General features: G+C 47.6%; 3 protein-coding genes across 9 annotated transcripts; 2 read left to right on the forward strand and 1 right to left on the reverse strand.

The window, feature by feature from the left end:
* The first annotated feature begins 821 nt into the window (after positions 1-821).
* TRIM67 (tripartite motif containing 67) lies at positions 822-57,495 on the forward strand. 5 transcript variants are annotated; one of them, XR_008292034.1, is made up of 11 exons: positions 822-2,783; positions 36,807-36,902; positions 38,051-38,173; positions 39,217-39,327; positions 40,900-41,059; positions 43,087-43,232; positions 45,777-45,915; positions 47,262-47,565; positions 50,224-50,386; positions 51,524-53,615; positions 53,925-57,495. XR_008292034.1 is itself a non-coding variant. In XM_053207026.1 (10 exons), exons 1-10 carry the CDS (start codon positions 1,740-1,742, stop codon positions 51,587-51,589), a joined length of 2,352 nt encoding a protein of 783 aa, XP_053063001.1. In that variant the 5' UTR covers positions 822-1,739; the 3' UTR covers positions 51,590-53,836. The 5 variants fall into 5 exon arrangements, 4 of the variants coding, with proteins under 4 accessions (XP_053063001.1, XP_026902729.1, XP_053062999.1 ...); XM_053207026.1 differs by lacking the exon at positions 53,925-57,495 and having other exon boundaries at positions 51,524-53,836; XM_027046928.2 differs by lacking the exon at positions 53,925-57,495 and having other exon boundaries at positions 40,900-41,053; positions 51,524-53,836.
* Positions 57,496-60,471: 2,976 nt separating this feature from the next.
* CD2H1orf131 (chromosome D2 C1orf131 homolog) lies at positions 60,472-75,635 on the reverse strand. Its single transcript, XM_027047024.2, has 7 exons — positions 75,503-75,635; positions 73,511-73,857; positions 63,474-63,530; positions 62,695-62,790; positions 62,467-62,553; positions 61,856-61,908; positions 60,472-60,757 (listed from the first exon to the last, which is right to left on the reverse strand). The coding sequence occupies exons 1-7, from the start codon at positions 75,588-75,590 to the stop codon at positions 60,631-60,633; spliced, it is 855 nt and encodes a 284-aa protein (XP_026902825.1). The 5' UTR covers positions 75,591-75,635; the 3' UTR covers positions 60,472-60,630.
* Positions 74,997-108,808, forward strand: GNPAT (glyceronephosphate O-acyltransferase). 3 transcript variants are annotated; one of them, XM_027047022.2, is made up of 16 exons: positions 74,997-75,090; positions 84,060-84,242; positions 90,845-91,021; positions 93,633-93,762; positions 94,897-95,024; positions 95,511-95,586; positions 95,846-95,997; positions 96,135-96,265; positions 97,819-98,042; positions 101,783-102,025; positions 103,365-103,444; positions 104,504-104,644; positions 105,735-105,834; positions 105,914-106,007; positions 106,632-106,693; positions 108,496-108,808. In XM_027047022.2, exons 1-16 carry the CDS (start codon positions 75,070-75,072, stop codon positions 108,537-108,539), a joined length of 1,986 nt encoding a protein of 661 aa, XP_026902823.1. In that variant the 5' UTR covers positions 74,997-75,069; the 3' UTR covers positions 108,540-108,808. The 3 variants fall into 3 exon arrangements, with proteins under 3 accessions (XP_026902823.1, XP_026902822.1, XP_026902824.1); XM_027047021.2 differs by lacking the exon at positions 74,997-75,090 and adding an exon at positions 75,812-75,946; XM_027047023.2 differs by lacking the exon at positions 74,997-75,090 and adding an exon at positions 76,210-76,781.
* Positions 108,809-117,253: the final 8,445 nt, after the last annotated feature.

Below are 117,253 nucleotides of genomic sequence, written 5' to 3' on the forward strand. Positions count from 1 at the left end.
CTCGGCCTCCCCCCACCGCGCTTCCCTCGGCAGCTGAGAGAGAACAGCGGAGCAGTCGAAACAGCCAGGGCCGCGGGTGGGAGGCTGTTCGCGTAGCTCGTGGCTGGCGTGGAGATCTCCCCATTCATAAAACTACCATCCCTGCTCGCTGAATTCCCTCCAGCCCCGCACCGCCCCACGCGCAGCAGGGTAGGGCTGGGCCCCGGGTGCTCGGTTCCGAGGGCCACGGGGCCTAACGAGGCTCGTTTTCGCGCTTCGCCATGAAGTCCCAATTTACAAATCCCATCTCGTGTCCTCGCTCAGTCTGTATGGACGACTGACATCGACCGCGGATGAGCGCTCTCGGTTGAAAGCAAGAGAGAAAATGGCTTGGGGTTCAATGCATAAATAACACCTCACTCACCCTTTGACTTCAGGCTATCCGACATTTTGTGACTTGCATTTTTTGCTCTATCCTAGATTTAGGAAGCGCCTGTCGAACTATGCTACCTATTCATTTGTAAACAACTGGCTTTTTAGGTCCCTTTCTACCCTTGTACGGTGGTGGGTGGGAGCGCGGTAGTGGCCAAGAGAGCTGATGGCAGGGGCGGGGCGGGGCAGGGCGTTGTACTAATTTAAGATGCAATCTCCATCCAAATAATAGATTGTTATTAACAATGATCCTCTCCGCGAAACCCTTAAAATTGCCCCCTGACTCCCCTAGCAGCAAAAGGAGAGCCCTTATTCGCTGAGCTGACGCCTCCTTGTCTCCCCCCGCCCCCCACTACTCCTGCTCTGGAAATTACAACTCCTCAGCGCGGCACGGGGAGGAGGAGGCGGCGGCGGCGGCGGCGGCGGCGGCGGCAGGAAGGCGGGGAGGGGATTCCCGAGCCAGCCGGGCGCTCGCCCTCCGCCCGCCGGCTGCAGCGTTGCGCGGCCAAGGTCAGAGGCTCCGCCGCCGCCGCCGCCGCCGCCGCAGCAGCAAACCAGATCAGCGGGTCAATCCTTGCCGCGGAGGGGAAAAGCCCCAGGGCGCATTTGGTTCGCACCAGCAGCCACCAGGGAGGGAGGCGAGAGAAGGTCTCCGAGCCTGCTGGGCCCCACCGAGACAGTCGCGGGCGCAGCGACCCGGCACGGCAGGTGGCCGCCTCTCAGTCTGCGCTCCAGGAGCTGGGGCGGCACTTTGAGCTCTGGGCGCTGTCCGTCGCCTCGTGGTGCTGAACCCAGCCCCACGGCCAAGGGGCCCGCTCACCCGCCTTCTCGCCTACTGATCGCTCCGATTGGGGCAGGACAGGGGCAAAAGGGAGCCCCTGGGCAGCTGCCCACTGGAGCCGAGGGGTTGAAACAGGACAGCTAGGAAACGGCAGCCTGGCCGCTGCTCCTGATGTGCATAGGAGACGCGCGCTGCAGCCGGCGGCGGCGCTAGTGCTGATTCATCACCTAGAGCTCCTCACAGGCCATCGCGAGGGCAGCGGACTGACTCTGGACTCTGGCCGCAGGTTGAAGCCGCTGGCGCAGGAGCCCCGCGGGCAGGAGGTGAGGACCCCTTCCCTTCTCTTGCCCCCAGTCGTCCTAGGGCGGTGGCGCCAGGACACAGAGAGGGGCGTGCCCCCAGGCTGTGAAGTGGTCATGCCTGTGTAATGCCCTCGCCTGCAGTCTCTCCAGTGTTGACCACGCTTGGTCCCCTCCTCCGCCTGTCTCTGGAGCTTGGGCCGTTCCATCTCCCACCCTGAGCACCTCGGTCTGTTCGCGCCGCCGCGATGGAGGAGGAGCTGAAGTGCCCCGTGTGCGGCTCCCTGTTTCGGGAGCCCATCATCTTGCCCTGTTCCCACAACGTCTGCCTTCCTTGCGCTCGTACCATCGCCGTGCAGACCCCGGACGGTGAGCCGCACCTGCCCCAGCCGCTCCTGCACTCCCGGGGCTCGGGGCTACCCGCCGGCGCCGCCGCGGCACCCCCTCTGGACCACGACGCGGCGGCTGGCCCGGCCTGCAGCGGCGGAGGCGGGAGCGCAGCTGGCGGCCTGGGCGGCGGTGCGGGCGGTGGCGGGGACCACGCGGACAAGCTGAGCTTGTACAGCGAGACAGACAGCGGTTATGGTTCCTACACGCCGAGCCTCAAGTCCCCCAACGGGGTTCGCGTGCTGCCCATGGTGCCCGCGCCGCCAGGCTCCTCGGCCGCCGCGGCCCGGGGTGCCGCCTGCTCTTCGCTGTCCTCGTCCTCTTCAAGCTCCATCACGTGCCCGCAGTGCCACCGCAGCGCTTCCCTGGACCACCGAGGCCTGCGCGGCTTCCAGCGCAACCGGCTGCTCGAAGCCATCGTGCAGCGGTACCAGCAGGGCCGCGGGGCCGCGCAGGGGGCGTCCGCAGCCTCTGCAGTGGCCATCTGCCAGTTGTGCGACCGCACCCCGCCGGAGCCGGCTGCCACGCTATGCGAGCAGTGCGACGTCCTCTACTGCGCTGCTTGCCAGCTCAAATGCCATCCATCCCGGGGACCTTTCGCTAAGCATCGCCTGGTGCAGCCGCCGCCGCCATCCGCGCCGGCGGAGGCAAACTCAGCATCCCCGGGTGCGGCCCAGGGCGCCCCCAGTGGAGGTGGCGGCTGCAAGAGTCCGGGGGGCGCGGGGGCTGGAGCGGCGGGGGGCAGCGCCGCCCGCAAGTTCCCTACGTGCCCCGAACACGAAATGGAGAACTACAGCATGTACTGCGTGAGCTGCAGAACCCCGGTGTGCTATCTGTGCCTGGAGGAGGGCCGTCATGGCAAGCACGAGGTGAAGCCGCTGGGAGCCATGTGGAAACAGCACAAGGTGAGTGCAGGGCGCGCTAGCGTGGGATCACGGGTGCAAAGAGGGTGGGAGGAGAAAGGCTCCTGGTCTCTTCCCTGGAGAGTTGGCAGAGGCAGGGATTACTTTGTTCACTCCCTCATTCCCTCATCAGTCATTTGACAAACACTTAAATGAATCCAAGTACTCTGAATTGGGTGTCGGAATGGGAAAGAGGACTTATTCGGTGCCCTTCCCCTGAGACTGTATGATTCTACACAAAGGGCACCCATAATGCAGAAACAGGGTTTTTTTTCATTCCCAAAGTTGACTAATAAATTACCCTGACGGCCTCTTCGGTTTTATGGCATCCAGGGCCCTCTTCCTCCATGGAAAAAGATTTTTTAAGTACAGATGTTCCCACCTGCTTGCAGGAAATTGCAAGGCAGGGAGGATTCTTTCCGAGCCCTCAGTGAAGGGACACACTATTTCCTACAGAGCAGAACTCCCCTCTGCTACCAGAACAGAAATTTGCCTACTGTTTCAAGGAGTCTCTAGCACTTTCTACCCCCAGAATGCCTCTCAGCCAAGAGGGAAGATATAATTGCTCCTGGGCTTTATTTGAGAATTTGGCGGTGCGCCCTCTTAAGAAAGGAGCATCATTTTCCCCCAGAGAATTTCTCTTCCTGGGACTCTGTCACTCATGCTGGTGGGAGTGTGGTGGCCCTGCAGAGCAAGCCACCCTTCCCTCTGCAAACCTTCTTCCCCTGCGACTGGCCTGGGGGTGCCACCTCCCAAGTGAAAATGGAACAGCCTCTAAGTGCCAGTTCACGGTTGCCAGTGTGTCTTCCTGTCTGACACTGGGCAAGAGAATCCTCAAAATCAGGTCATGCCCTTGTTCAGGCCCCCAGGCAAGAGTGGGTTCAACTCTTCTAATGAACATTGACCTTAATTTCCTATCCAAAGGCCAAGCCAAGCAGCTGGACTCAGGGGCACTGAAGGTCAGTGATTCTGGTCTGGCAGAGTTAGAGTCCCTGCTGGATGACCCCAACTACACCTGCACATTTGGACACTTACCATTCAATATCCTCTTTCCAGTAAATTCTCACTCCACAAAGAGGCAGAAGGTCTTAAGGTCCCAACAGAATTATGTATTCTGCTTGAGGAGGAAAGACACAGGAAATTAATCAATTTGCCATGGTTACCTTGTATCATCCAACTGGAAATGGACAGAAAAGGTAGCATACATGAGAGAAGGGACTAACTATTCCTATTATAGATTTATTATAGTCACAATAAGTAACTATTAACTATATAATTTCATCTGCTGCAATGAGTGTGCTATTATTGTAATTTAACATTTTCAAATCAGAAAATTAGAAAAGGAATGGTGAAAACTTTAGAAATCCCCCTTGGAGATGGAAATTTGCAGAAGAGACATCATGTCACAAATAAAACTTTTGCAAAGAGGGTGTGATCAGTTACCAAGACAAGAAGTATAGGTTCACATTCAGATGTCACAAACTGTTAAATTTTCACAGTCTTGAAGGCTAGAAATAATTCTAGGTATTGCCACCCAAATCTTTAGACTTAGTGAAGAGTGGAAACCAACATGAATTGAGATTTTTTTTTAATTAATCTTTTTAAAAATTTTTTTAAATTTATTTATTTTAAAAATATTTTTTAAAAATTTATTTATTTTGACAGGGAGAAAGAGGGTGTGAGTGGGGGAGGGGCAGAGAGAGAGAGAGAGAGATGGAGAGAGAGAGAGAATCCCAAGCAGGCTCTGCACTATCCTGACATGGGCTCAAACCCACAGACTGTGAGATCATGATCTGAATTGAAATCAAGAGTCGGATGCTTAACCGATCAAGCCACCCAGGCTCCCCCAGATGAATGTGCAGTCTTAAAAGAGATTAAGACTCTTGCCAGGAAAAGTGAGTTAGATCATGAGCTATGGTTTCCAGAACCTCTTGGTTCAACGTTTATTTATTTTTGGGACAGAGAGAGACAGAGCGTGAACGGGGGAGGGGCAGAGAGAGAGGGAGACACAGAATCGGAAACAGGCTCCAGGCTCCGAGCCATCAGCCCAGAGCCTGACGCGGGGCTCGAATTCACGGACCGCGAGATCGTGACCTGGCTGAAGTCGGACGCGTAACCGACTGCGCCACCCAGGCGCCCCAGAACCTCTTGGTTCTTGCAGAAAAAATCATTAGTCATTCTTCCCTTGATGTCCACAGCACTTTTATAATATTTCTAACCTCAACCAACAATGCACAGTTATGAGAAAATACGGAAAGCACACGTGAAATTTGCTCAACGGACTGGGAAAGTTATCTATGGAAAACACAACTATGCAGAATCTGGGGTCTCAGATTCACAGCTTCACAAATCCAGAAGGAATGGTGGGAGATACTTTTGTGAAACCCCATTTCCAAGAATGAATAGAAGGTCTCCTGTTCTCTTTCAGTAGGGACTGGTTTTCTAAAGAAAGGAAAATTATTGAGTGCTTATGATGAGCAGCTCACTGAAGGGCATGGGATCAAAGGAAAAGATAAATGAGGAAGCACAGGTGGAACCTTTGGTCTTGCTTTGTGGTCAGGCATGTAGACTTCCACTGTGAGAGTGGCTTTTTTTTTTTAAGTTTATTTATTTGTTTGGTGGCGGGGGGGGGGGATGCAGAGAGAGAGGGAGAGAGAGAGAGACTCTCAGCAGGCTCCACACTGTCAACACAGAGCCCATCGCAGGGCTGGATCCCACATCCGTCCTCAAGATCACGAACTGAGCTGATATCAAGAGTTGGGCGCTCAACCGACTGAGCCCCCAGGTGCCCTGGTAGCTACCTTTGAAAGAGAAACTGGAACACTCAATTTCACAGTCCCACTGGGGCAGTTTAAGTTCTTCAGTAAAACTTAAAGTCTCTGTTGTTATCATCCAAAAATCCCAGCCGCCATGACAAAGGCTTGCTGCCCTACCAGAACTGGACTTGGGACGGAAACATTTCCCTAACACTCCTGTGACTGCAGAAACCTTCATTTAAGCCCTGCTCTGATTCCTCCCAAGCATGACCAGAGCTTGCCATCTAATTAGTGACTCTTTAGCAAAGAGAAATGTAAGTGACACTGAAATCTATTTTAAAACGAGATTATCACCTTTTGAAAACAGTGTAAAAACTTTAGGTGTTGGCTCAACACATTTTTATGTATTGAAGTATACTTGACATACAATATTCTATTAGCTTCACACGTACAAGTTAGTGATTGGGCATTTATATACATTGTGAAAACTGACCACCATAATAGGTCTAATCTCCACCTGTCCCCGTAGAAACTTAATATAATGTTATTGACTGTATTCCCCATGCTGTACATTGCATCCCCATGACTTGGTTTTTGTATAACTGAAAGTTTGTGTGTCTTGATCTTCTTCACCCATTCACACCACCCCCCTTTTGAGCCCCTTTCCCTCTGGCCACCACCACTCTATTCTCTGTATCTATCGGTGTGGGTGTTGTTTTATCTATTTGTCTTTTTTTTTTTTTTAGATTCCACTTATAAGTGAAATCATGTGGTATTTCTCTTTCTCTGACTTATTTCACTTAGCACAATAACCTCAAGGTCCATCCATGTTGTCACAGGTGGCAAGATATTGTTCTTTTTTGTGGCTCAGTAATGAGAGAGAGAGAGAGAGAGACCGCCTCTTCTTTATCCATTCATCTATTGATGAATGTTTAGGTTGTTTCCATATCTTGGCTATTGTAGCACTTTTTAGATGATTCTTCCAGAAAAGTATTCATCCTTTGAAAGACACGTTGATGTAAAGAAACAATGTGTGGGGAAAGATAGGACAAAGGAAGGGAAGCTTTCTAGGAGAGCTTTTGTCTTTCTGCGTATTGAATATGGAATTCTAATTTTCCTGAAGCCAGGGGAAAAGGATTGTTGAAAGCTGTGTCTCTTCCCTAGACAGACACGTCATGGACTATCAACAAGTCCATCTGTAACTCCTACTGGGTGCCAGTGGTCAACGCTAAATTATTATCGGTAGAAGTTGATTCCTGAACTGAGGTACAAAATGCTAGATGAACCCTTCTTTAGAAGTCTTTGAAGATCCCCAAGAAAATAAGAGAGTATTAAAACAAAATCTCGTTGAGACCCCAGGATTACTGTTCCTAATGAGTCAGCACTGCACAAGAGCAAAGGAAGGGATGACGAGGCCTAGAAATCTCAGGGAAAACAAGACTTCAGGTTACTCTCATGTCTTGAGGTTCTGCCAGAGGGCACTTGACTTCTCAGCACCCTGTTCCTACCTGATTTTATTTTTATAAAAGGGATAAGGAAAGGCTTTTAGCCTTTAAAGCCCGAGTGTAAAGGCTTCCTCCATTAAAAGAAATAACACATAAATAACAAAGGCAGAACATGTCATTGTAGCTGAACTATGATCATTAGTACACTTATTTGAATATCGGCAGAATTTTATAACACAGTGATCAATGCTCATTGTTAAGACTTAGAATTACAAATCTAGAATTGTAAGAAAAGAAATAGCCCTAAATCCCAATTTGGAGAGAAAAAAAAATTTCTAATGTTTTAGGTTTTCCTTGTAGAATTCTATCATACATTTATTTTGTGTCCTTTTTTCATTAATCATACAATATAAATATCTTTTCTGTCAATTAATGTACATCGTTTTTGATACAGCACGCCATTGCTGCATAAAGATTTAGTATTTTACTTCAGCCACACCTTAGTGCTGGACTTTAGGTTGTTTTCAGTCTATGCCTATACTCTTAATTATTTAAATCTATGCCTATACTCTTAATTATTTCCTTACGTTACATTTCTAAACATGGAGTTACTATGTGAAAACATACCTGGCTTTAAGATATTTGATTAATGTGGGGCGCCTGGGTGGCTCAGTCCGTTGAGTGTCCGACTTCAGCTCAGGTCATGATTGCACAGCCTGTGAGTTGAAGCCCCACATCAGGCTCTGTGCTGACAGCTCAGAGCCTGGAGCCTGTTTCGGATTCTGTGTCTCCCTCTCTCTCTGCCCCTCCCCCACTCATGCTCTGTCTCTCTCAAAAATAAATAAACATTAAAAAAATGTTTTTAAAGAAATCCTATATATAAAAAAGATATTTGATTAATGTTACCAATTACCTTTCATAAAGGTTATACTTATTTTATCCCAAGAGAAAAATTATGTAAATAATAAAAAAGTCATGTAGAGAGGGACCATGGTGGGGCAGGAAAAAGGTGGATTGTTTTGTGTCTAGTAATTACTACTTGCTATTTTCATCACATTATTGATAGAATTATTTTTAAAAAGAAGATTACAAATACAGTAAAATCTTGGATTGCGAGTAACTTGTTCTGCGAGTGTTCCGCAAGATGAGCAAACATTTTTAATGAATTTTAACTTGATAAGAGAGCAACATCTTGCAATACGAGTTGTACGTGATGCTGAATGTCACATGATCACAACTGAGCCAATGGCTCTTGAAATTCAATTGATATATGAGTGCTTTGGATTATAAGCAGATTTCCGGAACAAATTATGCTTGCAAACCAAGGTTTTACCATATGTAGAATTTTAAAAATTTTTTTAAGGTTTATTCATTTTTCGGAGACAGAGCGTGAGCGGGGGAGGGGCAGAGAGAGAGGGAGACACAGAATCCGAAACAGGCTCCAGGCTCTGAGCTGTCAGCACAGAGCCCGACGTGGAGCCGAACTCACAGACGGAGAGATCATGACCTGAGCTGAAGTCGGACACTCAACAGACTGAGCCACCCAGGCGCCCCCATATGTAGAATTTTAGATCCCTAACTACTAGTTGGGGATCTGCCTTCTCTCAAAACTTGGTTTGATCTGCATGGCTATTGTCCAAATAGCCCTCTTGATCTTGAAGGCCTATGAAAAGACCAGGACTTGAGGGCCCACCTACAGCACTTTTGGGTGGGGTTGGGTGGGGAAAAAGAGTTCAGTAGAGAGAAGTGCTTGGCAAAATCCTTTGGGGAGGTCTGAGTTCTATTACTCTATAGCTGATTGCTGCACAAGAGCTGAGCTGCCTGTTCTAAGCCAACTGCTACTGAGTGAAAATGCATCAGTGTCATCAGAGCATGTGGCACGGAAACATGTGCAATCTGAGAGAAAGTCTGGATTAAAAAAAAAAAAAAGGAGCATGCGCAAGCAGGGGAGGGGCAGAGAGAGAGAGGAGACACAGAATCTGAAGCAAGCTCCAGGTTCCCAGCTGTCAGCACAGAGCCCCTCCCGGGGCTCGAACTCACGAACCATGAGCCAAAGTCAGACACTTAACCAAGTGAGGCACCCAGGCACCCCAGAAAGTCTGGATCTTTGAGAAGCTGAATCTTTCACCAACTCTAAAGTTCTGAGATATGTACTGTAGGCTGGCTTCTGTTCCATGTGCCCCAGGCCGGCTAAGAACCAATGGCTAATCTGTTTAGACTTCTGGAAACATGAGTTCACTCTGATAACTAGAGACCACCACGTCCTCTCAAACCACCCTCCATGTTCACATCACCACTGTCTTCAAAGACACCTGGGCTATAGTCCTGCTCTTTTCTTGGATTTAATCCCAAGCAGGTTGGTGATTTCAGAACAATTACTCGAAAGAACCCTTATGTTAACAACCTTTGAAATATATGCTTTCCTCATCACTCCACACATTTGGAAAACAGAAGTGGGTTTCAGAGAAGAAGGCAAAAATCCATAAGCTTGAACTGCTTTCCTTGAAGGCTGTTTGTAGAGATAGGAGTACTTAGAATTTAGGAAGACCTTAAAGAATGTGAAAGGACATTGCTAGTGATAAATAGATTTCATACTGTGTGCTATGGTAGTCATTCCATGGCTGAGGTGTTGTATTTTTAGCCTGCACTGGGAAGTATGGATGGATATTTATGGTGGGTGGATATTCATGGTGATGGGACTTTAGCTGTGGATGTCAACAACGTGGAATATTCCAGAGGGGAGCTTATCGCTTCCTCTCTGAGGCAGACTAGGGAGAGGGTTGACAAACTGTAGTCCACCGTCTGTTTTTGTGAATAAACTTTTACTGGAACTGAGCCATGCTTGTTGGTTTACATATTGCCCATGGCTGCATTTGGCTACAGTTGCTGTTGGGGAGAGTTGAGTGGCTCCAACAGAGACCTGTGGCTTGCAGAGCCGAAACTATTTACCATCTGGTCCTTTGTGGAAAAAAGCGTGCTGACCTCTAGACAAGGACCTGCGACCACAGTGTGGTCTGCTGAGCAGCAAGCAGCAATGGCAATACCTAGGAGCTTGTTGGAAATGCCACAGTCTTAATGACTCCAGATTTGAATGTTAACAACATCCTGTGTTGATTTGTGTGTACTTCAAAGTTTGAAAAACCCTGATGGGAATGCTTTCTGGGCTTCAGGGCACTGGGCCCATCATTCTAACTGTGCAAGTCGTTTGAGAAGTGGGGTGCCCCCTCAAGCCTAAAGCTGATACTCAGTAAGTGGACTCTAGGGAGTCTAAGCAGATTGAACCAGAGAGCCTTACTTAATTACTCTGGCACCAAACAGAATCTTTAGGTTCAGCAAATTCTGGGTGCTGGGAGACATTTCAGTGTTCGAAGAACACCTGGCCCGGAGGGGCAGGAATCTCTGAGGAGTGGAGGCGTGTGCAAAGCTGAGCCTTCCTGGGCTCAAGTGTAGGTATCACAGGAGAAGGGAACGCTGGACAAATGCTCTTTGCTGCTTCCCTGGGATTGAACAGAAATGGATTTACTGTGTATCTCTGGATTTCCTTTGGGTTGGTGACTTAGTTGTTCTGTAAAGAAGCAAAGAGAGTCTTTATCCACTCTTTAGCCAGGTTTGAAGGGCCTGCCCAGGGAATGGTGGAGTTTGGAAGTATCAAAACCATGGAACCTAAGGGGCAAGGGAAAATCCAGGCAGAGATGTGGGGAGGGGTATGAATTCACCCTTCCCTGCTTGCAATTTCCTCTTGCAAAGCAAGAGCTGTGCAGGATTTTAAGTTTTTCATTCCTAGAATAGACTGTTTCCGGCAGATGTGGTGAATTCCAGCCTCCTCATTTTGCAGATGAGGAACTTGAGGCCCAGGGGCTTGCTATTGTTGCACAGCAAGTTGTGAAATGATTTCATAAAAAGATGATCCTTTCAATCTCTTCATTGTACCTTTTGATTAACTACAAAAATGTAACAGAATGCTGTGTATGTATCTGAACAAAAACATGTGTATGGCATCACTGAGAGAGTAATTGTGAATGGAAGAAATATTCTAAAAAGTAGGGACAGAGATTGGGCATGGCCTCTCTTTCATTCAACTGCAATGGGGCAGCATTAAATAAAATGGAAATAAAAGGATGTGGAGGAGACAAAGCATCCAGTTTAGAATAAATAGGATGAAAGAATTTGAGGGCTGGAGGGAATGTAACAGATCACCTAACACCGCCTCTTTATTTTCCAGGTGGCTATAGAGGGGTTAAGTGGTTTGGAGGCGAGAGTGGGGAATGGTCCAGAAGGGACAGGAACGGTGAGGTGGGGCTAGTGAGCTCAAGAGTGTAGAAGAGGTCTAAGTGACAGAGATAGCAGAATGGAACACTGGCACCGGCCAGAAGATGGGGCCTTGGTCACATGTCATTTGAAAAATCTTTTCGGACAGGACATTGTTTTTGTTTGTTTGTTTGTTTGTTTTTAAGATAGATAGATAGATAGATTATTTTTTAGAGAGTGAGTGCAAGTGGGGGAGGGTCAGAGGGAGGGAAAGAGAGAGAGAGAGAGAGAGTGAGTGAGAGAGAGAAAGAGAGAATTTTAAGCAGGCTTCATGCTCAGTGCAGAGCCCAACTTGGGGCTTGATCCCACAATGCTGGGATCATGACCTGAGCTGAAATCAAGAGTCCGATGTTCGATCAACTGAGCCACCCAGGCACCCCAGACAATACATAGTTGTTGGTTTTTTTTATGTTTGTTGTTTGTTTGTTTATTTATTTATTTATTTATTTATTTATTTGGAGAGAGAGAATGAGAGAGGCAGAGAATCCCAAGAAGGCTCTGTGCTGTCAGCACAGAGCCCAACAGGGGACTCCATCCCATGAACAGTAAAATCATGACCTGACCTGAAACAAAGAGTCAGATGCTTAACTTACTGAGCCACCCAGGCACCCACAGACAGTACATAGTTTTTAAAAATGAGGTCAAGGCTGTGTTAAGAAATGTAAGCAAATGTTGTCCAATCTCTTAATTCTTATTAATTGTTGGATTCTGGGTGGTACTAATAAAGGCTGGAAACCAATAAAATATCAGAAATTATCTGATGTCCACTAAGATGGAAGTAAAATAATGTGATAAAAAAAAAAAAAACTTGGTGGACTTCTTTGGGGGAAAGATGGAAAAAGCAAGACTTGAAAACCGGATGAGATGTGGCCAGCCCTGCCCAGTTCTGAAAGTAGCATATTTCATAGGGAAAACAAGAACTAAGAACCAGAGGTGGAAGGTGCCCCGTGTGTTTGTAGGACAGAAATGGGCCCCTGTGTTTGGAGTATAAGAAAGATGAATAAGTGGCAGAAGCAGAAAGATAGGCAGGGTCTGGAGGACACAGGACCTGGCAGGCCACAGGAAACAGGTTGGATTTTATGGTAAATGAATGCAGTGGGAGATTGCCAGAGACCTTCAAGCTTAGAAGTGATTTTTTTTTAAAATATCATTTTTGACTGCTGTTTGCAAAATGCATAGTAGGGGGACAAGAATAGAGGCAGGAAGACAAATTGGAGGTGATTGCAGTAGTCTGGGCTACTTTAATTGGGAGAGAGGCAGCAGTGATGGAGAGAAGTTTATATATTCATGTCCCGCTTGGAATTCTCTGAGCTTCTTGGATTTGTGGTCTGATGTCTTTTATTATTTTGGGAAAATTCTCTTATATTGTCTCTTTAGATAATTTTTTTGCTCTGCTCTCTCTCTCTTGTCCTTTTTTTAAAAATTCTTTTTACCATTTATTCATTTTTGAGAGACAAACAGAGTACAAGCAGGGGAGGGGCAGAGAGAGAAGGAGAACACAGAATCCAAAGCAGGTTCTAAGCTCCGAGCTGTCAGCACAGAGCCTGACATGGTGCTTGAACTCATGAGCTGTGAGATCATGACCTGAGCCAAAGTCAAATACCCATCTGACTGAGCCACCCAGGAGCCCCTCTCTTGTCCTTTTGGAGTTCCAATAACATATATGTTAGATTGTTTGATATCATCCTACAGTTCTTGGATGCTCTGTTCTTTTTTCTTTAATCATTTTTCTTGTCTCTCTGTGTTATGGCTTCAATAATTTCTATTGACTATTCTTCAAACTCGCTGATTCTTTCCTAGACCGTGTCCTGTCAACTGATTAGCTTATTTCCAGATTTCCTCTGCATTTTCTTAGTTGTCTTGTCCCTTCTCCAGCAGTAGGAAGCTTCAAATAGTCTGGACCCATGACTGTTTTCTGCATATCCCCCAGAAACATAGGGTTTTTCTCTTTCCCTTTCTCCAGCCATAAGAGGTCTTCACCTTATTCAGAGCAATGAGGTAGAAGGACAGGAGTTGCTGTCTGTCCTCAGTGGCTTAGGATTTTGTTCTGGATGGAAGAAGGATCCCAGTGGAGCTTTGTACTTCCCTGTAGTGATTGTCACATTCCTCCTTCAACGCAACTTCTGGGGTGCAGAAGTTTCCCTTTTTTAATCTAATGATCACTTTAGATTATGTAACTAATCAGGTTCCCTTTTCTCTTCAGCTGTCAAAATGTCTAGAGCCAAATATTTGATACATACATAATAGATTTAATTATGTTACGGATTCCAAGCTTTATTTCTGGCTCCATTTATGTCCTCACCCTTCTTTTTCTCTCGTTTAAGTGATGCACTATTGAATTCTATAGCCCCTTGCAAACTGCCTTAAATACCTTTTGAAATAGATTAATAAAGAAGCAAACAGTGGCCTACTTGAATCAAACCAAAAAGAATAAGAAACCTCATTAAGATAGTACCCTACTTCTGAGCAGTGCTCGGTCACTGCTAAAGAAATGCTGCTTGAAAACAATCAGTTCAGGGAACAGGGATCTTCCCAGTCACTGGGACATGTGGCTTCTCCCTTTCAGTCCTATGTAATAAAGAGACTCCAAAACAACTGCCTGCTCTAGACAATAGATCATTCACCCTATTTCACATTCTTCATGGGAACAACACCATATACCATTGGCTTGTTTGGAGGGTGTGATTGCTACCTCTCAAATTGGCTTCCTTTCCAAGTATTTGCAGCTTATCACTGATGAATGTGTGTCCTCCTTACAGTCCAATCTAGCAGGGGCCACACCTGTAGCTTTTAGTGAATACGAAGATGCACAAAGGGGCAAGCCAGGGCACATTAAAGTCAAGAAGATCCTGCTGGGAGTAGCAGTGTCAGGAACTGTGAGACGTTTGAAATTTTAGCCTATGTACAAGCTCTCGAATCCAGTTACTACAATTTCATGCATGAAGGCAGAAGACATGAGACTTGAGGCAGAGATGAAGAATAATTTATCACTCCCAGCAATAGCAGTAGTCAGAGTATCAATCAGTATATCTGTGCCATTCCCTGAGCCTCCATTCACCCTGGGTTGTATGCAGAGGGACAGATCCACCTGCACACATAGTAGGTTGCATCACAAGACAGGAAGCGTGAACTTAGAGAGCCCAAATATTTTATAAAGGGCAGTTATCATGGGGCACTTTGCTCCAGAGAGAAACAGCTGTCTAGTTTCCAAGATTGTTGTCTCTACAAACGTTCTTGGAAAGACTGTCCAGAAAAAGAGAGTAATCAGTACTTCATGGTCAGACTTGCAGAAATGTGTGAGACCCACAGAAAAGTGTATTCCAACAGGATTAAAAAAAAATTTAAATAGTTCCTCGAGCGATTTCCACCTCATGTGCTTCATGGGAAGTTACACAGGCCCCTCTGGTGCCCAAAGCTTCTTTTCAGTTCAGGTACACAGGCCTCAGGGCCACCTGGGTAAAGCAGGAAGGATTCATGCTGTTATCTGTCACATTTCTTGCTCCTTTAGGGTTTGCCAGGTGTCATGATGGTGATGGTGATGGAATCTGTGTAATGGAGCCCAAGTAATGTTATGAGTTAACATTGCACAGTTAAGGTAGCTTTCGTTCCTGAGTCTATTCATGTTTCCTCTAGCATATGAATGACAACAAACATCATTTCATGGCTCTGTATTATCTAATCAAAACATTCCATTGGATAAGCATTTGTTGGGCACCTACTGTAATTCACAGGCTGTGCTGGGGACTGGGGATACACATAAAACAGGCCACAGGAGAGCTCAGCGCCAACTGGAGAAGAAGGATCATTTGATAATGTTGTTCTATGTACAACCTTATGTGCATAGAATTAATATTAAACAGTAGAACAGATGGGGTGCCTGGGTGGCTCAGTGGGTTAAGCATCCAGCTCTTGATTTCAGCTCAGGTCATGCATGACCCCACGGTTGGTGAGATCTAGCCCCACATCGGGCTCTGCACTGACAGTGAGGAGCCTCCTTGGGATTCTCGGTCTCCCTCTCTCTGCCCCTCCCTCACCTGTGCTCTCTCGTGCTCTAAGTAAATAAATAATTTTTTTTTAAGTGGAACAAGTGCCATATTTTAAATGTGAATAAGCCAGTGAGGGAACAGAGAGGAAAAGGCAGTTAATTCTGCCTAGAGTTTCAAATGGGGAGGGGGAAAAGAGTAGTAAGGGGGAGACTGAAGACAAGATCTTTGAGCTAATGTTATGAATGATGCGTGTGAGTTTTATCAGTCAAGAAAGAAAGAAGGAACTTACACGTACAGCAATGTGTGAGGTGTTAAGAAGAATGTTTTATGGTAGAGTAAGCCAGGGCTTAACATATATCCACTTGAAGCAAAGAGACATTGAGAAATATGACGCCATTCCTGATTTAAAAAAAACAAACAAACAAGGGATCCTCAGTTACCCATTTTTTTACCACCTGAGACTTACTGAAAACATATTGGATCTGGAGTGGTAAAAGAATAATGAGGGTAATTGGATTCCAGCAGCTGCATTTAAGGGGACATCTAGCTTGAGAGGCTAAGAAAGGTTAAACATTAGCTTTATTTCAATTTCAATGGAGAACAGGAACAGCTTGGGCATAATCCTTTAGAAGATTCTTGTAATGTTTCATCATTTCCCCAGGTGTTATATTTACCCTGTTTGCCAGTAAAACCTGGTAACAAAAATCTGTGAACATTTCAACTTGCTTTGCTCGGTTAATGGGTTAGGGGAGGGAAGAGAGGAAACAAAAGGAGAAGAAGAAGGAGAAAGAGAGGAAGGAGGAGGAGAAGGAAGAGAAGAAGGAGGAGAAGAAGAAGGAGAATAAGAAGGAGGAGAAGGAGAAAGAGAAGAAGAAGAAGAAGAAGAAGAAAGAAGAAGAAAAGAAGGAGGAGGAGAAGGAGAAGAAGGAGAAGGAAAAGAAGAAGGAAGAGGAGGAAGAGAAGAAGAAGTGAGAGAGCTGGATGAGAAAAGAGATTCACAGGACAAAGGAGACGATAAAAGGGACTGGACCCAAGGGCTGATTAATAGGGTGATTTTGGATTGGTCATTAGATAGACAGGAAGGCTCATCTCTCCACTGAGGCACAAAAGATAAAGAACAACTCCAGAGCACGAGTAACTTGTACTGAAAGTGCATGGAACCAACCTAAGAATGAACGGGCTCAGAGTAGGGAGTCATACCAGCAGAGACGTCAGGGAGGGCTGTGAGAAAAGGGGGAGGTGCAGTTGAGTTTCAGAGAACTGGAAGAATTTGGAGGGGTGAAAAGGAAGGAGGTGTCCCAACAAAAAGGCAAATGGTATTTTCCGTAATTTGACCATGGAAAGAAAACTCTCAATTCTCATCAAACGTGATTCTCACAAAAACAATTCTATTATGGTTACCAGCGACGACAGTTGGCCTGATCCTAACGAAGCAGTTTGGGTTACTGGGCCATGAAAAGGTCCCCTCGCCTTTACTCAGCAAATGTTTTTTTGTGCATTGGCAAAGTCAGGATTCTGGTCCCGTGGGGTCTGTGGGCCCGACATCCTATCCCAGGCTTGTTTGGTACCACCCACACATGATCTGAATTACTGTCTGCTCTCTGGCCGGTCTTCATGGTCATGGCTGTGCCCAATTTTACTTTTCTGCCAATAGGGTCCTCTCAGAGTCTTTATTACTCCGAGAAGTAGTTTATTACAGAGACGAGACTTTATTATAACAGGTAATACTCATTGTAATACTCCAGAGAGCTTTAAAAATAAAATCCCATCTTGATTAGACTTTCCTTATTTATACATATCGATGGGGTCTTGCAGCTAACAGAGACTTACCAGGTGTCTGTCCTTATTTAACCAACTTTATACATCACATGCATAAATAACGCTGTACTTTGAACATCTTGACAGCAAGAACTGTCTTATTTATCTTTGTATTCACAGTACCCAGCAGAGCGGCTGGCACCCAGTAGGCTATGAGAAACATTTATTTAATAAAGGAATAGTGACAATACCAAAATGTGTTTTAAGAGCAATGCCACAAATGACTATTCCAGTGGGATCTTTATGAATCCATGGTGAATCACGAAACAGAGTGTGATTCAGCCAACGGTACGGAAAATGAGGGGAGGAGGGATTTTGCATTTTTCTGGTCCCCCTATTGAAAAGAGCCATCCACACTTGCTGGCATGGCACTCCCGTCTCTCGTTATATATGGAAGTGGTACCAGAAACAGTGAGCTGATCTCATGGCATGACAGAAGCTAGCTGGAAATGTTGGTGGATTTTTCCTAGATGTTAGCATTGCTACATCGCTTTTGTCATTAAGTTTTAAAATTTTAATTCCAGTGTAATTAATATACAGTGTAATATTAGCTCCATCACTTGCCAGGGAATGACCTTGTACTAAATGAGATAATGCACTTTAAGAAACTAAGGCAGTGCACACGCCGTAGTAGGTGTTCAAAAAAGGAAAGCCACTATTATCATCATTGTTGTGGTATTATTGTCAGGGTCAAGTGTGGTGTGAAAGGGCACTGGGTCCATCTTCCAGCGTCGGTCCTCTGGCGGGACCACTTCACACCATCGCGTAAAATGGATGTCTAGAGAGATCTATCCCAGGATCGTCGGGACCGACCTTCTGGTCCTTCGCTGGCTGAAGTCATGGGAAGGATTTGAATTGAAATCAAAAGATCTAGGATCACTTTGGAGCTGTGTCTTTGGGTTAGTGTTTAATGGCTCTCCTGCCTCAGTTTCCCTCCACTTGAAAGGCTGGTGTGGGATGAAATGAGATGGAGTAAAGGTCCCTATCATACCTTTGAGGCAATCATTCCTTGCGGTCCTCGACTTCTTTCCTGAAGGTACGAGGAACTTGTCCTGCCTTCCCTTTAACTCAGTACTTGTATTTATGATGTGGAGACTGAGGACGTGTGATATGATCCCATGCAGTGAATACATATGAAAGAATACATGGTTAGATAGATAGGTAAAAGGAGTATACATCATGGCCCCTTGTTAGGGCCGCTGAAACAAATTGTCACAAAGGGTGACTTAAAACCACCACAATTTATTCTCTCCCAGTACTGGAGGTCAGAAGTCAGAGATCAAGGTGCCAGCAGGGCCACGCCCCCTCTGAAAGCTCTAGGGAAGGACGCAGCCCAGGTCTCTTTCCTACTTCGGTGTGTTTCCTCGGCTTGTGGCCATGAACTCCCAGTTTCACATGGCATTTTCCAGGTGTGTGTGTGTGTGTGTGTGTGTGTGTGTGTGTGTGTGTGTGTCTCAGTATCTAAACTCCCCTCCCTCGCTTTTTAAGTTTATTTATTTATTTTGAAGTGGGGGTCGGGGGGCACTGCAGAGAGAGAGAAGGAGAGAGAGAATCCCAAGCAGGCTCCACGCTGTCAGCAAAGAGCCCTATGTGGTGCTCGAACTCATGAAACGTTAAGATCATGACCTGAGCCAAAATCACAAGTTGGACGCTTAACCGACTGAGCCACCCAGACCTCCCCAAACTTCCCCTTTTTATAAAGACATCAGTCACATCCGATAAGGGGTCACCCTACTCCACTGTGACTTCTTTTTTTTTTTTTTTTTTACTTAACTAATTACATCTGCAATGACCCTCAGCCCAAATAAATCACATTCTGAGATACTGGAGATTAGGACCTCAATATAGGAAGTTTTGTGGGACACAGTTCAACCCATGGCACACAATAACATTCATAAACCAACCTGGATGGAGAAATGAAACAAAAAAAGAGCTGGCAATCAAGAGACAGAAGTTACAAATCCAAGCAGGTCAAACCAACTGTTTCCTAAAACCCTGTGACAATATTCAGCCACATTGACTGGCTTTGCTCCTGACGTTGCAGAGACCAGACTCACTAAGGGCCGTGGGGGTTTAGACTCCAATTGTGGGTCAGGGGCAATGAAGGTCCTGTGGTAGGGGAAGGACCGAGGGTGTTAGGTGGCAGTGCTGGACATCTGCAGGTGTCTGAAGACTCCGGGCAAAGAGTAGGAGAAGGGATGGAGGGGAAGGTGGCTTCACGGGAGCCTTTTCAGCCTTACCATTTTCCCATGAGTCCTCACGATAATCGCCAGAAGTAACTATATTGAAAATATTAACCATCCAGGATTACAGCAAAGAAATATCATCGCTTAACACTGTATGTTAGCTACTCTGGAATTACAATACAGAAATAAAAGCAGCAACAATACATATGTATTATTGCTGCATCAAGACGTTGTTCTCACATTTAAATCCTGCATTAGAAGGTATTTGGGGGAAAGAACATGGGGCTGTTAGTTTTCGTTCTAAAATTGCTTAGTGGTGGAGATTTCAAATGAGATCTTAGTCACGTTATTTTTTTTAAACAGAAATAGCTTTATTGTTTTTTCTGATTGAAAAAGAAGAATAACACTCATTGTTTAAAAAATCCAGAAAATACAAAGATGCGAAGAAAAATGTGAAAAATCACCTGTACCTTTACAACTTACAATGTGTGACACACACACACACATATATAATTACCTTAATAGTGGCTAGATAGATACACACACACACACACACACACACACACACACACACACACACGGTATATACCATGTATACACACACACTACTTACTTATATATATAATTTTTTTAATATTTTTTAATGTTTATTTATTTTTGAGACGGAGACAGAGCACGAGTGGGGGAGGGGCAGAGAGAGAGGGAGACACAGAATCTAAAACAGGCTCCGGGCTCTGAGCCGTCAGCACAGAGCCCATGCGGGGCTGGAATCGACGAACCGTGAGATCATGACCTGAGCCAAAGTCAGACGCTTAACCGACTGAGCCACCCAGGCACCCCTATATATATAATTTTTTAATGAGATTTTTTATATGTGTTTTTTGGTGTTATGTTCTTCTTTCTACTGAACAATCTGTCATGGAGATTGTTCTATGTCAAAATAGAAATATATTTGCCATTTTAATGGATGCTGAGTATTCAGTTACCTGAATAAAGCACCATTTATCTAATCATTATTCCTGAAAATTTAGATTGTGTATAAATTTTACCACAAATTTTACAAATGTAGTGGCCATTCATATATATCTTTGCATGTTATTTTTTAGCCTGTTACTTCCTTTAAAATAAAGTCATATACAAATAGTGAAACACATTAGGGATGTATTTCTTATTTCTCCCTGAATATATAAAGCCACAATCTTGTCTTTAAGAAGCAATTGTCAGCACTTGTATTTAAGAAGCAATTCTTCCCACCGTCTCTGTCTTCCTTTCCTGTCCCCCTCACTCGAATACTTGCCTTGCCCTAAGCTGTTCTGACTCCTGTCAGATCCATTGCATTGAAGTCAACAGCATGGAAGGTAGAGGATGGAGGAAGAAGGCAATCGTAGAAGGAGGGGTGGATGACCCAAGGGAAGGAAGAAAAAAAAAGGCACAGGGTGTGATATGTTTTTCAATTTTAATTGTCACAAGTCAGAAGTAGGTGCTGTAATCCACAACATATAGATTCTATAGAAGAGCGAAGACTTGCCCAAGAGCCCATGGCTAGTAAAGGGACTGACTCCAGACATCATGTTGCTACATTAAAAAGAATATTTTAAATGTTATTTATTTTTGAGGGGGGTGGCGATGCACAGAGAGAGTGAGACACAGAATCTGAAGCAGGCTCCAGGCTCTGAGCTGTCAGCACAGAGCCTGATTCGGGGCTGGAACTCATGAACCACAAGATCATGACCTGAGTTGAAGTCAGACACTAACAGACTGAGCCACCCAGGTGCCCCATCTATATATATATATATTTTTTAAGAACATCCCTTTTTTTAAAGTTTATTTATTTTGAGAGAGAGAGAAAGAGAGAGGGAGAAAGAGAGAGAATTAGCAGGGGAGGGGCAGAGTGGATCCAAAGCAGTCTCCATGGTGCCAGTGGAGAGCCTGATGTGCAACTCGAACTCCCAAACTAGGAGATCATGACCAGAGCCAAAGTCGGGATGCTTAACCAACCAAGTCATCCAGGCATCCCATGTTACTACATTTTATTATTTCTTCAAAGCACCTTCTGCCCTCCTTGTGGGATGGTTGTACTTCCTGCCCCATCCGTACAAGGAATGAGAGCAAGAAGTAGATGTTTGCTGTTGGAAGCGTCTGAGTTGTGTGTGGGAGTGTTTGTTACAATGGCTTAACTAGCTTCACACTGTCTGATACAACCACACTCTTTCCACTTCACTATCTTGCCTCTCCCTTCTGAGCCTTGCTCTGTTTCTTGGTCAAAATGTTTCTATCTTTTCGCGGTGCCTCGTTGCTCAGTCAGTTGAGTGTCTGACTCTGGATTTCGGTTCAGGTCATGATCCCAGGGTCATGGGATTGAGCCCCGCATCGGGCTCCTAACTGAGCGTGGATTCTCTCTCTGTCTCACCCTCTGCCCCTCCCCCACTGTCACACACACACTCACTCTCTCTCTCTTTCTAAAATAAAAAAATTCTATCTTTTCATTTGATTTCATAATAATGAGGAATCACTTTTTAAATCTAGCACTGTCCTCTACCAGAACCATGTTTAGATTTGTTTTCAGACCTGATTTTTTTTTTAATTTGGGCTTTTTCTCATGAACCCCTGAACGATAAAGGGGTAGATATTCCCTGTCACACATACGACTCCTGGAAGAGGGCATCCTGTCCGGAGGTGACTTTTTTATCACTTTGGTTTTCCTTGAACTTCTTTTCTCTGTCCTGAACCTTTTTCTGGATGGTTTCATTTTGCTTAAAATCCATGTATTCTACTAGGGTAGAAACATAAATCTAATACTTCCTGAGCAAGTTTAAAAGTGACAGTTTGAGGGGCTCCTGAGAGGCTCAGTCAGTTAAGCGTCCAACTCTTGGTTTCAGCTCAGGTCATGATATCACGGTTTGTGAGTTTAATCCCAACATCGGGCTCTGTGCTTATCAGCACAGAGCCTGCTTGGCATTCTCTCTCTCTCCTTTCTCTCTCTCTCTCTCTCTCTGTCCCTCCCCCACTCATGCTCTCTCTCTCAAAATAAATAAATAAATAAATAAACTTAAGAAAAAAAATTCAAAGCTAAAATAGAGCTCTAATCCTTGCTTCCAATCCGTGGTTCACGTTACAAAATTCCATGTCTTGTTGTCTAATAAAAAACATAATTCATTTTTTCAACAAATACTTTGTACCCTGGTAGTTCATACAGAGGTGGAGCAAACAGAATTTCCATCCTCTAGGACCACGCAGCTTAGCCGAAGAGAAAATAAACGCATGACAACAGTATAATATAATAAGGTGTAGGGTGACACGAGGGCCCAGAAAAGGGGCATCTCCATAGACTCCAGGAGAGTGAAGGAGGGACGGGACAGGACAACCTGGAGGAGGGACACTTGAGCCGATTTTCGAATGACAACTGCGTGCGTCGGCAAAGCGGAGGACACATCAGGCAGGTGAACAGCAAGGCAAGGGTGCAAAGGTGTGGCGCAGCCCGACAGGTTGTGCTAAGGTGGTTTGTGTCTGGAAGGTGGCCGCAGCCGCTGCCCTTGCCTGTTAACCGCGACAGGAACTGACAAGCCCGAGTCCCAGGGGGGACAGGCAATTTCCAATTATTCTGAGTCTGGTTCCTGCACATGGGCACCCTTGAGGGTCACTTGGCTCTAATGGACCCCCTTCTCGGAATAAGAAGCAACCGCGTGCCCATGGGTATATTTAATGATTAGAAGCTACTTCTTGGTGATATCAGCCAGGAGGCCTGCCTCTTCTTATTTTTGACCTCAGCATGAAGGTCAGGAAGGAAGTTTGGTTGGGGGCTCTGATATATCAATATTGGCAGCTTCAAGATCCCAGCGGACAGGCCGGACTGCCCCCCAACCCTTGCATGCCTGGGGGCAAGAGCTCATGGAGAACTCCTGAGCTGTCAGCATTTGGAGAGTCGGGAGTCTGAAGCTGAGTCGTGGGTAGGAAGGAAAAGAGGTCTCCCCGTCTCCCCATCTCCATAATGATCAGATTCATCGAATCATGAATGATAACACAGCTATCTGTGTTTGTTTGGCCTCCTTGCCACTAAATTAGTTAGAGTTCTGTGTTGCAAACAAAAGAATTCAATTCTGGGCAACTCGAATCGAAGAGGATTTATTGGAAATTTCATCCTTTTTTGCTGAGTGCTCGCTGAGTCAGGGGGAGCTTTGAGGGCCGAGATTGAAGGCATAGCAGTGGTGAGCACATGCACAGCATTGCATGGGAGATGCGCTCTGTTCTCAGCTCCTCGCACGTCTGAACGCACTTTATCACGCTAGAAGGTACCTACTGTCATTATCCCCCTTTCCGTGGTTGAGAAATATGGGGGCAGGGAGAGATGAAATGATTCACCCGAGGACACGGGAGTATGTGAGCCGGGATTCGAACCCAGCATTCCAGTTCCAAAGGCTTTTCCAAATGCTGAGAAGCAAGCCCAACAGGAATGGTCTAATAGCAGGAATCTGGTCAGGGAGCAATGGAAAAAAACGCTTATTTTTCCAGGTCTGTTTGTCCCTTTGCTGAGTTTTGAATTCTAAGGAGCTGGTATACTAAGGGCCTAGATCAGGGCATGCGTTTGCCCCTTGTAGGAGTGAAGGCGATGATGTCAGGGCTGATTCCAGTCCCACCAGACTGTCCCCCATGGGGGAAAAGGCGGTTTCTCAAAGCAGCATAAAGTACTATTATGAAGAACTGGATGGCCAACAGCAGGGAAACTATGGTCCTGGGCGCCTCGGTGGCTCAGTTGGTTAAGCATCTGACTTGATCTCCACTCAGGTCATGATCTCACAGTTCGTGGGCTCGAGCCCCACATCCAGCTCTGTGCTGACAGTGTGGAGCCTGCTTGGGATTCTCTCTCTCCCTCTCTCTCTCTGCCCCCTCCCACTCAAAATAAATAAATAAAGTTTAAAAAGAAAAGAAAAGTATGGCCCTGCAATTGCCTGGAGAAGCCCTCTCTGGGGTCTCATTATGCTCAGAACCACCATCAGTGGAATGCCCCTGAACCCAGGGCTTTCTGTGAACGCTCTCACTAATACCCTGCCACAGCCCTATGGGGGCATGTATCATTACCCCATTTCACAGTTAAGGACACAAAGGCTCAGAGAGGGTAAGAAACTTGGTCACATAAAATTAGGGTTTGCATTCAGACCCGGACTCCAAAGTCCATTTCTAGGAGTCACTGGGTGAACATGGGGCAGGGCATCTGAACTCGTGGCTGGCAGGTGGTAGAGGGTCAGCTTATCGGCTCTCAGGGCCTGAGTTAGTGTGAAGCTGAACTGGGACCTTGGAAGCACTTCAGTCATCGTCTCCCATCTACCAAAGCCTGAGTGGCTGACTTAGGGAAAATATCCATCTGCAGGAAATTCTGAGTCAAGCCAGCCAACATGTAGCTACACGGCATCCATTCCTGGCCACACTCCACCGTTGTCTGGATTGGCATAGCCTTTATCTGAAACCTCTCTGCAAGAAAGGAGCCTCCCTTCCCCCCAGACCTCCCTCCATTCCACCCATCTGCTTTGGAGGGATCTAAGGAAAGCAAAGGAAGGAAGTCAGAAAAGCGTCTGGCTCTATGTTTCTCATCTTAAATGGGGAAGAATCTAAAATTGCCCAAAGGAGTGGAGCTCAGGCACCCCCACCAGGGTAGGACCCCTGGAAGGGGCCATGAAGCTGGGATGAGCCAGACAGGGCAGGCCAGGAGGTAACGCTACCTCAGGAACGGGGCATCAGAGTCCCTAGAAATAGAACAAAGTACAGTCCACAGCTGCTCCCCTGGACCTCACCCAAGGGAACTAAGACTTATCCCTGCTTTTCTGTTGCCCCCAGAGTCCCTGGCACGAGATTCAGTCAATTCACTATTCACTAGCGAGCAATTCACAGACACTACTGAGTGCCTGTTCTGTGCAGGCACAGAACTTCTCACTCTGAAAGTCCCAAGCCAGTGAGTGACACCAGCAGGTAGGCAAGGAACTAGATCTCAAGACACACAGTGATAAGGACTGTCACTGGGGAAAGCAAAAGGCCAAGGTAGAACAGTGGAGAAGGGGTCCCACAAACTCATGGACTCTTGGAAGGCTTCATGGAAGAGGAGAACTGTGAGTGAGACTTGGGCAAGCAGAGTCCATTATTAGTGGAAGTGACAGCTGGGATAAGGGCTCACAGCTGTGGGGGAGAAGCCAGGGTTGTGGATCTGCTGGAACGTAGGTGCCTGGGTTTCAAGTTAGCCCAGGGAGGGAGAAGGTGCTAATCCTTCCAGCCATATAACGTGTCTTCCTCATCTATGGGAGGCCAACAGATGGTTAATGATTGAGTAAACCAATGAGTGGATGAAAATCTTGACGGCCTGGTGGAGAAGTTCTGACTTTGTTCTGCATGAGCTGCAGAAGAGAAAACCTTGAACCCCAAGGGTCAGAGGGAGAGATGTTGTGGCAGAGACAGGATTTTTTATAGAAGGAGGAATCCATTTCAAGGTAGGACAGAACAGATCAGGATCAACCCTTGGCTTTATGGTTTAAGCAGGACTTCTATGAATGTCCTGCTTAGACCCTTTTGCATTTTGCCAAGGCTGCCATAACAGAGTAGCACAAACTGGGGCACCTGGGTGGCTCAGTCAGTTGAGTATCCGACTTTGGCTCAGGTCATGATCTCATGGTCTGTGAGTTTGAGCCCCACATGGGGCTCTCCCCTGTCAGCACAGAGCCTGCTTCAGATCCTCTGTCTCCCTCTCTCCCTCTGCCCCTCCCCTGCTTGAGCTCTCTCTCACTCTCTCTCACTCTCTCTCTCTCTCTCTCAAAAAGTAAATAAACAGGGCACCTGGGTGGCTTAGTCGGTTAAGCGTCTGACTTCAGCTCATGTCATGATCTCACAGTTTGTGGGTTCGAGCCCCGCATCGGGCTCTGTGCTGACAGCTCAGAACCTGGAGCCTGCTTCGGATTCTGTGTCTCCCTCTCTCTCTGCCCCTCCCCTGCTCACACTCTGTCTTTCTCCATCTCTCAAAAATAAATAAATGTAAAAAAAAAATTTTTTTAAGTAAATAAACAACAACAACAAAAAACACCAAAGTACCACAAACTGAGTGACTTGGAATGCCATAAATTTATTCTCTCGCAATTCTGGAGGCCAGAAGTCTGAAATCAAGGCAACACAAGGCCACTTGGTTCAAAGGCTCTAGGGAAAGATTGGTTCCAGGCCTCTCTCCCAGCTTCTGATAGTTCCTTGGCCTGTGGCTGCATAACCCAAGTCTTCACATGGTGTCTTCCCTCCACGAGTGTCTATCTCTGTGCCTGTATATAAGGACCCCAGTCGTATTGGGTTAGGGCCCACCCTAATGACATCATTTGATCTTGAACACCTCTGTAAAGACCATATCTCCAGACAAGCTCACATTCTGAGGTACTAGGGCTAGGACTCCAACATATCTCTTTGGGAAGACACAATTAAACCCATAACACATCCCCTTGAAGCTGATCAAGGGTGAGGGCTTGAATTGAGAAGTATCTTGACTGCGGGAAACCGGCAGTCAGCCTCTCCCTGCTCCCTTCCAGATGGAAGCTGGGATAATGGAAAGATATTGCTCTGGCCATCTGGATTGCTTCTATCCCCTGTCAGAGGCCTGCCCGTCTTACTAACATAGTCCCATGGCATCTACGTCTGCCTGATCAGCAAGGTCATGTGTCTTACCAGGCACATGAATCTCGAACAGAAAATAAATCTACGAACGGAAAGCTCAGAGGCCTCCCAGGGGAATGATGAAGCTGGAAGGTCACCACTGTGTTAGTCGTTGGGGTCCTAGTTGCTGGGTCCTCCGGCTCTTACACAGCAGAAGAGAACATTTCAGAAGATGCAAGGAAAAGACGTCAGTGGGCTTGGACTCCCCAAGTGGGGAGTAGGATTCTACCCTGGGAGACTGAGGAGGCCACCTGCTTGGGTGGGGGTGGGTATGTCTTAACACTGCTCATGCGTCTCCAGCCACAAATTTTAAAAACCAACACATTACTACTAGCAGAGGATGAAAAGGTGGGAGAAATACCCTGGGGCCCATGCAACCCCATTTCACCACCTCCTCCTCTGTGTGAGCGTGCCAGATGCTCTGTGAATATCCAGCTCCTTTTTCAATGTATCCCTTCTCTAGTGTCTCCCGAGGGGGTGTCACGCTGCAGAGGAGGTGTGGGAAAGGCAGGTCCAGAGGAAGCCAAGTACCCTAGAAGCACAGGAAGAGGAGGGACAGCAAACTGTCTCTGAGCCGGGCTGTGTGCAGAGGGCTCCTGGTGGTACTTCCCTGTGGAGACTTATTGGATGTGGGCACTTGATTAGGCTGAGGGACAGGACATCTAGTTTTAGTGACAGCAGAGAGAGCCATTGGGAATGCCCTTCACAGATGAAAAGCAAGTCCTCTTTTCTGTTTGCTCTTCTAGAGTTTAGCTGCCCGTGTGCCCCTCCCCCACCTCTCTAGTCTGCCTCTCACACCCTCCTAATGCGATGATAGTGTGATATTGTGATTTAAAAATAAAATATATATGTGGTCTTCATCCCAGTTCCTGGCACAGAGCTCCTAAAACCCTAGAAATTTCCTAAGTGATGAGAGCAATAAAGGTTTCTTTTACATTAATGAGGTGACTTTTGGGAAGCCCCTGGGTAACCTACAGTTGGCCATGGGACCAGAGGGTTAAGCTGTTCAGCCCCTCCCCACTCTGGCACCCTCTCCTCCACCCCCAACCCAACTTCCAGGGAGGGGAGAGGGGCTAGAGGTTGAATCAATTGCCAGTGTCCAATGACTTAATCCATCATGACTCTGTAATGAAGCCTCCATCAAAATCCAAAAGGATAGGGTTCAGAGAGCTTCCTGGCTGGTGAATTCATGGACATTTGGGGAGAGTGATGGCTCAGAGAGGACATGGTCACTCTGCACTCTTTCCCCAGGCCTTACCCTATGCATCTCTTCAATCTGACTGATCTTGAGTTATATCCCATTTTAATAAATTAATAATCTAGTAAGTAAAGTGTTTCTCTGAGTTCTGTGAGCTGCTATAGCAAATTAATCAAACCGCGAGGAGGGGGTCATGGGAACCTCCCATCTATAGCCAGTCTGTCAGAAGCCCCACGTCGGGCTCTGTGTTCACAGCTCCGGGACTGGAGCCTGGCTCAGAGTCTGCGTCTCCCTCTCTTTCTGTCCCACCCCCACTCACGCTCTCTCTCTCTCAAAAATAAACATTAAAAAAAAAAGTGTTCATGGAAAAGATAAATTCAGCTGCCAGGTGTAGCAGGCTAAATAATGGCCCCAAGAACATCCCCTTCCCAATCCTCAGACCTGTGAATATGTTACCTGATATGGTAAAAAGGACTTTGTAAGGAGTCTGAGATAAGAAGATGGTCCTGGATTACTCAACTGGGTCCAATGTCATCGTAAGCGTCCCTGTAAGAGGAGGCAGGAGGCCAGAGTTGGTAGTTGAAGACATGAGGACAACAGCAAGAGGCTGGATGATGAAGGAAGAGCCAGATGGGGGTGGTGCCTCTAGACAGTGGTAGAGACAGGGAAACAGATTCTCCCTTAGCCTTCAGAAAGAATGAGCCATGATTTTACCTTGATTTTAGCCCCATAAGACTCACTTTGAACTTCTGGCCTCCAGAACTGTAAGAGAATAAAACCAGTGTTGGCATGGGTCACTAAGTTTACTGTAACGTGTCATAGCAGCAACAGGCAACTAATACAGCCTAAGAACTCACAACCAGGGGAACTGAATGAGTCTGAGAAGTCAAGACAAGGCAGATCCTCTCAGAACATTCTCTTATTTCGCATCAACGCTGTGTGGGGGCAGTAAGGGAGGGTGGGGTCTTCGTAGATAACAATTCTTCAGTGTTGACAGGGCCATGGCAGTAGCCTCCATCTAGAGGTTCTGGGGTTGGCAGGCTCATAGAGCAGAGCATTGGATTAGCATCTAGAGCCCCATTCAAACACCATGTCTCTTCCTTACTGGCTTAGTGGCCAGAAACACAGGGAGCCAGTGGGGACAGAGCTGTGATCCTCTAAACTGTTTTGCTTCAGGGGACTCCCCACAAACCTGGCCCATATCCACTGGAAAGAAGCTGTCTGGGTAACCCCTGGTTTCTTAGTTCTTCCGGCAAAGATATTTTGTGCTACTGGGGGGGGGGGTCCCCTTAGCCTGTGACCCACAGTAAACCCAGAAGAAGTCTGCCATTCAGCATTGCTCCCCTCAGAGGAAATACTGGTCTGATCTGTCTCAAAGCAGACTTCTACCTAAGGGCCCTGTCTATGTTGCCCCTTAGTATCAGTCCTTCACACCCTGTGGATCAAAGTCTCTATGACTTGGCCCCTTGGGGGTGGGGGCTGAGTCCTGGGAGCCGACTGGGAAGGAAGGGTCTTATGGGTTAGAGGATTCTGGGAGGCCTGGCTGCCACTGCTCATTGTGGGGAGGGTATTCTCATTCCCATCTCAGCACCCTGCGTGGGTCTATCCACTCCTCCCTCCTGGGAACTCCATGTACCCACCTGTCCCTGTGAGCCGTCTCCAAGGACTGGAGTGCTAGGCTTTCAAGTCTCCAGCTCTGTCACTGCATCTGCTTCAATCGTAAAGGCAATCAAATCCCACCACTGGCTTTCCGAGCCTCACTTTAGGCTGACAACTAGGACAGTTTTATTCATTTAGTTACTGGGCTCTTGAAGCGTGTGGCTAGGAGGTTGGAGAAAACTGGAAAACAAAGCTGTTGTCTGCCAGCTAGAAAGGAGGGTGCTGCTATGAGACAGGGCTTTTCCAGCTGTTGGCAGTTTGCTCAGGTCTTCAAGCAGGAGCCAGGAGTGGAAGGACATCGGAAGGCCCACCTAGTATGGCCATCTTTGGGTGGATCTGTGGTGGCAATTAACTAGAAAGAGTTAACACCCAGAAGTCATGAAAATCATCTCAATCACTAGGGTAGGGTCAGATTGCCAATGACCAGTACCATATGGGGCTCTGTGCCCTGGAAATGGTGGGTTCAGAGTGGCCACATGGCCATTTTAATTATGCCCAGCAGGTGGGAGAATTGAGTCTTGAATAGCTCAAGGGAGCTAGTCAGACAAAATCCAGAACAAAATCAATTCACTGACACAGATATTTATGCAGCACATTCTAGGTGTAAGGCATCGTGCTGCCCACACAACATGCACAGGGCAAGCTTGCCAGGCACCAGGGGCTGGGACTGGCCAACAGGACAGGAAAGTTAATGCACTTCTCCTGGGCCACCTGTCTCAAAGACAGTGAGGTATGTCCTAGAAGCCAGTCCTGTTTGAGGAATTCAAAGGGAACACTCCATTTGCTGAAGGTCGCAAAACTTCAGGAGGAGGTAGCATTTGGGAAGGGTCTTTATGGATGGATGGATGGATGGATGGATGGAAGGATGGATGGATGGATGGAAAGATGGATGGGATGTTAACAGGCAACAGCAGGCAAAGCAGAAGTGAGAGAGCTTGTGAGGCAGAGGGAACTGCAGGAGCCCAAGCAAGGAGGAGGGGAGCCCAGGGGTTGCTGAGTCCAGTCTGACCGAAGGGTGGAAACCACATGGGCAGCCCTGGGAGGTAACGCCAGAGAGGGTGACAATGTCCAGAGCCTTGGACATTGAGCTAAGGACTGGACCGTGATTCAGTGGGGAGTGGAGGCCATTGGTGAGAGGGGAAATGACATGGTCAGAGCTGTTTGAGAGACAACAGTCACAAGGTAATTTGGATATGCAGGATTCAGTTTCCTGGCATGACCTTTAAGTGGTGAGCTTCATCATGTAACCACACATTTCCCCCATCAGGGCATATGGTCAGCGTTGAACTCAAAGCCCTACCTCACTCCCCAGTTGATGGGGGCTAACAGTTCTACTGGGAGCCTTGCCTTTTCTCATTTGGTAGTGGGGTCTCTAGTGCTAAAAGGAAGGATTCAGCAGCTCATGGGAAAAATGTTCTCCAAATGTTAGTAGCTGGTGTTAAATGAACACAAATAGACACTGTAATAACATGGGTCTCATTCCTCCACCCCCTTCAAGCCTATGGACAATATTTTCCTTGAGAGGGGCGCCTAGGGGGTTCTAGACCTTTTACATTCAAACAGGAATGGCTTTTAGTAAGCTGTATGACCTTGGGCAACTTCACGAAAGAAACATTTCATGAGTGTTTACTGTGTGTAAGGCATACTACCCGTATAATTTGTGCCATCTACCATCAAGGTAATACGCTAATGCATTTGTGCACTCCTTGACAGTCACCTTTTACTAGGGGCTCAGTTTTTTCGTGTATGAAATGAAAGGTTGGACTGAGCCATGTCTAGACCCCTGGTGTCTAGCCAAGGATGTTCGAGAACAAGGACCGAGTTTAAACAGAGGCAGCTTAGGACCTTCTGCACAGAGCCCATGACAAATGGATGAGAATGATCTCTGAGGCCATTTGCAATGAAAATGTAATAGATTCCAGTCAGGTAACTTAGATAAATTCACGCCCTGGTCTCTTTCAGCCCCTCTAACAAAATACCACAAACCGAGGTAATCAACAACAGATTCATTTTTTACTGTCCTGGAGACTGCAAGTCCAAGATCAAGGTGCTGACTGAGTCACTTCCTGTTAAGACCTCTCTTCCTGCCTTACCAATGGCCAGCCACCCCATCACTGTATCCTCACATGGTCTTTGTATAATGGTAAGACGTCTTTGGAGGGAGGGGTTATTACTATCATCCCCGTCTTGTAGAGGACACTACAGAACAAAGAGATGGCGTATGGAAGGAAGAAATAAAAATGATACACAGCCGGTGACAGAGCCAGGATTTGAACCACGCTGGCCCAGAGTTCTCATGCCCCATGCGTTATAATGCTCTGCACTGCCATCCAGAATACGGAAGACGAAGGCAGAGGACTGCCCTGTGTACCTAGAAGCTGCTCTTGGTGAAGACAGTTTGCTGGGCCAGGCAGGCAGCTGGTTTGACCCAGCTGGGAAATACTTGTATTTTCAAGCTGCCTGTCTCCATTCAGAGACTTTACAGGAATGTAATTCCAACCTTAAAAGAATAGGGAGACATAATGGGTACCTGGGTGGCTCAGTTGGTTAAGCGTCTGACTTCGGCTCAGGTCATGATCTCATGGTTGGTGAGTTCCAGCCCCGCATTGGGCTCTCTGCTCTTGGTGCCAAGCCTGCTTTGGACCCTCTGTCTCCCTCTCTCTGCCCCTCCCCCGCTTGCTGTCTCTCATCCTCTCTCTCTCTCTCTCTCAAATATAAATAAACATTAAAAAAAAAAGAATAGGGAGACATAACATGCAACTTTTTTGATTCAGGTTAAAATCCATGCAGTCATGAATCACTGTATTGTACACCTGAAACTAATATAACACTGTATGTTAACCATCCTGGAATCAAAGATTTTTTAAAAATCCATTCAGTCATGAAAAAAATTTCACCTTCTGCCTGGATATTTCCTTTCTTTCCAAGAGTTTGGTATAGTCACCATCCAAAGAGACAACACGATCCATTCTTATTTCTCAGACCAGAAAGAGACAATTCTCGGGGCACCTAGATGGCTCAGTCAGTTAAGCATCTGACTCTCTGTTTTGGCTCAGATCATGATCTCATGGTTATGTGAGTTCGAGCCCCCAAGTCGGGCTGACAGTGACAGTGTGGAGCCTCCTTGGGATTCTCTCTCTCCCTCTCTCTCTACCCCTCCCCTGCTCACACTGTCTCTGTCTCTCTCAAAATAAATAAGTAAAACTTTAAAAAATGTTCTTTATAAAATAAATAAATAAAAGGACAATTGTCCATGTCCTCTGCTAGCACTTCAAATAGTCCCTGTAGAAAAGAAAAAGCACGTGTCTTAAGGAAAACTGAAGCGGGGCGCCTGGGTGGCTCAGTCGGTTGGGCGTCCGGCTTCGGCTCGGGCCATGATCTCGCAGTTGATGGGTTCGAGCCCCGCGTCAGGCTCTGTGCTGACAGCTCAGAGCCTGGAGCCTGCTTTGGATTCTGTGTCTCCCTCTCTCTCTGCCCCTCCCCTGCTCATGTTCTGCCTCTCTCTGTCTCAAAAATAGAATCAAACATTTAAAAAAATTTAAAAAAAAAGAAAAACTGAAACAAAACACAATATGCTGTAAACCCCTAATACATAGCCAACATATAAACCATTTGTCCCTCGAGAAGTGATTTCCACCTTTGCCCCCAGAACCTTTGCTCCTTTTCCACTAGAATGCCCAGGTCCAGCTTCTACAATGCTGCCCCCCCAGCCAGTAGAGGTGACTTGTGGCCATTTCACGCACAGAGCAATGGGGGTCAAGAAAAGTACAAGTTTGTGCTTGTGGGACTTCCATTAATGCCCCCCGGCATTCACACTGCCATCAGGGGCTCTTCCGTGGGGAAATAGCAGACCAGGGTATAGGAGCCCCCACGTGGATGAGCACGCTGCTGGGCCCTGGGATGGTCTGTGCTTGGACAGCCTCTCTGGGGGTGCATTGAGAGAAGGAGCTGGAAAGATCAGGCAGCTGGTGGGTCTGGAAGCAGTGTCTACCAAGCTGTGAGATTATTCCCCTTTGAGCTGGGTATTTGCCTAAGGTCACTTGTGTCCTTCAAAATCACTCTGTTCTTGGGCTCCTTGCCACGTTCCTTGGTCTACTTGCCAAGCAGGAAGCAGGTGGACAGGCCCTGCGGTGGGCTGGGCTGCTGGGAGGCCGGTGCTGGCCGGATGGAGTGGGGACAGAGCCATGTTGGCTCCAAGTACCAGGAGGAGGGTGAAGGACCCTCACTAATGCCACCTCTCAGAACTTCTTGCTGGCAAAGGGTGCGCGCAGCAGTGATAGGTCTCCTGGAATCTGTCCCATGTTAGCATGTACCTCCAGTGAAGCAATCAATCTGTTTTTTTTTTTGTTTTTTTTTTTTTTATCCAGCCAGTGAGGCTTTTCTGAGCCCCTGCTTTGTGCCGGCATCACTGGCTAGAAATGCAAAGACAAAAGACAAAGTCCCCAGTATCAAGGACTATATAGGTTCATGGGAGATGCCTCCCCCCCACTTGGGGAAGGATCTGTTGCAGCCACTGTGGGCCCCATGCTTTGGAAGAGTGTAATAGGGAGGAAGGTGCCACACTTTTCTGGACACTGATAAACTTGCATTTAAAATCCCTATTATATGGGAATACAAGCTGGTGCAGCCACTCTGGAAAACAGTATGGAGGTTCCTCAAAAAACTAAAAATAGAACTACCCTATGACCCAGCAATTGCACGACTAGGCATTCATCCACGGGATACAGATGTGCTGTTTCGAAGGGACACATGCACCCCGATGTTTCTAGCAGCACTATCAACAATGGCCAAAGTATGGGAAGAGCCCGAATGTCCATTGACGGATGAATAGATAAAGAAGATGTGGGATATATATGTACAATGGAGTATTACTTGGCAATCAAAAAGAATGAAATCTTGCCATTTGCAACTACATGGATGGAACTGGAGGGTATTATGCTAAGTGAAATTAGGCAGTCAGAGAAAGACAAAAATCATACGACTTCACTCATATGAGGACTTTAAGACACAGAACAGAAGAACACAAGGGAAGGGACACAAAAGTAATATAAAAACAGGGACGGGGACAAAACAGAAGAGACTCATAAATATGGAGAACAAACAGAGGGTTACTGGAGGGGTTGTGGGAGGGGGGATGGGCTAAATGGGTAAGGGGCATTAAGGAATCTACTCCTGAAATCATTGTTGCCCTCTATGCTAACTAATTTGGATGTAAATTTTAAAAAATTAAATTAAAAAAATAAGTATATCTTGAAAAAATAAATAAATAAAATCCCGATTGTTGAAGATCCTCTTGGGGCCCATGAACGATCCTGACATCTCAGTCTCTTTGTGGGTGCAGCTTTCTGGGGATGGGCTGAGTTATCTTGGGACCTGTAACCTTCCAAGGCTGTCCACACCAGCAGCCACTGGCCACATGTGAAGCATTAACTAAATACAATTTAAAATGCACCTCCTCAGTTACATTGGCTACTTTTCAGTGCTCAGCAGCCACACGTGGCTGGTGGCTGCCGAATCAGAGCAGACACGGAATCCTTCTGTCATTCCCGTAAGTTCCATTGGCTAGTCTTCGTGCATAGATACTTATAATATAAAGCAGTACCCCCTGTGTGAGCTGTGGGGGGTGGAGCCTAAACCACCTGGGGCGGGGGTAGGGATGGGGAGGCCAGTGGAGAAAGGAGCAGGACAGAGCCCAGATCTCACTCTGACCTCATCTTGAGTGTGGATGCTTCCTGGGTCTGAGGCTCCCTCCTTCTCTCTCCTCATTTTTCCCTGAGTGGTCTTTTCCACTCCATGGCTTCATTTACCATGTTCCCCAGAGACGTTCAACCAGGTTGTGTTGGTACAGTTCAGTGGATCTCAAACTACATCAGATCCCCTGAGAGGGCTTCATAAAAGCCAGGCTCCTGGGCCTTCACTCCCAGTTTCTGATCAGTAGGGCCGAGGGTGGGGCCAGAGAAGTCGCGTTTCAAAGTCCCAGGTGACAGGTGACCCCGATGTTGCCGGTCTAGGAACCACACTTTGAGAATCATTGGTACGGTCTAAAGAATCACCTTCACTGGGGCACATGGGTGGCTCGGTTAAGTGTCCAACTCTGGGCGCAGGTCATGATCTCATGGGTCATGGGATCGAGCCCTGCATTGGGCTCTGTGCTGACAGTGTGGAGCCTGCTGGGGATTCCCTCTCTCCCTCTCTCTCTGCCCCTCTCCTGCTTGCATGCATGTGCGCGCTCTCTCTCTCAAAAGAAATAAACTTAAAAAAAAAAAAAAAAGAATCTCATTCACGAATTCACCCATTCTGCAAATATTCATGTAGTTCTACCATGTGCCCAGTGCTAGAGGTGAACAAACCAGGCAAGGTCCCTGCTCTAGGGAGCTTACGTGCGGGCGAGGGGAGACCGTCAGTAAACAAACCTGTGTCAGGTGGTGATGAATGTTATAAAGAACAGAGCAGAGCGAGGGGAGAGGGCTATTTCATAGGGTCATCAGGAAAGGCCTCGCTGACCAGGTGACATTGAACAAAGACCTGAAGCTAGAGGGGAAGGGCGGGCCGGATATGACCCTGGCCTTTCTGGCCCCGTCTTCAGTTTTTTAATTAGCAAAATGTGACTCATGGTCAATATGGCCACAGTCAAGGTCATCAGTCTCCAGCAGCTAGGTTCGAAGACCAATTCGATTGCACGTGTATGCATTTTGTTAAAAAGGCCATAGATTCCATCCGGGCTGGAAGTTCCACCTCTGGGTGCCAGCAACTGGTGTCCCCTCCGAGCCCCCTCTGTCCACACCGCCCTCTGCAAGGGGAGGACTCTGGAGGGCTAAGGGGACCGCCACAGGAGGCTGCGTCCCACTTCCAGAGGATGCCTTAGGGCTCCCAGTCCATACGGCTCCAGCACGCAGGATCCGTTCTAGCCCCTCACATACCCACAAGCCTTTCGGGTGCGGCGCAAACTCTGGGCCGTTCACGCCGGATTTGTCTTTTCACCGCTCGGTATCTTTTTAGGCCCAACTGTCACAGGCCTTAAATGGAGTTTCCGATAAGGCAAAAGAAGCAAAGGAGTTTCTGGTTCAGCTGAAGAACATCCTGCAGCAGGTCCAGGTGAGCAGAGCTGCAGCATGGGGAGGGCGGGCGTGTAGCAAGGGAGGGTCCTGTGGCGAGCGTCTTGTGGGGGACGAACACAGGAGGCTTAACTGTCCTGCTGCACAGCCTCGGACGTTGCAGACATCACCCGCTCAAGCCGCTGACAGTCATGTGGCAGCTGATACTGGAAAGGGATCCCACATGCACCCAGTTACGGAGAATCGTAGAACGAGAGCTGGAAAGGGGCCAGCACTCTGTGCGGCCACGGAGGCCTATGTAATATCTGTGCGCGGCGCTTCTGTACCCAGGGAATCGATACATCATTTACCGCATAAATGTGTTTACTGTGCCACATACTGAGCCCGACACAGATCAGTAAGTCTCTGGCTTCAGGAGCTGTCCGCAGGGGAGAGGACACACACGCGTGTGCTCTATACGAATGTGCATGCGTGGAGGGCCCATTCATACAGACTGGACCAAAGGCACCGACTTCTTAATCTTGGATCAGCCCCCCACGAATGACTCCATTGTAATGTCATCACCTCTCCAGAGGCCTTGTCTCCAAACACGGTCACATTCTGAGTTCCTGGGTGTGAGAGCTTCACCAGAGGCCGTAGCACGAGGTCCGGATCCCTGCTGATCTCTGAAACCTAGAAGGATTCTTTTTTAAGACTGACCGAGATCCTACAGTCTTCCGTTGTTTTCCTGCTTTCCGATTATAAAAAGCAAAAGCACGTATTATAGAAATTTTGGAAAGTAGAGAGTGAGAGAGCCATGGAAAGGTTCACCAATATCTCCCCCACTGGGGCGACCACCTCACCATTCTGCCGTGTTCTTCTGCAATGTAGACACGCGTGTGCACGCACACAGAGGACGGAATTATGCTGTGTGCAACTTGTAGCCCCCCTTTTTTCTTCCCAGTCTCTCATGAGCATTTTCCAAGACGTTAAAAACTCTCAACGGACGAGGTTTGAACGACTACCGGATATTTCACCATACTGGTGTGCCAGGATTCATGGTACCCTCTCCTGATTCGTATTTACGTTGTTTCCAATGTAGTAATGTTACAGATGACTCTGGGGAAAGCTTCTCTGAAATACGTCTTCGCGGCTAGCACTGGCCGGGTTTCAGCATGTCTTCTGTCTAAAGCTCTCTGCTCCCCCCAGGAAAACGGACTGGACTACGAAGCCTGCCTGGTTGCTCAGTGTGATGCGCTGGTCGATGCTTTAACTCGGCAGAAAGCCAAGCTGCTCACCAAGGTCACCAAAGAGAGAGAGCACAAGCTGAAGGTACGTCCCCGGGTGATGACACCCTCGTTTCCCATCGTGGCCTCCACACCGCGAGTGGACTGGAGCACACAGTAGGTACTGGGTCAATATTAGATGGGTGAGAGAATGAATGAATGAATGAATGAATGAGGCAAGGAAGGGATAAGCCAGCTGCCCCGGACATGCTCACACCCACGTGACTTTCCCCAAAGCCAGCCATCACCCACACTGTCCCTGCAAAGCCACAGTCAGGTGCGCTGAATCCTGCTGTTCTCAGGTCAAGGGTACCCTTCTTCTATCTTCTCTGAAGTCCTATTTTCCATCTAAGGGACTCCGCCTGTTCTCAGCTTGCAGAGCAGTAGTGACCAGTGACCGTAGTGAGGCCGCCCTCTGTTCAGGTCGCCAGCTCTGTCACCTTCTTCAGGCCCTCTCTAACATCTCATACATTCAATAATCAGCAATAATAATGGAATATTGTTATGGCATTATTAAATATTAAATATTTATTGCATTGTTAAATATCCACCATGGGAAGGGGAGGGTGTCCCCTCACGGGACGCTGGGCTCCTGCTCCGGGCAGGTGCCGTGAACGCTCTGCGTTGACAGAGGACGGCTTCATTGCCTTGACAGCTCAACCGATTTCATAGACATTTCCCAACTGAAGCAGGAAATATTACTTTCAAGGAAAGGAGGAATGCGTGTTGGGGATAGCCCATGGTTTCCAAGTGAAGAGGCCGAGCCCATGGAGTTATCCACGACCACCAACGATGAAAAGTAAGACAGGAGGTGGTCACTGGTCACGTGGACAGTTTCAGACCGTGCACTTTCTCTAGTGCCCAGGGTTCAGGCAGAGAGTTTGTTCTGTTGGGCGGTGGGTCCGTTTATTCCCCAAGGAAGAGGGCGCGTGGAGCTCAGGAGCACAACAGCCAGAGGAGAGGGTGCAAGGTGGCGCAGACCAGCGCTGCAGCGTCTAGGGCTTTCTCTGTGCTAATTCTCCAACTTCCACTGCAGCCTGGCTGCCCCTCCTCTGATGAGATGGTTACTAGGGGTTCTTTGCATCACAGATGGTTTGGGACCAGATCAATCACTGCACACTGAAGCTGCGTCAGTCAACCGGGCTGATGGAGTACTGCCTAGAGGTGATCAAGGAGAACGACCCCTCTGGCTTCCTACAGGTGAGCCTGCGCACTGGGAGGACCCAGGGAGGCTTGGCTTCCTGCCTCCAAATCCACCACCGCTTCCCAAGCTATCCGGAGTTTTAGGACGGTCCCTACCAGTGGCTTGGAATTGAGTAGATTCTCCCTTGCTCAGAAATTCCCGAAGACCCAGGTTCTCATCTCGGCTGACTCTCGCTAGCTGTGACCCTGATTCTGTGCCCTCGTTAAAAGAGGAAGTCAAATGTCATAATACCTAGGGCCAACGTGTCGTGCATTTATGCTTTGACTTCCAGAGACCCCAACTCAACATTTTCTCCACAAATGGGAAAGGACAGTCTTTGCCAAACAAGCTGGAGGCTTGGAGGAAGTGAGTTAGCAGAATCCACACGGCCCATTACCTCAATGTGCGGAGTGCCACAGGCCTGGACAGATGGCCGCTGCCTGCAGAGCCCATGAAGGCTTGCCAGGGCATCCCTCCAACAGCCAGGCTGACTCAGGGCCACGAGCATCTCTAGAGGACAGGGCAGTGACAGGGGCTCAGCCGTCCATCTATGGGGAAATGCTGGCCCCCTTCACTAGTCCCCACGAAGGGTTCACAGGATGGCTCGACAGGGACACGTGTAAGTGTCTGAATGAGCAGGACTTTCCAGCGGAAGACAGCAGAGCTGGGAGTGCAGTGGAGGGACAGTTTGGAGCAACTTGGGGGGAGGGGGAGGACACACTGTGGGGAGCAAGCTTCAAAATTCCGGGGATTCAGGAAGCGCTCTCTTCAGACCCTGGGAGGAACTGCTAGTATGTTTCACTTTGCAAAGTACTGGATCTCACAAAAGCAGTATAAGGAAGAATGCTTTTGCATATTTGCTTCACAAAATGGTTTGGCCTGATATCTTCATATTTTTTAATGTGTATTTATTTTGAGAGAGAGAGAAAGAGAGAGAGGCCAGGGGAGGGGTAGGGAGACAGGAAGAGAGAGAGAACCCCAAGCGGGCTCTGCACTGTGACGCCAGCCTCGATCCTACCAACCATGAGATCATGACCTGAGCTGAAATCAAGGGTCAGACGCTCAACCGACTGAGCCACCCGAGCGCCCCACCTGATACCTTTAGATAGCAGGTTCTTCTTTACATTTAAATTATTGCCCTTTTAAAATACGATTTAGGGGCGCCTGGGTGGCTCAGTCGGTTAAGCGTCCAACTTCAGCCCGGGTCACGATCTCGCAGTCCGTGAGTTCGAGTCCCGCGTCGGGCTCTGGGCTGATGGCTCAGAGCCTGGAGCCTGCTTCCGATTCTGTCTCCCTCTCTCTCTGCCCCTCCCCTGTTCATGCTCCGTCTCTCTCTGTCTCAAGAATAAATAAACGTTAAAAAAAAAAAATTAAAATACGATTTAAACAATGCAGTTCACTTTTATTTGCATGGTGGCATGCCGGCAGGGATCATATACTCCCTGCCCTGGCTGGCCTGAGAGCATACGGCTGACACAGCCCCTTCCTGTCCCCAAGCCACAGACACCAAGCCCTCCTCCTAACCCATCACTTGCTGCATGATTTTCCCTTTGCACATCGAAACCCTAAACTCTGTGCTCCCCTTTAAGATCTCGGATGCTCTGATCAAGCGCGTCCAGGTGTCTCAGGAGCAGTGGGTCAAAGGCGCCCTGGAGCCAAAAGTGTCTGCGGAGTTTGACCTGACCTTGGACAGCGAGCCGCTGCTGCAAGCCATCCACCAGCTGGACTTCATCCAGATGAAATGTAGGGGTGAGCCGTGGTTGGCCCAGTTCTGTCCATGCCTCTTTTGGAAGGGGCATCCACTCTGAGGGGGGCAGCTTAGTGTCACCAGAAGACGGGTGACACACAGAGTGAGGCAGAGCGGGAGGGGAAGGCCGCCCGAGTCACAGGCCGGGGCCCAAGTCCCAGTTCAGCCTGGGTCACCCTGGGTAGCTGGAGGACCTAGGGCGGGTGGCATCCCAGTCTGAGTCCAAGTTCTCTCCTTTGTAAAAGAGGGTTCTTTGTTTATTCAGACACTTAGTGAGTGTCCACCCTGTGCCAGGCACTGTTCTAGGTGCAGGACATCGCTTTGAACAAGTCAACACACTTGCTCACAAGACTCAGCTGATATTCCAGAAAAGTAAACAGACAGTACACAGATACATCGTCTCATGGCCAAAAGAGGCTTTTGGGGAAAGCGGGATGTTTTGAGGGGAGAGAGATGCAATATAGGGAAAGAACATTCCAGGTGGCAGAGGAGTGGCAAATGCAAAGGCCCTGAGGCAGGAATCCATTTTCTGGGTTCCAAGAAGAAGAGCAAGAAGGTCAGAGGTGAGAGCAGAATGAACAAGGTGGAGGAGGCTGGGAGGTGAGCTCAGAGAGCCACGAGGGACACAGGCTAAGGGTCAGATAAAGTTGCGTGGCTTGCACCAGGTTACAAAGTAGCAAGCGATGGCCCAAACCAGTCCTGATCCAAAGGCCGCCTCTCCAGAGGCATCGAGGCCACATTCAGGAGAGGCAAGGAAGCTGTTTGGTTTTTTTAAACCAGAATATCGAAGGATGGAGTGCTACACCTGCAGAATCTGTGAGCGCAGGAAATCCTTACCCGCCAAACGTGTGGCCATTTTTACGCCAAAGATGAAACAGGAGTCTTGCACATCTGCGTGCTCCCTCCCACACTCGGTTTGCACCTCGGGCCAGGTTTGGAAAGGCTGCCTGCCCTAGGTGTGAATGAGACGTGGTGCTGAGGAGCAGGAGGAGCCTGGCAGAGTGTGCAGGGGTGCGGCAGAAGACAGGGGGGCTCGGGAAAGCTGAGGTGCCAAAGGTGGAGGCCTGGAGCCGCTCTGGACGCTGCTCCGGGAGGGATTCACAGAGGGCGTGGGAGAGCCTAGGGATAGAGGGGGACCCCTACCTGTTTGTAAACCGAAGCCCCGGGGGAGTCAGCTACGCTCAGCCAGCCCTGAGACCAAGTCTGTAAGTAAGACAGGGCTGCACCCAGCTAAACCATGGGGGGAAATCTGGGAGACACCCCCAATAACAGGAGCCAAATGGAAATCTGGAAGTTTTACAAATCTGATGCTGCAGTTTTCCCTTTAAACACTGTCAGTGTGGACTGTATTTATTTCTAAAATCTCCGGAGCCGGAACAAGGCTAGAATATAAAAACTTTCTCCGGATCTTGCTGTGACAGAACTTACCATGATAACATTTGATTCAAATCCCTGATTCTGAGGGTTGACCACTGGATACTCTGATTGCCTCTCCTTCCCGGCTCTGGTTCCCTGGGCCTCTAACGTGCTTCCAGCCAAAGGTTTAAATGCGTCCTTGAATTCACCCCACCAGCACCTTCCCAGCCTAGTGTCAGCTGCACGCTGGCCCCGCAGTGGCTCCGAGGCACTTGGAACCGGCTCTGTTGGCAACCCTCACGGGGTCCTTGTGGGTCTGAGACTCAAAACTAGGGGTTCTCAGTGGGTAGGTGGGGCTCCTCCTTGGGGCTCCAGATGCAGAGTCGTGGAGGCACGGGCCATGCCTCTCCCACCTCCCACCCCAGATTCCAGGACAGGCTGGAAGTGCACGGTCGCCTGAGATCGCGCTGCCCCCACCCTCCCTCTGCCAGCCTTGAGACTGAGATCCCGGGGCTGAGGTGTGCCTGCGAGAGGCTGGGAGGGACCGCAGGGTGGCGCCACCGTTCCTCCTGGGGGCCGGGGGGCCCTGAGATGGGGGAGGAGAGTCCACACAGGTGTCTGGCATGCTGCCGGGGTCCGTGAGCTGAACCCACCGTTCCTGTTCCTGTCACAGTGCCGCCCGGCCCCCTGCTGCAGCTGGAGAAGTGTTGCACCCACAACAATAGTGTCACACTGGCCTGGAGGATGCCGCCCTTCACCCACAGCCCTGTGGACGGCTACATCCTGGAGCTGGATGACGGCGACGGGGGCCAGTTCCGGGTGAGGCCCTGATGCTGGACTGGGGGGTCCTAAGGCAGAGGCCTCTGGACTGCCCTCGGCTCCATTGCTGCCCCTAGAGGGCGTTGGCCCAAACACAGAGGGCTGGTGGGTCTGGAACCTTGGGAAATGGGGCTTCTCTGTCGGGGGCTACGTCTGGACAGCTGGGGCAGGCAGAGGTGACAGCCACAGAGAAAGTTTAGGATGGCCTTTCTGCAGAGACTGACACAGGTCTGAGGCACAGGAAGAGCTCGGAAAAGGTATCCCCTGCCCTGATCTACTTCCTGCTTCACCCCACCAGTGCAGTCCCGCTATTCCTCAGCACCTTCCCAGATATCCCCGCTCACGCAGGCTCCCCCCACCCCCCCCCCGCCACTCCCTCAAGGCTCTATCCCTCCTTGCCCCGCCTGGGTCACTGACTGTTCTACCTGGCGAGGTGCTCTGTGGGTGAGGACAGCCACTTGGTAAATGGCCGGTGGGTTAAGATGAACTTCTACCTTCGTGTTTCCAGGGATGAAATGTCATGGGGACAAGAGAGGCTCTTAGTGAGCCAGAAAATGGTGTTCTACTCCCCCATCCGGTAGAGACCCCCCAAAGCCAGGCCCCCTAAAGAACCCTTCCCTGAGTTTTCACACAGCAAAGTTCAGGTCACTGTCAAGTTGCTTTGTTGACCAGGGTCTTCTTAGAGCTCCTCCTTTTCCATTCCCGAGGAGACTGCATAAAGATGTTCTGGAACAAAGCACTGCAACCACGACAGTTCCAACATCCCTTCTCCTGGGGGGCTGCCCCATTCAACAAATCTTGCTGAAGATCAATATTCCTTTCGTTTCTCTCAAAGGGATTTATGCATAGGCCATTTCATTTTCTGTTTGAGACCTACCCTACAAGAACGTAAGCGTTGGGGAAATAATAGCAGCCTTCCCTTGGGAATTATTGGGTCCTGTGTGAATATATGGGCAATTTAGGGGACAGAGGAGTTGAGGAATGGCAGATCATTCACTGGGCTCAGAACCTCAGTCGTTGTGGCTGTGCAGAGAAGCTAAGGTTGGAAAGAACTCCTGGACTGGAAACCAGGAAAAGAGCCCCTGTTTCTGAAACGGGAAGGGAAGACTGTTTCCGGATGTTAAAAGAAGCAGCCACAGGGCTCACATACTGATGGCCCCTTCCCTCCGAGACATAGCCACCAGCAAAAGCTGGATACAAGGACTAGAATTTATGAGGAACCACCTGTTAAAGTGGGAAGAGTGTCGGCTTTCAGTGCAGGCAGGCCTGGATTTGAACCCTGGCTTCCAAATGGGTTCATCTGGATTTTGGGCAGGTTTCCAACCTTCTCCAAGTCTCCTTCTGTATGAAATACAACAACAACAACAAACCAATAACAACATCCAAGGGTTGTGTGAGGATTAAAATGCCCTACACAATGCCTCGCACCCAGCTGTTATTATTAATGACTTGGCATAACAAATGAAGAGTGAACCCCCTAGACAACGAGAGAGGAAAGATGTTTTAGACCAAGTAGAAATGGTGACACAGGACGGGGTGCAGGGCTGTGCATTTGAGGGAGTTAATAGGACAAAGGTAAGTTTGAAGTGAGTGGGGAACAAAGTCAATCCCTACTAATGGATCTTTGGGGTCCCCTGCAGAAATGTCTCACCTCTCAGGAGGCCATGAGCAAAGCCGTTCAGGGGGCAGGGGGGCCAACGAGGGGAAGATGGCAACCTCAGGGGTGGCGGAAGTTGGGGAGGGGTGCAGAATGCCCCTCTCGATCCAGAAGCGATCCCGGCCCAAACCCACCTGAACCCACCTGTGCTTGGTCACGCCCTTCCTCTGTCCACTTTTTCCCATCATGGGTGATGACCCTTCTTCTTCTTTTTTTTTTTTTTTTAATTTATTTTGAGAGAGAGAGAGAGAGAGAAAGCACAGGTCAGGGAGGGGCAGAGAGAGAGCGAGTGAGAATCCAAGTAGGCGCCTCACTGTCAGCGCAGGCTCCAATGTGGGGCTCGAACCCACAACCTGCGAAATCATGACCTGAGCCAAAGTCCGACGCTTAACCGACGGAGCCACGCAGGCGCCCCTGTGATGACCCTTCTTTTAAAAGTATTGCTTATTTTGTTTATTTAGCTGCTTTAGCTCATGTTCGCTAGCTTAAATTCCCACCGACAACCAAGAAGGAGGTGGGGGTTTCTGCACCTCCACCCCTCCTGGAGGAGTGGGTGTCCCTGGGATCCAGGGTTCTATCTGATTGGCTGGCCTCAGCAGAGGTAGGACATTCTCGGGCAGCTGCCTAGCTGGCTACACACCTGCCATCCCTCCCCGCCTCCCTAAGACCCCGTCACACCTCACATTCTCACGGGCAGAGGGTCTGGCCAGCCAGGAGTAGAGTTTGTGCCCAACTTGGACACGGTCTATGACCCTGCCTCCAGTCCTCCAAATGTCCCTTGTTCAAGAACTCTGCTGAGGCGCTAGCACTTTGAATGTCAACATGTTGCTAAGAGAAACTTTCCAAATAACGGAGGCACCTCCTGAGCAGTCTTGGCCGTCTTTTAGGAAGTGTATGTGGGCAAGGAGACCCTGTGCACCATCGATGGTCTTCACTTCAACAGTACCTACAATGCCAGGGTCAAGGCTTTCAACTCCTCCGGCGTCGGGCCTTATAGTAAAACTGTAGTCCTGCAGACATCTGACGGTGAGCACTGGGGTGCTGGGGGAGGACCAGATTCAGGCACGGGCGGATGAGCTTCTAAAGGAGGATGGCAGGGGGTGAGGGGTGGGGGGAGACTATCAGCTGTGCAGGGCAGGGGAGTGAAGGGATGGAGGAAATTCGGCAGCAGCGAAATGTATGCGTCTCCTCCCAGCCCTGTCCCTGCCCTTGTCACCACGGCCCCTTGCCTACTTCTCCCTACTCATGAGCCACAAAAAAAAAAAAAAAAAAAAAAAAAAAAAAAAGCCATTTCTTCACCCCATTTGCTGGCGTGGGAAAGGAGACAAGGATGTGAGAGGCTCAGGGAGACCCAGGGACTGAGACTGCATAGGACAGACCTGGAGAAAAGGCCACTTAGTCCCTGGGTTTGACCTTCCCCCCAGTGGGAAACTATCCCTTGAACACCTGGCACGAGAGCCCAGATCTGATGGCTCACATACCCAGCTGCGTCCTTTCAGGTTTCAGGCAAGAGGAGCACATCAGCATCAGTGGGATGTTGGTCATCTGTGTCCTTAGCCGAAGAGATGATGTAAATAAAGAACATGTCCCAACAAGAGCCTGCCCTGCTAACCCAGGCATCCCAGGATAGTGTCAATCCTGTTTATCGTCATCGTGCATCCCAGCACATCCTGCGGTTGCCCTGAGGAAGATGTGACACGCCTGGCTTGTCTCCCCAGGACGCAGGGGACAGAGGGCAGGGGCAGATGCTGTTGTCAAGGGCACGGCTGGGGACGCTTTTCTGAAGATCACCAGCTTTCTGCCCTTAGGTGCCCTCCGCCCTGCAGAACAGTAGTTCTTGCCCTGAGCACTGTGGTCACGATTCTAGAGTCAGGACCTTACGTCCCGCAGCCTGAGGATATCGGAGAACAGAAGGACGACTGCAAAACAGGAGGATGGAGCGTGGGGACTTTGGTTATATCACTTCGCCGCTCCGGGTCTCAGATCCCACACCCACAAAGTGGGGCAGGGATTACCTCCTTCCTCTTTAACTTACAACGGCGTAGGAAGCGTAACGGAAGGGTGTTGGAAACCAAGACTCCATAGAATGCATTTAGATTTGGGGCTCCGGGGCTCGAATGTCTGCGTTCCTTGGCAAGGCTGGGTTCGTGGGACCGAGAGCTGGGATGAACAGAGATCGGGGAGTGTGTGTGTGTGTGTGTTCGCGTGTGTGCGCGTGTGTCCCTGTGTGTGCCTGGGAATCACACAGGGAAGAGCGTCTGTGATGCTGGATGCCAACTTGCTGGGAGATGTGGGTGAGTGAGTCTGTCTCCGAGCCCAGGTCGGAGACTGCTAGCGAGTCCCATCCCTGACTCTGCTTCCTTCCTTTCCAGTGGCCTGGTTCACCTTTGACCCCAACTCTGGGCACCGGGACATCATCTTATCCAATGACAACCAGACGGCCACCTGCAGCAGCTATGACGACCGGGTGGTGCTGGGCACAGCCGCGTTCTCCAAGGGCGTGCACTACTGGGAGCTGCACGTGGACCGGTACGACAACCACCCAGACCCCGCCTTCGGGGTGGCCAGGGCCAGCGTGGTCAAGGACATGATGCTGGGCAAGGACGACAAGGCCTGGGCCATGTACGTGGACAACAACCGCAGCTGGTTCATGCACTGCAACTCCCACACCAACAGGTGCGTTGCCAGTGGTGGGGGGGGGGCAGTTGGGGAATGAGGCCCCTGTGGGGGACAGCATCCCTTCTGCTAGGCATCAGGAATGTGGGGGAGGCCTTTCAGCCACTTGGGTGTCCCATTTCCAGGGAGAAGTGAGTGTGTGCCCAAGGGACAGCATGCAACAGAGACTAGAGTGGCCCCAGGGCATGTGGCTTTACAGGTCACCCGGCCAGCCACACGACCAGGCTCTGCCAGGTTCCTCGGCTGCCACTCCCTTCCCACTTCTGCTCCATTTCCCTTTAGACACTGTCAGCCAGGGGCACAGCCAGTGTCCTCGCGGCTGTGACCATGTCTCTACAGACGTAGCAGGTGCCATTGCCCTGGCAGTGACCCCCCCCCCCACTGCCCAGCCTTGTGTGGGCTTTGACCCAAGACAGTGCCCCCAAAAGGGCAGGCCTGGGCGTGGCAGGCACTGTTGGGGTGCTCACTGCCGGGGACTCTGTCAAGGGCCCTGCCAGGGCTGCCTTACTCTGAGGCCAGCCCTGGGAGTGGTGTTACCAGAGCGGACACAGGAAGATGGGCCCTTTGGGGTCGCCCTGGGAAGATGTCCCTGATACCTGGGCTCCTTCAGGGACTTGTGGGCACCTTGATCTCTCTCCTCAGAGAAGGCAGTGGGCCCCCCACCCCCACCATCATAGCTCAGTGCTTACTTTCTCCTCACCCAGGGATTCCGTGTTCACACCCGGCCTGTGTGTCCAGGGTGGGGGTGGGGGATGGAAAACGTTTTAAGGCCAGCACTGGCCAAGGAGCCCAGAAATAAAGAATGGTAGTCACCTGGAGCTGCCCTCTCCCCGCGCGATCTCCTTCCTGGCCTGCTCAGGGCCATCTCCCCAGGAGGAGCCAACCTCACGGGGCCCAGCTCTAGGCCATGTCAGTGAGCCTGGAGGCTCTCAGTGTTCTGGCCCCAGGAGTCCTGATCTGGGGCAGGGACTTGCCTGAGGGTCCCCAGAGAAGCAGACTGCACCTCTCCCACCTGCCATTTCTCTGGCAGTGACCTCTAGCTCTGGAGGCCTGCGGGAGGGTAGCACCTCGTCCCTCTGTCCCCTCTGCCTGGGCCCTGCAGGCTGACTGGGTGTTGCAGGCTGCCAGGTGCTGCGGGCTGACCCGGCACTGGATCTACCCCCGGCCGCTGTTCCCAAACCACAGAAGAGTGGAGTCCAGCTCCATCTCTACCTGCTTAAACCAAATGATGCCCAGATACACGGCTGATGGGGGTAATAACGGAGCGTTATTGAGCTTACTTGGTGCCTGAGGCTGTAGGAAGCACCTGACTTCCATGATCTCCCTTAGTCCTCCGAAAAGTACTATTGTGATTGCCATTTTACCCATTAGACCAAGGGCTTAGGTGAAACAAGCGTCCCAAGTCACAGGGCTACTTAGCGGCGCTGTCAGGACTCGGCTCAGAGTCCTCCGGTTCTGGGGGGGGCGGGGGGCAAGGGATCCCGGGTAGGGGGCTGCGGTGGGGTGCCCATGAACCTGGGGCAGCCAGCGCTTGGGTGGGAATCACGTGTTTGCGCCTCACGCCGGTCTCTACCGCCACCCGGCGGTCAGTGTCTGAATAGCACCAGGAGCCCGGTCGTAGCTCCCTTTTCCCACCTGCAGGATCCTGTCCTGGGGTCCTGACACCGCTCCCCACTCCCACCCCACGCCTCCCGCCCTGGGGAAATTTGACCTCCTGGGAAGTGCCTTTCCCGTCAGCGCACCGAGTTTTCCTCACGACTTTCCTGTGCTCTCTGCCATGCCATCAGCCCCCAGCTAATCAGCACCTGACCCATCAGGAAAGGCTAAAAATAGTTTTCTCATCAGAGCCGAGCAGCTGGGGTGGAGGATGAGACCTCAGCCCTCAGCCCTCAGCTAAGGGAAAGGAGTCTGATGGACCCTCTTCTTCCACGGACAGGAAGCGAATCAGCCAGGGAGCCTGGGGAGAGCATCTGAAGAGATGCTTCTCGCGGGCCGATATGAATTCCCACCACTGCCGAATGTGGGATCACAGACATTTATCAAGAGCTCCACAATTTAGTCTCAAGGCTCCACCGCTGGCGCTCATGGGATGGCAACTCGGGACAGGGGACTTGATTCCAGATTCAGCATCTGTCCCCTGCCACGCATGGCTGTTCAAGAGTCCCTGGGATGTTTCGGAGAGCAGCTGAAGTCGAGTGGGCCTCGAGATCTCCCGAAGGGCTGGCTCTCTGCCTCTTTGTGGATCTCAACGTTCTCGCTGGTTAAAACTATAAAGGGTGCCAAGCTAGTTCTTTCCCTTGGAGGGCAAAGGAGCCTTCCCTACCCAGGCTCCAAGCTCCGGGTGTTCAGGTGGGACCCGCTCATCCACACCCCAATTCCCTGGGTGCCCAGGTCTCAGGGACTGCCAGGAAACCAGGGACTGAACAAGCCGATCCCTCCGGGGTAAGGAAACTTACACGAAGGGTAAGGTCTTCCTGTGTGGCCCTTAACTGGAGAGTGCGTTTCAAGGCAAGTCTCACAGCCCAGAAGAACAGCTCCCTGCACCTCCATGAGGGCTGTGTGTTTTAGGTGAGGATATTCCTAGCATCTTCTGAACCACCACCTATATCCCAGGCTAGATGTGGTAGTGATGGGGCTTCCTGGGGCTTCTCTTCCCAGGACGGAAGGCGGTGTGTGCAAGGGGGCCACTGTCGGCGTGCTCCTGGACCTAAATAAGCACACGCTGACCTTCTTCATCAACGGGCAGCAGCAGGGCCCCACAGCCTTCAGCCATGTGGATGGGGTGTTCATGCCAGCCCTCAGCCTCAACCGCAACGTGCAGGTACCACTTACCCTTCCGGGCGGGAGCCCCTCTAGCTGTTCCTCTCGGGGTGCTGGGGCCTCCGAAGTGCACTTGGACGATGTGGGCTATAAAGAAGCTGACTGCTGCCCGCCCGGGCAGAGAGGCACCTACCAGCTCCCCTTGGGCATTCCCCGGGGACAGTCCTCTGTGGCATGATCAGTTCGTACTTGTTCACTTGAGATAAGTGGAGGCGCTAAGCTGCCAGCTTGTGGAGCCACAGTGGGAGGGAGGGGGGAAAAGGGAATGGAGGGGGAGGCAGGTGGGGGTTCCATTTTCTGGGGCGGGTGCGATGGAGGCATTCGTTAAGCCATCAGGAGGAAGTCAGTGCCCCCTGCCCAGCTTGAGCCGATGGCCAGGTATGTGCTGGGGCCTTTCAGGTATGGCTTTCCCCAGAGAGGAGAAGCACAGGGGGGCTGGGAGAGACCAGTCCCAGGGGCTTTGAGTCTCCTTCTGCCCCCTCTCACCCCTCCCTGCCCCCTCTGGCTCCCACCTGAAGCAGGCAGGAATGTTGTGCTTTTAGATCTCAGGGCTGGAGCCAGTCCTGGGGGGCTGGCGAGGGCTCGGGAGGCCCCAAGTGGACAGAGACAAAATGGGAGCTCAGTGAGGGGGCGAGGGTGGGAGAAAAATGTGGGGGCACTACCCTTAGCTTCTAGCAGAGCCCTCCTCCCTCTGGGAGTCCTGGCTGTGAATACTGACAGGCCTACATCAATCACTGATTGATTGATTTGTACCTGCACTCACGAAAGGGCTTTGAGGCAGCCTGAAATATAACAGATGTAAGAAAGGAACGAAGGCCATGGGAAGAACGCAGAGACAAATATACAACCATGAGAACCGTTCACCTGCTGCAATGGAGCATCAGCCTTGCCAGGGCTCCTGGGACAAGGTGGGAAACCCAGGCCCAGACCGGCTCCTCAGGATGAACTCGGGGACATTACGTTAGTGAGACTGGGTGACAATAAACAGCATACCCCGCAGTACAGAGAAGCCCTCAGGCTGCTGCCTGTGGCGACCCCAGCGAACAGGGGGCCTCGCACGCGGCCGCTGGGCTGTCTGAGCACTCAGGATTCTCGTAGTGGCCTCCCCCATCCTCACTGACTGGGTCGTCTTTTCCAGGTCACCCTGCACACAGGATTGGAAGTACCAACAAACCTGGGGCGGCCAAAGTTATTGGGCAACTAGCCTCCCGGCCCCAGCTGTTCACCGGCGTCTGGGAAAAGCCTCACCATCCCTCGCTGAGGTCGAAGGACCCGCGAGGGCAGGACGATCGCCTTGAGGGGTGCAGCCCAGCAGCCGCTCAGTATCTTAGAGACGTGTTTTGTTTGGAGGGTGAGAACAGGTCTGCAGGCCACGCTTGTTGAGGCAGCTGGTTAATAAGTGGCCACTGGTCGGTGGTGAAGCTGCGTGTGTGTTTCTCTCATTCCTCCTGGACATTACGAATGCTCACAGAGAAGGAACTTTCTCGAGGGAGGGAGAAGACATCCGGGGTTTATGATTATGTTTCCTGCCATCTGTTTTCAAAGCTTGTCTTTTTTGCTGGTGGGGGGGCAAGAGGAGGGCCGACTTTGAGACTGGCATCCTGAGAGCAGAGGCAGGAAGGCACTTCCGGAATCCCACTCCCCAAGTGTTGATTGACCCTTTGCTGGGACACCTCTCTGTCCCGAGGCTGCAGGTTCTCATCTCCTCCAGGAAAGGTTCTCCTTTTTGCTTTTTTGGTCCTGGAGTCTCCACAACATTATGCCCTTGCAGACCTAATCCAAGGTCGATAGAAAGGGGCATTAATCTTGACCTTCACCATTCCCACTGACCTTCACCATTCCCACTGAACTATTGAGAACCTTTAAAATGGTTTCTTTTGGTCCTTCATTAATCATCTCTCTCTCTCTCTCTCTCTCTCTCTCTCTCTCTCTCACACACACACACACACACACACACACACACGTCTGCTAAAATGCATTCAGTCAGTTCTTAGTCCTTAAACACAAAAGAAAACAATGGAATTGGAGTGACCACATGAAGCGTGTCTGCTGGCTGGCAGCTGTTTTCTGGAACTGCAAGCTTGTCTGAGTTGCTCTCTTCCAGGCTTTGGTCCTCCCAGGGGGACCCTGGGGAAGCCTCTTAGAATCTGCCTACCTTTTCTTTCAGACCCACCCTACTGTCATCATGAAAGTAGGAGATGGCCCCCCATGGCAGTGGTGCCTCTGCCTTGGGATGGGCAGGTCCTCTAATGAAGGCAGGAAATAGCAATATCAGCATGTCCCTTACACCCCAGACTCCCGGGGTGAGCCTGGCTGTGCCAGAGGCCCAGGCTGAGCCCCCTAGCAGGGCGCCCTCATGGGCCCAGGAGGTCCCCATAGAGTCATTTGCATCTCTCAGAAACAGAGCTCGCTTTCGGGGGTCTGAGCCCGGAGCCCGCCGCGGTCCTGTCCCCAGAGCACCTTCCTGTCCCCTCCTGCTCTTCCTCTTTGTCACCTGCCACCTCCATTTCCATCTGGTGGCGAAACTTTCTCCTTTTTAAAAAGAATATATTTTATCAAGCATTTTATTTTTGAGGTTGAGGAGTACCTTGTCCATTTGCTGGATTGGATTTTTATAAAACTTAGCCCATAAACCGGCAGCAACTGTGTTTACTCGGTTCTACCTGCTTGTGTAGACACTGCCCTTGTTTTCTGAGCGGCCAAGGCCAATGCTGTGTAGATCCTGCCCCCCTAGCAGCAGATCCTACAATCCTACCTCAGAGCCCGCGCACCCTCGGACCTCGAGGCTGCCTTGTCCCCGCCGGGTGGGCAGACGTGGCCGGCTAGGCCACCTGCCCAGCGTCTTCAGGAGCTGCTTGGTGCTGTTTCGGCCTCCGAGCTCGGGTCCTGGCAACCACCTGCGTGTGGAGCTGAGGTCTTGCCTCTTGGTTCTCCGCCAGTGGCGTGGTTTCTCAGGCACCCGGAGGTCTTCCTCGTCCTGTCCCGGACCCCCGCCAGAGCCCCGAGGGGGATGCAGCGTCCTGCCTGTCCTCCTGCCTGCACCTGCCTCTCCGTTTCACTCCTTAGCCATAGCTCCGGGTGGACTCAGCTTGGAAGCTGGTGAAGCTTCCTGAAGATTGGAGGACACAGAGGAGCCATGGCCTTGCTGGGGCTGATGAAGCATGGCCAGCAGGTCCAGATGCATCGGCTTTGGGAAAAGACTGGCCAGCGTGCTGGGAGTGACACCAGGAGTGAGTGTGGCTGGGGAAGGTGGCAGTGGCTTCCTGCGGCGGGGGCTGGATGAAAGGCTGGGGAGCTTCCAGAATCCTCGAAGCTGGGCTCCCCAGGCGGCCCTGGGTCTGCCTCTCTGGAAAGGAGCTGCTGGAGTTCAGCTGGACTTGGTGACACCCTCGGGACAGGCAGCACTGGGGTCAGAGGGAAATGTGGAACAGAGAGAAGCAGCAGTCCCAAAATGGCGGGGGGGGGGGGGGACGGTCTCTTTAGGAAGAAAAAGGTAATTTTTCAGAGGGAAGCCGCCAGAACTTGCCGCCTCTCTGCAGGGGTCAGCAGCTCCAGGAGGCCCCGTGAGTGTCCCCAGCAGGCACCTTTCCAGCTTTGCTCCTCCTCCAGGAACCCAGCAGCACCGTGTCAGGCTGTCCTGAAGCCACCTCTCCTGTCCTCAGCACAAAACACCTTTCAGGGACAAGAACGAACCTAGGAGAGAAGGCAGGTCTGTGCCACACTTGTTTTCGAGGGATCGGCCAAACAAAGAAGGAATCATCAGCGGCTGTGGCCTGACTTACGTCACCCTCCCAGGAAGCCCCTGGGATTCGGAGCAGAGGCTACAGGTCGTGAATTTCTCATTGGCCATCGAATTCCCTGTCCCCTTACAATGTGGTGGCATTTTTGTACTTAGAATTGTATCAAAATGATGCTTTTGTTGGGCTGGCTGAGGAATCACTTGGTGTTTGTCTATCAAGCAGTTTCAGTGAGAAGAGAATTCAAAGTAACTTAAATGTCAGGTCCCAATGCATTGTAAATAATGCCTCCTTGACGTAGTTCCGCGGTTCGTGCTCTGCTCGTGAGCAAGTTTGCTCAAAGCATATGCCTTTCCTTTTAGAATGAATCCCTTTTAAGCATCCGCTAGCGACTCACCGCAAAGCACCCTAGCTCCTAATTCAAAGCAAAAGCTAAAACATTGCACACAGCCCTCTCTGCCCTGTCGGGGAAAATAATGATTCTAATCAAAGTGGACATCAGTAATCCTGACCCACAAAGTAATTGGCATAAAAACTATGTATACATTTTTATATATAGCTCTGGGCTGAAATCTTCAGCCCTCCGTGAACTCTGTGGTTGTGACAGCGCCCTCGGGCGCCTCGTGGCCCACCGAGAGTGAGGAGGGTCATGCTTTCCAGAGTGAGCCTGGGCAGAACCGGAGTTCACCAGGGACGCTGGGAACAGGTTCATGCTTCCTGCTCTTAGTGCCCGGGAAAGCCCAGCCTCGCGGTGCCCGTGCCCTCTGCCTACAGATTCTCAGGAAAGGATCACAACGCAGGTTCTACGTGTCCTTCTTCCGGGGACATTTGCATTTTAGCCTTAATTCTGGTTGCAAGTGAAAGGCTCGGTCCCCTGTGAAGGCATGTTTCAGCACAGACGAGCAGACAGTTGTCCTGTGGCCACCCACACGCGGTGAGATGGGGAGGATAGGGAGGGTAGGTAACACTCCGAGGGGGGGGGGGGGGGACTCAGCACGGGAGTGCCGGAAAACACTCTCACAAGGCCCATGGCTGATGCCAGGGTTCCTCAACCTCAGCACCCCCCGGGGTGGGGAGGGGGTGGGGTTCTCTTATTGTTGTGGGCTGGCCATGGCCTCCCCACACTAGATGCCGGTAGCACCCCCCCCCAAGTGAGGGGTGACGACCCAAAGCGTCTACAGACATTGCCAGATGTCCCCTAGGGGACACCCTGGGTTGAGAACCACTAGCGGTTTGTCATGTGTCCATGCGTCAGTATGCAGGGTGATGCTGGGGTATCCATTTCAGCGTTACCTGGAAAGCCTGTATCACAATGTATGGACCTTCCTGCCCAAGACCAGGATTGTCCTTCCATAGGCCTGCAGTGCTCTGCCAGCCGGGGCAGGTAGGGGGAAATGGAGGTGAGCCACCAACAGAGGCCAAGCTGTCAGGTCTCACTTTGTATTTACTGAAGATGCCCCCACCCGCCCCCCCCCCAGAAGACACCCCCCATTCCTAGAAGGCAAAACTTGTTACCAAATGTTTCCTTGGCCGCTTTTGCCTGGAGGCAACAGGAACTTTATGGATTTGTGGCCTATTATCTGGTTTTAAAAATCTAATCAGATCTCATTAGAAGATATTTAGGGTCTCTGCTGATTCTGGGAAATCTCTACTTTTGTTTTGCAAGTAAGCCAGTAAGCTGTTTTCAAGGATCACTTTCCTTGGCAGGTTCCTCCTTAAAGAGAAAGGGGTCCTGGTGGCTTTCGCTTTAAATGGACTGTATGATAGGTAAGAGTAGGTGTGGGGTAGGATGTGTGGCTCAGGCACCGCATTCAGCCCTCAGACACTCGTGTCTTTGAACCTGGCTTTGATAATGGTTCACACGTCTTATATCTTTCTGTGCCTCGGTATCCCCACCGAGGGAATGCTTTTGAAAGAAAAGAATATAGTCTCTCATCTATTGAGTCTAGGCTAATGGTCCCCTTCAAAGAATCAAGCCTGTGTGGTGACCTTCCAGAATGTTCTCCGACCACAAGACGGTATCTTCCATCCCAGCCTCTTGTGACCAGGAGCATGTGTGTATTAACACTGCTGCCTGGCCTTGAGGAGGGAAAATTGACATTTGAAATAGGCTTCACATGACCATGCAAAGCAACACCCCAGACGTTCCCATTCCCAACAAGGCCTGTTTTAACGGTACTTTGGTGCAACGTGCTGTAAGCGGGCCACATGTCAACATTGTCATTGTTAGTCCCAAAGGCATCTGTGTGCAGAAGCCCCCATAAAACGTAGAAAGAGGCTGACCTGCCTGTCTCCTCGGTCACCTTAAGTTCTAACATCTGAGGCGTCCCCCAACCCATCCTGTGTCTCCATTGTTTCCGAAGATCTCGGCAGGGGAGCGGCTTTGAGAACCAATGTCTAAGAGTAAGGCGGGAGGCACCTGACCCCTCGGCTGGGAGTCTGCACGGCCCTGGGACTCCACTCGCACTACCTGTTGGAGAGGGGGGTGGGGGGTGGTTCCCGGCTTTCCTTGTGAATGATGTTGGCTTCAGGCAGGAGTTGGGAGTCGAGACCCCACAGGGGAGTCTTGTCTGGAGGGCGCGGGCTGCCCAACCTAGTCCTGGGGAAGACCCCCCCGCAAGGTGGGCACCACTCACCAGGCCAGGCCCTCAGGCAGCCTCTGAGGAGACTCCAAACACAGACTTCAGATCTGGAAAAGCGGCCTCCAGTGGCTGTGGAAGCAGGAACACGGCGAGGGCCTGCAGACCTTTCCAGCTCGTCCCGCGCCCGGTGGCTGGGCGTCCCCAGCCTGACTTCCTCGGCACCAAGAGGAAGCGCGGAGTGAGCCAAGCAGAAGACGTTAAATGCATGATGTAGACGTGCTGCTTTCCCACTAACTTTGTCGTATTCAGCATGAGTGATTTGTTTAACGTTGGCAAAGGAATTTAAAAAGTAACAAGCTCTGTGTCCTTGTTTTGGCTGTCCACAGTTCTTGCATTTCCCTGCCTTCCTTTACCCCCGCCCCCCCCCCCACCATCGCATCCACTTTCTGTCACAGTTGTCCGTATACAGTGGCAGCTCTCGGTCCCGTTGGTGTTCGTGTTCCACTGGAAACACGGGGGGGGGGGGGAAAGGGGGGGAAAGCAACTTTTTTCTAATTTTTGTATCGGTATCCACGAGCGTTTGTATTTTTTGAATTGCAAACACTGTGTTTTCTGGTCTTTGGGGGGTTGGTTAACTTTGTGTATTGCCTTCTGGAAAACCTGAGTTTTATCACAGTCTTGAGCAGATTTGAAATAAATTCTTTGGACACTGCCAACAACCGAAAGGCAGGGCCCGGTCTGGATTACTGCCCAGAAGCACAGCGCGCCTCTTGCCATGCGGGCCCTGGGTGGCGGCGGGCAGCTGGGACAGGGGAGGCGGAAGGGAGGCCACCCCGTCTCTCCCCCACAGGGCCTGCGCCTGTGAGACGCCATAGGGCTGTGCTGCGTGTGCACACGAGATCTTGAAGCAGTTCCATGGCTCTGAGTAAGGTGCATCTCAGACAAGGGGGGCTTTATGAATTCATTCTCGCAAGAGGGGACAGGGCTAGACATTGGTAACAGTTAGCACATGGTTAAGGTACATTCGTGAATAAAACATTGGTCAGGGGTTACAAGAAACTGAGATTTGGGGGAGACCTCCTAATAACCTATGAGCATCAGGGAGACCGACCGGCCCCTTCAACCACACCGTCTGAGCCCCGGGGTGTCCGGCCTGAAACCTCTTAGCCTTCCTCAAACTGTGGTCCTCACAAACACCCATCTCACACGCCTCCCCCAGCAGCCCCTTCGGCCCGGCCTCACTGCCCGGTTGGCTGCTGGATCCCTGAATGGCTTACCTGGGGAGGGGCGGTTGCAGACTCCAAGATGAGGCAGCAGGGCATTTATGAGCAAGGGCTCTGTGGATCAACCCCCTTGGGAGCGAAGGAAGCAGGGCCGGCCAAGGGAGACATCGGGTTGGGACGCAGACCCAGCAAAGGCCTCTGCCGCTCTGGGTTGGGAGAGGGGCACTGGGTTCAATACTCCCGTCTCGATCCAGCACGGACGTGGGCCACCCCGGGAAGGAGGTGAGGTGATCCCTGAAGAGGGCCAACGGCTGAAGGTTGTGCCTTCAGTGCTCAGAACAATAAGTTCTTCTACCTGAAAGGGGATCTGAGGGAGACATCCGGGCATCGACCCCCCCGCGCCACAGGTCTATACGGCTCCTTCAGAATTCCAGTGAGGGAAGCTTAGCCGAGGAAGGCCAGGGACACTGGAGCTGGTCTTGGAGCTGCAAGGGACACTCGTGGTCAGCCTCCTCTCCTATTCATTCTAGGCTCCCTTCACTCTCACCTAGTGCCTCTGCTAATCGTGGTTGGGACCCTCATCCCTGGGGGTCTGAGCCTCAGGTCACCAGGCCCTTCGCACCCAGGGTTGCTGCATTTGTCTACTTACCATCAAAATCAGGTCAAAGGACTATGAAGAGATGCCTGAGTCCCACCTGGGTGCAGAATTTTCCCTGCCCCACCGGGTGACGGAAGCCTCATCTCCTCTCGATGGTCAAAGGTAGGTCACCCCTGCGAGGTGGTGGCTCTTCTTGCCTAGACAACTTTGGTTCAGCGGGACATGTGCTGTGTTGCTTCTTCCTTTGGGAAGCAGGGTCTCCAGGTGTCCGGGGCCGAGAGTTGTAGGGACGGGAACCTCCAGGTCCCTAAGTGGGTCACTGGGAGTAACGGTAGGCAGGGCGTCGTGTGGAACAATGGCTGAGCCACCAGACGCGTCGGGGACTGAAAGACACCCCTGCAAAGGGGAAATGGCAGTGTGACGACAGTAAGGAAACACGTACCCACAGCACGGAAGCCGTCTGTTCCCTCTGTGGCTGTTGGCAGAATCTTAGTCATAACCGTCTTTCTTTGGATGACTGGTTTTCATGGCGGCTTCTCTCTGCTGCTATCTTGCTAGAGGAAACTTCCATCGATGGGGAAATAAAAAGTGTGATCTTAAGCCTGCTCTCTAGCCCTTAAAGTACAAGTTTTTCTTAGTCCCTAAATATCTGAGGATTCCTGGAGCGCCCAGTGGTAACAAGACCACTCTTTTAAGTATTTATTCAGTAAATTAAAAGATGAAAGCAAAGCGAGGTGAGTAATTTAAACTCAGAACTTGCATGCTTCTCCCGAGTGGACTAGTCTGCAGTTCTGGTCCAGAGTCTGGCCAAGCGTTCAGCTGTCTGAGCTGCGAGGCCGGTGGAGGCGGGGGTGGGTGGGGTGGCCTCGGACCCTGGGTTGCCTGTAGAGAAGGGGAACCAAACTGTCCCGGTCACTGCTCTGATAGGTCACCTCTAGGTCTTCAGATATTTCCTGGTGCTTTGTCAGGCTTGGGATCCTCTACACCTTTAAAAAAAATCACTCTCTGGGGGCCTGGGTGGCCCAGTTGGTTGGGCATCTGACTTTGGCTCAGGTTCACGGTTCACAAATTCAAGCCCCACATCAGGCTTTGTGCTGACAGCTCTCCCAAAAACAAACATTAAAAAAATTTTTTTTAAAAACTGCCAAAGTAGGTATTCTGCCAAGTACTGCCTTTCAAAATAAACTTGGAAAACAGAATGCTGATTCCACTCTTGCTTCAACTCAGGGCTTTTGCGGAGCTCCTCACTTGGCAATGGCCTTGGAGTCCACCTTGGAGCCACATAAAAACGTCAGCCATTTTTACCCCTTTGTTTTGACCAAAATGTTACCGTGTGATAAGATTTTTTGTCATAAAGAAAAACAATGCCAAAGTGATTACTATCATTGAAGACTTTTTGTTTTTAATGGGTCACAAGCTTTGAGAAGTTCCAGACGCTTTCAGTAAGTGCAACATAATTTAAAAAATATGTTTAGCCATCCACGGTGATTATTCTGGAGAGGACATTAGCTTACATGTAGGTGTGGTTAAAATCCTCTGCTGTGTTACCTGTCACAGTCACATATACCACAAAAGCTGTGTTCTATTTACATAACTTCTTACAGAGATTTCACGCACGTGGTAGGCTAAAAATCAAAACTGCTTTTCCCACAAAATCAACTGACAAATTATCACACGTGGTTCTTTCATGACAAAGTAACAGGACACCATTTTTAGAAAATTAAAAAAGGCAACTTAAAGCTAATTATCAGCATTTACAAATCAGTAAATCATGAAGTTTATGAAAAACCATTACATGCAGAGGTACAAAACACCAGTCAGAGCCAATCTAGCATAAATCTCGCTGGACAGGATTAAACGTCCTTTTCAACAGGCTGGCTATAATTATACTCACAGTGCGATTGGCCCTTCCCACCGTACGCTTATCACCATAAAACACACACACCTCACCGGTACAAATTTTATTATTTCTACTTGACGTTTTCCCCTAAAACAGAAAAGCAGTCTCTAAAATATGAAATAAATTAAGAATAATCTAGAAGTCTCATAGGGGTCCAGTTCCAGTACAGAGTTCCTCTATGTCACGAAGTACTTCACTTAGCCACTCAGGAGGAATTTATTTTCTTGATGTCAACCTGGCTCAGAATCAGTGTCCCATTTTTGAATTTTCCAACCTGTCCAATCCGTCCACTTGACAAAATGCTGGGAGCTGATTTCTTCTTTTTGGCTCTCCTGCAGTTAAAAATCAGGGAAGGGTACTGAAGTTAAGCTTACGAGGAAGGGCTATCGCACCGCCAGCCAGGTGGCCGGGGCCCCGCCCCTACAAACTCCAGGTGTCCCCTTGTGCGTCCCCCCCACTGCCCCGCCCCAACTGCGGGCCTTCACGTGGCCCCAGAAACATGCCGCCTCCTTCCTGCCTCAGGGCCTTTGCATTGGTTTCTTCTATGTGGAATGTTCTCTACAGATCTTTCCAGGCTGCCCCCTCCTCTTCACTCAGTTCTCAACTCAGATGTCACCCCCCTAGAATGACATCCCGGCCCATCCCTGGTTATTTTCTCCCCCGATGCTTTAGCGCCACCTCTTCATAGAACCTGCCGGGGCCTGACATCCCCTCGCTAACCTGTTCATATGTTTTGGTGTGTTTCCCTCACTACAGTGTAAGCTCCTCAAAGACAAGGAAACTGCCAGTGTGACGATGCCTATATTCCCGACACCCAAGACACCCATATGCCTGGCACGCAGGGGACCCTCAACGGACAGACATGTATGGTCAGAACCAATGACTGCTTGATGGCATATGCAAGCTCACTAGGAGTCTAAGGAAAAGGCCAAGACAAAAGAAGTCGATTTTGAACCAGTAATTCAAGGAGGGAGAAAAGGCATTTTTGAACAAAAGCTAAGAAACAAAAGTAGAGCAACAACATCAATGTCCCGTACTCAGACCGTGGCGCCCTGCCTACGTGGTAGGTCAAGGAACTGGCAGTAGAGACCCAGGCCGTGCTGTCCTATCAGCAGGCTCTTGAGGGGGGGACACAAGTCTTTTGTTGGAAACGTCAATCTCAGCTTCTCCACCAGTCACTTGAGGTGTCTGGTCTTTGGAAATGGGAGACCGGAGAATATTCCCAGTTTGGTTCTGAGGTAGCTATTCGATCTTGGGCCATGTCCTACACCTGGTCTTCCCTTCACGGGACTTGCTGAGAATCCACGAGGGACAGTGAAGCACTCTAACGGGCTAGAAACACCGCGTAAACTCCAGGTGCTATCTTCACAACTGATCCAGTATGCTTATCCAGATCATTCCACCCCAATAGCTGATGATGTGTCACTCACCTGTCTTCCTGCCCTTTCCTCTTCTTTTTCTTGAAAATATCTGTGTCCTGGGCCTGATTTCAGAATTTAAGATAATATATGTGTCAATAACGGATAATGGAGATTCAAAAAAAGACGAGGTTTGTGGTCAAAAGCCAGTAAGCTATCATTTAATATTTTTTTTCAAGTAGGTGTATGAACACAAACTTAGTTTCTTCCTAAAACTCTTTCAGAGTGTGAAAGGTCATTCCAGAAAAGACTGACAGTAGAAACATCAAATCTTCCGTTTTAGATGAAAGGGAGCGAGTGTAACCTCTGTTCCTCTGAGGTTTTTCATGGGTCCTCGTGTTCTACACAATGTAAAATGCAATACAGGAGAAAGAGCAAGGCAGCTTATGTTATCCGAGTGGGAGTTTGCTATTTCAGAGCAAACCTTTCATGTAAATATGCCAGGTTACCTGGCTGGTATTACGGAATAAGGCGGACCTGAACAAGTGGAGAAAATGATCCTCTAACTCCAGATTTTACTGTTGTCTACACTGCTTTCCAAGCAACCGGTCCAGCATTCCACTGTGGCCAAACGCAGCCATCTTTCTGTTCTAGCTTAGGAACGAAAAGGCTATGACTCCTACCATTCTCTTTTCTTCTTCTTTTGCTGCCTTTTTTTCTTTGATTTGCTCCTGCAAGACCTTGTAATTCACATAACTATTTTTGGGAGGCTGAAATGAAAGGAAAAAAAAAAAAAGATATCATTTTTTATTTTGCAAAGACCTCCCAGTGACCCATGCCCTGACTTGCCCCGGGCTCTTCCCCTGCTTTTGTATCCTGTCTGATGCTGGAAGACGGAAGCAGCCCCCCACCTGAGCACCCAGCATTATGGCACGTTCCCGTTCCAGGACTCTTTCCTTTCCTTTTCCGTAACCCGTGATCCCGAACCGGTGCACTTCCAAGCGAGCCTGTGGGCACAAAGCAGAATCAGACCCAGGTGCGTTCCAAAGACTCCAGACAGGAGATACATCCCGGGGAGTAACACACGTCAGACACAACGTGCTGTCGCAAGAACTCTGTGGAGGGTGGTTTGCGCAGCCTTGTGGAGGTCTCCGTTCTCCCATGTTTAATTTTGGACAGGTGAAGCAAAGACTTCTCTCCACACAAATTAGCAACAGAATTCAGATTAAACGCAGAGATGCTCTCTGTGTTTCCACTTAAAGGTACCCCTCCAAACACACTCACAAGGAGAAACCATTCCTCACGGAGGTTTCAAATGCAGATCTGGGTTTGCTCATTTGTTTAAAGACACTGCAGAGGAAGAGGAAAAAGTCACCAGTGCCCACTCTTAGCAGCTCAATCCCTTCCTCCTCTCTTCTTTTTCATGCATTTTTAAAAACCGAGTTTTGACTACAAAATACACACGCCTGGCTTTTCATACTTACCACTGCATTACTGGCATTGTGGTCACAAGCCCTCGGGTTTTAACTGACAGCCTAATAATCACCAAGAGAAGGTAGTGTGATTTGCTTAGCCATTTACTCAACCACTGGACATGTAAGCATATTCTTGTGTGTGTGTGTGTGTGTGTGTGTGTGTGTGTGTGTGTGTGTTATAAAGCTGAAAAGATTAACAATTTCAAAACACATACCTTCTCTAAGTTAAATTCTTGTCTATCCACATCGTTCCCAAGGATATTAGTTTTGGTCTGAAAAGAAAGAGAATTCTTATTAAGATCATCTGTTACTGTATCATTAGAGTATTTGTCACCAACAGAGTAGTCACGTTTTTTTGTTTTTCAGCTTCTTTATTTTGAGAGAGAGTGCACATATGTGTGTGCATGAGCGGGGGAGAGGCAGAGAGAGAGGGAGAGAGAGAATCCCAAGCAGGCTCCGATGCAGGGCCTGAACACTCGAACCAGTAGATCATGATGTGAGCAGAGATCAACAGCCAGACGCTGAACCTACTGAGCCACCCAGGCACCCCCAGGGTAGCCATGTTTTAAAAAGCCCAGAAACTGGCCCAGGTGTCTACATACCGAACAATAACACAAGCATGTTGCACAAAAGCCTAATTACCAGTTAATGGAAGAAAAAAAACCTTTTGAAGTCTCAAAGCTTAAGAAAGGATGAGAAATTTCTTTTAAATTTTTTTTAACATTTATTCTTGAGAGTGAGCGAGACAGAGCACGAGAGAGGGAGAAGCAGAGAGAGAGGGAGACACAGAATCCAAAGCAGGCTCCAGGCTCTGAGCTGTCAACACAGAGCCCGACGTAGGGCTCGAACTCACAAACCATGAGGCCATGACCTGAGCCAAAGTCGGATGCTTAACCAACTGAGCCAACCAGGTACTCCAGGATGAGAAATTTTTTTTAAATACAAAAATAAAAAAAAATGATGAGAGAGACTAATGTCTGTCTCTCATAAACCACATGTACAAGATTCTGTTTGGTGCGGGGTTTAAAAAAGGGTGGGTGTTTGAGGGATTCTGGAGGGTAATATTATATTTGAATAATTCTTTCTCTTCTTTCTTCTTCCCATCCAGCCATTAGAATGATGGCTAACAAAACTCTCTTGACTTGAGTATTTCTTTCAGGAACATCAGATTTCTAGAATGGCTTATACTTCCCAACAGAAAATGATGATACTGCAAAAGCCTGCAAAGCATGCGACTCTTTACATCGATGCATCTACTAGCTACGGTTACTGACCCACAGAATTGACCAGAAGCTTGAGATCTGAAGGAAATACACTGTCCCATCTGGTTAACAAGAGCGGTCGCTACTCAACTCCAGCCACCAGATCTGGACCAACGGGAAGCAGGCTCTAAAAAAGAAAAGGCACCCTTCTCCCTCACAGGACAGTGGTGAAGAGGGATGGATGGCCGGCTGCTCTGCTCCCAGGATGGGACCTCCCGCTGCTCCTGCTCAGCAGGTGGCGGTGGGGGGAGGGTCGGGGCTGGGTTGGCTCGGTGCCCTACCCCACACCACGCTGGGAAGTGCCAGAAACACTGCAATCTACGGTCTCCTGGACTCTCCTTCTGCAAAGGGGAGCTGTATTTCAGCTCAGCCTGTCCCCCCGACCCCTGCTGTGTTTGGGCTGTGTGGGTCAGTCAGTGACTGTTTCCACAGGGGACAGCCTCTGTCTCCACAAGGCCATGTACTGACCTCACAGAGGGGTTCTTACGATGAAAGTGGGATGAAGTGTGCAATGGTAGATGTTAGCGACGTCCAATAAACAGGAAGACGTGGCCAATGCTGCGAAGTCACAAGACTCCCGGGGGGCACCACAACACTGCTCACCCGCTGTCACACCGCACACGGACTCTTGCAGGCCCATGTGCTGACGGTGACAGACAGAACAGGGCACCACCAAGGATGCTCTAAGCATGCGGCCTCGTTCTGTGCTCTCAGTCCCAATAAATGCACCTTCCGCGTTAGTTTATCAAGATTCCTGACTTTTACTACGCTTACGATTTTCTTCGATCGTGTATTGCACAGACTCAAATGCCTTAATTAAGACCACGGGCACGTGGAGGACGCCAGGCACCTCCATTCATTTATCCCAGAAAGTCTTACTTCCTGTTCCATGACTGGAAAAAGTCTACGTCTACCTTGAAGGTAAAAACTCTTCTCCACTGGTATGCGCGTCTAATCTACTCAATATGATGAACACTAATACCACTTTTGGAAAACAAATGGCTTACGTCTTAATGACTTCAGGATCATCCAGATCCTCAAATATAAATTATATGTTAAAAAGAAACACCGTAGGAGTGCCCTGGTGGCTCGGTCAGTTGAGTGTCCAACTGCTGTCTCGGGTCATGATCCCAGGGTTGTGGGATCAAGCCCCACGTTGGGCTCTGCGCTGAGCATGCAGCCGGCTTGGGATTTTGCCTTCGTCTGTCCCTCCCCGCACCCCACCCCCGTCGTGCTGCCCCTCTAACCCACGTGTGCTCGAAGATAAAATTTAGGAAGAAAAAAGGAAACCTATATGCTGGTCACAGCCTCCAAAATCCCATGAAACATTTAACTCCATTTCTAAGTATTGACGTAGTTGTTTATCTTTCTTCTTCTGTCCCAACCATCCAATCAAGTAATGGCTAAACTCTTTCAAGTTGAAAATTTCTTTCAGGAACATCAGATTTCCCACAATACTGGAGATGTCACAGATGCCCCTGACTGACTATTACTAGAAGATCAGCAAGAGGAAGGAAGCACTGTAACAAAATTCCTAGCCACCTGTGCTACAGTCACCGCAGGGCTGAAACCCCTGGGTCTGGGGGAGAAAAGGCCCCCAAAGGACAGGGGCATGGCTTCTGATGTCCCTGCTTCACCCAACGCCAGCCCACAGATTACCCAGTCCTTGCATGCAGGCGTCTGTTTATCTTGGCCGTGGGGACACCTGGGCCGAGGGGCTGTGGAGACCTGAGTGGCAGGCCTGGCCTCACACAGATCATCTTGCTGTAGAAACTCCTCAGCTTTGTAGCTGTCGATGTATTTGAGAAAAGGTCTGGATTCTAGATCCTTGTTTATTTATCTTTTCATTTTTATTAAAAAAAAATTTTTTTAATGTTTATTTTTGAGAGAGAAAGAGCACGAGCTGGGGACGGACACAGAGAGAGAGGGAGACCGAGAATCCAAAGCGGGCTCCGTGTCGACAGCACAGAGCCTGATACGGGGCTTGAACCCACGAACCGTGAGATCACGACCCGAGCAGAAGTCGGACACTTAATTGACTGAGTCATCCAGGCGCCCCTCTAGATCCTTGTTTACAATAAAAATAAACATTTGGAAAATAATTCTTAGCTAATTATTTTGTGATGCTGAATCCATAGGCATGACCCCCCCCCCCCAACCATTACCTAACTTTTATTCACAGCTTTAAAGCCACTTCAGTACATTATTCATAACGTATTGCCTGGTAGAGAAACAATCGGTGGTTTTCCCTGTTTTCTTGCCCCTCGGACCCACTGCAGTAGGAGGCACAGCACCTGCAGACAATACCGGGTCCTCTTCTGCTTCTAGGCTTTGCTGCCTACCTGAAGCTAGACGGGGCCACGTGACCTTCTGTGGCCAAAGAAGTGTGAGCAGAAAGGAAGTGTGCCCCTTGCACATGGAGCCTCTCTCTACCAGTCATCTGTTGACTCCCCTTCTTCACCAAAGCAACTAAGAACCTTCCAGATGGTGGAGCCCCTATTAGCCCCGGCCCCTAGCTGAGGACGGTGTAGGGCAGAGCAGTGTGTCCTTAGGAGATATCAAAATAATTAATTTTTGCCTTCGAACCACTAAGATGGAGGGACTATGTTATTAAACCACAGCCTAATCTAACTTGACCGGCAAAGCCTTACTGTCCCACACACAGGAAAGAGAAATGTCTGCAGATTTTGAGAACTTGCATGTTAGGCTATGAAGAAAGAAAGCTGTGGAAAGAAGAAACCGTTTGGGAGAAATGCACGGGGACGATGGATAAAGGCCCGCAGCCCCCTAGGCTCAGTGAACTCATCCACAGGTTGACTTGCTGACCGCAAGTACTTTCTCCTGCACTGGTTAGATTCTTCTATTCTATCAGCTACACTGTCCAACCTTTGTCCAATTAGAGAGTAGCTGGGGAAATAAACAGTCTCGTTTTAAAAAGCAAGCAGTTCTGGGGCACCTGGATGGCTTAGTCAGTTAGGCGTCCAACTCTCCGTCTCGGCTCAGGTCTTGATCTCATGGTCGTGAGTTCAAGCCCTGCACTGGGCTCCGTGCTGGGCATGGAGCCTCCTTAAAAATACAAATAAAAAATATAAATACAAAGTATGTATCTACATAACTGTATTTATAAAAATATAATAACATATATGTAATTTAAATGCAAGCAGTTCCAAGAGCATCAGGAAATGTACTCTGATCTTCTTGAGGAGACGTTTCTTCAACTACATTACTCTTACACCTATCTGACACTGGATCTCGCAAAGAACAGGGGTGTGGAACAAAGTAAGAACCTGGGGAAATAACTTGGGGACAGGTCTTTCTATCTAGTGAAGATGCTGGGAAGCAGTGCACTTGTGTTACTCAAAGGACAAAGAGCCTAACCTGACCTGTATTCTCTCTTTCTGGCGTAGTGGTGAGGCACACAGCTCTCACACAGCCAGAAACCCCGGGGTCCGAACCTGAGCTCTGGTATTTACTTCACATCCATAATCCTTTGTGTGGAATCCTTAGAAAATTAAGAAGTTTTCACATTTTAGAAAGGTAATACCGTGACTATACTGAATATCATACGTCATTTCCAGTGGGGGCCGAGACAGCAACCCATAATCCATTAAGCACGTTCACATTTCTGCAGCAGGATCTATGAATATTCATGCCAAATGCAACAAACAGAAATAATTCCTAAGCCTCATCTGAGTTCAGTTCAGGTTTTGCTGCCAAATAAATCTATCTGCATCAAACTTCGAAAAGAAACATTAACTGTGACTTCCAAAGCTCCGGGGTTCTGGGATTGCAGGTATGGGGCGGCTGACTGTTTAAACGCAGGCATGCACCCTTACCTCTCCAGGCATCAATTTCCTCTGTAACATGAAGACAGGGCGCATGAATTGTGAGGATTCCACGAGATAACGAATTAGGGAACAGAAATCATCACTCGTGGAACGCAGTAAGCACCAGCGCATCTTGGTAATTAGGAGTGATTGGCTACCTGCTCAGGAACAGTCTACATGCACCTGGGTCCAGGCCCCAGGAGCCAAGAGCCCCTTCTGATCTAGAGTCCACCGTCCTATTATTTCTATTGTCTTTCTTACCCCTTCTTTTCTATGGAGGCCACAAGGAAGGCTATGGTTCAGGGCAGGGGCCGATGTTAAGGGTGGAAAAAACACTGGTGAGACATCCCTGTGAGCCAAACAACACTTGCATCATTTCCAGCCACACCCGATGCTTTCATTTCTCAAGACCCTTCCTCGTAGGCAGCCTTGCACCCGTTCAAGAATGGTTCACGCACTCATTCCTCATATTCCGTCAGGCCACCCATCCTGACCCAGCACCGCTGCGGTCAACTCCTGATTCAGCTCCTGCAGGCCTCTGCTACCGCTTCCCTGTAATCTAGTTACCACACAGAGGCCTGAGTGATGTTTAAAAGGTTAAGTCAGATCACCTCATGCCCTTAAAACTCTCTGCTGGCTTTCCACATACTTTACACTGAACTCCAAAGGTCTTACCATTGCTTACGAGACCCGGCAGGGGCTGGCCTTGGCCTGTTCCTCCACCGCAGCTCATACCATTCTCCTCTGTCCTCCTCCACTAGGCTTCCAGCTTCCAGAACACATCAGGCCTTCTCACGCATCCAGACGCTGGCAATGCTGTGTACTCTCCACCCGCGTTAGTCTCCCGGCTCCTTTCTCTGACAAACCTCAGCACAGCTTTGTCACCTTCCCCTGAGACTTCCACCGACTCTACCGAGAGGAGGTTCTGCCTGCTACTCTCAAGGCCCTATTTCTTTTCCTTCAGAAGGTTTATAACTTTTTAATTATATTATTAATTTACCTGGAGTTTGGTTGACCCCACCAGTAGAGAGTATACTCCATGAGGGCAGAGGACTCTCTCTCATTCACCATTGTGTCTTCTGGGTCTGACAAATAGTTGGCACCCAAATTATTTGTGGAATAAGTAAGTACACAGGCGAACTTTTACCTACTGTTTCCTGAGAGACTACTTCTATAGTCACTCCCCTGTAAAAAGGATAGGATTAGGAAGTTCATCTGTAGCTTAGACACCTGGGAATGCGTAAAATGTTACATAAGTGGTGGCCAAGTTCCCAGATGAACCCATTCAAGGGGGTGATGTCAGCGGGGAGGGCTTCCCCCCACAGCCGACAAGCAATCCTCCCACACCAGCTATAATCCAACTCTATCTGGAGACAGCACCACACTGCACAGACTAAGGGCTCAGTCCTACAAGACTGTCCCTCGCTTCATATGCTGCAAGCCCAGGTTGTTACCTGTACTTAGGACTGGCTACCCACAGGTTACAAGTCCCCACGACTCCTTCCTTGGGTCGGATGAATTTGCTAGAGCAGCTCACAGAACTCAGGAAACCTAACTGACTAGATTGCTGATTTATTACAGAAGGATACAAGTCAGGAACAGCCAGATGGGGGAGACGCACAGGGTACAGCGGGTGGGACAGGACAAGGCACTCCCATGTCCTCTCTGAGCGTGTCACTCGCTAAGCACCTACAAGTGTTCACCAACCCACAAGCTTTCCAAACCCTTTTGCGTTTATAGAGGCTTCACTACCTAAGTATGATGGACTAAATCGCTGGCCATTGGCAATAACTTCAACCTCCAGCCCTTTACCTCTCCTCAGAGGTCAGAGAGACAGGATTGAAAGTTCCAAACCTCTTGTCACGGAGTGGGTTCACCTGGCAGTCTGTCCCATCTTTACAGCCTTTCCAACTCACTCATTACAAAAGATACCTTTACTGCTCTTATCACCTAGGAAAGTCCAAGAGTTATAAGGGTTTTGTGCCTGAAACAGGGGACAAAGAAAACATAAATAGATATATACAGATACAGATACAGATATAGATATATACATACACACACACACACACACACACACACACACCAAGTATATGTATATATATTTTTTCTTATTATAAATCACCATACCACACCACTGAAAAACTGTTTCAATACACAATGCAGTTTAATCACAGTATTTATGGCACAAGCCTAAGTTCTAGGGAAAGACGGTCACTTCCTGGGTTCAGGCAGGGCCAGCCGGGTTATCTAACTGGTTAGTACCTCTCAAATATTCTCCAAAGACAACCAGCTGACTCCATGCAGGCTATCATTATTACACTTCTTTGCTGATTCCACGTCTGTTTGAACTGTCCTACAATGACCTGTAAGCTTGCAGAGAGCAGGGGCCACAACTATCTTTTACTATGTTGTACAAACTCTTAGTTTGTACAATTACTCCCAGCCGACTGACTGTTCCTTACCTGGCATTCCCTAGATCCAGGATATGCCATTAATAAGCAGTGTTGTATTCGTTTGTATTTATTTACATGTTGCAATGCCAACAGGCTGAAGTCTTTTTACAGGCATATGTATTTTTATTGTGTTCATATCCCGTCTCCTTAGCCAGACACATTCACATTTTCAAAAGAATCAATTTTAGGGGCTCTTGGGTGGCTCAGCTGGTTAAGCGTCCGACTTCAGCTCAGGTCATGATCTCGCGGTTCTTGAGTTTGAGCCCCGCATCGCTCAGAGCCAGGAGCTTGTGCAGATTTTGTGTCTCCCTCTCTCTCTCTGCCCCTCCCCCACTTGCACGCTCACACGCTCTCTCTTTCTCTCTCTCAAAATTAAACATAAAAAAAATCCTAAGGATCAATTTTAAAAAGGAGGAAAGGGCAGAACGGCCAAGGGCAACTGAGAAGTTTCATTAGGGTCAGGAAGTCCAAAATGTCCAATGAGCTGAGGTTCCTGAGAAAAACCAACTACAATGAAAAAGGGATCAATTGGAATTGGAAGAAAATGAATCTAACAGTCTGCTGCAGATGATCTACTATTAAGAGACAGAGAAATGCATTCATTCAACGCTAACCTTTTTGTCCTTTCCACTAGAAAACTTTCCATTCTAGAGAGAACACAAGCAGGTGTAGGAGGAAACAAAGACCGAGGACCTGAGGAAACGAGGGAGGGTACTCAGATGCTTTGCTAAACTCCCCAAATGCAGAATTATATATAATGCAAAGCACTGTTTCCCAACCTTTCTCACTGCACAGCACACACAGAAAATACTAACATTTGTATGGCACACTGGGGGACACTATGCTAATATTGATCTCTTGTGAGTTTCCCTGGCTGATCAGCTTGGGAGTTCCTGCTGGCTGAAGGACCAAGGGAATCCGTTTCCTAGTCCACCTCTAACAGTGCCCAGTGCCCCAGCATTTGGAGTATGAGCTGGGAACTGACCGGGAATCCTAAAATAAAGGTAGATTATTACAAAAAGCACTATTAATCTTTGAGGAAGAGATCCTGATGAGGATCACTTCACTTGACATGAAGTGCTACCTGAATTCTAGGGAAGATTATACAGATGGTTTTTAAATCGTAAAAAAGATGTGGTAAGCACTGGACACCGACCAGCACATGCACACACGTGTTCACTGAGAACCATGCAAGCCTGACTGTCTTTGCAGCGGGTTGAGTTGTGGTCTCCAAAGAGACATGTTCTAAACCCCCAGAATCAATGAATGGATCTTATTGGGGGAAAAGGGTCTTTGTAGTGTAATTAAGGATCTCATGACAAGACCCGTTCTAGATTTCGGGTAGGCCCTAAATCCAATGACAGCTGTCCTTTGAAGAGACAGAGGGAGATTTAAGACTCAGACATATAGAGAAGAAGGCCATGTGTAGACACAGGCAGAGGTTAGGGTGACGCAGCCACAGGCCAACGAACACTTAGAGCCACCAGCAGCTGAAAGAAGCAAGGAAGGATTCTCTTTCAGAGCGGAAGGTGCCTAGCCAGCCAACACCTTGATTCTGGCCTTCTGGTCTCTAGAACTGTGAGAGAATGAATTTCTGCCCAGCAGCCCTAGAAACTAATACAATCCCCTTTTCCGTTTACGATAGACAGAAGTTTATAGGACATGAAGAATGCAACAGAAATAGAGTCCCTGGAGTTCTGCAATGAATTTGACCAAACCATAATGATATCCTTGTGGGCAAAGCTGGATAAGCAACCATACCTCTCTCCGGGACTGAATTTTGAGTGAGACTTCCAAACTCAGTCTGAGATTACCGCTCAGTGAAATCAAACTGCTTTCCGTGAGAAGGGGAGTTCCTTGAGAGGGAGCAGTTTCGTCTATTTTGTTCAATGCTAGAACCCAGTGTCTACAATAGCAGCCAGAAATAGTGGCTGAATGACTCCATTTTCTCAGAGCACAGTTAAGCAGAAGCCCCAGGCGCATGAAAAGAGTCAACTCAGCAGGCTTGCGTTGGAATATTGTCTGATAAGAGTGTTTTTACATCCCCGAGCCCCTGAGTCAAGGCTGCCCGGATAGTTTACACTAGCCGTGGGATTTATGGTGAACACGTCCTTTTTCCTGGGGGTCTAAGAGCTTCAATAACTAAGGTCAGTCTGGATGTCTACACAACCGACCCCCAATAAAAACCCTGGACACCCAGGCTGGAGTGAACTTCCCTGGTCGGCAACACTTCCGACCTGCTGTCACGAATCACTGCGGGTGGAAATTAAACGCATCCCACACAACTCCACTGGGTAGGGACCTCTGGACACCTGCACCTGGTTTCCTTCAGACTTGGCCACATGCACCTTTTCCCTTCGCTAGTTTTCCTCTGTATCCTTTTGCTGTAATAATTTGTGACCGTGACGATGACTATAGCCAAGTCCTGAGTCCTGTGAATGCTTTTAGCCAATCCTCAAGCCTGAGGGTTGTTCTGGGGACCTCTGACACGGTCTGTAAAAGTACTCATCTAGGTGTGCCTGGCTGGCTCACTCGGAAAAGCATGCGACTCTTGATCTCGAGGTCAGGAGTTCGAGCTCCATGGAGGGGAGGGGAGGGTAGAGATTACTTAAATAAATAAAAAATTTTAACAAAGAAACAAAAAGATACTTCTCTACAACTGCAATATCAGGGTTTCCAACACATACATTGAAACTAACCAACTCATTACCTGTGTGTTCTCATCTTGATCCGGCTTCCCTTTCCTTTTTTTATTTCTGCTGTGAAATTCTATCACTTGTACTCGCTCCCTGCTGTTCCTCAGTGTTGAGGGAGATGCCGTAGCACTAGGGGCGTCTGGTCCTGAAGGAGAGCTGGTGGGGGTCACAGCAGGAACACCCTGCAGCTCTTCCCTGAGTTCCTTGAAGAAGCTGGAGACTCTCTTCCTTCGGCCTCTCACGGGAGAACCAGGTACAGGAGCTGGGTCTGCTGACAAGGTCACTGGAGTCCCTACATCTCTCCTCTTGTTTTCTCCCTTCTTTCTGATCCTTTTCTGTTCTGCCTCATCTTCTGTCTCCCCTGTTTGTTCAAACACAGAGTGGACAGATAAATATTTTTGGTTCTATCAAATGAGATGAAGGCACTTGTACATATGCCACAGCTATCAACACCCAGAAATACAAAGAAAAAAAAAAAAAAACAATTTCTTTTCCTTCAGATAGGGATGTATTTGCACAATTCATAGAATCCCAAAATGCGTGGGGCGCCTGGGTGGTTCAGTTGGTTAGGCATCTGCCTTTGGCGCAGGTCATGATCTCGCAGTTCGTGGTGAGTGTGGGCCCCACATCCAGAGCCTGCTTCAGACCCCCTGCCTCTCTCTCTCTCTCTCTCTCTCTCTGTCTCAAAAATCAATAAACATTAAAAAAGAAAAGAAAAGAATCCAAAATGCAACATCTTTTCCTAGGTAACTGACTGTATCCATGCCTTTGACCCTTGCAGCATAGTAAGTTCTCACCTTGTTCCGTAATAAAAGTGACATCAAGGCAATAATCCCAGGAACCGGTAATCCCAGTTGGCTCACGTTTTGTGCTGAAAATGTCTGCCACTGCAGCTGGTGTTTTGTTTTATTTGGTTTTTTAACACTTTCTAGGGGTATAGGTAAGTATCACAGTCTTCCTATCGTCCAGAGTAGAAGTCCATACAAATACAGGGACTGTACATACGAGGGAGTCTGAGGATTGGAACCCAGGCTCTGCAAATTACTAGCTAGGTGAGCTTTGGGAAACATTTTAACCTCTAGTGCTGGTTTCTCCACTTGTAATAATGGGATTAAGGACAGGATCAAGTTCACTGGGTTGTGAAAATTAAATGAGTACATACATGAAAAATATGGAGTGCATGGGAAATTCTCTATACTTTTAGCTATTGTGTTTACTGTTTAAATAAACTGATAATTTTGAGCAATGGCTCCAAACTAAAATAGCTTTTGAAACATCACCTTACAAATTTAAGAAATGCTTGCTCCTTAAGGGCGTTAACGCCTAACAATCATCTCTGTTGCATGAACAAGGGATGTCGCCTTCCCTGGAGAAAGTTCTTCAGTGTGTGGAACTGTCTTCCTACTAAAGTGCCTGGCGGTTGCCAATCCCAATGACCTTTTTGTATTTCCTTTTCCCCAGTCAAGATAAAAGGAGACCACAGGCTGGCCAACTTAATGAAGAAAAGCCTGCAGCAAAAAAGCTTCCCGTGAAAACGTTCTCTGAAGTCCGTGGGGGAGGAAGACACTGAAGGATGGGGCACCAACGTCACAAGGTGGTACCAGGATCACCGAGTTTGGGGGAGAATGTGGGGTGGGCAGTGGGCTTCCCAGAGGGCCGAGAAATGTGAAAGGGTGGGCTATTCCGAGAACCCTTTAAACCTGACAGCCTTGGTGCTCATGACGAGTAACTAAGTGGTGCCCACAACTCAGGGGCGACGTGGGAGGCTGTATTCGTAAAGAGTAACAACAGACGCTGAAGGTGGGGGCGGGGGGGGGGGAGAAAGGGGGAACTCGGACGCAGGTGTGTGCTGAACCCATCCTGGGAACCAGGTCGGCAAAGGGAGGGGTGCTCCACGTGCAAGAACCTTTAGCCTTGAACGCCGAAGGCGACCCAGTTCGGAAGGCACAGCAGACACCTCGGCTGCAAGTCCGCTCTCCACGTGGGCTCCGAGGCCCCTCACTCACCGAAGTCGTAGAGGTTCCGGAGCAGGGCATCCAGAAGTGTCTGAGAACCCGGAGGCGCGGGGGCCTCCGATCCCCGCTCCTGGGCCATCGCGGGGTCTGCCACCGCCGTGCGGCCCAGAGCCCGCCCGGACGCCCACACTTCCGAGTTCTGACGCGCTGCGCGCGCGCGCGCGCGTGCGTCGCGGGTCCCGGCGCGGCTTCCGTCCTGGTTAAGATGGCGGCGCCCGGGGTCCTGAAGAGCGGCCGCAGAGGGTGCCGCCGCCCTAGGCGAGGTCGGGCCGCCCTGCGCGGAAGAACCGCCCCCAGCAGCATCACTACGACCGCTTAGCAAAGAATTTCAGACCCCGCCCGGACGGCAGCCGCATCATGGATTCTTCCAGCTCATCTAATTCTAGCTTCTCCGTCGGCTCCGCTAGTCCCGGCGCTGTCGTGCTCCTCTACTCGGTAGGCGCCCCGGGGAACGAGGCCCGGGGCGGGGCCGCAAGAGAGGACCCCACCCTCCCGGTCCCGGCCTCCTACGGGCCAGGACCCCTGGCCCAAAAGAGTGGGTGCCGGGGTCGCCGAGGAGGGGTGAGGTGGTTGACTTGGTTTCCAAGGCAACGGTGTATCGCTGTGTGTATGAATGTGTGTAAGCTTTTAGAAGTTTCTGTGGGCGACGGTTCCTCTGGTTCCTTTCCACTCGTTCCTTCTCTTTGCCTCCACCAGGCGGGGGGCCTTCAGAGAGCCCCTGACGCAGGAATGAGGCGTGAGAAAGGGATCTCTCTGCCTCCAGCGAGGGGCTGCCTGTAGGTGGAACCGGAGAAACCTGCGATTCTGACCTGGCCTGATATGTCAGCGTGTGGCTCCCCACCCCGCCCTTTTGCTGCCGTGATGTTCCTGGGGCAAAAGTATTTGGCTCGTATGGGGACACAGAGTTTGTGATAAGACTTAAAAGTTTTTCAAATAGAAAGATTGGGAACTTCTGGAAAATTTTACTGCGTTTTTTGTCTTCCATCCGTACGTTTTGCGGAAGGAAGCTAATGCCGCCCGGTCTCTCCCAACTTGCCTTCTAACCCCCAACCCTCTCTCCCTCTCCCGATTGTAACTGATCTTTTTTGCCAACAGAATGTCGGTCGCTCACCATTTATATGAAGAAATTATGAGGTGAACGCTTTGTAGTTCTCAGGATTGCACAATTCTGGGGCAGCTGATTTTTTTTTTAACCACGAAATTAATTTTTATGTACTTTACAAGGCAATGAAAGAATGCATTTTAAAAAGCATGTTGCTATGTCATGGAGGTTAGTGCCAATTTCTGTCTTAAATATAATGTTATTGTGTGTAGGAAGGTCGTAACAGGGAAAAGACAAAACAATGAGATAAACCAAAAACTCAGTTTCAAAAGAGAAGGTAGATACAGGGCTACCTTCAAATTGGGACACCAGCATTCTTTGGAACATGGGGAAACTTCTCCCTCCATGTGGAGAGCTCTGGGCTTATAATTGCTGTCAACTGCCCACTTCTGTGAGAGTTATTACTTTAACCTCTCTAGTTGTTGACCACAGCTCTGTGGGGGAACTATTTTGACCTCATTTTCTGACTCTGCTGTTCCAGACCAGACATACAGGGAACCGGGTTGCTGTGTAGATCCTGACTCACCATAGGTAGCTTTTTCAGCCCTAAACTGGCTTGTGAATTGACTGCAATTTTGCACATGCATATAAAGGAAAGAGTTGGGTGTTTTTTTTTTTTTTTACTTCCCCATTTACTGCTGGTTCTTTAATGATAACACTTTGGTCGGCTTTTTCACTTGAAAAATTAAGGCGATTGTACGTGAGCTTTTTCTACCTCTGAAGCTGGACAGAAGCCCTCACTATTCTTGTAACTGCATAGGCTTTACTCTTAGGATAACCTGAACTTTTTCTTACTATTTCAGGCTGTCCTTATTTCCTCAGCCACACTGTTCTTGTGCAATAATCTAATGTGAGAGTAGTACTTAGAGATATGTAAGATACTCCTGATTGCAACAAACATTACAGCACTGGTTACTTACAGCGTCCTAGTCTTTATTTTCGACACCCAGAATATGGACGTTAAAGACCCAGCCTTTGCCTCCATGGACTTGAAGTTATGACAATAAACAATTGCAATTACAATTACGTGAGGTAAGGGCAAAGGTCAAGTCATCCACAGCACGTTGTGGCAGGAATGAGAAGGAGCACCTGACCTGTTTGGGGACTCAGAGGAGACTTTTAAGAGAAGGCGACATGTGAGCTGAGTTTTTGAGGTGTGAATGGGAGATGAAGGAGAGGAAGACACCCATGGTAGGCACCCATGTAAGAAAGCCACTCCCTTGCATGTTTGGGAGAACCTAGTAGTTAGGTAAGGGTAGAATAAAGGAGACGTGGGAAACGAAACTAAGGAAGTGGGCAGAAGATAGTTCCTAGAGGGATTTTATATATCATATTTACGCACCCTTAAGAATAAAAGCTTTCTAAGGGAACCTTTAAGGATGATCAGATTTGTATTTTTGGAAGTCTAAGGAGGCTGGGTTTCTGGAGTGGTTATTTGTGTGGATAACCTTCACTTAAGTAGAGACGGTAGAAGGAGAATCTGATAGAAGGAATCTGACGCCCTAAGCCTGGGGAGCAACCGACCACGATTGCCGTCATCCAGAGAAGTCCTAAAAGCCTGAGGCAATGGCCGTGAGCCTAGGGAGAAGGGTAAATTGGTTAGTTTGAGTTGGTTAGGATAGTTGAATGCGGTGGCTGAAGAAAAGGAGGTTTCTGTGATTCGGCAACTGGGCGGACGCTGCCAATAGGGAATCTGGGGAGAGGAACTGGTTGTGTCAGTTTCAGATGTGTTCAGTTCCAGATGCGAGTGGTAGAATGAATGATTTTTAAGTCGTGGATTACTACGTTATGGACCACATACCTCACAGGTGTTTGGGAGACATCCAGACAGAGTTAGAAACATGGTACCAGAGGAAAGGAGGCAGGTCTAGCCTAAAGATACGGATTTGTCAGACATCAGCAAGCAAATTGTAGCTGAAGCCGTAGGTCTGCTTGAAACCTTTTCGTGAGAGCACGGAATGAAAAGAAGACTGGGGATAGATACTTCCTGGTGTACCCAGAACCCCAACTATGGCTTCCTGCTAAAGCCTGAAGGAAAAATCTGGACTCCTTACAATGTCCTGCAAGACTACACCATTGCTACCTCTCTGATTCTACTAATGTTGCTCACTGGGCTTTAGCTACACTGGCCTTTGTTTCTCTGACAGTAAGCAGGCTCTCCCCTCAAGCGTGCTTACAGTTCCCTCTGTGTGGCATGCTGTTTTTCCCAGAAATTTGCATCGCTTCCCCTGTCCCATTTGAGGTCCCAGTTCAAATATCACCTCCCAGAGAGGCCTCAACCCAAGCATTCAATCTAAAGTAGCTCTCCAGTCCTTCCTTGTTAGTTACTATATTTTATTTTCTTTATATTCCCTTTTCCAATGTCGTGTTAACATTAGTCTTGTACTGACTCTCAAAGCTGTGTGTTAATGTCTCATGACGTTTGTAGAGCCCATTGTTGACATACAACCGTTATGAAAAATTAAAGATTGACTTTTGTAAATTTACAGTTAAATAAATTCTGTTAAAAATGAAAGTAATAAATACCCCAAGCTCAGCACTTCCTAATTATTTTACTAAATTTTACTGTTACCCACGCTTTTGAGGTTATTTATGTCCATCAGACTGTAAGGTAGAGATGCTATGTAAGAGTGGCTACTGCACATCCCTCCCCAGCTCTCCGCCTACGGAAGTCATGTTGGTAGCTTGAAATCTGCCAGGGCTCTCCCATGGTTAAACATTCACAGCGTGCCACTGGGAGTATGCCTAAGTGAACTTATTTGTTGTCTGTCTTTCCGTAAGGCAGCGTAAGCTCCTTTCCTACATGTTCTTTGTCTGCCTTGTTCATATTTTATTCTCAGCCTGTAGAACAGCACCTGGTATGTTGTGGGCTCTCCCTAACTATCTGTTGAATGAATGGATCCTCCAGAGCAGTTGAAAGGGAGGTACGAGGAGAAGCTTGTTTAGCTACAAATAAGAAGGGGCTGCTGTAAAAATTAAGATAGAAAAACAATGGGGGGGAACTAACTGAAATCTTACTTGGGCTCCTCTTTGTATCGTGCCCCTAGATGGGTAGCTGTGCAAATACATTTATCTTATGGTAATAAATACTTCTCCATCATGTACAGGGAAGGCCAACAAATGAGTAGTTAACACTCAACCCTAGCTGCGTGTAGGAATCACTTGGAGTACTTTTAAAAATAATTCTGATGCCCAGGTACCATTCACAGACTAAATTAATCAAGAATCTCTAGGGGGTCCTGGGCATCAGTATATTTTTTAAGTGCCCAGGTTATTTTCATGTGCAGCCTGGGTTAAAAAATCACTGGATTAGCCATGGGGTCAGGACCAGATTGGGAGCACTTTGAGCTTTAGCCTGTGAATATTGGGGAGCCAGCAGCAGCAGGGCTCAGGAAGTGTCTTCATTCAGTAATTTATTTTTTCATTCTACAATGAGTTCCTACTAGGAACTGGGAATACAAAAACATATAAGACGCACTACCTATGCAGACAAGAAGTTTACAGTCTTGCAGGGGAGATACCAATCTGGGTTTAATGAAGTATTTTAGATGCTGTCATGAAAGGCTCAGTTAAGAGTCAAAGGAGAATATGGTCAGTTCAGTCTAGGTTGAGGGGGGAGAGTCAGGAAATGGTACACAGAGGTAAACAGAGGCTGAGGTTGATGGCTAAGTGTTTTCAGGTGAACAGCGCAGAAGGGTCCCCCTCCCTCCTCCATCTCTCTCCCTGTCTCTATATATGTACACTTATTTATAATTATTTTGTATATTCATATGTAATATAAAAATGTTTATAAACATAAATGCCTTACGTGTGTGTGTGTGTGTGTGTGTGTACAGAGAGAGAGAGAGAGAAGATCTTTGTCTCCCTAGCTGATTCCAATCCTTTTCTCTTCCCACTCCCAGGACCACTAAGTGGGAAGTCTCTAAATCCCCTTTCATCCCTAAAATTATATAATCTATAATGACAGTTTGTTACATTGTACCAAGTCTGAGTCTATACATAAACTGTATATTCTTTTACTGATGAGAAATGGGAGATTTGAGAAGGTTCTTGAACCTTACAAGCAAGAGTATGATATGTTACAAGGACAGAATTTTACAGTAGAATCCCAGCATTAGAAGATTTTTCCCTCATCTATTCTTTATACTTTATATATGTGGGCATAACAATGTTCGTGTTTGCATATTTCACGTTTTACATGCTACCCTTTTGATGTTGAAACTCCTCTTAAGTGCTCTTTTGTTTGTATTCTCATTATGCCTAGTCATGTTCTCAGTTTAACATTCTATATTTTTTTCTGTTACTTCAACATGTAGTCATTCAGTTGTGCTCTATTCCAAACACACCTGGATGTTGGGAAATACAAAGAGGACATGTGTTTTGTCTTCAGGATACTTGCATTTTGGGGTGACGACATGAAACGATTGCAGTATTATGGGTACATTCCATCATAGGTGAAGGTACTGGGTAAAGACGTTCTGATGGGGAGGCAGAGTAAGTCCCTCTGAGCAACTCAAGGAGAGTTTTCTCACAAGAGTGATGCCTGAGCAAGGATGACAGAGGAACAAAAAGGCCTTCCAGACACAGAGATGAGCATGTGCAAAGACCCAGAAGCATGTCAACAATGAACTGTGTTGGGGAAATGCAAATCATTTGCTATTGAGTAGACCTTAGCATGGTGGCCAATGAGTCTGGAGAGGGAGGGACAGACCAGCTCATAGGGGTGCTTGTATGACATCAGAAATGGTTTAGGTCTTACTCTAAAGGAGGTGGCAAGTCACTTAAGTATTTTAAGCAGGGAACAACTGGGTCAGAATTGTGTTTTGAAAAGAGCACATGGCAACATGGAGGGTAGAGTCAAAGGGTCAAGGAGACCAGTGAGGAGGCTGCTGTGATAAAGCGCACAGGCTGGACCTGTGGTTGAGGAGTAGATGTGCTATGTTCTTAAAGGCCACCTTAACAGGATCAGATGGATTGCACACAAGGGTGAGGGAGGAGGGGTCTAGAATAATGCAAAGGGATGTAGATGGCATGGTGGTTGTTGAGATTTCTGGTGTAAAACTCCAGAGAATAAGCAGGTTGTAGGATTGTGCAGAGGAGAAATGAGTTCAGTTTTAGAAAGGCCAAATGTCAGGGTGCCTGGGTGGCTCAATCAGTTAAGCATCCGACTGGGGCTCAGGTCATGATCTTACAGTTCAGGGGTTCGAACCCCGTGTCAGACTCTGTGCTGACGGCTCAGAGCCTGGAGCCTGCTTTGGATTCTAAGTCTCCCTCTCTCTTTGCCCCTCCCCTGCTCATGATCTGTCTCTCTCTCTGTCTCTTAAAAATAAATAAACCTTAGGAGGGCCAAATGTGAAGTGTTTGCAACTAAATGTGTACATCAGGAGCTCCCATGGGAGAAGAGAACCAAGCAGGAGGTTCGAGCACATGTACAATTAGTATCTAAAGCCAGATGAGCAGTACAGTGGGTTGAGACAGGACAGTTGGATATGTTAACATTAAGGGAAATGGGAGGAAAGAAGAAACATTTTCATTTTGGTTGAAATTTTCCCCCAAGGTTGAGAAATCACTGGATTAGAGAAATGAGATGGATCTTCTGCTGTGACAAGAGTCATGAATTAAAAACCAAAGTAAAGGGGCGCCTGGGTGGCTCAGTTGGTTGAGCGACCGACTTTGGCTCAGGTCATGATCTCAAGGTTTGTGAGCTCAAGCCCCACGTCGGGCTCTGTGCTGACAGCTCGGAGCCTGCCTCAGATCCTGTGTCTCCCTCTCTCTCTGCCCCTCCCCCACTCATGCTCTGTCTCTCTCTCTCTCTCTCTCTCCCTCTCAAAAATGAATAAATGTTAAAAAAAAAAATAGGAAAATTTCAGGATGGTTGGAGGTGGGGAAAGGAGGGAGCCCTTAAGAATGGTGTCAGGCCATAGGGAGGTCTAGGAAGATGAAGACTAGAAGGAGGTCAGGGTTTAATGATTAAATTAGAAAGAAATAATAACGTGTGTTGTATTTTTTAATAGCAACGAATAGAAAATAATTAAAAGTTCCATTAGTAATAATATGGTGGAAGAAACTGAAAGGACAAGGAAGTTTATACAGGAAGTGAAAAACTCAAGTGACAAATCAAAATGTATGTGTGTCAGGTGGGAATGTGTGTGTATGCCCAGAAAAAAAGCATTCACTAGAATGGTCCCTGGGTCATTGGACAGCAGGTGATTTAAATTTTCTTCTTTGAGCTTTACTGTAACTTCCAGATTTATTTATTTATTTATTTTTGGCTTTAAAACATTTTATTAAGGGCACCTGCGTGGCTCATTCAGTTGAGTGTCTCTTGATTTTGGCTCAGGTCATGATCCCAGGGTCATGGGATCAAGCACTGCATCAGGCTCTTTGCTGAGCATGGAGCCTGCTTGGGATACATGCTCGCTCACTCTCTCACTCGCTCGATCTCACGCTCCCTCTCCCCCTCCCCCTCCCTCTCCCCCTCCCCCTCTTCCCCTTCCGCCCCTCCCCCACTTGTACACGTGCTCACATACACATGCTCTCTCAAAACTAATTTAAAAATTTTTTAATTCCCTGGTCAAAACAATTCTTAAAAATAATAATAATAATAATACATTTTACTAGAATCTGAATTGCTATTTAAGTGCCCAAGAATCTCTAAGCATTTTTTTCTCCCCAGTAAGTTGACCGCTGCTCACACAGGTTAATGCCTGAAAGATAAATAGAAGTTCCTAGGATCTGCCCAACCCGGGATAGAGGACACCCTTTGTGTCAGCAACACGCATGGTAGCCAGGGAGAAGGCAGGTGGCTCTTTGCGTCTCATCACAGCCTGTAGATGGAAGTGGCAGGAGCCGTGACCTGGGCATCCCTGCCACCCCAACAGCACTTCACCAAGAGGGTAAAGTTCAAACTTCAGCCCTTCAGTCACCGGAGGAAAAAGTATTTGAAGAAGTTGGAGGACATATGGGGTGCCTTAAGTGGATTGGCACCCATGTAGTTTAATTTGACATAATTTTGAATTTCTATTGTATGCTTGGATTTAATTGTGAATCCTAAGGAGAAGAGGCAGGCAAACCATATTTATCAATGTGATTGATAAAATTGACCAGATAAAATTGATTATAAAATTGGTCAGATTATTCTAGAGCTTAATCTCTCATCTTTACTATCTTTGTTGACTTTTCCAAAAGGGTACTGGCTTTACAAAGATAGCAAACAGACATAATAAAATATTGTGATAATTCAATATCAATTTATTGACCCCTAACTGTCATTATATTTCCTTTTTTTTAGTATAGGAGAACCTTTTATCAGTGCACTCTGCTCTTGTTCGTGTGTCCTTGAATAAAAATGTTGGCAAAGATGAAACCTTACCAGTGTAGTCCCTAATCTGCCCTAATTTATTTTACAGTATGTGCGTTACTTTCTTTCATTTTCCTTACCCACAGAAGGAGCTCAAAAAATGGGATGAATTTGAAGATATTTTAGAGGAGAGGAGGCATGTCAGTGACTTGAAGTTTGCAATGAAATGCTACACACCTCTTGTCTATAAGGGGATTACTCCTTGCAAGCCAAGTGATATTAAATACAGTGTTCTCAATTCTGAAGAGGTTCATTATGTCATTAAACAGGTAGGTGATTCCCTCTTCAACCACAGCCAACAAGGAACAACATAGGTTTGAACTGTGCGGGTCCACTTAGAGTGGATTTTTTTTTTTTAATAAATACAGTACAGTACTGTAAATGTATTTTCCTTATGATTTTTTTCTTATGATTTTCTTAAAAATATATTCTCTAGCTTATTGTGAGAATATAGTATGTAATACATATAACATGGAAAATACGTGTAAATCAACTGTTGATGTTATCGGTAAAGCTTCCAGTCAATAGTAGGCTATTAGTTAAGATTTTGGGGAGTCAAAAGTTACACATGGATTTTCAACCGCATGGGGGGTTGGTACCCAGCCCCCACGTTGTCCAAGGGTCAACTGTAGTCTGATAGGGAATGACAACAGTTGTATAATCCATTGAATTGACAATGAAATCTGATATGCTGACAGGAGCCCAGTATACAGGGGCACTAATTACTCATAAGGCAAATAATTTGTGTAGGGAGTTGGGAAAGCGATTTTTTTTTTTTTTTTTGTCCATAGACTGATGAATGGATAAAGAAGATGTGGTGTATGTGTGTGTGTGTGTGCGCGCGCGCGCACACACACACACACACACACACACACACACACACAATGGAATACTACTCGGTGATGAAAAAGAATGAAATCTTGCCATTTGCAACAACGTGGATGGAACTAGAGGGTATTGTGCTAAGTGAAGTAAGTCACTTAGAGAAAGACAAATATCTCATGATTTCACATATCTGTGGAATTTGAGAAACTCAACAGATGAGCATAGGGGAAGGGAAGGAAAAGTAAGATAAAAACAGGGAGGCAAACTGTATGAGACTCATAAATACAGAGAACAAACAGCGTTGCTGGAGGGGAGGTGGGTGGGGGGATGGGTTAAATGGGTGATGGGCATTAAGGAGGGTACTTTTCAGGATGAGCACTGGGTGTCCTATGTAAGAGATGAATCACTGGGTTCTACTCCTGAAGGCAAGACTACACTGTATGTTAACTCACTTGAATTTAAATTAAAAAAAAAAAAAAAAGAAAGAAAATCGATTTTTTTTTAATGATGCCTACCTAAAAGATGATTAGGGGTTGTCCAGGTGAAGTGGGTGAAGAAATGTTCCTAGCAGAGCAGATAACATTTTCCCCGTGGTTTTCAAATTTCACTGCACATTAAAGTTGCTGGAGAAGCTTTCAGGAATCCCTGTGCATAGATCTCACCCCCATATGAATTGAATCAGAACGTCAGAGGGAGGGAACCAGACATTCTAGTAGTAGTTTTTAGAGAAGCCCAGTCAACTCCAAAGTATAGCAAAGTTTGGGAACCACCGGCTTATTTTAAAGACTAGAGAGCATGTGTACTCACAGTACGAGAAGCAGGTCCAACCAGACCGAAGAGGGCACAGAAGGAGTAGTGGTAAGAATTGGAACTGGAGAGGGAGGCAGCGGCCACATGGTGAAGGGTTTTATAAACCATCCAGAGGAATTCGATTTTATCCTACATACAGTGCAAAGTCATTGAAAGGTTTCAGGTTGGACTGTGGCCTGATCGGTTTATGTTTTAGAAGCACCGTTCTGCTCCAGACGGAGAGGGGAAGTCTGGTTATGATGCTTTTGCAATACTCCCTTTGTGGGATCACACTTGCCTAGACAGGTAAGTGGTCGTAGAAACAAGTTGGACAGATTTAAGAAGTTTAAGAGGTGGAGTAGACCTTATTGAATGAAGGGAAGGGCAAGAAAGACTTAGAAATGAGAGCACCATTCATTGCGATAGGGAGCCCAGGAGAAGGAATGGACTGGGGAGAAACACTAAGTTCTGTCGTGGACGTGGGATTTGAAGGCAGCAGGATAGAGGCATTCAGTGGGCAGGACTACAGCTTCCTGGTGGCCGGCCCTCCCTGTTCTGTTGCCCAAGTGCTTTTGTGCCTTGAGATGAACCTGGAGAGATCTTTGCTTCATTGACTTTTAAGCGGAATTTAGTCAGCTGTGTGGCCTCAGAAAAGCTCTTTATCTCTGCTGTTTTCTTCTGATTTGGATGTATGACCTGTGCTCCTAATCCTTTTGTTTTCATCTCTCTGTCATGATCTGTCTTGAAGAAACAATTAGTCTTCTCTGATTGGTCCTATTCCATCAGCGGCATGAAGTTTCCTCGTCAATTAGAAGCCAAAGACAGTGGTTCTCAATACCGGCTCTTTGATAGAACTTTTACAGAAAGTTAACTGTTATTATCCACCAGTATATACACTCCATGAAGGCAAAAATTTTATCTCCCTTAATGACCTTTTTTTTTTTTTTTTTTTTTTTTTTGCTGTATTCCTAGTGCCTAGCACATAGTACACATTCAGTGAATATTTCTTGAATGAATGAATAAAAAAATATGCTTTGGTCCTGTCCACAGAGATTCTGATTTAATGACTCTGGAATAGGACCCAGGCATCTCTTTCTTCTTCTTCTTCTTTTTCATCTTCTTTTTAAAAGCTTCCCAAGTAGGAGTGCCTAGGTGGCTCAATTGGTTAAGCATCCGACTTCAGCTCAGGTCATAATCTCACGGCTTATGAGTTTCAGCCCCGTGGCAGGCTCTGTGCTGACAGCTCAGAGCCTGGAGCTTGCTTCAGATTCTGTGTCTACATCTCTCTGCCCCTCCCCCGCTCATGGTCGGTCTCTTTGTCAATAAACAAACATTTAAAAAGTTAATAAAAGCTCCCCAAATAATTCTAGTGCATAGCCAGATCAAGCGTGACTGACCCAAGCCAGTGTTTCTCAAACTTGGCTGTGCTACTGAGAAAAAAATCCCATAATGTAGGTAGATTGGAATTGTTATAACTCAAGATTATGTAACCCAACTGAGCCCTCTGTAATTCTTGTTACTCAGGAATTCTTTGTTTCCCCAGTGAAGTCTCTTCCATTCTCCAAAATGAGTGTCAGTGTCCGTCCCATTCTTTCTGAGCCTCCCATCTCCCCCCCTTACCCTCAACATGAGATTTTTCTTCTTGCTTCACAAAAAAATGTAAACCATTATATGACCACTCTCAACTTCCTGTGATCAAGCTACTAATTGACCTGCATCTGATACCCATAATTCTCCTCTTCCTTCCTGTTCAGAGGGGACAGGGAGCCCTTTCTCCTGTTGGGAGTTCAGTCCCTCCCCTACTCCTTTGCTCTGAACTTGACTTGCTCCCTCCTCCCCCGGGACTTTGTTTGCTCGATTGTCCTCCCAAATGTCTTTAACTTTTTACTGTTCTTTACTGCTTTACATCCTCACTGAACATGCTTAATTGTCTTCCAGCTTAAATCAGCCTTTGAGCACATTTGTTCCCCCTTATGACTCAGCACTTCCTTTCCCTGTTGTGTTGTACTCTTAGAAGCAGCTGGCTGTTTTCTGTACTTTCTCACCCTTTGTGTATTCGCAGCTCCAGCTCACTGGAATCTGGTTTCCAACCCGCTGTAATTAATCTCTCCAGGATTGCAAATAATGACTTCCTTCCTTATGGCTAAAATCAACCTTGTTGAAATCCTTCGCAGTCTTTGGCACACTCTCCCTCTTTTTTTTTTAGAAGTTTTTAGGTTCTCTCTACACCCAGCATGGGACCCAAACTCACAGCCCCGAGATCAAGAATCCCGTGATCCGGGGCGCCTGGGAGGCTCAGTCAGTTAGGCGTTCAACTCTTGATTTCGGCTCAGGTCATGATCTCATGGTTCGTGAGATGGAGCCCCACATCAGGCTCTGCGCTGACAGTGCAGAACCTGCTTGGGATTCTTTCCCCCCTCTCTCGCTGCTCCACTCACACTGGCTCACTCACTCTCTCAAAAATAAATAAACTAAAAAAAAAAAACAGAAACACATGCACCGCTGAGTCAGCCAGGCATCCCCCCTCCCACCAAATCTTCTTGATTTCCTCCGTTGATGTGCTTCTTTTCCTTCGCTTGTGTCTTTAAATGCTGCTGTTCCTCAACTTCTTGTTCTAACTCACTCTCTGAGCAGTTTTATTTATTGCCAGAATTATAAGTATCTTCCTTATACTTATGTTGTTATGTTAGTAATATGTTATGAACAACAGTATGTAATAAATAATAGTTACTATCTGTTGCTTCAGTCCAGATCTCTTTTGAGACACATATTTTGATGTCTATTGGAATACCTACTTGGAAAATCCAAAAACCTCTCAAGTTCAGGATGTCTGAATCAAACTCTCTTACCCTCCCACCCCTACCGCTGTACCACGCACAACCCCCTCCCCCTGTTTTCTGTACTCCAAGAACAACCCTGCCGTGTGCCTGCTGCTCAAACCGCAAATCTGGATGCCATCTTCAGCTTCCTGCTTTCCCTTCATCCTAGTCAGTCACTAGGAGCGGCTCCTGTGCTCCCCTTGATAGCTCTTGTCTGTTTCTTTCCATCTCTGCTGCCGCTTCTCCAACTCAGGCTGTCTTTGGCTCACAGGAATGCAAGAGCTGCCATCAAAGTGCTTTTAGCCGAGGAAAGATGAGATTACTGCTGCATCGAAGGGACCACTCAGGTTTGTGGTGTGGAGAGCAGACTGAAGAGGGACAGCACCCGGACAAGGACTTACAGAGCTATTGCTCATCTTTTAATCTCATCTGAGGTTTGCAGGAAGAGGGTGCTGGAAGGACAGACATACCTGTTGAGCAAATGAGAAGCCCAGGTGCACAGAATAAGGGATCAGGTCATTCTCTGCTTCCGTGCTTTTGTCCAGTTTTGGAGAAGGCATTCCTTCTGAATCGACCAGCCTGCTCCCCTGAATGCCTCATGTGTGTAATTCTTTCAGAACCCCGGGGGTCATGTCCTTCCTACTCTTCAGCCTTCTCTACCGGCCCAGCTGGCATAAGCACTTCCTGGCTGGGGGAGGGCCCTCTCGGCCACGTCTCTCTTTCCCTTCTGGGCTCAGCTCCTCAAAGGTATAGTCTGTCCTTCCCCATTCACGCCCCACTTTTAGCAGGCCATGCACCTCATCCGGTAAAGTCACTGTGGATCTCCAAGGGACCCGATCCCAGGGGCCGTTTTAGTCTTCGCTGTATCTTAACTGTGTCCGTTTTTGTTGGGCAGTCTCCTGCAGGACCTCTCTTGACGTTTATGGTGCAACCCGGTGTAGTTCTCTGAATATCTCCCTTGTTAATCTCTTTACAGGTTCTTCCATCCACCAGGCAAGTGTTTCTCAAGGTCAAACCCTCAGCCTCCTTTATCCCTGCAGACTCCCTGATCCATTTTGTCCATTGTCTTCATTTCCATTTTCACCTGTGGTCTGGTGATGTCCAGACAGGATCTCTAGCCTTGGCTAGATTATCAGGGTTCAGACTTTTATCTCTGACTGTCCTGTTCCCTGAAGGTCATCTAATTTGTATGTCTCACAAACCCCTCAGAATCAGTATCCCCGCCTTCTCAACCCCTGCACCACACTGCCTTCTACCCTTGGTCTGTCTCCCCCATCTCAGGACCGCCCCACCATCCGTTCTGTTGCCCAAAAGAACTGAGCATCTCTCTGCCCTTCGCCTTCTCTTCACCTTTTATTACCTTTGTTTGGGCCTTTTCTGTCTCTGGCCTCAACTATTTTGATAGTTCTTCAAATGGACTCCCTTTCCTAGGCTTGTTTCCTGAAATCCATCCTTACCACTAATCCACTGATTCCTCTGTTTCCCTGAAAAAGATAAAATACGGAGCTAGGTAGAGGATAATTATCCATTTGTGAAGGTACCAAATGCCACTGAACTGTTGATTTTGAAATGGCTAATTTTAGGCTATATTAATTTCACCTCATTGTTTTAAAAAAAAAAAAAACATGTAAATTAGGAAGCTGGGACTCCAGCATTCTACCCTCTGATATTCTGGACCTCATCCTAAAGCAGAACATTCTCCTCTGCAAAGGATAATTATTATTTATCACATAGACTCCACACTTGTTTCCAACATGCTTGTTTAGGGGGAAGTAAAAAGAGTCAGATTAGGATTCCTTAAGGACAGAAACGGACTTGTTCATCTCCAGGCCTAGCACATGCCCATATTTGTTCTCTTTACAAGAAGATGTGGTATGCCATATGAATAAAGAGAGTTCCATTGTGAGGTCATTGATTTCACTAGTTACCCTTTGATACTTGGGAGAGTTTTGTCCCAGTGACCTCTATATCTGAATAGTTTAAACAGTTATTGTGATGTAATCTGGCATTTTTACCTTGTATATTACCCTGTAATAGCATTGAGCAAGCAGATGGAGTGCTGCAACATTCTAGGGAAAGAAATTGCTAAATATGTATTCTAGGACACTAATACACGGGCAACAACTTATTTTAGAGAATTTGGTTGTAAGCTTATTAACAAATCAAATGAAAGGTGAGAGGTTTTCTTTAGTCTAAAATACTATCCTTGAAAGACGATTCTCTTTGAATTTCTAGTCTGTGAGGTTATCTAAATAGGATATTTATCTACTGTGGTTATATTGGAAAATAAGTTATGTCAATTTAAATGAAGAAGAGAGCGTAGCATTTTTGAGCTATATAGTATTGGTCCATTTGGAACTAGTCATACTGGCTTGAGGGAATACAGTTCTGGCTTCTTTCCTTCAAAAACGTCTCCCTGCTTTTCCTTTTCCCTCTAGCTTTCCAAGGAATCCCTTCAATCCGTCGATGTCCTCCGAGAGGAAGTTTGTGAGATCTTGGATGAAATGAGCCACAAACTGCGTCTGGGAGCCATCCGTTTTTTTGCCTTTGTGCTAAGCAAAATATTTAAACAAATTTTCTCAAAAGTGTGTGTAAATGAAGAAGGTATTCAGAAAGTGAGTATCGCTGGTTAAAAAACAACCTCTTCTTCTACCCCTCATGATACAATCAACACAGAGACATCTCACTCTGCACCAAATGAGCAGGCCCTTGGCATCGGGCATCCAGGCTGGCCGGAAGAGGCTCTGCCTCTCTGGAGGGTGATGTTTGTCACTTTCAGATCTTCAGACTTGAGATTAAGTTACTTAGTCAGGTAATACTTACAGGCTAACCTAATGTCAGATGTCCACAAAGTTACAGAAGTAATGCCGAGAATTTCTGTACGTGGTTCACCTGGATTCCCCTCCAACATTTCCTTCATCCTTTTCCTCAGTTCTCCAGTGTGTTTTTCCCATAAGCGGTTAGGATACTCCCATCTGGCGCAATTATCAAAATAAGCAAACTGACATTTAACGCTAGAGTACAGACCTCATTCATAATCCACCAGTCGTCCCGGTTATGTCCTGTACAGCAAAAGAAAATCCTCTATCACGCGTCATGTTCAGCTTCCTTATCTCTGTAGACCCTTTTAAGTTAGAACAATAACTCGGCCTTTGTTTGTGTTTCATGTTAGTTTTGGAAACAAAACCCAAAAAACAAAATCAGACCTGTTTTATAGCTTGCCTTGATTTGGATTCGAGTGATGTTTCCTCAGTGGGAAAACATTGTGTCCTTCTCAGTGCAGCAGGTCAGGAACACGGGGATGTGCACTTTCAGCATTTGGTTAAGGTGGTATTTCCCTTTGTAATGAGTAAGTATCTTGTGGAGAGATGCTTCAAGAGGGGTCCGCCTTACTTCCTCCATTAGTTTTTACATTGACTGATGATTTTTGCCTGAACCAGTTATTACTCTAATGATTGCCAAATGGTGATTTTTCTAATTCCATCACTGTTGTTAACAGCCTGCTTTCCTCTGAAAGGAAGAGCTTTTCCTATTTTTATTCATTTATGTTTTTTAATAGCGTTTTTCCTCTTACCAAGAAGCTCTCACCTTCATTGACCTGCCTGTACATGTCTTTTAAGGTTTTGTTTTATTCAGTCATTTACTTTCAAGTATTTCTTCTTTTTTCCTCCTCTGACTATTATCTAGATTGCTGACTTACTCTCTGGATCTCTGTCAAAGAATGCTTGATAAAGCCATCCAGAGACGGGCACCTGGGTGGCTCAGTTGGTTGAGTACCCACTTCGGTTCAGGTCATGATTTCACAGTTTGTGGGTTCGAGCCCTGCGTCAGGCAGTCTCTGTGCTGACAGCTCGGAGCCTGGAGCCTGCTTCAGATTCTGTGTCTCCCTCAGTTTTTGCCCCTCCCCTGCTCGTGGTCCGTCTCTCTCTGTCTCTCAAACATAAACAAACCTTAAAAAAAAAAAAAAAAAAAAAAGCCATCCAGAGAATCTTAACTGGTGTTGACTGGCCATGTCTTCTTTTTTTTTTTTTTTTTTTTTTAATTTTTTAACATGTATTTATTTTTGAGAGACAGAGAGAGACAGAACGTGAGCAGGAGAGGGGCAGAGAGAGAGGGAGACACAGAATCCGAAGCAGCCTCGAGGCTGAGCTGTCAGCACAGAGCCCTATGTGGGGCTCGAACTCACAAACCGTGAGATCGTGACCTGAGCCAAAGTCAGATGCTTAACCGACTGAGCCACCCAGACGCCCCTGGCCATGTCTTCTTAACTGATCACACATTACCTTGCCTTGGCGAATTATAGTTAGATTAAAAAAGAAAAGAAAAGAAAAGCAGATAACACACTGATACGGTGAATGTATTTGAGGTATCTTGACAGCCTACAAAATATATCTGGAGGCTCAAATTCCTTCTAACTGCAGGGCTCCCATTCTTCCTGCAGCCAGTCCAGTGTATAGAGAAATACCGTACCTCTCATTTATCCTGCTAATTCAGATTTGTTTTCATTAGTCTACCCGAGAGAAGCTTTGTTCCCTCTTATACACACAATCAGTCTAGCACAGTGGGTAACAGCTGACCTTTTTTTTTTTTTAAGTTTATTTTTGAAAGAGAGCGCACCTGTGTGAGTGGGGTAGGAGCGGAGAGGGGGGCAGAGGGAGAATCCCAAGCAGGCTCTACACTGTCAGCACGGAGCCCAACGCAGGGCTCATTCTCCCCAAAGGAGAGCTCATGACCTGAGCTGAAATCAAGCGTCAGACACTTAACCAGCCGAGCCTCCCAGGTGCCCTGACAGCTAGCTGACTTTTTAATTCAGACTGATTTCAGTTGTATCCCCAGCCCGGCCATCGATCAGATGCATCACCACGTCGCAAATGAGGAACCTAATGCTTAGGCCTTCTTTACAAATATGTGGAATTAAACAATGCGTGTAAAATGCTTCATATGTGAAATGCTTAATGTGGTGCCCCGCTGAGATGTTAGTGTTTCTCACTATTATTATTATTTTCTATGCAATTTACATTTTTAATGTTCTTGCATCATGTGTGCTTATTTCTGTAAAACTCTGAAATGTAGTAGGGGATTCTGTATGTAGCAGGGGAGCCAGAAAGACCTTGTTATCCTTAGTGTTCCCTCTGTACGTATACACATTCTTCCTGTTCTGATGTGGCATGTGATTTTAATAATATGAAAACTGAAATGATTCAAAAGGGAACATTTGTTTTAAAGCTACAGCGAGCTATCCAGGAGCACCCGGTTGTTCTGCTGCCCAGTCATCGAAGTTACATTGACTTCCTGATGTTGTCTTTTCTCTTATACAACTATGATTTACCTGTACCAGTCATAGCGGCAGGAATGGGTACGTATTGTTTCCCCCGTTTTTTATTTTAATTACAAAAATAAAAAATACTCACCAAAGCGATTTTAATAGTTCCTGAGGTGTTTGAAGATGATGGTGAAAATACCCTGTCCCTTCTTCCGTTTCAATTTTACATATTTTTATATGAGTGTTTTTACTTCTGTAGGACTGATTCCCAAAAGCAGGATTGCTAAAGCAAATAATTGTTTATCACCTCCCTTTTGAGGTAGCCAGGAAAGTTGGGATTCAAGAATACACCTTGGTTAATAAATGCAGTAAACAGTAAGGTAAAAACAGCCAGGGACTTAAGTACTTTAAAAGCATTTTCATCTGTACAGACATGTGAGGGAGTTATTTGAAAAGTAAGGAAAATGGAAAGAAGGAGGGTTTTTAAACTGATGATAGAACTCTTCCTCTCATCCGGGATTTGGTGGATTTATTCTGTGCTACTCAGAGAAGGCTGGGTAAAAAAAGAAAGGTGGATAACAAAAAGAAAAAGAAAGTTGCTCTGGACAGCTGTCCAGCATGGACCACATGTGCTGGTCTGTCGTCCAGGTCGGCAGCAGTGCTAACTGAAGACCTCGGCATGATGACATCATTGAGCTGGCCACTTGCCCACTGAGGCCACGGTCTCTGGTGGGTCTGGCCGTAAACGCCAAGGCGCCCGGTGACCCTCGAGGTAGCCTCCCAGCTGGCCTGCCCACACGGCCCCTCCTCTCCCATCAGACTGTTAGAGGTCCTTAACGGATGTTCATGTCGGGAAGTGTAATTATTTTTTTTTTAAATTTTTTTTTAATGTTTATTTTTCGAGAGAGAGAGAGAGAGAGACAGAGCTCAAGAGGGGAAGGGCCACAGAAAGAAGGAGACACAGAATCCAAAGCAGGCTCCAGGCTCTGAGCTGTCAGCAGAGCCCGATGCGGGGCTCGAACTCATGAACCGCGAGATCATGACCTGAGCCGAAGTCAGTTGCTTAACCGACTGAGCCACCCAGGTGCCCCGGGAAATGTAATTATTAATATCACAGGGGTGTTTTCCACACACGAAATCTTTCTTCATAGAATGTGAGTTGAGGTATTTATGGAAAGTTCCAAGACCTGCAAAAAAAGGTGATCCCCTTCTGTATTTATTTCCTAGACTTCCTCGGAATGAAAATGGTCAGTGAGCTGCTGCGGATGTCGGGTGCCTTTTTCATGCGACGCACCTTTGGTGGCAATAAACTTTACTGGGCCGTGTTCTCTGAATACGTGAAAACCATGCTACGGGTAAATGCAGATAATTCCCGAGTACTTTCAAGCTGTATTTCCTTTTCACTCGAGGTTGCTGGAGGAGCTTAACTTCTTCCTTCCCGAACGCTCAGCCACTCGTCCCGCTGCAGGAACGCACATGACCTCCGCAGCCTGTGTGACCTGTGGCCCTCTCGCCCGTGCTTTGCCCCTGCGCCCTGCGCGTGCACAGTGTTGGTTCCAAAGGCTGGACGTGGGGGGTCGGGAGCCTGGGGGAAGGAATCAAAAGAAGGGCACCTGTTGGGATGAGCATTGGGTGGTTGTATGGAGGCAATCTGACGATAAATTATATTTAATAATTATGTTTAATAATTATATTTTAAAATTATATTTAATAATATGTATTACATATATATATAATATATAAATAAATGGTTTGGGTATGGGGGAAAAAGCATTTCTCACTCTGAGACTAGGCAATGGGTTTTGTGTTTTGTTTTGTTTGTTTCTGTTTTCTCTTTAAAGAATGGTTATGCTCCTGTTGAATTTTTCCTCGAAGGGACAAGAAGTCGCTCTGCCAAGACACTGACTCCAAAATTTGGTAGGTCCTTTAGAGACTGAAGGAAGAATACAAATCCAGAAGATGTGGTGTGGTCACAGCTACTGGATACAGCTTGGCACTTTTTTTTTTTTTTTTTTTGGCAAGATATTCTTTCTTTTTTAAGCCTAACTGTTTAAGTTGTAACTGTTTCTATTTATGGGCTTAGTATCTATTGTGCACTTCAGGGTCTTCCTGTTTGTGTCCCCTTGTTTACTCCACTTTTCAATACATCTGGAAAACCCTTTCTCCCTGTTTACAGGTCTTCTGAATATTGTGATGGAACCATTTTTTAAAAGAGAAGTTTTTGATACGTACCTTGTTCCAATTAGCATCAGTTACGACAAGATATTGGAAGAAACTCTTTATGCGTATGAGCTCCTGGGGGTGCCTAAGCCAAAGGAGTCCACAACTGTGCGTAAATTTAGGACAACCAAACTTTTATTTGAATTTGATTTTACTTGAATTCAGAGAAAATGCTCATTTATACACCAACTCCTTTCTGAACTTACTCCTGTTTATCCCCATTTCCCCTGTCATGACGCCACTAGGGATTGTTGAAAGCCAGGAAGATTCTCTCTGAAAATTTTGGAAATATCCACGTGTACTTTGGAGACCCTGTGTCACTTCGATCTCTGGCAGCTGGAAGGATGAGTCGGAGCCCATATAACTTGATTCCAAGGTGCAAGACCTGTGTTTTCATAACCTACATGGAGATTAGGATGAAAATCTGGAAGGGTAGTTGTGATTCTTGAGTTGACCCCTTCTAGGACTGCAACTTAGTTATCCGAGATGACGTATCAGAGGAGCAGAAAGCTTCAATTAAAGAATTACGTTTGCAGGATACGTGTGTCAAATAGGCAAGGTCAGTGCTCATTCTCAGGGGAGCCAGTGCCCTACCGCCTACACTACACCACAGTGTGCAGTGCGCCGCCCGTACTGCGTGTGTGGGAATCGTTGAGCACTATTGGTAGGTCGGCCAAAGTGTGGTTAATCCTAGAAAGGATTATGTGGTCAGAATGAATGGCGGTGAGTCCCAGTCCTCAAGAAGGTTATAGTTTTAGGGCGCCCGTGTGGCTCAGTTGGTAGAGCACGCTACTCTGGATTTTGGCTCAGATCGTGGTCCCTGGGCCGTGGGATCAAGCCCCACCGTCGGGCTCTGCGCTGAGCGTGGAGCCTGCTTGGCATTCTCTCTCTGTCCTTCCTCCTTCCCCTCTGCCCCTCTCCCTCACTCTCGCATGCTCTCCCTCCCTCTCTCTCTCTCTCAAGTAATTTTTTAAAAACAGGTTATTGTTTTATGGGCACAGAAATGTATTAGGTTCTTTCAGGATGCAGGTGCAGGTACACCTTTGGATTTTCTTAATTTAGAGAAATACACATGGGGAAGTAAGGAGACAGAAACCACCTGCTCAGACAGGCTTCACACGACCACATCATCGTTCATCGTTCATCCGTAGCGCCAGTGGTTCCGCGGCAGCTGGAGTGCCTCACTGGCGGCCTTGCCGGCGATCAAGCAGATGGTAGCTTTATGCTGCCACAGGCTCCACGCTGTAGATCTCGGATACGTAGGACGGGGTGCCCTCACTGGCTCCAGCTTTCCCATTAAGCCACCTTACGGTGTGGACACTCTCAGGTCCTGTGCCTGTCCCTGCTTCAGCCTGTTCTGTATTGGTTCCTGATATCGGATGCCAAGTTTGGTGATCCATGCCTGAAGAATCTGTCAGGCGAGGATCGTGAGCTGCTCAGCAGAGCAGCGTAGCAGTCAGGCAAGCTGTGTGGCCCATCCAGGGCAGGCACGAGCAGTTACCACGTAAGCTGGTGTGTTCTGTGAGAGAGGTGTTCAAAGGGCAGCGAGCGAATTCCGAGAGGCCAGAGTAGTTCAGGCCACTGGGGGAGGCATCAGGTTTCACAGAGGAAGTGATATATCCTAGTTATAAAACAACAGAAGTTGTTTTGCCTGGAACCAGGAAGAATAGGACTGTGTCCCCCTGAGTGTATTTAATCACCTCTCAAGAGCATACCGTAGAGACAGAGGGACAGATGACACCACAGTGAAAGTATATTCTTGCACTGTGACCTGAGAGAATTCGGCTGGCAGAAAGAATGAGAAGCCTTCTAAAGGGTCTGCCTTCTGCCGTTCCCCTCCCTCACCATTCACATCAGTGTGGGTAGCAAAACTGTAATCTTCTTTATAGGTATATCTTCCTTATAGGTATATCCTCTTCTTCCTTATAGGTATATCCCTCAGAAACAGTCAGAGGACATGCATGCCTTTGTCACTGAAGTTGCCTATAAAATGCAGCTTCTGCAAATTCAAAACCTGGTTCTGAGCCCGTGGGCCCTCATGGCTGCTGTTCTGCTTCAGAACCAGCCTTCCATGGACTTTGACGCTCTGGTGGAGAAGACTTTATGGCTGAAAAGCTTAACCCAGGCCTTCGGGGGGTTTCTCACCTGGCCCGGTACGTATGTGAGATGTATGTGAGGAGCATGCTTGCTTTTTGTTTCTTAATTTGGAAAAGCTGTCACCTAGACATGAAACACCTACACAGGACACCGAGCAAAGCTTTGCTCAGAGAGAAAGAAAACTTTTTTTTGAAGTTTATTTATTTATTTTGAGAGTGAGAGAGAGCAAGCAGGGGAGGGGCAGAGAGGGGGAGAGAGAGAGAATCTCAAGCCGGCTCCACAGGCTCAGCACAGAGCCCTATGAGGGACTTGAACTCACAAACTGTGAGATCATGACCTGAGCCGAATCAAGAGTCGATGCTTAACTGACTGTGCCACCCAGGCGCCCCAGACAGAAAGAAAACGTCATTTGTTTTTATCACTGGGGGACACTGAATACAGTATGTTGATTATTTGAGAACAATTGCTTACGTGTCACTTCTTCCTATGAGACTCTGGGTATGTCAGTTAAAATGCTGCCTCCTTGGCACCTAGCAGGGTGGAGAGTGGATGAATCTCCTTTCCTCCGCATATTCCTCCCTCCGTACCCACTTCTTGTTATTTTTATTTTTTCAAAGTTTTTTGGTTTTTTTTTTTTTACTAAAATACAGTTAGCGTCACGTGTTTTGTTTCAGGTGTGCAGCCTTGATTGGACAGTTCTACGCATTACTCACTGCTCACCGTCGTCGGTGTAATACACCCACCTCGTTTTAAACCACATTAGATTTGCAGCCCATTCGCTTCACCCCATCAAAAGGACCAAAGGGCCAGTCTCGTGGACCTTTATACGATTCTCGGAAAATGACAACTTTGTAAAGCCCTCATTGGCGTTATAAATACTTCGCCGGGAGTTTGGGACATGTGTGCCAAGTGTTGGCTTTAGCTGTTTCCAATCTCTTTGAGTCAAAATTGCAGAGACCACAGTTGGAAATGTAATCCGCTCATAGCTCCCCACTGGTCACTCATTAAACCTCTTGAGTGCCTGGTGGGTGCTGGGAACTACCCAGAGGCTGGAGAGAACAAGGTGCAACCCCTGTGTGGGACGTCCTCCTGGCGTGTGGAAGGCAGGGGCGGGGCATCTAGTGAAGCGGGGCCAGCGAAACACACACAAAGAACTTCGAATGGACCGCAGAGCGTTGCTGAGACCCCTGTGTAGGGAAGGGCCACGCTCGGGGAAGGTTTCATAGAAATGACTTTTGAACCGATCTTGATGGAAAAGCAGGAGCCATTCTGGAAGACGAGCGGGCAAGGGATTGCTAACGTAGGGATTGGGAAACGTGAAATGGTGCAATAGCACCGCATCACGGTGATGCTGGCCTGCAGGTGGGTGGGTGAGCTTACAGTGTTGGCTCTGGGAGACGGATGATGGAAGGTAAAGATGTGGACACAGGCTGGATTAGCTGGGCCTGCTGCCTGGGGGATCTGGACTGGAAGCTGTAGTTTACGGGACTCAGTCGCAGATTTTTTTTTAAGTTTATTTATTTTTTTATGTTTATTTATTTTGGAGAGAGAGAGCGTGGGAAAGGGGCAGAGAGAGAGGGAGACAGAGGATCGGAAGCAAGCTCTGTGCTGACAGCAGAGAGCCGAATGCGGGGCTCAAGCTCATGAACCGTGAGATATCACCTGAGCCGAAATCGGACACTTAACTGACTAAGCTACCTGGTCGCCCCTTAATTTATTTTTGAGAGAGAGAGAGAGAGAGAATCCCAAGCAGACTCCATGCTGTCAGCACAGAGCGCGATGTAGGGCTTGAACCCACGAACCGTGAGATCACGACCTGAGCTGAAATCAAGAGCTGGGCACTTAACCAACTGAGCCACCCAGGCACCCCACAGTCGAGGATTTTAAGCAGGGAAACATGACTGCAAACAACTGTAGAAAACAACCAGTGTCCGTTTTCAAGCTGGGCCACACGAATGGGAAGGGAAGGAGCCTGAACAAGGCAATGGCAGAGCTGAGGTGGGGCTATGAGGTGTTTAGGCAGAACTGCCAGCGGAAGTGGCCATCGCCTTGAATAGTGGTCACCAGTAGAGCAACAAAGATGAGTCAGACACATGTTCCCATGGGCGGCAAAGGACACGTTGAGTGTGATTCAGGTAGAAAATCATGAGAAAAGCGTAGGTAAAGTGCTGACTCCTACTTGGCCCGGAGCATGTGAAAACCTAGGCACCTGTCTTTCCAACGTTTTTGTTTTCTCAAGATGGAAGAAGTAGGCCAGTCTGTAGCTAAGAGTATCTATTCAGCAACTGAAATAATTTATTATAGAGTGAGAGTCTGTTGGTATCTAAGTAACAGTAATAGAGTGATTAAATATGATTTCTGATTCAGAATGTGGTATATCCGTTCAGTTCCTTTTTTCTTCCTTACTCCACTTACCACGTATTCCTAAGCATTCTCCTATCAAGAGGTCTTCATGATACATGTATCATTATGCCATGTCATATTATATCGTGTATATAACATTACCATATGTCATTACCTTGAGCAAGCGGAGACAAGACATGTGCATCTAGAGCAATGTGATCGAGTCCAGAAGGAAACCCCACACCCCTCAGTTGTCTCTTCTGCAAAGCATTAGCAGACTTTGCCCAGCTTGACCAGTGTGCCTGGCTACATACCCGGCAACCGGCTCTTTGGCTCAGGGAAACAGTAAAATGATTTCCCTTGCCAAGAATGTTGGTTAAGTATCACCATCTCTTCCTTACGCTTCTGTAATACTAACTTCTTGGCCTTCTCTAGGCCAGCATAGTGTCAGGTGGTAAGTTACCAGCATCTGTTAGGGGCTCAGTTCTTTACTTTTCTCCGATGTGAAAAAACCAGAAAACCTCCTCAGTGTCCGCCTGTGCCCAGGGAAGCCTGATGCTAGGGGAGTGCCTCTGGGATTACCCTTTGTTCACCAGCAAAGTTGCAAAGCAATATTCTTGCCGTCTTGGAATTAATTGGTCTAAGCAAGGGGTGTGTGTGTGTGTGTGTGTGTGTGTGTGTGTGTGTGTGTGAAGTATGTTTTCATCATGAGCCTTCTTATCTTAGTATTTTGTGAATTCACATGCATGTGATTTTCTTATCCTGTAACTTGCTATTACAAAACTCTGGATACTCTTGGTTCCTGAGGAAGTGTTGGTTTTTAGACTGGGAATTGGTATGCATTTCAGAGTGGCTGACAATTTAGGGGTAGATAAGAAAGTGCATTAAATGTCCTCAGAGTTTATACTGCTTTTAGAAAATACCCTTGGGGCGCCTGGGTGGCCCAGTCGGTTAAGCGTCCGACTTTGGCTCATGTCACGATCTCACTGCCTATGGGTTCGGGCCCCACGTCGGGCTCTGTGCTGACTGCTCAGAGCCTGGATCCTGTTTCGGATTCTGTGTCTCCCTCTCTCTGACCCTCCCCCGTTCATGCTCTGTCTCTCTCTGTCTCAAAAATAAGTAAATGTTAAAAAAAAAAAAATTTTTTTAAAAAGAAAATACCCTTCACAGGGGCACCTGGCTGGCTCAGTGGGAACAGCATGTGACACTTGATCTCAGGATTGTGAGTTTGAGCCCCACGTTGGGCATAGAGATTACTTAAAAAAGAAAGAAAGAAATAGGTATCTTTCACGTAGGGTATCATTACTTCAGTTGGTAGAGCCTAAAACCAGAACCTGGCGCTTAAAAGTAAATCTGTCAGGTCCCTAGCGTTGATGCATACACTAGCCTAAGACTCCCATCAGGGAACCCATCCCATTTCTTTGCTGCCTGAACGCATTGTCTTTGTGTGTAGATAATGAAGCTGCTGAAGAAGTTATCCAGTCCAACCTTCTTCTGCATTCCAACATCGCCAGCCTTGTCAAAGACCAGGTGGTTCTGAATGTGGACTCCGGAGACTCAGAAGTGGTCCATGGGCTTCTCTTCCAGCATATCACTCTCCTCATGTGCTCAGCTTACAGGAACCAGTTGCTCAACATTTTTGTCCGCCCTTCCTTAGTAGCCATGGCACTGCACATGACACCCGGGTTGCGGAAAGGTAACTTTCGGGAATGTGGTCTTGAACTTTAGAAGAGACCTGGCCGTTCAGCTCCGTATATAGGGAGCAGCATTTGAAGCCTTATCACGCTCAGTCACATGTGTGCGTCCCAGACACCATCAAAGAAGGGGCCCTGTGTACTCGGAAGAAGCTAGGCTTGTTCCCTAAATACATGGCCATCCACTTAACATTTGGGAGTTGAAAGGGGCCTAAGAAATCATCTAACCTGAACCTCTCCATTTATAAGTAAGGGAAGTGAGGCCTGGAAAGGTACCTAATCACCTAAGGAAGGTTCTGGGACTAGAGCACAGCTGTCCTTGTCCCGGTCAGCATGGGCACAACAATCCAGCAGTGCAGGAGTGCTTACTAGATACCCAGTAGCGTCCCAGTGGCGATGAGGAGTGTAAACAATGAATAAAACCGTTTTTGTCCACCGGAACCTGTAGTTGAGGTCAGGGGTTTTCTACCCAGGCTATGCTGGAATTACTAAGGGCGAGCCCCGTTCTGATTCAGTGGGTCTGGAGTGTGGCCCACACATTGCTGTGCTTGTTTTTGTTTTTCAAAGCTCCAAAGATAGAATTATCGGTGCCAACCATAGACCTTTAGCATTGGAATGAACCTCACAGGTCCTGTGTCCATGCCCTCATTTTGTGGATGGGGAAATGGCCCTGGAGAGAAGTCAGACAATTTAGTTCAAGACCCAGGAAACTCAAATCTTGATCTGAGGTTTCTTACATTGAAATTCATTCACAACCAAGGATCACATGCATAGTCTTCTAGAGTGTTGGGGACACCCTGAAATTGGAGGCAACATTTCCTGTCCATGCGTCTGTATATTCTTCTAATGAGAAGTTCATAGCATGTGTCAGAAAAATGAAGAAGGCTCTGTGGTTGATGGGCGAGGTAGACCTACGTGTCTGAAGAATCCGTGTTTTCTGCTGTGTGCTGATGTCTTCTAGTGCTAAAGATACAGTAAAGACAGCAGGAAATATGAGTAGAGAAGGGACTGAAGTAAGTCATTGCTTTCCTTCTCTACTAAGGAACCATGGGCAGGGGAAAGTGAAAGACCCTAGCGTCCAAGAAATGTGGCATCTTGTTCGTCACCAAACTGACTGTTTTGAGGCCTAGTTGTGATTAAGATTCAATATTGAAACTGCTAAACTATAGTTTGTTCTGTACATAAAATTTGGATTGGTTATAGCTTCCTTTGGGGGCCCTAATTCTTGTCCCTGCCTTTGAATAACATGCCTTTGAAGCAGTGCATTTTGGAAAGTCAAGGACTTCTTGGTACTCCCTTCAAAAGCAGTGTTGTAATTTGATGTAATTAATTTATTTCCAGAGGATGTCTACAGTTGCTTTCGCTTCCTGGTCAGTGTTTTTTCAGATGAGTTCATCTTCCTTCCAGGAAACACAGTCAAGGTAAATCCTTACAGCCGAAGAGCCCAACTGTGTTTGCAGTGTGAGTTCTGGAAATGGTAGGCTTGCATCCACGAGTGTGACCTCCCTTTCTCCAAGGCTTCATTTGACAGAATTAAAGAGACACTTGGACACTCACAGCTCAGCAAGCTCTGTTTTGGTTCTTGGTCAAGTTTAGTCAGTAATGTAGGCCTTATTCGGTGAGAAGGGAGTCTTTCTTTCAACCTTCAGTGCAGCCACTGTAAATAAATCAACACCGTTTTGTTAAAAATTTACCAACCAGCAGGGGCACCTGGGTGGTTTGGTTCATTAAGCGTCCAACTCTTGGTTTAGGCTCAGGTGATGATCTTGCGGTTTCATGAGTTTGAACCCTGTGTTGGGCTCCGTACTGGCAAGCATGGAGCCTGCTTGGAATTCTATGTCTCCTTTCTCTCTGCCCCTCCCCCACTCACTCTGTCTGGCTCTCTCTCTCTCTCAAAATAAATAAATAAACTTAAAACAAAATTTACCGACTGCCACACATTTTCCCATTAACAACTTGTCGGAATGTGTCGGGCCTCTTGCTTTGAGATTGGCGAGCAGTAGTGTTACCCAGTGGTATAGACAGCTCATGAGGAATCAGGCTCCCAGATTCCCGGTAGTTTGCTGGCCCGCTGGTTTGCCGCAGCGGGCGGTGTAACAGGATGGCAAGTAGTTAGGTTTCTGTACGCTGTGCCAGGGAGCACAGGTTTTCCTCAGTTGAAAATGAGGGCAGCAGATTTTGAGCATAAGCATAACCCCACGTATTTTGAGGACCTGCTGTATGTCCTTCCTGTTGGAATGAAAGGAGTGTGGCCATGCAGAGTGAGAAAATCCATGCCCCGGGTCGTGATTTCTAAGGCTTATGAATCTTCTGTGTGTTTGCTGTTTGAGGTTCCGCATTTTGTGTGTTAGCACACACGCTTCTCTGGCTGCTAACAACCAGAACCTTCCGGAAGGGTTGTGGAATTAACTGGTGTTCTCTCAGTGTCCCCGTTAACCTAAATTAGTGGATGCACTCTGTCTTCTCCTCTTCCTTCCCAGGACTTTGAAGAAGGCTGTTACCTGCTCTGTAAAAGTGAGACAATACAAGTGACAACAAGGGACATCCTAGTTACCCCGAAAGGAAATCCTGTCTTAGAATTTTTAATAGCCCTCTTTAAACCTTTTGTGGAATCTTATCAGGTATGTAACTCTTAGGAAGTTCTGCTTCATCCTCCCGTATCCGGTATAACTAAGATCCCCCCAGCCTGTACTTCCTTCTGGCCCCAAGGGCAAGTGTCTCCCCCAGGTGAATGGTGGAACAGTAGGGAGATTGATCAATAGGGTGAAAGATTCACCTCTCAGGTGATTCACCATCTCAGACCCCAGAGGGTAGCAGCTTTATGACGCCACATAACTACACTTACACCCAAGCACTGTCATGCTGTATCTTAACAGCTGTTTTCGTAGCACGTTAGCAAGGTGTTTGATACATCATAGGCGCGCAGTAAATGCAAGATTTGAATGATACAGAAAGTCATTTCTATCAGAATTTCTATACAGAAATTATTTCTATCACTAAAGGCTGATGTTGGAAGGGAAAGGAAAGGTTGGGGTGCAAGTATCAGAAAGAGTGTGTCAGAGCTCTAGGAGTGCTTCGAGAGGGGGGAGGGTCTATATGCCCAGCAGGAACTGTGCCAGGATTCAAAGGGAGAAGGGGAGTTTGCAGTGGAAGCTCTCAAGGGACTGTACATATTTGCAAGAAGAGGGCTCTGTTTCTGAGCTCTGTGCACCGGTTAGAGGCGCCCGAGACTGACCTCCTGGCAGAGTGGCTCTGTGGCCTATGAAATAGTTCTTGTACAAAGTCTGGCACTTAGTAGATAAATGATAAATGCTCCTTCTATCTCAAAGCACCTTTCTGTGCTAGAAGCCATCAGCATTTGGGGCCTATTAGGTGTTTTTAGAGAAAAAACAGTTGCAAAACTTTTGGTCCTCTCTTCCTAAGCAGTGTAAGGTCTGTTAAGTTGATGGTGATTCACTTAATTTGCAACCCATCAAAGTGAGAAATTGTATTTTAATAAATGTCAATACTATTTCAAACTCTTTTTTCTAACTATAAGCAGTGATACGAGCTCAAGAGGGACCCAAGAATTCTGTGGCTTTTCTGTGCCCAAACCTTGGAGGGCATTTATTCTGCTCTTACATAAAGTATCTTTCTGTGATGAGGGGCACTATCACGTTACTGGCTGTCCTATTGTATTTGGCTGCGTTTTTCTCTTTCTGTTAAAACCAGATAATTTGCAAATACCTCTTGCACGAAGAAGAAGACTACTTCACTGAGAAACAGTACTTGGATGGAGTTAGAAAATTCACCAGTGAGCTTCTTGATCAAGGTCAGTCACACCCCTGTGGGTGGTGATTTCCTGTGGTTGAAAACAAGAAGTGGTCCACTCACTTCTTTCTCTGTCCCAGGTGCCTCGCAGTGTTACGACGTATTGTCTTCCGATGTACAGAAAAATGCCTTAGCAGCTTTTGTGAGGCTAGGTGTGGTAGAGAAGAAGAAAGTGTAAGTACTGCCTGGGACCGCATGGGTGCTGAAGGGGCGGCGACGGCTAATGACAATTGAGCCCCGAATCCAGACAAAGTCGTAGAAATAGATGATCTGTAAACATTATACTGTACCTCCCTCACCCATCTGCTGATGGGTCACGTCAGTATGAGTTACTGTGCAAATTTTATGTGGATATGAACAAAAATGATACTAAAGCAAAAAAAGTGTTTTAGGCCAGCAGTTTGGCTTTGACCTAATATTGAAATTTATAGATTAATTATAAGAAAGATTTTGGGGGAGCACAGTAGAGTGTGTGTGCATGTATACACTTGTATATGCCCACGTGCAACACCTAAATACATACGTGTATGTGCAGATCGTTAGATGTTTCCTCTTCTGAGTGAATGAAGGTAAGAGCGGTCAAGCTTACGGACGGCTGGCTGGCTCAGTCGGTGGAACATTCAACTTTTGATCTCAGGGTCGTGGGTTCGAGCCCCACACTGGGTGTACAGATTACTACTAAAAAATAAAATAAACTTGAAAACAAAAGAAAAGTAGTCTTACTGTATAAATAATGAACATTGACTTCCCCCCACCCAAGTTTATGCGGTAAGAGTTTTTTGCATTTTCTTCCCCTAGAAATAGTCACAGTGTATTTAATGTGAATGAACCTGCCACAACAAAATTAGAAGAAGTGCTTGGTAAGTACAGTTTAGTGACATATGTGGTTTCACATTGTATTTATCACCATACAGTAAAACAAGAAAGTATACTGTGGCACCAGAGACTTCATCAAAATGAACAACAGTAGAGTTTTAATATAAAGAGAACTATATTACCTAGGTTTTTCCAAAGGGAAGTGAGGACAAGGTGCAGAGAACACACAGCAAGCATAAAATGGGCAGTCTCCTCACAACATAACAACTATCAGCTTCTAGGGACGCCTGGCTGGCTCAGTAGGTGGAGCGTGCAATTCTTGATCTCAGAGTTTGAGTTTGAGCCCCACACTAGGTGTAGAGATTACTTGAAAACAAAACCTTAAAAAGAAATTATATGGGGCAGCTGAGTGGCTCGGTTAATTGTCCAACTCTTGATCTCAGCTCAGATCTTAATCTCAGGGCTCATGAGTTCAAGCCCCACATGGAGCCTACTTAAAATTTTTTTCATTAAATTAAAAAATTATCGGCCTCAGGGACACCTGGGTGACTCGGTGGAGCGTCCAACTTCAGCTCAGGTCATTATCTCTTGGTTCGTGAGTTCAAGCCCCGCATTGGGCTCGCTGCTGTGAACATAGAGCCCACTTTGGATCATCTGTCTCCCTCTCTATGTCCCTCCCCTGCTCATGCTCTCTCTCTCTAAAATAAATACACATTTAAAAAAAAATTATCAGCTTCTAGCATAATTAATCAGGGTCTGAGATCTGGACCCTTCACATCCAGTCTTATCGGACATGGAGAAAATACCTCTCATCTGAGTCCTTGGATTCATTTTCTCCCTGTCTACTCTTGGATCCCTTCTTTCCCCGGTAAAGGGTTGGGGTCAGTGTTCACAGCATATAGACTTCCTGAACTCAGAATTGGGGCCGATAGCACCTCCTTGGGAGAATAATCCAGCCTTACTCTTCTCCAGATGCCATTGGCTTATCAACAAATAATCCAGTCCAGAAAGGCAGGGTCATTTGTTTATGGTATGCAAAGAGAGTTGAGAGTATGGATATAAGCAAAGAGATCTAAAGGTCAGAGGAGATAGCAAACATTTCTCATAGGAATGATGGGATAGTTTTAGAAGGGGAGAGTGTTAGCATCTGAAAAAAAAATACTTGTCTGGTGATTATATTGAATAAGCACTACATCGTTGAGTGGATATTCTCACAAGTAGCAGTTTTGTACCCCTACATGAAATTCAGTACATTTGTCAAACCTACATGAAAGAGCTTTAGGCAGATGTCTGCCAGGATGAAGGGAAAACCAGGACGGGGCGTGTGGCTGACAGAGAAGGGTTGAAGAGAAAGGGTAGACGGACAAAGGAATGGTTGACATAAATAGCGAAGGTGGGAATGCTAGTTTCTTGCTGAAGAAAATATGAATGATGAAATCCCAGTCTTCTGTCGTATTACGTCTGCAACCTCAGAACATGCAACCTTTGAGTTTGGTAAGAGGTGCGTATAACCAAAACAAACCCTAAATAAAACCCTCATTCAGTGAGGATGACGGAATGGATTTCTTAATCATGGATGGCAAATGTAACGTGGGTGTGGATGTACTAGAACGTAGGAGGCTGGAAGTTCAGAAAGCAGACTGGGTTCCAATCCTGGCTCTGGGCCTGGCCAGTGGGGCGGGGGTGGGAGTAGAGCAGGGGAGGGGCTGCTGCTTCCCCTGCGGACAGGCGGGTGTCTCCATCGGGGCTTTGTCAGCCTGTGAAACCACACAGGTGTCAGGCTTAAACAGCTGTATGGGGATGGGCAAACTCAAGGTCATTTCATGAGCTGGTTTTTTTTCCTTAGGTTGTAAGATACCCCTAGGAAAGCCGGCAACTGCAAAACTTTAATAATTGCCAAACAGTTATGCGAAATGTGGTCACATAATTGCTGTCATCTGAGGACTCTTATTCCAGCAAGCAGTGATGTGAAGGAAGAGAGTCATCTGCTCGTGCTTCACGAGACGTGAGAGCCATGGGCTCGGCAGAGAGGAAGAGGTAGCCGGTGTAAGCAATCAGTGTAACTCTCTCCACCGTGACGGTTCAAAAGGCATCTGTGTCCGACTCTGTGTGTGTTTTAAAATAAAACAGTCTTTTGGAAACATGTTTGGAAAAACAAAGCCCAGCTCCTATTTCACTAACTTGTTACATGTATTATACATTTACACCGACTTGTTGAATTGCAGTGTGACATCAGCACGAAAGGCGGTGGCTGTCGGAAGTGGCACACCTATATTTCCTGTGGCTTCCTTCACCTCACGTGGCGTCAAACAAGTACCAGTTTGACGGAGGTGTGTGATAAATCAGCCAGCTTACATGAAAGCTTGCCGCCCGGGGGCCTTAAGCAATAAAGCTGCATTGGAGAAAGTATGTGCAACAAAGAGACGTTATGTGATTGATCATAAATAGGCTTAAGAATCCAGGAGAAGAAGAGTTCGAAATAAGATGGGTGACACCAAAAACTGTGACAGCCAGCCACCACTGGGAGTGGCATTTAAGCTAAGAATTAAGATGAGTGCCAGCCCTCCAAGTGTGGGATTGGGGGGACAGAGCAGGGACAGAGGAGCAGAGTGTGCTGAGAGAAGGGTGATCACAGTGTTCTGGGGTTAGTTCTGGAGAACCCGAAAGGCCAACGTGGCTGAAACCACAGTCGTGGACAGCGGAATTAAAAAGAAAGCCAGGTGTATTAGTCTGCTTAGGCTGCCATAACGAAATACCAGATTGAGTGGTTTAAACAGCAGAAATTCGTTTTCTGACAGTTCTGGAGGCTGAAAGTCCCAAGATCAAGGTGCCAACAAGGTAGGTTTCATTCCAAGGCCTCTCTTCTGGGCTTGTCGGAGGCCACCATGTTGCTATGAGCGCACACGGTGGTCCTGCCCTCGTTATTCTGTGTAGCCCCAATGACTTCCCAAAGGCTCCCTCTCCACAGTCACGTTTGGGAGAGTTTGGGCTTCAGCATCAGAATTCAGGGCTCACAATTCAGTCCACAGCAGCAGGGTTAACACATGGGGACTGAGGGACTCTCGTAAGACATTTGAACTGGAACGTAAGTGCCATGGAAAATGTTGGAAGGTTTTGGCATGTGGTGCCAGGACTTGCTGTATCCAGATTCCTGGAATGTGCATTTGTTTTGCAGAGGCCAGGCGGTTTCTGCTGCACGTGCAGATTGTGGAGAGCTGTTGTGCTGGTCCACACGTTGGTGGCAGAGGGGCCCTCTGTGTGGCTCTGCTTGTATGGAAAGCCAGAGATTTATGTGTGTTGACAACAAGAAGTCAATTAAACAGTGTTCCTGGCAAAGGATTTCATGGCATGCCAGCTAGACGGGGACACAAAGCTGACCATCCAGGGAGAGAGAGTGAGTTCAAAGCAGCTGGCAACCTGGGACCCTGGCCAATTCCTCCCGAGTAGATGTGCCTTCGAAAGAGTCCCCATACAGCCGATTTTGGTGGTTTGGTTTTCTCCATGACAGTCGTGCTATGCATATAAATGTTGAAAACTGAGTAAGACGACTTATTTACATTTAACACGTTTCAGGTCTGGGGGCAAAGCCTGGGGTTCTGGGCACAGGTGGCTACGGACTTGTCTCCTGGCCAGCTCTGACATCCGAGCCAGCAAGTAAGCAGATAAAGAGAGGGGCAGGAAGAGGGGCGGGGGTGGCCAAAACCAAATGAGGCTTTGCAGCAGAGGCTCTGCTCCCCTAAAACACCCTGGGATCACCCAGGCAAACCTAAAGTTTTGGGGAATAGCGTGCTCCCTATGCTAACGTACTTTCAAAGCATGCTATCCTACCCCACGCGTGCTCCTTTACACACATGTGGTTTCAGACCACACTGCTGTGCCTACGCCCTTCCACTCCATCCCATCTATAAATTCTGAAGCTGCCAATGCTTTGAAGTGGGTAGAAAGGCCCCTAGCATGTGGCTTTCCAAGTCTGCTATCCCAACACAATGTTGCAGCTGAGAATGCAGGGTCTGGAACCCAACCGGGTTTGAAATCCAACGCTGCCATCTGCTAGCCCTGTGTTCTTGTAGGATTTACTTATACTCAAAGCCTCAGCTTCCTTATCCATCAACTAGGGATGATGATCCCTCTTGGGCTGTGAGAAACGGGAATGCTGGGGGGCTCAGTCAGTGGAGCATGGGACTCTTGATCTCGGGGTCATGAGCTCAAGCCCCATGTTGGGTGCAGAGCTTACTTCAAAAAGCAAAAAGAAATTTCTAAAATTTCTAAGGAACTTACCAAACTCAAGCCCCAAAAAACAATCCAGTGAAGAAATGGACAAAAGACATGAATAGACACTTTTCCAAAGAAGACATCCAGATGGCTAACAGACACATGAAAAAATGCTCAACATCACTCATCATCCGGGAAATACAAATCAAAACCACAATGAGATACCACCTCACACCCGTCAGAATGCTAACATTAACAACTCAGGCAACAACAGATGTTGGCGAGGATGCAGAGAAAGAGGATCTCTTTTGCACTGCTGGTGGGAATGCAAACCGGTGCAGCCACTCTGGAAAACAGTATGGAAACAGTATTAAAAAACAGAACTACCCTGTGACCCAGCAATTGCAGTGCTAGGAATTTACCCAAAGGATACAGGAGTGCTGTTTCATAGGGGCACATGCACCCCAATGTTTATAGCAGCGCTATCGACAATAGCCAAAGTATGGAAAGAGCCCAAATGTCCATTAACTGGTGAATAGATAAAGAAGATGTGGTATGTATATACAATGGAGTATTACTCGGCAACCAAAAAGAATGAAATCTTGCCATTTGCAACTACATGGATGGAACTGGAGAGTATTATGCTAAGTGAAATAAGTCAGAGAAAGACAAATATCATATGACTTCACTCCTATGTGGAATTTAGATACAAAATGGATGAACATAAGGAAAGGGAGGCAAAAATAATATAAAAACGGAGGGAGACAAAACATAAGAGACTCTTAGATATAGAGAACAAACAGGGTTGCTGGAGGGGTTGTGGGTGGGGAAATGGGCTAAATGGGTAAGGGGCACTAAGGAAGACACTTGTTGGGATGAGCACTGGGTGTTATAAGTAGGGGATGAATCACTGGAACTTCCTCCTGAAATCATTATTGCACTATATGCCAACTAACTTGGATGTAAATTTAAAATTTTTTTAAAAAAGAAATAGAAATGCCGGTAGCATATTTGAAACAGTCTTTGGCAATAAGTGTAATCTTATTACACTTCTACTTATCTTTATCTTATCTATCTACTTATTATCTTCTACTACTACTGACAGGGACAAACCCTAGTTGGCTTCTCAAAGAAGATGAGATTGGATGCTTTCAGGTGGTTTCTGTGGCTGCAGATGCTTGTGCCTCAGCCCAGCTGCTCAGCCCAACAGCATCATGCTGTGCGCTGCCCCAGTACCTCATCCACAGACACCTGTCATGTTCCAAGTTCAGCTGAGTGGTGCTGGAAATCACAACTTTTCCCTACATCTCTTCTTCCATGAATAGAATGGGAACATTCAATGTAGGGTAGAAAGTAGATTTTGATGTCTTGTTTGACTTTGTTCATTTCTTTCTTCCTTCCTTCCTTCTTCCTTCCTTCCTTCCTTCCTTCCTTCCTTCCTTCCTTCCTTCCTTCCTTCCTTTCTTTCTTTCTTTCTTTCTTTCTTTCTTTCTTTCTTTCTTTTTTTCTAAATTACCAACTGTGACAGAAGCACAAATCTGCCATCGACAAATTCAAACATCTAGGCAGCTGAGTGGCTCAGTCGGTTGAGCATCGATTTGATTTCAGCTCAGGTCGTGATCTCACAGTCCGTAGGATCGAGCTCTGCTTCAGGCTCTGCACCTACAGCATGGAACCTGCTTGGGAGTCTCTCTCTCTCCACATTTCCCCACCATGCACGCACATGTGCACTCTCTCATAATAATAAATAGACTTTAAAAAAATAGATTCAAGCATTTTTTTCTAGAGCCGTCTCTGGACCTGCTGCACAGCTGTCAACCTGGGATTTCCCTTCACTGTTCTCTTGACAATTCCCTTCACTTTTCTGTGTTGGATTCCCCTCTTTGGGGTCCCATTTATTCCTTTTTGTTTATCAATTCTAGTGAAGCCTATCTTCCAGCTGTAGGAGGGATTAATGTTGTAGATATCACCTTGTCTTTTTTCCACCCACAGTTGTCTGACAATTTAGCTGGGTATAGAAATTCTAGTTTAGAAATAATTTTCCATGAAAATTTTGAAAACCATATTTCTCCATTGTCTTCTAGTTTCTAAAGTTATTTTTCTCTGAAGTCAAAAGAACATTCTGATTCCTGAATACAAACTATTTGCCTTCTCAGGAAGTTTTTAGGATCTGTTTTTTATACTTTCTGAAATTTCGGGTGATGTGCTTTGTTGTGTTTTATGTTTTGTTTTGTTTTGTTTTTGTGTCTTAGACAAATTTATGATCTTACAGTTGACAAGGTCAGAAATCTGAAAGGAACCTTGCTAGGATAAAATCAAGGTGTCCCCTTGATCCAGAGGCTCTAGTAGGAGAATCAGTATCCTTGCCTCTCCCAGCTCCTAGAGGCTTCCTTCATTCCTTGGCTTGGGGCTTCTTCAAATCCAGCAATGTCAGGTGGAGGCCTCATTCTACATCCTCTTGTTTTTTCTCTTCCATATTCCTCTTCCACTTTTTTTTTAAATTGAGATATAACTGACATTACAGTATATTAGTTTCAGGTGTACAAGGTAATGATTTGATATCTGTATATATTACAAAATGATCACAATTAAGTTCAGCTAATATCTGTCACCATACATAGTTCTAAAAGCTTTTTTTCTTGTGATGAGAACTTTCAAGATCAAATCTATCTACTTTCAAATATGCAATACAGTACTAACTAAAGTCACTATGCTGTGCATTACATCTTCCTGAGTTACTCATTTCATAACTGGAAATTTATACCTATAAACTGCTTTCACCTATTTCACGCATCTCCAAACCCCTTTCAGAGAACCACCAATCTCTTCTCTGTATCCATGAACTAACTGATTTTTGTTGTTGTTGTTTTTGGGAGGGGTGGTTTCTTCGATTCTACCTATAAGTGAAATCATACAGTATTTATATTTTTCTGTCTGCCTTATTTTATCTAGAATAATGCCCTCAACTTCTATCCATGTGGTTGCAAATGGCAAAGTTTTCTTCTTTTTCATGGCTGAATAATATTTCATGTGCATGAACCAAACCTTTTTATCCATTCATTCATGAATGGACACTTCGGTTGCTTCCATGTCTTGGCTGTTGTAAATAATGCTGCAGTGAAATGGGGATGCAGGTATCTTTTCATTTCTTTTGGGTAAATTCCCATAAGTGGAATTACTGGATAATATGGTAATTCTATTTTTAATATTTTGAGGAACCTCCATACTGCTTTCCACAGCGGCTGCACCAATTTACATCCCTACCAACGGTGCACGAAGATTCCCTTTTCTCCACATCCTCACCAAAACTTATTTCTTGTCTTTTTGAAGACACCTAACCTTCTTAGCCATTCTAACAGGTGTGAGGTGATATCTCAGTGTGATTTTAATTTGCGTCTCCCTGAGGATGAGTGAGACTGAGCACCTTTTCGTGTACTTGTTGGCCATCTGGACGTCCTCTTTGGAAAAATATCTGTTCAGAGCCTCTGCCCATTTTTTAATTGGATTGTTTTTTGGCTATGGAGTTGTATGAGTTCTTTACATATTTTGGATACTAACTCCTTATCAGATGTGTGATTTGCAAATCTTTTCTCCTGTTCAGTAGGTTGCCTTTTCATTTTGTTGATTTGTTGTCAATGTTTTTAAATTCTTTATCCTGGTCCCTCAGTGGACCTTTTTAATAGATGCGTGTTCTTCAGTGCTAGGGAATGTTCTTGTATTATTTCTTTTATAACTGTCTTCCTTCTGTTTCCTCTACTCTTTACAGCTAAAAGTCATATTATTTTATTTTAGGACCCCCTGGCTTCTAATTTGCTAACTCCCTGTCTTTGTTTGAGGGACACACTACCATCTTAATGAGATTTCCCCAGATGCCTAGCGACCTCTGCCTATCTATCCACATTTAGGAGTGAGACGGGACTGAGCTGATCGGCAGCCCTCGTTTCTCCAGAGAGGAATCGTTTGGTCTCCTAGCATCCGGGAGCCTGGGAGTCTCCTCCAGCGTATAGGCTTTCACAACACCCGGCCCCGGTGTGCTCGGTGAATCTAAGACTAGGGTCACGTTGGTTTAACCTCTTCAGAAAGTAAGTCTCTAACCCGGAGGATGAGGAACCGCTGCTGGGAGGGGGGAGGTGGGCGGGCTTTCTAGGACTCTAACTGCTTCTCTCACAGGTTCCCAGGCTCCTCCTCACGATCCTGCCTCTCCTGAGCCTCGCTAGGGTTCCGGGGCTGGGTTCCCTGGCGCACACTGGTTGGCTTCGTCTCCTGCAGGTTAAGGTTTGGATCTCCTAAGTCAGGTAACTTTCAGCGCACGCCTGCGACGTTTTTGCCATATTTCTCTCAATCGCCTACTTTGAAAAAAAAAAAAGAAAAAAAGAAAAAAGCTTAGGGGTGCCTGGGTGGCCCAGTCAGTTAAGCCTCCGACTGCAGCTCAGGTCATGATCTCATAGTTTGTGAGTTCGAGCCCCGCATCAGGCTGTGTGCTGACAGCTCGGAGCCTGGAGCCTGTTTCGGATTCTGTGTCTCCCTCGCTCTCTGCCCCTTCCCCGTTCACACACGGTCTCTCTCTCCAAAAATAAATCATTTTTTTTAAAGTGTAAAAATCGCTTATTAAAACGGAAGGTAATGTTATGCTCAAAAAACCGAAGGTGACTTTCACCCAGCGCACTCCTTGTCTTGTGCAACAGCGTCTGAACTGAGGAGCTTAATTTGGGGGAAGCAGGTGGGGAGCCGGGGGACCTTGGGCTCATGTCAGGCCTTGACGGGCTGGCTGTGTCCCCTGCAAAGGGAAGACTTGCGACTTACTTGTTCTATTTGAGTAACACTTACCGGGCACTTACTGTGTGCCAGGCACTTCTAGAAGTGCCTTCCAAACATTAGCTCTTTTTTTTTTTTTTTTTGAGAGAGAGAGAGAGAGAGAGAGAGAGAGAGTGCGTGCAAGCAGGGGAAGGATCAGAAGGAGAGAGAGAGAGACAGAGAGAGAATCCCAAGTAGGCTCCACCCTCTCATTGCAGAGCCCCGCATGGGACTCGATCCCACAACCCTGGGGAAATGACCTGAACCAAAACCAAGAGTCAGATTCTCCACCGACCGAGCCACCAGGTGCCCCCCAAGAAATAACTCTTTGAGTGCTCGGGACGAGTGTGCAGAGGGTCGTGTGAGGATTACCCCCTTTTCATCAACAAGGGAAGTGGACCCCGTGGAAGGTCAGCGACACGAGGGAGTAAATCATCTTCTGGTTCCATTCACATGAATTTTGTGAAAGAATCATGGACTAATAAGACTATAAAGTCCAATTCTTGTTTCCATAAAAAACAAGACAAAACAAAAATCTCGGGCCAGGGGGTTAATGGCCAGAGCAGCCGGAACCCAGGCAAAGGCCCAGAGCTGGGGCAGTGACACCGCTGGGCCATGGGGGATGGCGTGACTCCAGAAGCCCTAGGACCCTGCTGGGGATGGAACAGCCCTGGACTGGGAGCCTCAGGTTCTCAGGTGAGGTGGCTAGGGCTTCCGGCTGCCCATGGCTTTCCCGTCAGTGCCCGACCCACCTCCCACCCCACTAGGCCCCCTCTCTGTCTCCCCTCCCTCCCTCTCTCCCTCCCCTCTGTCCCTCCTTCCCTCTCTCTATCCCTCTCTGTCCCCCCACCACCTCCCTCTTTTTCCCTCTCTCTGTCCCTCTCTCCCCCCTCCCTCTCTATCCCTCTCTGTCCCCCCTCTACCTCCTTCTCTTTCCCTCTCTCTGTCCCTCTCTCCCCCCCATCCCTCTCTGTCCCTCTCACCCCTCATCCGTGCCCTAGATCAGCGCTGTCCAGTAGAATATTCTGTAATGATGGAGATGTTTTATAACTGCATAGTCCGATAGGGTATACACTAGCCATCTGTGACTACTTAGCTCTAGTAATGTGGTTAGTATATCCAAGGAACTGACTTTATTGTTATTATTATTATTAATAGTATATATATATATTTATATTTTTTAATGTTTATTTTTGAGAGAGACACACAGTGAGAGTGGGGGAGAGGCAGAGAGAGAGGGAGACACAGAATCCGAAGGAGGCTCCAGGCTCAGAGCTGTCAGCACAGAGCCCAACAGGGGGCTCGAACTCACGAACCGTGAGATCATGACCTGAGCTGAAGTCGGAGGCTTAACTGACTGAGCCACCCAGACGCCCCTAGATAATTTGTATATATTTTTTAAGTTTATCTATTCTGAGAGAGACAGGGAGAGAATGAGAGGCTGAGGGGCAGAGAGAGAGAGGGAGAGAGACAGGATCCCAAGCAGGCTCCTTGTCGTCAGCGTAGAACCCAACGTGGGGCTCAAACTCATAAAACTGTGAGATCGTGACCTGAGCCGAAATCAAGAGTCGGACGCTCAAACAACTGAGCCACCCAGG

Source organism: Acinonyx jubatus, chromosome D2 (assembly GCF_027475565.1).
Source record: "Acinonyx jubatus isolate Ajub_Pintada_27869175 chromosome D2, VMU_Ajub_asm_v1.0, whole genome shotgun sequence".
Lineage (NCBI taxonomy): Eukaryota > Metazoa > Chordata > Mammalia > Carnivora > Felidae > Acinonyx > Acinonyx jubatus.

What these genes read in the sequence shown, in the direction of transcription:
- GNPAT (XM_027047021.2), top strand. Translation starts at nt 75,869, where the DNA reads ATGGATTCTTCCAGCTCATCTAATTCTAGCTTCTCCGTCGGCTCCGCT. An exon ending in CTGTCGTGCTCCTCTACTCG is followed by an intron (nt 75,947 to 84,059) that starts GTAGGCGCCCCG and finishes CCTTACCCACAG; the next exon opens with AAGGAGCTCAAAAAATGGGA. An exon ending in GGGGTTTCTCACCTGGCCCG is followed by an intron (nt 98,043 to 101,782) that starts GTACGTATGTGA and finishes CTTTGTGTGTAG; the next exon opens with ATAATGAAGCTGCTGAAGAA.
- TRIM67 (XM_053207024.1), top strand. Translation starts at nt 1,740, where the DNA reads ATGGAGGAGGAGCTGAAGTGCCCCGTGTGCGGCTCCCTGTTTCGGGAG. An exon ending in ACCCCTCTGGCTTCCTACAG is followed by an intron (nt 39,328 to 40,899) that starts GTGAGCCTGCGC and finishes CTCCCCTTTAAG; the next exon opens with ATCTCGGATGCTCTGATCAA. An exon ending in GCGACGGGGGCCAGTTCCGG is followed by an intron (nt 43,233 to 45,776) that starts GTGAGGCCCTGA and finishes GCCGTCTTTTAG; the next exon opens with GAAGTGTATGTGGGCAAGGA.
- CD2H1orf131 (XM_027047024.2), bottom strand. Translation starts at nt 75,590, where the DNA reads ATGGCCCAGGAGCGGGGATCGGAGGCCCCCGCGCCTCCGGGTTCTCAG. An exon ending in ATCAAGATGAGAACACACAG is followed by an intron (nt 63,531 to 73,510) that starts GTAATGAGTTGG and finishes CTTTCTTTTCAG; the next exon opens with ACCAAAACTAATATCCTTGG. An exon ending in CCATAATGCTGGGTGCTCAG is followed by an intron (nt 62,554 to 62,694) that starts GTGGGGGGCTGC and finishes CTTTCATTTCAG; the next exon opens with CCTCCCAAAAATAGTTATGT.